The sequence below is a fragment of the Vigna umbellata genome, chromosome 7 (genome assembly GCF_029865625.1).
Source record: "Vigna umbellata cultivar VRB3 chromosome 7, Vumbellata_1.0, whole genome shotgun sequence".
Taxonomy (NCBI): Eukaryota; Viridiplantae; Streptophyta; class Magnoliopsida; order Fabales; family Fabaceae; genus Vigna; species Vigna umbellata.
In genome coordinates this window covers 48423384-48567562 of record NC_142171.1, presented here as the reverse complement: position 1 = coordinate 48567562, position 144179 = coordinate 48423384, and the positions used below count along the sequence as shown (strand labels likewise).

The following is a 144179-nucleotide window of genomic DNA, read 5'->3' as shown; positions in this document are numbered from 1 at the left end:
TGTATGCGTGGATATGTGCTTAATGTTGTATGAATTGTATGACTGATTTTATATGTTAAATTATGTTGATTGTGTTGAATTAAATTACCTAAGCTTACCCTTGCAATTTCCTTGTGTTGTCTACTGTTTTCTGTATGTCCGTCTTGTCAATGCAATGATCATCCGTTGTGGATGTGAGCAGATGGTGAGGCACCCCTTGAATCTATGCTGGAAGAAGAAAATTTGGAGGATGCCAACCTCGTAGAAGTTGAAGTTAAAGCTGAGCAGTAGAGGCTCATTCCGTAGCAGTTTTAGGAGTTAGTTCTGTACTGTATTTTGACAGTTCTGTATATAGTTTTGCAGAATTGTAAATACTGAACTGTTTTATATGTTGTTGAGTTTCTGAACACTGTAAAGTGCTGCAAGTACAGTTTTAAATGTTTAGCATCTGCTGTAATGTACTGTACAGTACTGTCTATTTTTATACGTGCTGTTTTCTTTTGGAGCAGCTGTTATTTATTTTAAGACTGCACTGTATTTTCTGTAAATGTGATTAGTTCTGATTAATGGAAATTACTATTTATTGGGATGTTACATTTATTGGTATCAGAGCAGTTTTGTTCTTTTAAGGACATATAGGGTATGAGTGCACTGTGCTTTTCGTTGTGTGCTTGATATGTGTTTGATGAGTTATTAATTTTTAACTCTTGAACATAGCTAACGTACGTTTTCTCTGATCCAGAAAACGAATGGCTCCTAGACTTCCTCCTCCACCTCAGCCGAATGAATCTGATGCACCAATTAGTGCCCGTGTGTTGGAGGCAGTCATAGACAGGCTTCAACAACAAAACACAACTTTGGTTGAGCAGAACGCTGCCTTGATGAGGCAAAACCAGGAAGCAATGCAAAGTTTGGAGGCTTCTCGTGTTCACTCAGAAGCAACGCAAAGACAACTAATGGACATCTTGGCAGCTGGCCGAGGCACACCAGGAGCCTCCTCCTCTAATGCTGCACCCCATGCAGAATGGAGTTTGGAGAGTTTCTTACAACACCACCCAGCCAAATTTAATGGGAAAGGACTGCCGGATGAAGCGGATCAGTGGTTGAGGGATATGGAACGGATCTATGATGCAAAAAGATGTCCAGATGACAACCGTTTGGCGTTTACAGAATATTTGTTGACCGGTGAGGCTAGTCACTGGTGGACGAGCATGAAAGCCATAATGAGGGACGCGCAGAATCCCATTAATTGGGAGGTTTTTAGAGCAAAATTTTATGAAGAATATTTCCCGGACAGTGTGCGGTTTGCAAAGGAGGTGGAGTTCCTTCAGTTGGTACAGGGTGGTATGTCTGTCTCAGAATACACCAACAAATTCAAGCATCTGGTCCGTTTTAATACCATGGCAACCAGTGAAGAATGGCAGTGCAGGAAATTTGAAAATGGGCTGAGGAGTGATTTGAAGGTGTTAATATCCTGCTTATGTATCAGATCTTTCCCTGCCATGGTTGAAAGAGCAAAGGTATTGGAGAAGAACGTTGCTGAGGCCGAGCAACAGAAGAAGCAGCAGTTGAATAGGGGGCAGGTTGTATCCAGAAACAATACGAACGTAAGAAGATTCCCATACGTTCGTCCAACTCAATCATCTGGTGGATCACAGGCCTTGGTCACTGTCGGCCAAACTGGACAGCCAAGGACTTTGACGTGCTATCAGTGTGGAGGACCACATTTGAGATGGGCTTGTCCTCAATTGACTGGAGTAAAGCATTGCAACAAATGTGGGAGAAATGGACACTCGGATCAGGAGTGTAATATGGGAGGTCGTGCGGTAATGAGACCGCCAAATGCTGGAAGAGCTCAACAAGGTAGAGGTGGACGTGCTCAAGCAACAGGAAGGGTGTATGCTATTACTGGTGCTGAAGCTGCTCGTTCAGGTACACTCATCACCAGCACTTGCTTACTGTTTGGAAAACCGTGTGATGTGTTGTATGATTCGGGGGCAACTCATTCCTTCATCTCGAAGGCATGTGTTGAGAAGTTGGGGCTAGTGGAGAGCGAGTTACAGTTTGATCTGGTGGTGTCAACCCCAGCAGCTGGTGGGATTAAGACATCTACAGTTTGTGTAAGATGTCCTATAGAAGTTGAGGGGCGTAGATATAAGGTTAATCTCATTTGCTTACCCCTGCAAGACTTAGAAGTAATTTTGGGGATGGATTGGTTGGCTACCAATCGGATTCTCATTGACTGTGGGAAGAAGGAATTAGTCTTTCCAGCTGAAGAAGATGAAGAACTGTCAATCACTCTTGGGCAGTTAAAGGAGGACATCATGGAAGGAGCAAGCTGTTTCCTTATCATGACATATGAAGGCATTGAGATGGGGCGTTCATCTGATGTTGATAACAGTGGAGGGAGAACAGTAGTGGATGAGTTTTCAGATGTTTTTCCGGATGAAGTACCTGGTTTACCTCCCATTCGTGAGGTAGAATTCACGATTGACTTGGTGACCACTGCTGCACCCATCTCGGTTCAACCTTACAGAATGGCACCAGCTGAATTAGTGGAACTTAAGAAACAGATTGAGGAATTGATGGACAAGAGGTTCATCCGTCCAAGTGCTTCACCGTGGGGAGCACCTGTATTATTGGTAAAGAAGAAGGATGACAGCTCCCGTCTCTGTATTGATTATAGGCAACTTAATAAGCTGACCATCAAGAACAAGTATCCACTGCCGAGGATAGACGATCTGCTGGATATATTGCATGGTGCGTGCGTATTTTCAAAAATTGATTTACGTTCGGGCTATCATCAAATCAGAGTTAAAGAGGAGGACATTCAGAAGACTGCATTTCGGTCTCGTTATGGCCATTATGAGTATGTGGTGATGCCCTTTGGAGTGACTAACGCACCTGCAATCTTCATGGATTATATGAACAGAATCTTCAGACCGTATCTCGATAAGTTTGTTGTGGTGTTTATTGATGACATCCTCATATATTCCAAGAGCTTGGAAGAGCATGAAGACCACTTGAGGATTGTCTTGAGCGTGTTGAGGGAGAAGGAGCTGTATGCCAAGCGTTCAAAGTGTGAATTCTGGATGAAAGAGATCCAGTTTTTGGGGCATGTTGTTTCTGCTGGCGGCATTGCAGTGGATCCAGCCAAGGTGAAGGCAGTGCTGGATTGGGAGAGTCCACGTTCAGTCACGGAGGTTAGGAGTTTTGTGGGACTCGCTGGCTACTATAGGAGGTTCATTGAGGGATTTTCTAAGATAGTAGCCCCTCTGACTTACCTCACCAGGAAGGACCAGCCGTTTGCTTGGACAGATAAATGTGAGGAGAGCTTCCAGGAATTGAAGAAGAAATTAACAAGCGCTCCTGTGTTGGTCATTCCAGATACAGCCAAACCTTTTGAAGTGTATTGTGATGCATCATATCAAGGTTTGGGCTGTGTACTGATGCAGGAAAGAAAGGCAGTGGCATACGCTTCCAGGCAGTTGAAAGTTCATGAGAAGAATTACCCCACACACGACTTGGAGCTGGCAGCAGTGGTGTTTGCGTTAAAAATCTGGAGGCATTATCTGTATGGTGCAACGTTTCAAGTATTTAGTGATCACAAGAGTCTCAAGTACCTCTTTGATCAAAAGGAGTTGAATATGAGGCAAAGGAGGTGGCTTGAATTCTTGAAGGATTACGAATTTGAATTACTGTATCATCCTGGAAAAGCAAATGTGGTGGCTGATGCATTGAGTAGGAAGGCCGTAAGGGTCTCTGCCATGATGGTGAAGGAGCTGAATTTGGTGGAAAGCTTTAGAGATCTAAGATTGCAGTTTGACTTGGGAACGGATGTTATCAGATGCTGTAATCTCAGAATTTCCAGTGATGTATTTGACCAAATCTGGAAGAAGCAACGTGAAGATGAAGAACTGGTGAAGATATTAAGCGCGCTCAGTTTGAGTAAAGATAAGGATTTCAATGCAGGAACAGACGGCATGTTGCGTTACCGGGGAAGGACGTGTGTCCCTAATGATGGCGAGCTGAAGAGAATCATATTGGAGGAAGCACATCACAGCCGTCTTAGCATGCATCCTGGCATGACTAAGATGTATCATGACCTTCGTTTGTCTTTCTGGTGGCCTGGTATGAAGAGTGACATTGCACGTTTTGTGTCCTCTTGCTTAACCTGTCAAAGAGCCAAAGCTGAACATCAAAGACCGGGAGGATTACTGCAGCCATTGGAAATTCCAGAATGGAAGTGGGACAGCATCTCTATGGATTTCGTGACTCATCTGCCACGTACAGTCCGAAACCATGATTCAATTTGGGTAATTGTGGATAGATTGACTAAGAGCGCCCATTTCCTGGCTGTTAATTTAAGGATGTCCATGACAAATTTGGCCAAGCTGTACGTCAAAGAGATTGTTCGGTTGCATGGAGTTCCCTCAAGCATTATATCAGATCGAGACACGAGATTCACATCTCGTTTTTGGCAGTCATTGCAAGGAGAATTGGGAAGCAAACTTCAAATGAGTTCTGCATATCACCCTCAGACAGATGGCCAATCTGAACGAACCATCCAAACTCTTGAAGACTTGTTGAGGACCTGCGTTATAGATCATATGGGAGTATGGGATGAGGTTCTGCCGCTTGTGGAATTCACGTATAATAACAGTTATCAAGCAAGCATAGGAATGGCACCGTTTGAAGCTCTTTATGGAAGAAAGTGTAGAACTCCTTTGTGTTGGTTCCAAGAAGGTGAAACTGCAGTCACTGGACCAGAATTAATCCAGCAAACAACAGAGAAAGTGAAACTGATCCAAGAGCGTTTGAAGACTTCTCAAAGCAGGCAGAAATCATATGCAGATAAGAGAAGAAGACCCTTAGAATTCACTGCTGGAGATCACGTGTTTCTGAGGTTAAATCCAATCACTGGTGTGGGAAGAGTCCTTCGTCCAAAGAAGCTTTCTCCCAAGTATGTTGGACCTTATCTAATTCTGAAGAAGATTGGAGCAGTGGCGTATGAATTGGCTTTACCACCTCAACTGTCCAACCTTCATCCAGTCTTTCATGTCTCTCAACTCCGCAAATATATAGCGGATCCATCACACGTATTGGAGTTAGAAGATATCCAACTTCGGCCAGATAGAACACTGGAGATGCAACCAGTCTGCATTGAAGACAGCCGCACCAGACTTTACAAAGGGAAGGAGGTTCGTCTTGTGAAAGTGGTGTGGAATGCAAAGACTGGTGACTCAACATGGGAGGTTGAAGAAGCTGTGAGAGAATTGTATCCACATCTATTCCCTGGTAAGCTTTAGAATTTTCGAGGACGAAAATTTTTGTAGTTAGGGGGAATGTGAGAACCTGATAAATTAATAAACACTAATCCATCCTCTGATCACTGTTTTAATTCACCTTGCCACGTAAAAATTCTACTCTCTTTCTCTCTGCATGCACTGAATGCCATATGTCACTTTGGAAGCTTCTAAAAGCTGTAGTGGAAACCAGGTGGCAGTGAGTAACTGCTCAACCGTTTGACGAGGGAGAGAAAATAATTCCTCTGAAAACTCTTCTCTTCCTTTCATGCAATCTTCTTCTTCCTCACGAATTCTGATCTTCCATCTTCTCTGCATTTTCTCTGCACTCTTTCATCTTCTCTCTAAAATACCTCACTATCAACTCCTCTGATCTAATTTCAGAGACCGTAGACACCTTCACTGCACCGTGAGCGTTATTCTGATCCGAACCAAACTGAGAACTGAACTGGTAAGTTCTCGTCCCTGCACTTGTCTGTTTTAGTTCATGCGAACCAAATCCTGGTTGCATGCATGGGTTATAGGTTTGAATCTGATGTCCTTTTTGGTATCTTAGATTTAGTGAAAATCGTGGAGGGATTCATTGGGTAGAAAGCTGTTATTGACCGAGAGAAAACCTTAAGCAACTGGAAGTGCACTGCTTGAACCGGTAAGGGAAGCTTTAGTAATTTAATTTAATATATGTTTGATCTGTATGACAGTAATGAATAGTGCTGGATGTCTGAAATGTATGCAATATATGAATTTTGAATATGCGTGAATGAGCAGATTTGAAATGGATGTATATCAGGAATGTGGTGTGAAATTATGCAGTGAATGAGATGTATGATTTGTAATGTGATTGATTTCTGCATAATTTGGAATGATAATGATTTGAACTATATGTTGGTGATGATATGTTGGAAACTGGAAAATGGAAGATTCTGTATTTATGAGATGATAATATGAATGTTGTAATGTATAAGATTTATGGTGAAGAAGAAAATTCTAAGTTATGAATCGTATAAAAACTGTGCAGTATAGTGTCTGAAAATCTGGAAATCTGATACTCTATGATTGATGATGTACGCTCGTCATCGAACGGTCTTATACCGTTCGGTTTCCCTGGAATATCACTTAGAATAAGGACTCTTTCATTTGGAAAGGACCTGATCGAGAACGAGCGTTGTTGGTGTTAAGAGTTAGGTGAGCGTTCGGCTTAGCCTAGCGGGTCCAACCATAAAAAAAATATAAAGTGAAGTATAGTTAGGACGCTCGGTTTTGTTTACCAGCGTTCGTCATAAGTGGCGCTTAGTATTATACTGAGCGTTCGTCCAAATGAACTCTCAATCTTAGATTGAGCGTTCGTCCCAGTTAGCGTTCGGTCTGATACTGAACGTTCGTTCCCATGCGTGTTCGTTTCCATGCACATTCGTTCCTATGTGCGTTCGTTCTATTTGGTGCTCGGTCATTGACCTGGCGTTCGTCCTGAGCAGTGTTTGCTTTTATAATTGAACGCTCGTCTTATTATTGCTTCGTGAGCGAACGTATATGGCGTTCGTTCAAATTGTTAATTAACGTTCGGTCTTTGACTGGCAGTGTTGTTTTCTGAATTCAATTATATTTGATTGTTTATCTAAATATTTCTTATTGGCTTTATCCTTTGGATTCTACCTGGAGTCTTTATATTTAAGATTTTTCTAAGTATTACCCATCTCTTCTCAGATCAGTTTTCTTCAAATTATTAAGTGTTGTAATGTAGTTAAGTTGATAAATGGTACGTTTCTTTTGTTCAGAAACGTGGACGTTTGAGTACTGTAATATGTTCGTCCCTATTTATTGAGTGATGAACGTTCTTTAAAATAAAGAGAGTGAACACAGAATGAAAATTTGAATAAGAGAAATTGTGAATATGTGCGAATGGTATTTGGAATGGATTTATTGGATTGGATTATGAAAGAGCGTTCCAAGGAGGAACGTCTCCATGATGTGAATATGAGAAGTAGTGTAGTATGACCATGGATTAAGCTACTGATGGCTGTTCATCCTGATATTCCATGATTGCTCATCCTCATGTAGAGGAGAGTAGTTCATGCGTGGGAATGGCAGGAGGCCCTAGTCCTTATAGTACTTGGGCTGATAAGGGTTAACCTCGGGTGGCAGCTGTTGAGGGTATCCCAGTTACTACATCACCCGGGTGCAAGAACGCCTGTAGATACATGGATCATACAGTCCGGACAGTCTTTAATTATGAGAATTTGGATGAGTCACTGTATGCGTGGATATGTGCTTAATGTTGTATGAATTGTATGACTGATTTTATATGTTAAATTATGTTGATTGTGTTGAATTAAATTACCTAAGCTTACCCTTGCAATTTCCTTGTGTTGTCTACTGTTTTCTGTATGTCCGTCTTGTCAATGCAATGATCATCCGTTGTGGATGTGAGCAGATGGTGAGGCACCCCTTGAATCTATGCTGGAAGAAGAAAATTTGGAGGATGCCAACCTCGTAGAAGTTGAAGTTAAAGCTGAGCAGTAGAGGCTCATTCCGTAGCAGTTTTAGGAGTTAGTTCTGTACTGTATTTTGACAGTTCTGTATATAGTTTTGCAGAATTGTAAATACTGAACTGTTTTATATGTTGTTGAGTTTCTGAACACTGTAAAGTGCTGCAAGTACAGTTTTAAATGTTTAGCATCTGCTGTAATGTACTGTACAGTACTGTCTATTTTTATACGTGCTGTTTTCTTTTGGAGCTGCTGTTATTTATTTTAAGACTGCACTGTATTTTCTGTAAATGTGATTAGTTCTGATTAATGGAAATTACTATTTATTGGGATGTTACATTTTTCGTGTGATAGATTGAATAAAAGGAAATGCAAATATTTTTTTGTTTTTTAGTGATTCCAAAATTGTACACTTCAACCACCATGTGTTTCACTGTATGTTGGAAGGTTTTAAATTGGTTAGAGATTTGGATTTTGATTAGGATTTAAAATATCCGGAATTTGTGAATATTTGTAGATAAATTTTAGGTTTAATAACATATTTTGTCCCCAGTTTTCTTGAATAATGTCAATTCAATCTCTCCTTTTAAAAGTGTGTGAAATTGGTCCTCATTTAGTACATTTTGTACTAACATTGTCCTTCCGTTAAATATGCATAAACGGAATTAGTTTTTTCTTTTTCTCTCTTCTGCTCACAGTTTTTTCTATTTGTTAAACACATTTTAAATTCAAAAATCAAATTATATTATTTCAAAAAAATTCATTTCTAAGAATTAAAAATATATTTAACTTTAAAAATAACAAAATAAAAGAAATGGTAAAATAATTAAAAATAAAAACAGGAAAACAATTGTTCACTCTCACTTGTCTAGCCGCTGAATTGTTTCTACAATCACATTTTTTTCATTTTTCCACTGAATTATCATTTCATTATTAGTATCTTCACAGCACCAACACAATCCAAACCCTTAATTCCCAATTTTCCACCGTTCCCGCGCAAACACAATCACCCCAACGATGAATAGAAGCTTCTCCCACCGGTAAGGTAACACCTTTTGAATTTCATCCTTTTGTAATGACTGTTTTTCATTCACTCCTTTTCTTTACCAATTATTCCTACTGAAATTGTAGTATCATTGCTAGTTCAAAATGTGGAATACATTCATTGAAATTGTATCAAATTTCCCATGGGCTGTGTAAAAGTTTTGAACTCTTTAACAGCTTAGTTATTCACTTTTGCAACTACATAGAACTTATCATTGTTTATAATAAATGGAATTTGGAGAATAATTATACCTCATTACTTGACATAATCTATAACTACTTTTGGGTATTCTATTTTGTTTTTCCCTTTTTAATTATTATTTTGTTAATTTAAATAATTATTCATAATAAAACATTATTTTTCAGTCTTATCATTTTAGTAACTTTTATTTTAATTAAAATAATGATTCATTATGAAAAAATTATTTATTTTTTTATCATTTTAATAACTATCTCTTAAAATTTAAATAATTACTCTTAATATTACTTATAATATTTTTTTATTTCAATAATTATATTTTATTATCTATATATCTACAATTATATATACTTTTTTAATTTTATTATTTTAATTTTATCATTTTAATTACTATTTTTAAAATATATATAATTTATAGATATTTAAAAAATACATACACATACGTTATCGCAGCTTGTATTTATTTGTAACATCCCAATAAATAGTAATTTCCATTAATCAGAACTAATCACATTTACAGAAAATACAGTGCAGTCTTAAAATAAATAACAGCTGCTCCAAAAGAAAACAACACGTATAAAAATAGACAGTACTGTACAGTACATTACAGCAGATGCTAAACATTTAAAACTGTACTTGCAGCACTTTACAGTGTTCAGAAACTCAACAACATATAAAACAGTTCAGTATTTACAATTCTGCAAAACTATATACAGAACTGTCAAAATACAGTACAGAACTAACTCCTAAAACTGCTACGGAATGAGCCTCTACTGCTCAGCTTTAACTTCAACTTCTACGAGGTTGGCATCCTCCAAATTTTCTTCTTCCAGCATAGATTCAAGGGGTGCCTCACCATCTGCTCACATCCACAACGGATGATCATTGCATTGACAAGACGGACATACAGAAAACAGTAGACAACACAAGGAAATTGCAAGGGTAAGCTTAGGTAATTTAATTCAACACAATCAACATAATTTAACATATAAAATCAGTCATACAATTCATACAACATTAAGCACATATCCACGCATACAGTGACTCATCCAAATTCTCATAATTAAAGACTGTCCGGACTGTATGATCCATGTATCTACAGGCGTTCTTGCACCCGGGTGATGTAGTAACTGGGATACCCTCAACAGCTGCCACCCGAGGTTAACCCTTATCAGCCCAAGTACTATAAGGACTAGGGCCTCCTGCCATTCCCACGCATGAACTACTCTCCTCTACATGAGGATGAGCAATCACGGAATATCAGGATGAACAGCCATCAGTAGCTTAATCCATGGTCATACTACACTACTTCTCACATTCACATCATGGAGACGTTCCTCCTTGGAACGCTCATTCACAATCCAATCCGATAGAATTCATTCACATAACCATTCTCGCATATTCACAACTTCTCTTAATCAAATTTTCATTCTGTGTTCCACTCTCTTAATTTTAAACAAAAGTTCATTATTTAATAGCCCAAGACGACTGTATTACAGTGCACTGCATCCTCGTTTCTGAACAAAAGAAACGAACCTTTATTCATTTACGGATGTTAAGAACACTTAAGAATTTAATTGAGATTGATTCAAAAAGATCTGATTAATACTTAGGATAATTCTAAGTATAATACTGGAGGTTGAATAAAAAGGATAAATATAATTTAGATATGTTTAAATAAATACCCAGAAATGATAAACGTTCAGATACAACACTGCAATTGAAAAACCGAACGTTAATTAACAGTTTGGACGAACGCCATATACGTTCGCTCACGAAGCAAGGAAAGACGAACGTTCAATCATAAAAACGAACACTGCTCAGAATGAACGCCAGGTCAATGACCGAGCACCAAATAAAACGAACGCACATAGGAACGAATGTGCATGGGAACGAACACGCATGGGAACGAACGTTCAGTATCAGACCGAACGCTAACTGGGACGAACGCTCAATCTAAGATTGAGAGTTCATTTGGACGAACGCTCAGTATAATACTAAGCGCCACTTATGACGAACGCTGGTAAACAAAACCGAGCGTCCTAACTATACTTCACTTTATATTTTTAATGGTTGGACCCGCTAGGCTAAGCCGAACGCTCACCTAACTCTTAACACCAACACGCTCGTTCTCGATCAGGTCCTTTCCAAATGAAAGAGTCCTTATTCTAAGTGATGTTCCAGGGAAACCGAACGGTATAAGACCGTTCGATGACGAGCGTTCATGATCAATCAGAGAAGATCAGATTTCCAGATTTTTCATTCACGATAACCTCACAGTTTTCATACGATTCATAGACTTAGAATTTATCTTCAACATAATTTCATACATTACAGAATTCGTATTATCATCTCCTCAATACAGAATTTTCCAGTTCAACATATCATCATCAATATACAGTAAAACTCATCTTTCCAAATTATACATAATTCAATCAAAGTTCTACTCATACATATCATTTTCTGCATACAGTTCAAACAATAGCATCATGCACATACAGTTTCAAATTTTATCAATCATATACAACCAGTACAATAGAATCTCGCATGCCGACTCCAAAAATTCATATATTTCATACAATTCCAACATCCAGTACTACCATACTCATTTATACACACTCAAACATAAATTCTGTCATGCAGTTCAGACATTCCAGTACATTACATTGCTTTCATACAATCAAACCAGTATTAAATTAAATTCCTAAAGCTTCCCTTACCTGTTACTGCAGTGTACTTCCAATTGCTCAGAATTTCACTCTTTCACTCACGGCTTTCTATCCAGGAATTCACTCAACCACTTCCACTAAATCTAATACACCAAAATCATAACAGATCAGATTTCTAAACCTGCATGCAACCAGAATTTTGGTTCGCATGACTAAATGGACAATTGTGCAGAAACGAGAACTTACCAGTTCAGTTCTCAGTTCTGTTCGGATCAAATTGATGTTCACAGTGCAGGGAATGATTCTGTGGTGTCTGAAATGAGATCAGATGGATTGATAGTAAGGTATTTTAGAGAGAAGATGGAAGAGTGCAGAGAAAATGCAGAGAAGATGTAAGATCAGAATTCGTGAGGAAGAAGAAGATTGCATGAAAGGAAGAGAAGAGTTTTCAGAGGAATTATTTTCTCTCCCTCGTCAAACGGTTGAGCAGTTACTCACTGCCACCTGGTTTCCACTACAGCTTTTAGAAGCTTCCAAAGTGACATATGGCATTCAGTGCATGCAGAGAGAAAGAGAGTAGAATTTTGACGTGGCAAGGTGAATTAAAACAGTGATCAGAGGATGGATTTAAGTGTGTTAATTTATCAGGTTCTCACATTCCCCCTAACTACAAAAATTTTCGTCCTCGAAAATTCTAAAGCTTACCAGGGAATAGGTGAGGGTACAATTCCTTCACAGCCTCTTCAACCTCCCAAGTTGAGTCACCAGTCTTTGCATTCCACACCACTTTCACAAGACTAACATCCTTCCCTTTGTAAAGTCTGGTGCGGCTGTCTTCAATGCAGACTGGTTGCATCTCCAGTGTTCTATCTGGCCGAAGTTGGATATCTTCTAACTCCAATACGTGTGATGGATCCGCTATATATTTGCGGAGTTGAGAGACATGAAAGACTGGATGAAGGTTGGACAGTTGAGGTGGTAAAGCCAATTCATACGCCACTGCTCCAATCTTCTTCAGAATTAGATAAGGTCCAACATACTTGGGAGAAAGCTTCTTTGGACGAAGGACTCTTCCCACACCAGTGATTGGATTTAACCTCAGAAACACGTGATCTCCAGCAGTGAATTCTAAGGGTCTTCTTCTCTTATCTGCATATGATTTCTGCCTGCTTTGAGAAGTCTTCAAACGCTCTTGGATCAGTTTCACTTTCTCTGTTGTTTGCTGGATTAATTCTGGTCCAGTGACTGCAGTTTCACCTTCTTGGAACCAACACAAAGGAGTTCTACACTTTCTTCCATAAAGAGCTTCAAACGGTGCCATTCCTATGCTTGCTTGATAACTGTTATTATACGTGAATTCCACAAGCGGCAGAACCTCATCCCATACTCCCATATGATCTATAACGCAGGTCCTCAACAAGTCTTCAAGAGTTTGGATGGTTCGTTCAGATTGGCCATCCGTCTGAGGGTGATATGCAGAACTCATTTGAAGTTTGCTTCCCAATTCTCCTTGCAATGACTGCCAAAAACGAGATGTGAATCTCGTGTCTCGATCTGATATAATGCTTGAGGGAACTCCATGCAACCGAACAATCTCTTTGACGTACAGCTTGGCCAAATTTGTCATGGACATCCTTAAATTAACAGCCAGGAAATGGGCGCTCTTAGTCAATCTATCCACAATTACCCAAATTGAATCATGGTTTCGGACTGTACGTGGCAGATGAGTCACGAAATCCATAGAGATGCTGTCCCACTTCCATTCTGGAATTTCCAATGGCTGCAGTAATCCTCCCGGTCTTTGATGTTCAGCTTTGGCTCTTTGACAAGTTAAGCAAGAGGACACAAAACGTGCAATGTCACTCTTCATACCAGGCCACCAGAATGACAAACGAAGGTCATGATACATCTTAGTCATGCCAGGATGCATGCTAAGACGGCTGTGATGTGCTTCCTCCAATATGATTCTCTTCAGCTCGCCATCATTAGGGACACACGTCCTTCCCCGGTAACGCAACATGCCGTCTGTTCCTGCATTGAAATCCTTATCTTTACTCAAACTGAGCGCGCTTAATATCTTCACCAGTTCTTCATCTTCACGTTGCTTCTTCCAGATTTGGTCAAATACATCACTGGAAATTCTGAGATTACAGCATCTGATAACATCCGTTCCCAAGTCAAACTGCAATCTTAGATCTCTAAAGCTTTCCACCAAATTCAGCTCCTTCACCATCATGGCAGAGACCCTTACGGCCTTCCTACTCAATGCATCAGCCACCACATTTGCTTTTCCAGGATGATACAGTAATTCAAATTCGTAATCCTTCAAGAATTCAAGCCACCTCCTTTGCCTCATATTCAACTCCTTTTGATCAAAGAGGTACTTGAGACTCTTGTGATCACTAAATACTTGAAACGTTGCACCATACAGATAATGCCTCCAGATTTTTAACGCAAACACCACTGCTGCCAGCTCCAAGTCGTGTGTGGGGTAATTCTTCTCATGAACTTTCAACTGCCTGGAAGCGTATGCCACTGCCTTTCTTTCCTGCATCAGTACACAGCCCAAACCTTGATATGATGCATCACAATACACTTCAAAAGGTTTGGCTGTATCTGGAATGACCAACACAGGAGCGCTTGTTAATTTCTTCTTCAATTCCTGGAAGCTCTCCTCACATTTATCTGTCCAAGCAAACGGCTGGTCCTTCCTGGTGAGGTAAGTCAGAGGGGCTACTATCTTAGAAAATCCCTCAATGAACCTCCTATAGTAGCCAGCGAGTCCCACAAAACTCCTAACCTCCGTGACTGAACGTGGACTCTCCCAATCCAGCACTGCCTTCACCTTGGCTGGATCCACTGCAATGCCGCCAGCAGAAACAACATGCCCCAAAAACTGGATCTCTTTCATCCAGAATTCACACTTTGAACGCTTGGCATACAGCTCCTTCTCCCTCAACACGCTCAAGACAATCCTCAAGTGGTCTTCATGCTCTTCCAAGCTCTTGGAATATATGAGGATGTCATCAATAAACACCACAACAAACTTATCGAGATACGGTCTGAAGATTCTGTTCATATAATCCATGAAGATTGCAGGTGCGTTAGTCACTCCAAAGGGCATCACCACATACTCATAATGGCCATAACGAGACCGAAATGCAGTCTTCTGAATGTCCTCCTCTTTAACTCTGATTTGATGATAGCCCGAACGTAAATCAATTTTTGAAAATACGCACGCACCATGCAATTGATCCAGCAGATCGTCTATCCTCGGCAGTGGATACTTGTTCTTGATGGTCAGCTTATTAAGTTGCCTATAATCAATACAGAGACGGGAGCTGCCATCCTTCTTCTTTACCAATAATACAGGTGCTCCCCACGGTGAAGCACTTGGACGGATGAACCTCTTGTCCATCAATTCCTCAATCTGTTTCTTAAGTTCCACTAATTCAGCTGGTGCCATTCTGTAAGGTTGAACCGAGATGGGTGCAGCAGTGGTCACCAAGTCAATCGTGAATTCTACCTCACGAATGGGAGGTAAACCAGGTACTTCATCCGGAAAAACATCTGAAAACTCATCCACTACTGTTCTCCCTCCACTGTTATCAACATCAGATGAACGCCCCATCTCAATGCCTTCATATGTCATGATAAGGAAACAGCTTGCTCCTTCCATGATGTCCTCCTTTAACTGCCCAAGAGTGATTGACAGTTCTTCATCTTCTTCAGCTGGAAAGACTAATTCCTTCTTCCCACAGTCAATGAGAATCCGATTGGTAGCCAACCAATCCATCCCCAAAATTACTTCTAAGTCTTGCAGGGGTAAGCAAATGAGATTAACCTTATATCTACGCCCCTCAACTTCTATAGGACATCTTACACAAACTGTAGATGTCTTAATCCCACCAGCTGCTGGGGTTGACACCACCAGATCAAACTGTAACTCGCTCTCCACTAGCCCCAACTTCTCAACACATGCCTTCGAGATGAAGGAATGAGTTGCCCCCGAATCATACAACACATCACACGGTTTTCCAAACAGTAAGCAAGTGCTGGTGATGAGTGTACCTGAACGAGCAGCTTCAGCACCAGTAATAGCATACACCCTTCCTGTTGCTTGAGCACGTCCACCTCTACCTTGTTGAGCTCTTCCAGCATTTGGCGGTCTCATTACCGCACGGCCTCCCATATTACACTCCTGATCCGAGTGTCCATTTCTCCCACATTTGTTGCAATGCTTTACTCCAGTCAATTGAGGACAAGCCCATCTCAAATGTGGTCCTCCACACTGATAGCACGTCAAAGTCCTTGGCTGTCCAGTTTGGCCGACAGTGACCAAGGCCTGTGATCCACCAGATGATTGAGTTGGACGAACGTATGGGAATCTTCTTACGTTCGTATTGTTTCTGGATACAACCTGCCCCCTATTCAACTGCTGCTTCTTCTGTTGCTCGGCCTCAGCAACGTTCTTCTCCAATACCTTTGCTCTTTCAACCATGGCAGGGAAAGATCTGATACATAAGCAGGATATTAACACCTTCAAATCACTCCTCAGCCCATTTTCAAATTTCCTGCACTGCCATTCTTCACTGGTTGCCATGGTATTAAAACGGACCAGATGCTTGAATTTGTTGGTGTATTCTGAGACAGACATACCACCCTGTACCAACTGAAGGAACTCCACCTCCTTTGCAAACCGCACACTGTCCGGGAAATATTCTTCATAAAATTTTGCTCTAAAAACCTCCCAATTAATGGGATTCTGCGCGTCCCTCATTATGGCTTTCATGCTCGTCCACCAGTGACTAGCCTCACCGGTCAACAAATATTCTGTAAACGCCAAACGGTTGTCATCTGGACATCTTTTTGCATCATAGATCCGTTCCATATCCCTCAACCACTGATCCGCTTCATCCGGCAGTCCTTTCCCATTAAATTTGGCTGGGTGGTGTTGTAAGAAACTCTCCAAACTCCATTCTGCATGGGGTGCAGCATTAGAGGAGGAGGCTCCTGGTGTGCCTCGGCCAGCTGCCAAGATGTCCATTAGTTGTCTTTGCGTTGCTTCTGAGTGAACACGAGAAGCCTCCAAACTTTGCATTGCTTCCTGGTTTTGCCTCATCAAGGCAGCGTTCTGCTCAACCAAAGTTGTGTTTTGTTGTTGAAGCCTGTCTATGACTGCCTCCAACACACGGGCACTAATTGGTGCATCAGATTCAATCGGCTGAGGTGGAGGAGGAAGTCTAGGAGCCATTCGTTTTCTGGATCAGAGAAAACGTACGTTAGCTATGTTCAAGAGTTAAAAATTAATAACTCATCAAACACATATCAAGCACACAACGAAAAGCACAGTGCACTCATACCCTATATGTCCTTAAAAGAACAAAACTGCTCTGATACCAATAAATGTAACATCCCAATAAATAGTAATTTCCATTAATCAGAACTAATCACATTTACAGAAAATACAGTGCAGTCTTAAAATAAATAACAGCTGCTCCAAAAGAAAACAGCACGTATAAAAATAGACAGTACTGTACAGTACATTACAGCAGATGCTAAACATTTAAAACTGTACTTGCAGCACTTTACAGTGTTCAGAAACTCAACAACATATAAAACAGTTCAGTATTTACAATTCTGCAAAACTATATACAGAACTGTCAAAATACAGTACAGAACTAACTCCTAAAACTGCTACGGAATGAGCCTCTACTGCTCAGCTTTAACTTCAACTTCTACGAGGTTGGCATCCTCCAAATTTTCTTCTTCCAGCATAGATTCAAGGGGTGCCTCACCATCTGCTCACATCCACAACGGATGATCATTGCATTGACAAGACGGACATACAGAAAACAGTAGACAACACAAGGAAATTGCAAGGGTAAGCTTAGGTAATTTAATTCAACACAATCAACATAATTTAACATATAAAATCAGTCATACAATTCATACAACATTAAGCACATATCCACGCATACAGTGACTCATCCAAATTCTCATAATTAAAGACTGTCCGGACTGTATGATCCATGTATCTACAGGCGTTCTTGCACCCGGGTGATGTAGTAACTGGGATACCCTCAACAGCTGCCACCCGAGGTTAACCCTTATCAGCCCAAGTACTATAAGGACTAGGGCCTCCTGCCATTCCCACGCATGAACTACTCTCCTCTACATGAGGATGAGCAATCACGGAATATCAGGATGAACAGCCATCAGTAGCTTAATCCATGGTCATACTACACTACTTCTCACATTCACATCATGGAGACGTTCCTCCTTGGAACGCTCATTCACAATCCAATCCGATAGAATTCATTCACATAACCATTCTCGCATATTCACAACTTCTCTTAATCAAATTTTCATTCTGTGTTCCACTCTCTTAATTTTAAACAAAAGTTCATTATTTAATAGCCCAAGACGACTGTATTACAGTGCACTGCATCCTCGTTTCTGAACAAAAGAAACGAACCTTTATTCATTTACGGATGTTAAGAACACTTAAGAATTTAATTGAGATTGATTCAAAAAGATCTGATTAATACTTAGGATAATTCTAAGTATAATACTGGAGGTTGAATAAAAAGGATAAATATAATTTAGATATGTTTAAATAAATACCCAGAAATGATAAACGTTCAGATACAACACTGCAATTGAAAAACCGAACGTTAATTAACAGTTTGGACGAACGCCATATACGTTCGCTCACGAAGCAAGGAAAGACGAACGTTCAATCATAAAAACGAACACTGCTCAGAATGAACGCCAGGTCAATGACCGAGCACCAAATAAAACGAACGCACATAGGAACGAATGTGCATGGGAACGAACACGCATGGGAACGAACGTTCAGTATCAGACCGAACGCTAACTGGGACGAACGCTCAATCTAAGATTGAGAGTTCATTTGGACGAACGCTCAGTATAATACTAAGCGCCACTTATGACGAACGCTGGTAAACAAAACCGAGCGTCCTAACTATACTTCACTTTATATTTTTAATGGTTGGACCCGCTAGGCTAAGCCGAACGCTCACCTAACTCTTAACACCAACACGCTCGTTCTCGATCAGGTCCTTTCCAAATGAAAGAGTCCTTATTCTAAGTGATGTTCCAGGGAAACCGAACGGTATAAGACCGTTCGATGACGAGCGTTCATGATCAATCAGAGAAGATCAGATTTCCAGATTTTTCATTCACGATAACCTCACAGTTTTCATACGATTCATAGACTTAGAATTTATCTTCAACATAATTTCATACATTACAGAATTCGTATTATCATCTCCTCAATACAGAATTTTCCAGTTCAACATATCATCATCAATATACAGTAAAACTCATCTTTCCAAATTATACATAATTCAATCAAAGTTCTACTCATACATATCATTTTCTGCATACAGTTCAAACAATAGCATCATGCACATACAGTTTCAAATTTTATCAATCATATACAACCAGTACAATAGAATCTCGCATGCCGACTCCAAAAATTCATATATTTCATACAATTCCAACATCCAGTACTACCATACTCATTTATACACACTCAAACATAAATTCTGTCATGCAGTTCAGACATTCCAGTACATTACATTGCTTTCATACAATCAAACCAGTATTAAATTAAATTCCTAAAGCTTCCCTTACCTGTTACTGCAGTGTACTTCCAATTGCTCAGAATTTCACTCTTTCACTCACGGCTTTCTATCCAGGAATTCACTCAACCACTTCCACTAAATCTAATACACCAAAATCATAACAGATCAGATTTCTAAACCTGCATGCAACCAGAATTTTGGTTTGCATGACTAAATGGACAATTGTGCAGAAACGAGAACTTACCAGTTCAGTTCTCAGTTCTGTTCGGATCAAATTGATGTTCACAGTGCAGGGAATGATTCTGTGGTGTCTGAAATGAGATCAGATGGATTGATAGTAAGGTATTTTAGAGAGAAGATGGAAGAGTGCAGAGAAAATGCAGAGAAGATGTAAGATCAGAATTCGTGAGGAAGAAGAAGATTGCATGAAAGGAAGAGAAGAGTTTTCAGAGGAATTATTTTCTCTCCCTCGTCAAACGGTTGAGCAGTTACTCACTGCCACCTGGTTTCCACTACAGCTTTTAGAAGCTTCCAAAGTGACATATGGCATTCAGTGCATGCAGAGAGAAAGAGAGTAGAATTTTGACGTGGCAAGGTGAATTAAAACAGTGATCAGAGGATGGATTTAAGTGTGTTAATTTATCAGGTTCTCACATTATTCAATGACGATTATAAATTATTTTAAAAAAAATAATTATGTTCAGCGTAGCTCAAAAAAATATAGACAAAAGCATTCATAAAAATCATATATATACCTTTAGATTTTAGCTTCTAATTAATTTATGTTAACGGGTAAGTAAAATTTAAGGCTAACTGTAAAATATCTTCTTTTAAAAATATATTTACTTTAAAATTGTAGAAAAATTAAAGTAAAAAGAATCAAAATAAAAATGTCATTTGACTCTAAGTTTTAATTTTTATTATTTTATCGTCATTTATTTCTTTTATTTTGTTATTTTTAAAGGTAAACGTATTTTTAATTTTTAAATTTTAAGAAAGAAATGAAATTTTTTGAAACAACACAATTTGATTTTTAAATTTAAAATGTGTTTAACAAATAGAGAAAGTTGTTGTGTTTAGATAAATTCAAAAGAGGAGAAAAGAGAAAGAAAAAGTTAACATCCTTTGTCTATATTTAACGAAGAGACGAGATTCACGCAAAATTTATTAAATGAGTATTAATTTTACATATTGACATTATTCAGTAAAACTGACAAAATAGACTATTAAACATAAAATTTATAACAGATACGACATGACTTATAATATATTTTATAATGTAATTTTATTTTAAATTCGAATTTATATTTTAAATAAGCATGTGTTATCTTTTCTGAGTCGTGTCTTTACTCTACTGGAATATATTAAACAAATATGCAGTTACATAATTAGACAATAATGTTCTGTTGCAAGTTAGGAACTTTTGACAATGAAATGAAGCAGTGGAGCACATGAAAAGGGTTACCTAAAATCCTAGCAACTGGCCCACGAATTCAAACTCTGGGACACTGTGCGCTATACTAGGGTACCAATTTTGATTTAGAAGGGACACTGTCCTTCAAACTCATAAAGTCTGGGCAACCAGAGAATCATCTCTTAAGAATCTCGTCCCTAATCCCAACCGACAGCCAAAGAACCAACTTAAGAGACAACCAATATGCCAAATACTAATATTTCCTCCCTAATTTATACTTCATCTTTTAGTTTTCTAAAACTCTTTTAAATTATCCTTCTTTGCAGAGGAGAAAGAAAATATGAAAGTGACAATATGGATGAAAAATAAATTTGTATAGTGGACATTGGTCAATTTTCTTTTAATGTCGATAAAAAATGTTTCGATTAATCAGTCATTAATATCAATATTTTACTTTTTTTTAAAAATTATGGGCATGGATGAATATATGTATATGAATATTTGTGATTCTTTATTTTTAATTGCTTCTACTTTATTTGATATGATTTTAAAAAATTATTTAATTATATTTTTAATTTTTTTATTATTATATGAAAAATAATATATGAACTTAAATGCTAATAATATACAATTTTTAAAATTTTTAATAAATAAGGGAGAGAAATTTGATATATGTTTAATGTTATAGAGGAAAACAACAACATACAAAATCAAATAAAGAATAAAATGGATGAGAATTCAGTTTGTAAAATGGATGGGAATTCAGTTTGTAAAGATGTAGAAAATGGTTTAAGAACAGTAATGATTTTCAAAATGATATTTCTTTATTTTATTCCTAAAAGTTTAATTATAAATACATTGTATTTCATTTTATATAAAAAAAATATCTCTCTATAAACTTGTTTTTAATGTTTTCTTTATCTTTTATTTAATTTTGTGAGCCTATTCTCATCTCTTTGTGATCATATGTCACTAGTGGATTCATAATGGAAAGGTCTATATTTTTTAGGTTTAATCCTTTAATACATCCCTATTTATGTACAAATGTCTCAATTGGGTCCTCGTTTTTTAAAGTGTATCAAAATGGTCCTTAATTTTGAAAATTCATATCAATTGAGTCCTTCCCGTTAAGTTGGCTGGACGGCGTTTAAAAAATTGATGAGTGGGATGCTGAGATGAGGAAATGTTACTGACGTGGCATTGACCTGGCTTTATGGTGAGTTTTTTACACAATCAGCGAGTGCTTTATGGTAAATCAAAACGCAACGTTTTGATTTTGAACACAATCAGTGAGTGTTTTATGAGAAGGAGAAATCCCTAAATTGCAGAGGGTTTTGTCGAGGGTTTTCGGTTGTCTTTTGTGGTTCCAATTTGGCGGACAATAGGTATCGTTTCTAGATTTGCGAGTGATCTATTGGTGGTATTTCGGTAGAATCAGGAAGGTCTTGGCGGTGAAGCACGTGGAAAGCAGTGGCGAAAGTGTTCCAAGTGAACCACGTGTTGAGGTTAGTAAATGTGCTTTTGATTGAATTTTGTGATGATTTTGTCGTTTATGGTTGTCGTAACCTGTTGTATGTTGTATATTGTTTCGTTTTCGATTGCAATGTGGTCCCTCGTTATTAAAGCGTTGTTTGATTGTCTTTTTCAGTGGGTTGTGTATATTGTTAATGCTTTTTGTTGTGGTCCCCCATTGTTAAAGTCTTTTCTTACTTTATAGGTTAAAATATAATTGTTGTGTTGTACGTAATGGAAGGAAATTTTGAAGTTGTTTTTCACCATGGTGGGAAGTTCATAAATGAAGGAAAACTTAAGTATGAGGGGGAGAGTACAAGTTTATCCTTTGACCCAGACATGTGGAGCTATTTCCTTGTAGTCAGTGTAGTAAAAGGTCTAGGTTATGATGGGTTTAAGGAGTTGTTGTACTGCGTTGGTGGTGGTTCTGTTTTGGAAAATAGGTTGGAACCTTTGTTGGATGACATAGGAGCCATGCACATGATTACCTTAGCCAGGCTTAATGATGAGGTTCATCTATTTGTTGTTCACAATGTCTCTGAACCTGAGGTGATAAATATGTTACAATATATTCCTCAAAATACAGATGAAGTAGAAGTTGAACCTGTAGGTATGGTTATGGGTGAAGGTGAAGAGGAAGTTGGGGGTATGGTTGTTGAACCTGTTTTAGAAGAAAGAATTGAGGCTGATGATGTTGTTGAAGGAGAAATTCAAACAGAATGTGAACAACACAGTGAAAGAGAATTTGAGGTGGCTGTTAATGAAGGTGAGAGAGGTGACGATGATGATGTTGTTGAAGGAGAAATTGAAACACATGTTGGTGTGGGTGAGGTTGAAGAGGATGGTTGTGATGTTCGAAGCTGGACCAGTAGTGGTCATGATGATGGCAATGAGGAGGTTAATTACGACTGTATGGAAGGTCTGGTTCATGTTAATGTTGAGTGTGATTTAGAAGAGGAGGTAGGAGATAGAGTGGCAGATTGGTTTGGTAATGTTGAAGTTGATGTGCAATCTGATGATAGTGATGTGGATCATGGAATCAATAGTGATCATCATAGAGGTTTGTCCGATGATGAATGGAAATCTGATGAATTAGACAGTGGAGCAGAAAGTGAAGCAGAAGATGCGGAAGAGGAGGGTTATGGGAAGTTTGTAACCTTCTGCATGCCTAAGACAATGGTAGATTATAAATGGGATGTGGGAACTTATTTTGCTAACAAGGAAGACTTTGTGGATGCCATTAAAACATATGCAATAGAAAATGGCAGAAATATTAAATATATTAAAAATGATAAGAAGAGAATAAGGGTAAAATGTATGGGTGCTAAAGGAGAGTGCCCCTGGATGGCATATTGTGGTTATATGGAAGCCATTCATACGTGGCAATTAAGGACTATTGTTGATGACCACAAATGTAGTAGAGAGCACAAATTAGGATTAGTTAATGCAAAATGGCTCAGTAAAAGGTTGGAAAAAACTGTTAGAGAAAATCCACAAGTAAAGGGAAAGGAAATTCGTGAGAAGATAAATCGAAAATGGAATGTGGGTGTATCTAGATGTATGGCTTATAGGGCAAAGGCCATTGCTTCAGAAAATGTTGATGGGTCTTTCAAAGACCAATATAGAAGGATTTATGATTATGCCAATGAGGTTTTAGCTCGTAATCCAGGATCCACAGTAAAAGTCAAAGTTGAAGACAATGTGGATGGAATCAGTTTTATGAGGTTTTATACATGTCTAAAGGCCTGCAAGGATAGTTTTGTGTCCTGCAGGCCAATAATTGGGTTGGATGGTGCTTTTCTGAAAGGAAAGTATGGTGGTGAAATGTTAACTGCTGTTGGTAGAGACGCAAATGATCAAATGTTACCTCTTGCGTATGTCGTGGTCGAAGTAGAGAACAAGGATACTTGGAAATGGTTCCTTCAACTTCTGGTTGAAGATCTCGGTGGGGAGGAAGTAAGTTCATCATTTACATTCATGTCGGACCAGCAAAAGGTAATGCACATGACCTATTCCCCGATTATGTTAATTATCTTTGAGGTTGAAATCATATCTCTAACAACACTGTCATAATTTGATTCAACAGGGACTACTACAAGCTGTACAAGAAGTCGTGCCTGGAGTTGATCAACGTTTCTGTGTTAGGCACTTATACGCTAATTTTAGGAAGAAATTCCCTGGAAAACAACTCAAGCGTTTGATGTGGAAGGCAGCTACAGCAACCCATCCACAAGCATGGGAAGCAGAAATGAGAAATATTAAACAGCTTAACGATGAGGCTTTCAAATACTTGTTAAAAATCCCTCCCAGGTTTGTATTTAAATTTCTATTCTTAAAAATCTGCCAAATATTCACAGTAACATTGATGAACATATATATGTTGTAGGTACTGGTCAAGATCAAGATTCAGCAGCAAGGCTCAGTGTGATACTTTGGTTAACAACTTGTCGGAGGCTTTCAATAGTGTAATGCTGCATACAAGGTCTAAGCCAATCGTAACCATGATGGACGAAATCCGGCTTTACTTGATGAAGAGATGGGCAACTAACAGGACAAAAAGTCAATCACTTTCTGGGAACATTTGTCCAAAAATAAAGACTAGACTAAAGAAGGAGTCTCAGTTAACTAAATATTGGATACCGTGGTAAGAATGAGGTTTGTTGACTTATGATTTCTTTTTAAATGTGTTAGTGGTTTATGATTATAATGTGTTTCTTGTTTGGATTTTACAGCTGGTCAGGAAACAAGATTTTTGAAGTTCGACATGTGTCCCAAGCCGGTGACAAGTTTGTAGTCAATTTAGATGAAAATTTGTGTACATGTAGGAAGTGGGAAATCACTGCCATACCATGTTGCCACTCGTTAGCTGCTATGAAATTCCTAAATCTTGATGCAGAGGAATTCATTCCATGTTGTTTTAGGAAGTCAACATATGAAGAAACATACTCTTCAATTATCTATCCAATAAATGGTAACAATATGTGGGAGATTACCACATATGAAGATGTTCTCCCTCCACCAAAAAGAACTTTGCCTGGAAGACCAAAGAAGAAGCGAAGGTTGGAGCAATGGGAGTTGGTGAAGGATGACAAAAGAATGAGGAAGGGTGGTTTCAAGAAAAGATGTGGCATTTGTAAGGAACTCGGCCACAACAGGACTTCTTGCACCAAAGCACAACAAACACAACAAAGTAACCCATCAACTCAACCAAACATCCCATCATCAAATGAAGAAGAAGCTGCAGTTTAAGGGGATAAATGAACAACTTTAATGTTTTATTTAATGTCTCTTTGTATTAGATAGTACTTTGGTGCTCTTTTTGTATTACACAGCAACTTGGTGCTCTTTTTGTATTAGACAGTACTTTAATGCTAATTTTGATGTTAAATCCTCTTTTTTGTCTTCTTTTGTAAATAATTATGATGTCTTCTTTTGTAAATAACTCGTCGCCCACCGATAAGAGGACGCTCGTCCACTCTGGATGGTCGAGAGGACGCTGCCCAAGCGATAAGAGGACGCTCGTCCACTGTTGACGCTCGAGTGGACGCTGGCCAAGCGATAAGAGCACGCTCGTCCACTGTGGATGGTCGAGACGACGCTGGCCAAGCGATAAGAGCACGCTCGTCCACGGTTGACGCTCGAGAGGACGCTGGCCAAGCGATAAGAGCACGCTCGTCCACTGTGGATGCTCCAGACGACGCTGGCCAAGCGATAAGAGGACGCTCGTCTACTGTTGACGCTCGAGAGGACGCTGGCCAAGCGATAAGAGGACGCTCGTCCACTGTTGACGCTCGAGAGGACGCGGGCCAAGCGATAAGAGCACGCTCGTCCACTGTGGACGCTCGTCCACTATGGACGCATTAGAGAACGCTCCCTCAGCGAGAAAAAAGACGCTCGTCCACAGACGACGTTCGGTGCACGGTCGGCCAGCGAGAATAGGACGCTCGTCCACAAAGGAGGTGTATGATAGCAATATATACACTCATAAAACAGTGACCCTGACCAATGCAGATTGTATTAGACTCATAAAAACACCTCAGATATGCAGAATTTTTTAGACTCATAAAAACATTACAACTTCAACATAATAACATTATTTTTACTCATCACATTTCATAACAAAAATAAAGTTTTCACTAGTAAGAAGTCTGACTTTCATTGAAATGGAAGAAAAGTACAACACGGTTACAACCCATCAGCCCATTCTCATCAACATTGATACGCAAATTGTATTTATTACACATAAAAGAAAAACCAAAAATATCAACACCTTCATCCAGTTTTGAACAACCAACAAAGATTTCTCAAACTTAACTAAAATTTTCCTATTACTATCCATTTCTTCACTGTGCACCGAACTTTCTTTGTTTCCTTCACACTTTAAGCATTTGCCCCTTTCCTCTTCCACAACATCATTGAACCATTTGAAGTAGTTGCAACCACCCTCTTCAGCACCATTCTGTATAAACAACAATTGATTCTCAAAAACACTTCCACATAATACAAACGTCAAATAAATCATACCTTATACTTCGAGCATCCCCAAAATTGCTTGCCACGATTCTTCAAAGTTTTAGCAGTTCTCAGCGCGCATCTCAGTCCACAGTGGCAAATCGGTGAACACAAATTACGGTTTTCCTTCCGCCACACACTGCATGTCGACGAACAACAAGAATGCTCCTTCGACATCGTCTTCGAACAACTACGTTCTTAAACCCACCCACCTGCGACGAACAACTACGATCTTAAACCCACCCACCTGCGACGAACAACTACGTTCTTAAACCCACCCACCTGCGACGAACAACTACGTTCTTAAACCCACCCACCTGCGTCGAACAACTGCGTTCTTAAACCCACCCACCTGCGTCAACCGATTTGGGGATTTCTACAATTTAGGGATTTCTCCTTCTCTTTATGCTTCACTTGGAACACTTTCGCCACTGCTTTCCACGTGCTTCACCGCCAAGACCTTCCTGATTCTACCGAAATACCACCAATAGATCACTCGCAAATCTAGAAACGATACCTATTGTCCGCCAAATTGGAACCACAAAAGACAACCGAAAACCCTCGACAAAACCCTCTGCAATTTAGGGATTTCTCCTTCTCATAAAACACTCACTGATTGTGTTCAAAATCAAAACGTTGCGTTTTGATTTACCATAAAGCACTCGCTGATTGTGTAAAAAACTCACCATAAAGCCAGGTCAATGCCACGTCAGTAACATTTCCTCATCTCAGCATCCCACTCATCAATTTTTTTAACGCCGTCCAGCCAACTTAACAGGAAGGACTCAATTGATATGAATTTTCAAAATTAAGGACCATTTTGATACACTTTAAAAAACGAGGACCCAATTGAGACATTCGTACATAAATAGGGATGTATTAAAGGATTAAACCTATTTTTTATTTAAAATAGAGTAAGTTTACTTTTTTTTATTTTTGAATTAGTTTAGTATTTTGAGGCACAAATAGGTTTAAGAGTTAGGTATATGACTTAATATAATTCAAATTGAATCTTCGATTAATCGTAATCATTTGATATGTTATCTTATGTTTGTGTAAGTAGTTAAAATATCATATGAGAACTAGAGCTTAGGAGAAACCTTGAGTTACGAGTTTTTTCTACATTAGATAAGGAAAACTAGTTTAAATTTAAATATTATTGATGTGTGATGCGATTCAGCTGAGCAATTATGAAATGTGATGTTTCTTTGTGATGAAATCTTATTTAAGTTGATTGATTAAGTTGTATAAGTATGTGTTTTAAAATAGTTTAGCACTTATGGTAATTTTGATTGGTTATGTGACCTGACATTCATTTAAAGCATTGGTAGATTCATAATTTGTGTGTTTTCATCTAAAAATTGAGTGGAATGCCTAAAGAGATTAGTTAGAAGCACGACTTATCATATTATGGTTAGTTGAGCAAGAATGCAAAATCTGCATTCCAGTTAGCTCTAGACCCTTTACTTGTTGGACTACCTACAACTCGTTGGGCGAGCTCGTTAAGAGCAATATTAGGCGATTTGCTCGTTGGGCGAAGTAAGGGAATGATTGGGTGAAAATAAAAATGGAAAAAACCCAAGAGTGATAAGTTATTTTTTATGTGATTAAATTAATACAATCAAACTATAGCAATCTCAATATTGCTAAGATAGTAGCCATTAAAATAGAAAGGTAAAGTCAACCCTAAATCGTCTCCCAATGGACACGAAATTAATTCCTAACAAATTAGTTCTTATAATAATTATACCAAAAAATTAGTCTGACAAAATAAATATAATAACCAAAATATAAAAAAAATAAAAGAGTAAATAATAAAAGAATAATGATAGAAAGAAATCAATTGAAAAAGAGAAGAGATAAAAATAATAATAATTAAAATAGGTTGATTCTATTACTTTTTCAAAATAAGATTATTCATCGGCTATATAAGGATTATTGTTCAATTAATTATTGTCTTAGATTTTTAAATTAATTAAAGTAAATTCACAATTAATTTGTTGAAGTTATAATTATTAACTAAAGTACATTCTGAATTAAAAAGCAAAACCATCTAGATTAATCATATTAAATTTAACCAAAGTACATTCTTAATTAAATATTACTATGCCTAACCATTTGTATTCTTTTACCTCTTATACCAAGTAAAAAACTAATTAACCAAAATACATTCTTAATTAATTTTTGTTAAATTTTTTACCTTTAATTAAAAAAGTACATTTTTAATTATTGACAAAAACTCATTAAATCACATCAAAGTTTCTAGTTTTGATTAAAGTAAATTCTCAATTAAAATTAAAAAATCATTAGGCTTTATAATTGATATATTATGTAGATTTAACATCATGCTACCAGAAAACAATACAAGATAATACATAATAACGCACCCACACATATGATTCAAATTACCAAAACAATCCATTACAAACCATGAATCTCAACCACAATAATGAAAACACAAAGTCGTATTATCGTCACTCTTGTAATGCTAAAACAATTATGTCATTCTCTTGTAACCTACCATTACACAACATGTTTACCAAAATAGGGAGGTACGAGTTATCTTGTTATCTTAGTAAGGGCTTGTCTTCCCTACTCTTTAAGGACTTAAAAGTAAAAACTTTGATTCATCGCACACCGAGCATTATACTCAACAAGTTGGAAACCTACGGGCAAAACATCATTTCCTTACCCATTACCTCACATAGGCGAGAAGGTGCATCACTCGAACCTCTCATTTTCCCCGGCTTACGAAATCCTTAGGCGAAAAGCAACAAAATCGAGCTTTAAAAGTTAAAAAAAAAACATAGCAACCAAACTCGTCTGCCAATATCAATTAAGAAGAACGAGACAACAAACATACTCGTATCTGAATACCAATTGAGACTAACAAAACAACACACAAACTCATCTCTTAATACCAATTGAGGCAGACGAGCCACATCACACCAACCAACACAACCAACACAACCAATTAGTTCACAACACAACACGTCCAAACAGATCATCAACAATCATCCACACAATTCGGCCCATCCAAACATAAGCATGACAACACACCCAAACAACATAGTAACAGTCTACAAACACACCCGAACAACATGACATCAATTTGGAAACACACCCAAACAATATAGCAAGAGTTCATAAACACGCCCAAACAACATAGCAATAATCCGAAAACACACAAACAACATAGCAACAATGTGACAAACCCAAACAATGTAGGAATGGATAGGCCGTATTTCCCAACCAAGAAGGGGGCGAATTGGTTTGTTTTAAAAAATATGTTATTTTTAAAACCTTTGAAAATCTTTTGCACTTTCTTAAAACATGAGCAAATAAAGATTGTAATGCAATAAAAGAGATAAGGGATAGAAAGACAAACACCAAGATTTTTATACTGGTTCGGTCTCAATGTCTACACAAGTCCCTTTCAATCAACTTGAGATTGAAAGTCACTTCACTATAAAGATTGAGTTATACAGCAAGACTTACAGAGACCATCTCTCAATGTAATCTCCTCTCCAACTCAAAATCTAATATAGAAGAATACAACACAGAAAGAACAATCCTCTTTCTGTAGAAACCCTTTGACACACCTCTCAAAGAAACCAGAACCTCACATTCACTTCCTGGCCACCAACTACAGGGAAACCACAATCCTAAGATTGCAAAAACAACAATACTGATCTTGGTTCGAACACCACAATCCTAAACCAATAAATAACATAGTAATTCCTTCAAGAATCCTTTGAATATGCCAAACTAACGCTTCTTGATTCTTGGAGAATGAGCACACCTGTAATTTCTTTTCTCAACCCTTTTTTGTCAGATATTAAAGTTCAAATGTTCAAAAGTTGTCAATGTAGACCGTTATGCATTAATATATAGTTTTTCTCAAGTCTGATGCATATTAATCGATTACAATATTAATGTAATCGGTTAAGCAATTAACACTGCTATACCATAATTACATTAAAACAAATTTAACATATTACACATTTAATGTAATCGATTGCACACAATTATCATAAGTCAAAACAATTCAAAATATGACCATTATGTAAGTTAAGACTTATCATGAAAATAGTTTTCAGTGTGCACGAGATTTAATTGATTAAGAAAATCGTGTAATCGGTTAAGTATATCACTTAAGCAATTTTGAAAACATTTTCATTTGAAAACTCATCACAACACTCAACAACTAGGTGTATGTAAATGCACGAGTTTTAATCGATTAAACATATAATGTAATCGGTTAAAACTTGCAGTTTTCCACCGTTAAGCATTTGCTTATATCTGATGAATCTAACTGATTACATAAACACTATAATCAATTACTTCATACATATATGTTTTGTGCAAATAGTTTTGTCATTCAAAACCATGAATATGCATACCAATAATATAGACTACTGTATAACCATAATAAGTATGCAACACAAGCAGTTCAAGCACAAACAAGCATATAATTAAGTTAAACATTTCAGTTGTTGTGCAAGGAACTATTAAAACATTTATGTTGTTATCATCATAAAACACACACAAGAGTTTGAGTTTAGTTTTCACATAGCTCCCCCTATCAGTGAACAACATAACAGCAATCCTAAAACACTCTTGAACAATATGGTCTCATATAAAATAACACGACAATAAATAGAACACCACAACTTCATATAAAAACACCACGATAACATGCATCACCACCACAACTTCATATGAAAATAACTCGGTAACATGCATCAACACCACAACTTTATATAATAACAACGCAACAACATACGTCTACACTACAACTTCATATAAAAGTAACACGACAAGAATAATAAGAATATGTAAAATACTACAATTCCACAAATATAAATGTTAAAATATTTATATAAATGTTAACATATTTACTACAACGTTATATATATACTAATTTCATAATGTAATAATTACTTTATTTTAATATCTCTACATTTTCTCTCAAGATTTAGCACAATAAAATTATTTAAATATTATATTATTTTTAATATATAAAATTATACTACCAAAATTTCCTCAAAACTATAAATATGTATTATATTAATATTCATATGCATAAATTCCACAAAACTTTTGATAACTGCTATTGTGATTTCATAGAAAAGAAATCAACATACAAATTAACAAACTAAACCAATATATACTATAATAACACCAAGATGTAACTTTTTATAAAAAACAAAACCACAATTTTTTTTAAAACCAAAATATAATGATAAAATCCAAATTCAACTATGATGATAAAACCAATGTCACAGTTTTGATAATACACCCAAAACAATTCATTATAGTTAAAAAATCACCAAAAACTTAAACCATATTTATATATTGTTACTATTGCATACCAATTATGAATCCATACAAAATAATAATTTTTCATAACATAATATCAATATGAGAAATTTTTACTTAAAGTGTACTATTTTAATCAAAATTTCAAATCAAAAAAGTTAAACTATGAAAAAAAAAGTAATGTAGCTTTTTTCTTTTAAAGGATAAAAGTATATACATTTTTTAAAGAGAAAAAAATTAAATAATAAAGTGATTTTTCGACTACCTTTAGTTACAAATTGTTTATGTAAAGTAAATTTGTTAACATTTATAGTAGTTTTGCAATTGAATAATAACGTGTTTTAGAAAATTATTGTAGGAATCATATAATATAATTTACATTTATATATCATTGAAAAGAATTATAACTTCATCATCTAATCAATTCAGTTATAACCATAAATTAACTTAATCATCTGTATTTGATTTTATAAATATCTTATCTTTGTATGCTATTTTTTGTTAAAATATGTGAGAGTCTATTATATTTTGTTTGAAGACAAAGTTAAAACAAATGAAAGAAAAAATAAATGATTTTATATATTTTATTGCATCTAAGAATATATATATATATATATATATATATATATATATATATATATATATATATATATATATATAGAGAGAGAGAGAGAGAGAGAGAGAGAGAGAGACATTATAATTGTTTATTTATTTAGAAAAGAAAAATAGTTAAAAGTTTAATTATATATTACAAGAATTGTTTTTGAAATTTATTTATTGATTTTTATGTTATTTTAGTGTTACTTTTTAATAATGACATTTTATTATTATTTTTTAAATTTATGATATATATTATTACATATTTTTATATCTTAATTAGGTTGACACTTTAAATTATAATATCATTTATCACTATAAAATGTTAAAAAAAATACAAAAACATATTTCTAACAAAAAGAAGTTAACTTTAAGCACTCTTACTATAAAAAAATTAAATAAATAATTAATTTTAGAAAAAAAATCAATCCCCATAATAACCAATTTATATATCAATTTATAAATTATAAATTATTAGTATCTAAAATAGTTTCCATTATGGATAAAAAATTATAATTTGTAAATTACTAAGATTTTAGCTACTAAAAAAATTAATGTTTAAATTGAGTACTAATTAATTAAAGACTATTAGTATCTAAATTTGTTAGTACAGTGATTAATTATTTTTTGTCTTTATAGTTAATTACTAGGTATTTTCATGTAGTTGTTATTGTGACATTTTCATGTAGTGTGTAAATTTAATCATAGAAAGTTAATAATACTTATTATAAAAGAAATTCAAACTAATAATAAAAAGACATATATTTAAAGTTTTTCTTATTCTCAATACTTAAATCAATTAGTTTATTCGTCCAATGATTTCTTATAAAAAATATAAGAAATCTTAAAAAAAAATTTCTTAAAATCTTCTAACATTTTCGCTATTTTTTCTCTAAAAGTCCAAGAAACCACGAGTGAAAAAAAAAATCAAACCGTTTCATTAGTTTAGTGTCAATATTCTTGTAAAATATATGTTTAGGACATATCCTTCCCCATTGCATGATGATATAAAAGAAAATAACTGTGGCAGAGCCTATGCTTTTATAACAAGTGTTGCTTTGTGAACGGTGGTCCGAAACGCTGAACTGTCACCATAAAGACACTGCGTAGCCAATACTATTAATATCTTTGGTATATATAATATATAATATATAATATATAATATATATATATAATATATAATATATAATAATATAATATATATATATAATATATAATATATAATATAATATATATATAATATATAAACTATGATTCTTTAATGTTTCTGCTCTGCAAGTTGTTCCCATACCGACCAGGCTCGTCATAAAAAATAAGCCATGTTTTGAATTTTGACCTTGAATATGTTACCATGTTTATCCTGCTCAGTTTATTATAAGTTTTTGTATATTATAAAACACAATTTAAATAACCTTCGTACATTGTAAAAAAAAAATAATAATAAACATTTTTACATTTAATACATAATACAAAAATAAAATAATTATAAAAAATAAATTTTTGTATTTTTTAATAAAAAATAATATTAAATAAATATAAAAAATTTGTATATGTCGAAATATTATTTCTCGTCACATAATCCAAATAGTTTTAAGAACGTTTCCAATTAACATTGATTAGTTGGGAGAAACTTTCAGTCACATCTATTTACACAAAACATGACTTATTTCTGGAAGTGGATTTGCTAATCTCGATAATATCCTGGTTCAAGACGCCAGATATTTCGTAAAATAATAAAAAAATATTTTTTTCCGTTGATGTTTGACCTATTTCAGGGTGGTTAAATTTTGAAGATAAAATTAAAGACTTATCAATAACATAAGAAGGTTTTACCTATCCACTACCAGAGTAAACATTTAAAAAAACAGCAGAGTTGAAGAAAAGAAGTGCTTTTCAAATTAAACATTGAAACAAAAAGTACTTTTGAGATTGAATAAAGGACTTATGAATTTGTCCTTTACGACTTGTCTTCAAACAGGAAAGCGTGATCCAAGTTCATGTCCTATTTACGAACTAGATCTTTCTTTATTTTCACTACCACCATGTGTAAAAAAGATGAAGGTAAACATGAGATAAGATATGCAGGAAAATAAGTTTATTATTATACTTCAATTACACTGAGATATAATGAAATATGATCGAAAACTTAATTGGTTTTGTCTTTTTTTAATAATTATATAAAAATTTATTCATAAGTTTTATTTGACACTACTTTTTAGATACTATTTGTAAGCATGGTTGTCATCGTCAATTTTGAATATATATTATTAGTCCAATTTTACATATTAAAATAATTTAATTCAGCTTTCTTTTCTTATATTTTTACTGTTCAAATTGAACTTCATTTTATAACTCATTGTATATAATTAAAATTTTAAATTAATGTATTTCAATATTCTATTACATTACATAAGTAAATCACTTCAAAAATATATATTAGTCAAATTTATTTTATACTCATTCTCAATAAAACAATATCTAAAACAAATTAGTAATCACCACGGTAGTTAAGGCTTTCCAAAACCGACAGAATGATGAACCAATTCCACAAAAGTTTACAAAAGTAAAAAAAAAAAAAAAACAGAGCAGGACCACACAATGAAGAGAAAAGAAAAACAGAAACTGAAGAAATCGTAAAAAGAAAATGAACAGCAATTTTATAATATTGTTCACAAAAACATCAATCTGTTTAACATCGTTGATTGCATGTCCTGACCTCTCTATCTTCTCTGCATTAAATAAGGCCGGGACAATGATTGAAGCATTCTGATGTGTGTAAATGCCAAAACCGAGACACAGGAAATTAGAAGATCATGCAGATCTAACAGTACGAAGTTGAAAAAGTTATCCTTAGCAGTGTGAAGTTGTTTGTTTCTCTTCATTCTTCTCAACCGACAACACCAGAAAACAGTGATGAGGAGCTGAAGGAAGAATGGAAGAAAGAAAAATTAGAAGCGCTCTGTTGTTCAAAGACAAATCGGTTTCTTTCATAAAGAGATTTGTTTTCTCCATTTCCTATGTTCTGCTTCCTGCAACTCTGCTTTGTACCTTCCTCTACCTTCTCTCCATAACTCAATATTCCACAACCACCACCACTTACCGTCCTTCTTTTTCTTCTCCTCATCCTTCTCTGCCTTCAACATCTCCTTCTTTTTCTTCAGGTATGTGCATCACCTTCATTCTGTTCAAACTACAGAATTGCTTGTGGTTTTCTTTTGTTTTGTCTTTCATCCTCTAAATTGCACCAACATTATTGTCATTTTAATTTCCTGGTAAGTGTAATTAGTGAGATGGTTGTTTACTAGACTTTATTTCGTTTGATGTTTGGTTTTGGCAGAAAGGGACAAAGTTTACCATGATTCATGTGACTACTCTAATGGTGAATGGGTTGATGACAGAAGTGGTCCTTTATACAATGTAACTACATGTGGCACAATCAAAGAGAGTGAGAAATGCATCTCCAATGGAAGACCTGACTTGGGCTATCTGTATTGGAGATGGCAGCCCAAAGAATGCAATCTTCCAAGGTTTGAACCTCTCACGTTTCTCCAAGTAGTTGAGAACAAACACGTAGCATTTGTTGGGGACTCTTTGGCCAGGAACCAACTCGAGTCTCTTCTTTGCATGCTAGCCACAGTTTCAACCCCAAAGCTTGTCTACAAAAGTCCCAATGACAACAAATTTCGTCGTTGGCACTTCCCTTCTCACAATGCAAACTTGTCCTTGTACTGGTCACCTTTTCTTGTGGAAGGGGTTGAAAGATCAAACGAAGGGCCTTATTACAACACCATGTATTTGGATCATGTTAATGAGAGATGGGCAAGGGACTTGGAGTGGTTTGACATGATTGTAGTGTCATTTGGGCATTGGTTTTTGCTTCCTTCTGTTTACTACGAGGGTGGTTTGGTTATTGGCAGCTTGAACTGTCCTGATCTGAATCATACTCAGATGGATTTCTATGTCCCATTGAGGAAGGTTTTGAGGACTACTCTGAGTAGCATAATTGAGAGAAAGAGGAGTGAAGTTGATGTGATTGTGAAAACATTTTCACCTGCTCATTTTGAAGGTGATTGGGATAAGGCTGGAACTTGTTTGAAGACTGAGCCTTATAAGAAGGAGGAGAAGGAAGTTGAAGGCATGGATGCTGAGATCAGAAAGATTGAGATAGAAGAAGTGGAGAATGCAAAGGCAAAAGCTACTGAATTTGGAGGCTTCAGATTAGATATTCTTGATGTAACAAGATTGGCATTGTTGAGACCAGATGGTCACCCTGGTCCTTATATGAACCCTTTCCCATTTGCTAAAGGTGTTCCAGAACGTGTGCAAAATGATTGTGTTCATTGGTGCTTGCCAGGGCCTATAGACACATGGAATCAGATTTTTCTACAGATCATCAAAAAGCGGGAGAAAAGGTGATTCAATCAGCTATTAATATTCTTCAAAATATGTATATTTGATTAGTCATACTTCTAATGATTTCACCATGCGGGTGTTTATTCATCTCATTTTTTTTTTCTAGAAAATAAATTTACAAGTGTTATTATGTACAAATAATATACATGGATAAAATTTGTGAATAATTTCTTAAAAAATTAAAATTATTTACAACTTATCAAAAGTTAAAAAATTATTGATAATATGTAAGTTGATAAATTTTATTAATAAATAGGAATTTTTTTAACAATTATTACCTATCAAAACTTATTAATAATTATTCGTTAGTGATTATCAATAATACAAAATCAAATCAGTCCTTAAATATTTATTAATAGTTACCAATGAATTTTGTAAATACTGTTGATTGATGTAACATCCCAAAATACAGTAATCACCATAAATCAGAATTAATTACAATTAACAGTAATCACAAACAGTCTTTGAATTAAATCAGATTCACCAAAAAAAATAAAAAAAAAAAAAAAAAAAAAAAAAAAAAAGCCTAAACGGCATCAGTACAGGGAACGCTTATAAACGCATACAAAGGAAACCCAAAACGGACGTCTTATATGCACAAAAACAACGTACGCAAAATAGGGGAATACATGATTAGACGACGGCCTTACAAAATACTTGGCCGAACGTTCTTTAAGCACTAAATTTACAATTCCTATTCTAATGAGCGCCCTAAAGGCTCGGCCTTCACTTCAACCTCTACCAGATTGGCTTCATCCAATTTTCTTCTTCCAGCACTTGCTCAAGGGATGCACCACCATCTGCTCACATCCACAACGGATGATCATTGCATTTGGACAAGACGGAATATATACATGAACAGTAGACAACACAATGGAAATACAAGGGTAAGCTTATAATATTTAATTTATACAATCAACACATACGTTTACTTTTCAAAAATACTCATACAGCATGTGATTCATCAAATAATAATCATAGAAAAAATGTAATATAAGACAGACCGTCCGGACTGTATGAACCATGTAGTTACAAGCGTCCTTGCACCCGAGTGGTGTAGTAACTGATCATTCCCCAGCTGCCACTCGAGGTTAACCCTATCTGCCCGAAGTACTCAATGGACTAGGGTCTCCTGCCATTCCCACGCATGCATACCCCCTTCTACTTGAAGAGGCTATCACGGAATATCAGGATGGAGCTGCGAGGCTTAACTTATCCAGGTTCATACTTTACCATTCAATATTTCAACACATCTGAGACGTTCTCCTTGGAACGCTCGTTAAATCCACTTCCAATGATTCATTCAAAATATCATTCGCCAAAATGACCCGTTCTCTTTATTCACATTTTCATTCTGTGTTCCACTCTCTTAACATTAACAACATGCATCCTTTAATCAAATAAAACGAAAGTATTTCAGTTCGGTTGACCATACGTTCTGAACAAAAGGAACAAACTCTTTTCCATTTACGGACGTTAAGAAAAACCTAACATATTTAAACGAGATTGAATTTAGAAGATCAGAATAATACTAGAAGATTTTGAGTACAAGAACCTTAGGTTGAGTAAAGAGGATAAATACCTTACAAAATGGCTTGGATAAATGATCAGAGTAATTGTAAATCAGAAAACAACTCTTACTGTCAATGACCGAACGTTCCATAAATAACCGTGGACGAACGCCAGATACGTTCGCTCAGAATTCAATAATAAGGACGAGCGTTCAGTTATAAAACCGAACCCTGCTTGGACGAACGCTGGGTCAATGACCGAGCAAAAATCAGAACGACCACTTCGGTATAAGACCGAGCGCCAATTGGGACGAACGTTCAATATAAGGACGAACGCTCTGTAGAACGAACGTTCGACACAAGGTCGAACGACATTAAGGACGAACGCTCGACTTAAGGCCGAACGTCACGTATTTGTAAAGTTTCAAATATTTATCTATACTGAGCTGAACCGAACGCTCATTCACTAATAATGGGGACGCTCGTTCTCGAGCAGAATTCTTTCCAAATGAAAGAATTCCAATCTAAGTTATTAATGAAAACGACGGTCTAAGACGTACAGTGACGAGCGTCATTTATCAAAGGGGATGATTAAATTTCAGATTTTTCAAACTTAACAGACTTTTCCAGATTCAAAATTTCAAACTTTATAACTTTCATTCCAGATTTAATTCACCTTAAAACATCATCATCATACAGATCTCAAACATTTTAATCATTCCCAAATATACAATATCCGTCTTCATTCATACATAATCAAATCAACATGCATTCAAACCACCAACAACATATATATTCCATACAACCAGTGATCGTTCATGACAGATAAATCAAACCAGAAACCATATCAGATCTCAGTAAACTTTCATAACAAGCTAAATCTTCAGATGTATCACACATGCAAATCAAAGCATATAACATACCGTATAAATTAAACATATAAGCTTCCCTTACCCGGATTGAAATTCAAGCTTGTCCTAGATGTAAAATAGCTTCGTCCAACTACGTTTTGCTCAGGTTCTTGACTCTTCCAGAACAAACTCTAACTACAGATTATAGATCACTCAGTATACAAGCTTGCATGCAACTAAAACCCTATTTTTCCAGAAACCTAAGGACGAACTACAGTAAAGGGGACTTACCAGGTTGGGTTCAAATTCTGTTCGGTCCAAAATGAAGATCACAGCTGGACGAACACTTCTATGGTGCAGAATTCGTGATTGGAGAAGAGGTGTGAGTTTTACAGTAAAGAGAAGTTTACTGGTGCAAGAGAGAAGTTGGAGAAGATGAGAGGTTTGGTTTTCTGAGAAAGAAGATGAATGGTTCAGGTGAGTGGAAAGATTTTCGAAAATTCATTTTTGTTCCTTCTCATTCCAGACGAACTAGCGTCTCGCGTGATGACACCTGCACTCCCACTTCTGCCTTTAGAATTTCCATCGTGACAAGTGGCATGCGTGCATGCAGAGTTTAGTGCGTTTTTAATGCACTGAGTGTGTGACGTGGTGCGTGTTACAGAGAATGATGAAGCTCGGTTTCGGTGCACTGCAGGGAGATTTAAAAGCAGATTTGAAAAGGGATTTAATAAGCATTATAGTGTGCACTAATCTGGTTTAACACAGAATTATTATTGCTAATTATATAGGGTTTTACATTCTCCCTATCTACAAAAATTTTCGTCCTCGAAAATTCAGAATTTACAAGCAAATAAGTGCGGATACAAATCCTTCATTGCACTCTCCACTTCCCACGTTGAATCTCCAGTCTTAGCGTCCCACACTATTTTTCACCAAACGAATGTCCTTCCCTTTGTGTAGCTTGGTGCGTTCTTCTTCAATGCGGACTGGTTGTAGTTCCAACGTTCGGTCTGGACGCAGTTGAATGTTTTCCAGCTCCAAGACATGAGAAGGATTAGCTATGTATCTCCTTAGCTGAGACACATGGAAGACTGGATGCAGATTTGATAGCTGAGGAGGCAATGCGAGTTCATAGGCTACTGGTCCAATCTTCTTCAATATTTGATACGGCCCTATGAACTTGGGAGACAGTTTCTTTGGACGAACAACTCTTCCCACTCCAGTGATTGGATTCTCTCAAGAATACATGATCACCTGCAGCGAATTCCAATGGTCTTCTTCTTCTATCCGCATAGGATTTCTGCCTGCTCAAGGACGTCTTTAATCTATCTTGGATCAACTTAACCTTCTCGGTTGTTTGCTGGATGAGTTCAGGTCCAGTTAGCACGTTCTCTCCCTCTTGAAACCAGCAAAGTGGCGTTCTGCACTTCCTCCCATAGAGAGCTTCAAACGGCGCCATTCCAATGCTAGCTTGAAAGCTGTTGTTATACGTGAATTCCACAAGAGGCAGTACCTCATCCCATGCGCCTAAGTGATCTAGGACGCACGTCCTCAGTAGGTCTTCTAGCGTCTGGATAGTACGTTCGGACTGGCCGTCCGTTTGTGGATGGTATGCTGAACTCATCTGCAGCTTGCTTCCCAATTCTCCTTGTAAGGATTGCCAAAAACGAGATGTAAATCTCGTGTCTCGGTCAGAAACTATGCTTGAAGGCACCCCATGCAGACGAACGATCTCATTTATATACAGCTTGGCCAAATTAGTCATGGACATCTTCAGGTTCACGGCCAAGAAGTGTGCGCTCTTCGTCAATCTATCCACGATCACCCATATTGAGTCATGATTCCTAACCGTTCGTGGTAGATGAGTCACGAAGTCCATGGAAATGCTGTCCCACTTCCATTCTGGAATTTCCAACTGTTGAAGCAACCCTCCTGGTCGTTGGTGTTCGGCCTTAGCGCGTTGACAAGTTAAACAGGATGCCACAAAACGAGCGACATCACTCTTCATTCCAGGCCACCAGAACGAACGCCTAAGATCTTGGTACATCTTAGTCATACCGGGATGTATGCTAAGACGACTATGATGTGCCTCTTCTAAAATAATCCGCTTCAGCTCTCCATCATTAGGAATGCACGTTCTACCAAGGTAACGTAGCATACCGTCCGTCCAGCATTGAATTCCTTAGCTTTATCTGAACCGAGCGCGCTAAAGATCTTCACCAACTCTTCATCCTCACGTTGCTTCATCCAGATACGGTCAAATACGTTGATATCCTAAGGTTGCAGCACTTGATGCTATTCGGTTCCAACTCAAACTGCAACCTTAGATCCCTGAAGCTCTCCACCAAATTTAACTCTTTCACCATCATAACCGAGACATGCACTGCCTTCCTGCTTAGAGCGTCTGCCACTACATTGGCCTTCCCAGGATGATATAGCAATTCAAACTCATAGTCTTTCAAGAATTCTAGCCAACGCCTCTGCCTCATGTTCAATTCCTTCTGATCAAATAAATATTTGAGGCTCTTGTGATCACTGAAGACTTGGAAGGTGGATCCGTATAGATAATGCCTCCAAATCTTCAATGCGAACACGACAGCTGCCAATTCCAAGTCGTGTGTGGGGTAGTTACGCTCATGAACCTTCAATTGACGAGACGCGTACGCTACTGCTCGTCTCTCTTGCATGAGCACACAGCCCAACCCTTGATGAGAAGCGTCACAGTAACTTCAAAGGGTCTGGACGTGTCCGGAATAATTAAAACTGGAGCGCTCGTCAACTTATTCTTCAACTCTTGGAAGCGTTCCTCACACAAGTCAGTCCACGCGAACGGTTTGTCCTTCCTTGTGAGCTGTGTCAGGTGCTACTATCTTAGAAAAACCTTCAATGAAGCGTCTATAGTAACCCGCAAGACCAACAAAACTCCTCACTTCCGTGACCGAACGCGGGCTCTTCCATTCTAACACTGCTCTCACCTTAGAAGGATCCACTGAAATACCTTCAGCCGAGACCACATGGCCCAAAAACTGCACCTCCTTCATCCAAAATTCACACTTGGACAGTTTTGCATACAACTCCTTTTCTCTCAACACGCTCAGCACTGCCCTCAAGTGTTCTTCATGCTCGGCTTGTGTCTTGGAGTAGATGAGAATGTCATCTATAAAAACGACCACGAACTTGTCCAAGTATGGCCGGAAAATGCGGTTCATATAATCCATGAACACTGCAGGAGCGTTCGTGACTCCAAATGGCATCACTACATACTCGTAGTGTCCATAACGCGACCTAAAAGCAGTCTTCTGGATGTCATCCTCCTTCACCCTGATTTGGTGATATCCCGAACGCAGATCAATCTTGGAGAACACCGTTGCCCCATGTAGTTGATCCAACAAATCATCAATCCTTGGCAACGGGTACTTGTTCTTGATGGTCAGCTTGTTTAATTGCCTGTAGTCTATACATAACCGAGAGCTGCCATCCTTCTTCTTCACTAAGAGCACAGGCGCTCCCCAGGGCGATACGCTCGGCCTTATGAATTGCTTCTCCATCAGTTCTTCAATTTGCTTTTTGAGTTCAACCAACTCTGCAGGCGCCATCCGATATGGTTGAACTGAGATAGGTGCTGCCGTGGTCACCAAGTCAATGGTGAATTCAATTTCACGCACAGGAGGCAGTCCAGGGATCTCTTCTGGAAAGACATCCTGGAATTCGTCCACAACCGTTCGTCCTTTAGTGCACTTAATGGACGAACGCTCAAAATTCTCATCCACACTCTCTCGGTCTTCATGCGTCATGATCAAGTAACAAGCCGCGCCTTCCATAATGTCTTCTTTCAATTTACCGAGCGTCACACCCAACTCCTCTTCATATTCTTCAGGAAAAATTAACTTCTTAGCTCCACAATCTATGAGAATGCGATTGGTATTTAGCCAATCCATTCCCAGAATTACCTCTAAGTCTTTGAGAGGCAAACAGATAAGATTCACCTTGTACCTACGTCCTTCTACCTCAACAGGACATCTCACACACATGGTAGACGTCCTCACTTCACCCGCAGCTGGTGTTGACACCACCAGATCAAAGTGCATCTCGCTCTCAGCTATGCCCAACTTATCAACGCACGCCTTCGATATGAAGGAGTGTGTTGCCCCCGAATCAAACAACACACAACATTGCATTCCAAATAACAAGCACGTACTGGTGATAAGTGTACCTGAACTTGCTGCTTCTGCCCCAGTAATTGCATATACACGCCCAGTAGCTTGGGCTCGTCCCCCCTTCCTTGCTGATTTCTTCCTGCGTTCGGCGGCCTCATCACTGCACGTCCGCCCATATTACACTCATTTTCCAGATGGCCATTTCGCCTACACCGAGTGCAATATTTTTCTCCAACCAGTTGAGGACATGACGAACGATAATGTGGCCCTCCACACTTGTAACATACCACACTACCTTGCTGTCCAGACTGTCCGGCAGGAACCAAAGCTTGAGATCCGCTCGCGTTGGCTGCTGGACGAGCGTAAGGGGATCCTCTCTGATTCACATTTCCCCTTGAGACAATCGGCCCCCTTACTGTTTGCTGTTTCTTGTACCGTTCTGCCTCTGCCAAATTCTTCTCTAACACCTTAGCTCTTTCCACCATAGCAGGGAACGTTCGGATACACAAGCTGGAAATTACAACCTTCAAATCACTGCGCAAACCGTTCTCAAATTTTCTGCACTGCCACTCCTCACTAGTGGCCATTGTATTGAAACGAATCAAGTGTTTGAACTTGTTCGTATATTCAGAAACTGACATTCCTCCTTGGACCAGCTGTAAAAACTCAACCTCCTTTGCAAAGCGAACGCTGTCTGGGAAATATTCTTCATAAAATTTGTTTCTAAAAACCTCCCAGGTGATAGGAGCATGAGTGTCGGCCAGGATAGCCCTCACACTCGTCCACCAGTGGTTGGCCTCACCAGTCAACAAGTACTCAGTAAACGCCAATCTGTTGTCGTCAGGACACCTCTTTGCATTATAAATCTTCTCAATGTCCCTCAGCCAATGATCTGCCTCATCAGGAAGACATTTGCCACTGAACTTGGCAGGGTGATGCTGAAGGAAACTTTCCAAACTCCATTCAGCATTTGGTTGAGCAGCGTTTGAAGGAGATGCTCCAGGCGCACCTCTAGTTGCAGCCAGGATCTCCATCAATTGCCTTTGCGTGTTTTCAGAATTGACACGCGATGCCTCCAATCCTTGCATAGCAGCTTGGTTTTGCTGCATCAGAGTGGCGTTTTGCTCCATCAGTGTAGTATTCTGTTGATGCAGTCGTTCAACTACGGTTTCCAACAACCTAGTGTTGCTGGACGTATCGGACTCATTCGGTTGGGGAGGAGGAGGAAGTCTAGGCGCCATTAGTTCTCTGGATCAGAGAAAAACGAGCGTTAGTAAAGTTCGAGAGTTAAAACAATAACTCATTAACACATAATAAGCACACAGCAAAAACGTAGTGCACTCATAACCTACAGTGTTCCTTAAAAGAACAAAACTGCTCTGATACCACTAATGTAACATCCCAAAATACAGTAATCACCATAAATCAGAATTAATTACAATTAACAGTAATCACAAACAGTCTTTGAATTAAATCAGATTCACCAAAAGCCTAAACGGCATCAGTACAGGGAACGCTTATAAACGCATACAAAGGAAACCCAAAACGGACGTCCTTATATGCACAAAACAACGTACGCAAAATAGGGGAATACATGATTTAGACGAACGGCCTTACAAAATACTTGGCCGAACGTTCTTTAAGCACTAACATTTACAATTCCTATTCTAATGAGCGCCCCTAAGGCTCGGCCTTCACTTCAACCTCTACCAGATTGGCTTCATCCAAATTTTCTTCTTCCAGCACTTGCTCAAGGGATGCACCACCATCTGCTCACATCCACAACGGATGATCATTGCATTTGGACAAGACGGATATACATGAACAGTAGACAACACAATGGAAATACAAGGGTAAGCTTATAATATTTAATTTATACAATCAACACATACGTTTACTTTTCAAAACTACTCATACAGCATGTGATTCATCAAATAATAATCATAGAAAAAATGTAATATAAGACAGACCGTCCGGACTGTATGAACCATGTAGTTACAAGCGTCCTTGCACCCGAGTGGTGTAGTAACTGATCAAATCCCCAGCTGCCACTCGAGGTTAACCCTATCTGCCCGAAGTACTCAATGGACTAGGGTCTCCTGCCATTCCCACGCATGAATACCCCCTTCTACTTGAAGAGGCGTATCACGGAATATCAGGATGGACTGCGAGGCTTAACTTATCCAGGTTCATACTTTACCATTCAATATTTCACACATCTGAGACGTTCCTCCTTGGAACGCTCGTTAAATCCACTTCCAATGATTCATTCAAAATATCATTCGCCCAAAATGACCCGTTCTCTTTATTCACATTTTCATTCTGTGTTCCACTCTCTTAACATTAACAACATGCATCCTTTAATCAAATAAAACGAAAGTATTTCAGTTCGGTTGACCATACGTTTCTGAACAAAAGGAACAAACTCTTTTCCATTTACGGACGTTAAGAAAACCTAACATATTTAAACGAGATTGAATTTAGAAGATCAGAATAATACTTAGAAGATTTTTGAGTACAAGAACCTTAGGTTGAGTAAAGAGGATAAATACCTTACAAAATGGCTTGGATAAATGATCAGAGTAATTGTAAATCAGAAAACAACTCTTTACTGTCAATGACCGAACGTTCCATAAATAACCGTGGACGAACGCCAGATACGTTCGCTCAGAATTCAATAATAAGGACGAGCGTTCAGTTATAAAACCGAACCCTGCTTGGACGAACGCTGGGTCAATGACCGAGCACAAATCAGAACGACCACTTCGGTATAAGACCGAGCGCCAATTGGGACGAACGTTCAATATAAGGACGAACGCTCTGTAGAACGAACGTTCGACACAAGGTCGAACGACATTAAGGACGAACGCTCGACTTAAGGCCGAACGTCACGTATTTGTAAAGTTTCAAATATTTATCTATACTGAGCTGAACCGAACGCTCATTCACTAATAATGGGGACGCTCGTTCTCGAGCAGAATTCTTTCCAAATGAAAGAATTCCAATCTAAGTTATTTAATGAAAACCGAACGGTCTAAGACCGTACAGTGACGAGCGTCATTTATCAAAGGGGATGATTAAATTTCAGATTTTTCAAACTTAACAGACTTTTCCAGATTTCAAATTTTCAAACTTTATAACTTTCATTCCAGATTTAATTCACCTTAAACATCATCATCATACAGATCTCAACATTTTAATCATTCCCAAATATACAATATCCGTTCTTCATTCATACATAATCAAATCAACATGCATTTCAAACCACCAACAACATATATATTCCATACAACCAGTGATCGTTCATGACAGATAAATCAAACCAGAAACCATATCAGATCTCAGTAACTTTCATAACAGCTAAATCTTCAGATGTATCACACATGCAAATCAAAGCATATAACATACCGTATAAATTAAACATATAAGCTTCCCTTACCCGGATTGAAATTCAAGCTTGTCCTAGATGTAAAATAGCTTCGTCCAACTACGTTTTGCTCAGGTTCTTGACTCTTCCAGAACAAACTCTAACTACAGATTATAGATCACTCAGTATACAAGCTTGCATGCAACTAAAACCCTATTTTTCCAGAAACCTAAGGACGAACTACAGTAAAGGGGACTTACCAGGTTGGGTTCAAATTCTGTTCGGTCCAAAATGAAGATCACAGCTGGACGAACACTTCTATGGTGCAGAATTCGTGATTGGAGAAGAGGTGTGAGTTTTACAGTAAAGAGAAGTTTACTGGTGCAAGAGAGAAGTTGGAGAAGATGAGAGGTTTGGTTTTCTGAGAAAGAAGATGAATGGTTCAGGTGAGTGGAAAGATTTTCGAAAATTCATTTTTGTTCCTTCTCATTCCAGACGAACTAGCGTCTCGCGTGATGACACCTGCACTCCCACTTCTGCCTTTAGAATTTCCATCGTGACAAGTGGCATGCGTGCATGCAGAGTTTAGTGCGTTTTTAATGCATTGAGTGTGTGACGTGGTGCGTGTTACAGAGAATGATGAAGCTCGGTTTCGGTGCACTGCAGGGAGATTTAAAAGCAGATTTGAAAAGGGATTTAATAAGCATTATAGTGTGCACTAATCTGGTTTAACACAGAATTATTATTGCTAATTATATAGGGTTTTACAATTGACCTCTTTTCTTTCTCTTAGCGTTTTTTTTTCTTCTTTTCTTTTCTCATCGTCCGTCACCCTCTCTTCATTTTTTTTTTCTTTTTTTCGCTCTTGTCGATATCACCTCATTATCTTCTTCCTTCTCTTTTTCTTACTCTTTCTTTTACTCCTTTTTTATTTTATTTTCTTCTCACTCATCTTCAACAGATTTTATAATTAGATAATTTTCTCAATAAAAAAAAATCTAATTTTCTAAAAAATATTTTTATCAATAATTAAAATTCTAAAATTTGTCAATAATTTTATTTTATAAACAATTTTTTCATAAACAAAATTTCATCGATAATTTAACATTAAATCATTTATGTCTTCAACCAATTAAATTTGGGAGATTATGTAACATCCTATATACATATATGAAAATTGAACCTTTAGAAGAAAACAAATTTAGGAAGGATAAGATTTATACTTATATGATCATCTGACTTCCCAACTGTTTTGCCCTCACCTCTTACAAAAACAACTAAAAAGGTTGTCTCCCTAAGCTCACACCATTATCGCAAAGAGAGAAAAAAACACAACAAACAACACAAAAATAAGGATAACCTAGAATATAAACAATTAAGGATATATTAATACATGTTAAACATTCACCTAAGATACACACAACACATCAAACCAAGCAAACACTTTACGTATGACAACACTTTGACTTGACCATCCAGATTAGTATGAATATTAATATTGAGCTATGGTAGTTCATGCACTTGTTATGGTGAAACAATTGACCCACCCCCAAGCTACCACACAAGGTTAGTCCATTATCACCCGCCTTAGACCAGGGTAAAGCCCCTAGACTAGGACCTCCTGTTATTCTCACGACATGCCTCACCCTTCTCTACTTGAGAATGGGTGACCATTAGAATGTCAGGATGAACTCCAAGACTAAGTTTCTCATATTATACTTACAATACTTGAAACCACCACTCAGAAGTTCCTCCTTAGAACTCTCTTCCATACCTTTGAAACCATTGAGATCACTTCACATTCACATAGTACACCAATACATGAGATTACCGGTCATACATTAAAGAAATAGAAACACTCATACAAGTCATTAGAAATCACACAATAACACAATTTCTTCATGGCATCTTGGTACTCACATTTAAGTAAGGAAAACAATTTTGAAACCATCACCAACAGCTCTGGAAAGATCCAAAACCCCTAAAATTACATAAAGAACATCAAAAATCGATAATCAAAACCCTGAATTTGAGATCTTGAAAACTAAAAAAAAAAAAAAAACAAAAGCTACTGAGTGACACTCAGCGCCCCAAAAGGGGCGCTTGGGCGCCAGACCCCTGGAATAGGGGCACTTAGGGGGCGCCCAGGGGGCGCTCAAGGGGCCCAAAGGGTGCTCAGGCGAGTTCTTCTCGCAAAAAATGATGCCTTAGGGCTCCTTGGAGGGCGCCCAACGCTGTACCAGGTTCTAAAATTCACCTATTTTGAATTCGGTGACCCTCTACACAAGTTTAAATGATTCCTAAACACTCTTAGGCATTGAGAAAAATCTAAAAATAGATTTCTAACTTGAATTGACTACTCCAAACCCAAATTCACTCCTATAAGGTATCCAAACTCAAATCTACACTTTCTAACCCCACATCAGTTTTCCAACTGCATAACCAGGTACAAATACACTTGCTAGTACACCCCAACTCCTCATATTTCTCACAATCACTCTGTTTCAAGATCACACCATTCAAAACCTTAAATTGGGCCAAAAACCTCTAAGAACTCACCATAAGATGACACCAACTGTCCTATACCGGAATTTTCTCATTTAACAGCCTAGACAAGTCCTAATGGGTCTTATAACACACTCCCAATTGTCCAAAATCGTCAACGCCTCTTACTTCCAGTTCTCATTACTAAAAAATCCTCTCATTTCCCACTAAAACACTTCCAAACTTCAACAATGAACCCCAATCTTTGCTCCATATCAGTTTTCAACCATCTAACTCTTATGACAAGTCCCAATTAACCACATAATAGTGTTAGACCAATTGTCATCTCACTCTAATACCAAATTCTCAATTTCACTGGCAACCTCTCTTTTAAGCTTGAAACTCAAGTAATTCACTCTTAATTACTGCAACTACTTTAGGATCACCATTTAAACCACAATACAACCTCCAAACACATAATTATAACAGTAAAACAATCTAAACATATCACACCAAGCATTCAAACATCAAACCACCTTGGATCATCATTTAAACTTAAACATCAATAGAACAACCAATACAAATACATGTAATTCATTCTATACTACATAAATATATTAAATTAAGATCAACACAATAATCTAAAACAAATTCTAGCTTCCCTTACCTCACAAGAAACAACCTAACTCAAATAACGTTCCACCGATTACTTGAACCGCAAGGAATACCTACACGATCATACGAAACACCAAATTACAAACGGACAGAGTCCTTAGAATTCTAGATGAACCAATAACGACTAGGAGAGGCATGATTACACATGCAACAATACCAGATTCTTCTAAAATAGATTTTGAATGGAAGGGGAAAAAACGTTGAAACTTACTTGCTCTACTCTTGAAACTAATCAGATAGGAATGTAGACTTCGTCGTTGTGGCCGATTAGGCACCTCCTGATCGTCAAAGAGATAATTCAATAGTTAGAACTCTTAAAGAGAATGTAGAGAACTCCAGAAAATTGGTTTCTAGAGAGATGATACGTTTTAAAATAATGAAACTAATTTATAATAAAACTCTTTAATATTAAAATAACTGATTCTCACTACTTTTAGACTATCACCATTTCTAAAATTCCATTTTTTTTGGGTTTTACATTCTCCCCAACAACAACAAAAATTCGTCATCGAAAATTCACTCATGAGATAGAGAGAAGATATTTTCTCCTCATTCTCTCTCACAACCACCTATTTGACAAATATACTACTCCCCAACAACTTTACTGAGATAAGAACCTTGTCTTTCTATTAAATGCTCTAGTGTTCAATAGTGTAGACTGGTCTAGCCACTACCCTCAACACCAATTCTCAACCTTTAGCTTCAACTCTTATGAATCTTTCTTTCACATAACCAATCATATTGTGACTGCCACACTGTCAACGCCTCATCTAACTTTCACTGCCTCTTATGAACCTTTTTTAAAACTTTCGCTATCCTTGACTTCAGATCAACTCTTGACTGATCTCTCTTGACTTTCTATTGGTCCCTTTAAGAAACATCATACCACTGACTTGATCCTTATAACTTTTGATCTATTGCCAACTTTTAATCACTTTTAAACACACTCATTTTGAGGACTTGACATTGCTTTACTTACTAATATGTATTCTTGAATAACATAATTTACAACTATGTTCTCCGACTATGTTCTCCAATTACCAAAGTAGAACTCTCTTATATGTTACAACGATAAAGCCAAATTAAACTGTCCATCTTCACTTCTTTAATTTACCAACCTGAATCAATTGCCTTTTTCGACCTACTAGCTCGTGAAATATTTGATTTGTAGTTAAACCATAAATTTGTTCAACTAAGATAGCATGGGATTTTTGTTATTGCAATTATGTTGGAGGACGGATGCATGAATTTGAAACCAAAATATATAATACAACACAATTACATATATAAATATAAATAAAATACTAATTATTTAATATTTTGTATTATAAAAATTCTTTGTTTTATGAATGATATTTTTCTTAGCAATTATACTAACTTTGTTTATATATGTGTGTTAACAACTGTAATTAACTTATAAAAGTTATGATTAAGTTACTAAATAAATAAAAATATCATCCAACTTCATTAAATTTAATTGAATCAAAAATCAAAATTAGTCTAGATTTAATCAAATTGAATAGCTTACATTGAACACTTGACAGAATGGGCATTTTAAAGTCTTTCAACACAAAAGAACATGAAATTTATTAATGTTATACAATGAAAAATCCAATCTATTTTTATGGATATCGATTCACTAGGTCAGATTTGATATACTAAATTAACAATATAAAAATAAACAAAAAATCAGAAATTTTTTCTCTCAAAACATAATGTGTTTATTCTATTTCTTAATGCATTTAATTACATTATTTAAAGTTGTCTTAGTCTATTCCAATGCTTGTTTTAATAAAAAAATGTGCATTCTTATATAATTGCAAACAACACTGGTTAAGAAAGATCGAATTCAATTATAACAATATTCTAGCAGACCATATTAATCATATACATAATATATGATCTTACACAATATGAATCAATATCTTTTTTTTTTTTCTGAATTATAAAGAAACCAAAGGTTATCACTACAAAAATGATTGATTTTAGGAGGGGTTTTTTTGAGACGGTTTTGGAAACCCCAATAATTTTTGGGGGTTTATCTCTAAAAACCGCAGGTTACTATTTTTTATTATTTTTTTAAACTTTTTTATTTTTAGAATACTTACCCAACCCATATTATTCCCTTCCCGCGCCTTCAGTCGTTTATTCATCTCATATCTAATTCTCTGAAATCTAAACCCTAACCTTCCTCCCGTTCTCATCAAATTTTCTCTAAAACCCTTTCCCGCACTACAATCTTCTCCTTGGCTTCGTGTTCATCTTCTCCTGTTTGGCTTCGTGTTCATCTGGTTGAGCGCCGAGGTGGAGGGGTCGAGGCGTCGAGGCATTTGTGGGTTGAGCGAGGTCGAGGTGCTCTGGCGCGCTCCCACACTGACCGGTCATAGGTCGAGGTCGAGTTAAGAATGTGTTTGATCTGGTTTTGGCTCTCTCGTTCTTTGTTCGATCTACTGATGTTCGATCTTTGTGTTATAACTCAAAACATTTCGTCTTTGGTTTTGGCTTTCTAGTTTTCGATCTTTGTGTTATAACTCAAAACATTTTGTCTCTGGTTTTGGCTTTCTAGTTTTGGCACTTACGTAAAAGTTAATGAAACTTGTTGAAGGTACTAGGAATCTGCTGGGGCGATTTCTATCACTATAGTACAAAACGTTCTGTCTCCAACCCCTCAAACTCAAATCCTTCCTGGTATGTTCATCTTATCCCTGGTTTAAATTCATATCTAGTTTAGTATCTTTGAGATTCATGATTTAGTATTCTGAGTTATAAAATGGTAAAATTAAATTTAAGTCTCTTATCTTTAATCAAATTAATTTAAGTTAGACTCTTGGTCATCCGAATAAGTTTAGTCCATGAATGTATGAAAGATGAGTTGATTGAGTTTTTGCTTGAACATTTTTTGTCTGCTAATTTAGTACACTAATTTGTTTTTCTATATTTTGGTATGGACACCACACAGAGGTTTCGAAAGAAAGATGATAGATATGTATGTCTTTATCCAAGCATAGATCAAATAATTGGTTAGGTATTAAGTTATAAAATGTATTTAATTGAAGAAAATTAGTAGCTTGCAATAATACAATGATTCTAATGAGTAATCAATGTAATCTATAACCATTTTTAGTAGCTTGCAATAATACACTGTGACCCTAAGTATTTAAAAAAGGTTTAATGTCTCAATAGGTCCCTATTTTCGTCCAGAATCTCAAATAGGACCCTTTCTTCTCTAGCGTCTCAATTGGGTCCTTATTTTTGTAAAATTAAATCAAATAAGGCTTTTCCGTCAAATTGATCAGACGACGTTAAGTATTGTGTCACCTGGCATGCTGACAGTGTTGTTTTACCACACGTGTCATTAGAAACGTGGGTGAAGTCTATTATTTTAAATTTAAATTAAAAAATTAAATTAAAAGAGTGGAAATTCAAATACAGAAAGGGCAAAGTTCGAAATTCAATTACAGAAATAATCATTCTCTCTCAATTTTAAACCTCTGTTCTGCCATTTTGAAATTATATTAGAAAAAATTAAAAAACAAAAATCTATTTTCTTCTTCTTCCTTCACTAACTTCATCTTCTACGAAGCCTGCACCACTTCAAAACCACTTTACGAAGCCTGCACTAGTGGTGGCACCAGGACACAACCATGGGAGATCGCGGAAATGTCAAACTATTGGAGTTGGGAGGACATCGATTCGTTGGTCTCACAGTCATTAAACAGAGAAATAAAAATCTGGTGAAATAAAAATCTTTTTGGAGTTGAAATCTGGTGAGCCCATGAGACGAAGTCTAGAAATAAAAATTAGAGAGAAAGAAAAAGTGAGGGTGTTGATCGTGGAAGAATGATAAAACGGAGATGGGTGGCAGAAGGTTGAAAAATAGAGAAACCATGGGCGTTGAATCGGTGGCGTCGTCGCCACCACCTCCGAGATCGGAAGGAAAAACCGCTTTGCTCCAAAGCCCTAAGATACCCTTCTCACTGGCTCTTCTCTTCGCTGACGCCCTCCTCGTCACTCTCGTTGACGCTCATCTCTTCAGATGCGAAGATAGATTGGGACGCTTACATGTCACAGGTTAGCAGATTTCTCAAAGGGGAGAGAGACTTTCACAACCTCAAAGGCGACACTGGTCCTCTCATCTACCCTGCTGGCTTTCTCTACATTTACTCTGCATTTCAGTATCTTACCCAAGGACAAGTTTACCCTGCTCAGGTCACGCATTCAAATTATTCTATTTCTCATTCTACTCAGTTAATCTGGGCCCTTTGCTTGCTTTCTCTAACCAAGAGAGTTCATTCCATCTTCGTGCTTCGTCTGTTTAATGACTGTGTGGCCATGACACTTCTTCAAGCAAGGGCGTCCAATTAACTGTAACCTTATCCATTGACATCTACTCGAACAACTTTTGTAGATGAGTGACGAACCCTAAAATTCAAAATTTCCCCAATTTCATTTCCATATCACAATTGCAAAGAAAGGGGCTTTCTTAATTGAATTTTCTACTTTGCCTTTACTTTATTTGAATTTCCACTCTTTTAATTTAATTTTTTAATTCAAAATTTAAAATAATAGAATTCACCCACGTTTTTAATGACATGTGTGTTAAAACAATACTGTCAGCATGCCAGGTGACACAATACTTAATGATGTCTGATCAATTTGACAGAAAGGCCCTATTTGATTCAATTTTACAAAAATAAGGACCTAATTGAGACGCCAGAGAAGAAAGGGTCCTATTTGAGATTTTGGACGAAAATAAGGACCTATTGAGACATTTAACCTTTAAAAAACAACCACCTTACTAGTGGTAGAAAAAAAGTATGGTTTTTTTTATAAGGAGGAAATGGAAGAGTAGTAGGATAGGAAAGGTGTTTTCCAGCACAAATCAAGGGATAACGTATAAAGTTGCTCTGCTCTGCTATGGTGTGCCATTTTCTTTCATCATCTATTACTTAATTTGGCAGAAGATATAGATATTGGGAGAACTTTTTCAACAGTCTGATAAGTATATTTGCAACGTAAGTTTTCAATTTTATAAATTAGAGGGAAATTGTTTCCTTAATTAGTATTACTTTATTACAATGTAATGTATTTAAGGAGACTTTGTAGTTCACTTTTTTCTATTCTCTTTCCTTTATTGCAGGTGTTCGTTGGGGAATGAATTGTCAATTTCACAGATGAGGATAGCTACCTGGTTTTCTTTAATCTGATTGATTGTGAATGGTTGCTTCTGGTGTTCTGATTCCAAGGTATGATTGTTTCTTTTGTGGAATCAAATTTTTAGGTAGTAAGTTATGACTATACATCTGCATGCACTTTATAATATAATTTGAGAAAAGTGAGAAATAAAATTAAACCATCTCTGGAACAAATGAATCGTCAATAAATGATATTATACCCCATTATCAATCTAGAAGCAAGAGAATGTACCCTATAAGAGTAGTAATAGAATAAACCTAAAACTTTTTGTTTTCTTAGCACATCCAATTCACTGTAGAGATAGACTAGGATGCATAAGTAAGGGTTGCACAGCTTGGTTGATTATATAAAATTCAATTTCTCCAGAATTTAACATAATCCACCAAGTTCTTGTTCACATTTTAGGACCACATGTGAAACAACACAGAATAAATACACATGTGAGTGTGGAAACGGTAGCTTAAGTACTCTTCATGAAAACAATTATCACATTTGAGCTTGTTCTCTAAAATTTGATATTAAACTTAAATTTGATACTAACCTAAGCAATCATTGTGCAAAACATATAAAACAGAGACAGAGAGAATCATTAAGAAAACTTCCAAGGTCATTTCTTCTCTAAAGGTAAACCAGAAAGAAGCATACCTGTTTAAGGAAAAGGGAAAATAGTATTAGCTTATATTTAACACAACTCCTTAGAAACAAAATCCAGAACAAGCCTTTCTTAGTGCACCCAATGTTCAGAGTTGTTTCCATTCATATTGTGTCCAGTTAATACCATTTATCCTAGAAAGGCTTTTCAATACATTCAAGAATCGGTATTTTCATGTTAAGAATCAAGAACATGAGAACTGGTGTGAATATGTTTTTCAGTTTCAAACCTCTCACGTTGTGTTTTTAAATTTTTAATTTCCCTTATTCTGTTCTTATGATATGTCTTGTAATTTTTGAATTATTGATTCTTGGCTTTTTGGTTGCCTCAAACTTATTTTAAGTTATCTCCACCCCATTACAGAAACGTTGGTTATTAGATTAAATAGTGTTTGGATACTATGATACGTTTTTAATGGGGAAATATGATTTTATGCCTCTTATATTTGCTTATTGTCTTGACTTTTATGTGCTTGATCGTTCACAGTGGCATTTTATGCCTTCTAGGATGTCCTAGTTTTTATATTTACATTGTATATTAATAATAATTTTTTATTCATTTATATTTAAATTTATTAAGCAAACTAATTCATTATTCTATGAAGAGGCTATCTCATTCCAACTTCCTATAATATGATTTATGTACATAATATGATTTATGTAGATAAAAAGTGAAACAGAAACAATCCTAATAAAGTAGCTAATTGTGAAATTAGCTCCTGAAATAAATCCCTTAATCTAAGTGGATTAGTTCTCAAAGTTTAGTAAATTCATCTTATGTAGTGTTTCGTTGAATATCATCACTTATTTTAACCTTCCAATCCTCTTGGCATGAACAGAGGTCATTTTAATGGACAAATCATGGATAGACATGCCTCGAAATACAAGTCAATATATGAGAGGATTGAATACCTTCTTGGACTTTGCACTCACTAATAGTGGAGTTAGGGGAAAGATAATATGTCCATGTCCAAAATGTAATTTTAAGAAATGGCAAAGTCGTGAAGAAGTAAAAGAGCACCTAATTATTAAACCTTTTCCAAAAGGGTATATATTGTGGCTTCTACACGGGGAGAGAAGAGTAAATGACGAAGAACCTCAAGTAATGGCTGAAGCTCCTCAAGTAATGGCCGAAGCTCCTCAAGTAACGGTTGAAGAAGATGGTGGAAGAGTTGAAATTAATGATAATATGTGTGAAATGATTAATGATGTATTTGCACATCATTGCTCTAACAACGACATGACGGATGATGATGAGATGGGTGCAGAGTCAAGCCATACTAGAAGTCATGATGGGACATATTTTTTTGAATTAATGCAAGATGGACAAGAAAGCTTATATGAAGGATGTGATAAATATTCAAAACTTTCTTTCTTGGTGAAGTTGTATCACATCAAATGTCTATGCAGAATAAGTGACAAAGCTATGTCCATGATACTGGAGTTGCTAGCAGATGAATTTGAACATGCTAAAATTCCAAACTCGTTCTATGAAGCCAAAAAAGTGATTAACAAGCTTGGTCTTCATTACACCAAAATTGATGCTTGCCCGAATGATTGTATGTTGTATGTTGGAGAAGACAAAGATAAAGATTCTTGTAAGAAATGTAAGACATCAAGATGGGAGCCAAAAAAGAGAAATGCAATTGGTGACGATGTTGTTGTTAATAAGCGAAAGAAGATTCCTGCAAAGGTGTTAAGGTATTTTCCTTTGAAGCCTCGATTATAGAGGATGTTTTTGTCATCTAAAATAGCCGAGCATATGAGATAACATGCATCAGAAAGTACGGATGAAGGCATGTTAAGACATCCAAAGAGATTCTGAAGCATGGAAGAAATTTGACTTAATGCACCCTCAATTTGCCTTAGACCCTCAAAATGTGAGACTCGGTTTAGCTACTGATGGCTTCAATCCATATGGCAACTTGAGCACCAATCACAGTATCTGGCCAATTGTTCTCATACCATACAACCTTCCTCCTTGGATGTGTATGAAACAAAGTTCATTCATTCTCTCCATGATCATTCCTGGAAAGCGAGCACCAGGCAATGATATTGATGTTTACTTACAACCATTAATAGAAGAGTTGAAGGAGTTGTGGAACATTGGCATCAAAACTTTTGATTCATATGGGAATGAAGTATTTGATATGCGTGCAGCCATATTGTGGACTATTAGTGACTTTCCAGGACTTGGAACCTTATCTGGGTGGAACACACATACAGGATTGGCATGTCCGAGATGTAATTTTGACACTACTCCTAAGAAGCTTGTCAAAGGTGGGAAATTTTGTTTTATAAGTCATCGTCGGTTGTTAGATGGAAGACATAGGTTTAGATTGGCTCATATGAGGTTTGATGGAACTATTGAAAATAGAAGTCAACCAGTGGCAATCTCAGGTCATGATATCTTACAACAACTTGGTAATGTTCATGTTGAATTTGGGAAAGAACCTATAGTTGAAGAAAGATAAAAAAGACAACACAGAGTTGATCGTTCTAAGGTAGAGACTCTACAATTGCGAAAGAAAAGTATATTTTTTGACCTTCCTTATTGGGTAGATAACTTATTGCACCACAATCTGGATGTTATGCACATTGAAAAAAATGTTTGTGACAATATATTGTTTACATTGTTGAATGATAGTACAAATAATAAATGCAAAGACAATTTAAAGGCAAGAAAGGACTTACAACTTTGGGGTATAAGACCAGATTTGTGGCTTGACGAGAATGGTAGATATCTTCCTGCTATATATACATTGTCAAATGTAAATAAGGATATGTTTCTGAAAACTTTGAAGAATATAATTGTACCTTATGGGTACTCAAGTAACATCAGTAGATGCGTTGATGTCAAACAACGTAAGATTGGAGGACTAAAAAGTCATGACTCACATGTGTTGATGGAGCAATTCTCCCTTTGGCAATAAGAAAGACACTCCCTAAAGAAGTCTCGTCTATTTTGATTGATCTATGCTCTTTTTTTAAACAATTATGTAATAAAGTTTTGAAGATAATGAACTTGTCCAATTACAAGATAGAGTTGTCCTCACATTGTGTCACATGGAGATGTTATTCCCTCCTTCTTTTTTCACAGTGATGGTTCATTTGATTGTACATTTAGTAGAAGATGCCAAGCTTGGGGGACCCGTCCAATATCGATGGATGTATTCTATTGAGAGGTACTTGGGAAAATTGAAGTCTTATGTGCGTAATAAGGCACAAGCTGAAGGCTCAATAGCTGAAGGCTCAATAGCTGAAGGTTACATGGCTGAAGAGTGCTTAACCTTTTGTTCTAGATACTTAGATGGAATTGAGATTGTGTTTAATAGATTGCGCCGTGTTAATGATGAACCAAGCATTGGCTCTTGTACTGTAAGCACTTTATTCCCACCAATTGGAAAACCAGTTGGAGGTTTCACTTATTTCACTCTATCTGCAAAGGAAAAGTTACAGGCACATCGTCATATCCTAACAAATAGTGCCATAATTGACCCATTTCTTTAGTAAGTATTTTCACTTTATCAATTCTATTAATTAGTCTTTTATTAGAAAGTAACTGTGTATAATTTGGACACTTCGTGTAAGGAATTTAGAGACATTATACGAAGACAATTGAGAAATCGGAGTCGACAATCATCTTTGATAGACAAAAGAGTTCATAGGGAATTTGCAGATTGGTTTTCCTGTCGTGTACGTATATTGGGTCCATTGATGATTGGTTTCATTCTGTGCTATAATTGATAATTGACTTGGATATGTTATTCTTTTTCCTTTTAGATAAGGAATGACTCAACTAGCCTTCACTCAACTGATTTCAAATTCTTAGCCATGGGTCCAATTGATATTGCAAAGCGATATAGTGCCTACAATGTTAATGGATTCAAGTTTAGGATCTTGGAGCGTGACTTATGTCTTAAAACACAAAATAGTTGAGTGTTTGGTACATTTGGGACAAGGAGTTATGCAAGTTCTAGTGATAATCAAATGCAATTTGGAGGTGTGCCTTATTATGGTCGATTAGTGGACATAATTGAAATAAACTACCATGGTCGTTTCTCAATTGTGTTGTTCAAATGTATGTGGGCTAATACAACTACTTCTAGGGGGATTGTGACTGATGAGTTGGGATTTACAAGTGTATGTTTTGGACGCTTGATTCATATCGGTGATAATGATGATGATGAACCATACATTCAGGCATCACAAGCACAAATGGTATATTATGTAGATGATGAGTTTGATAAAATTGGTGCATCCCTGTACATATAAAGCCTAGAGACTTGTACAACATGGGTGAAGATGATGTTGACAACTTTCATGAATGTGAACCGTTTCAACAACAAAACTTAGAAACATTATTTCTAGATGATGAAAGAAATATACCATTAACAAGGTTTTAATTTTAATTGTTAGTTATTATATATGTTGTTATTCTGTTTATTTTCTTCTTTATTATATTATATATAGGTGGTTTAACTTTTATTTATGTAATTGTTTGTAGACCACTTGAAGATGAAGAAAATGACAATTAAGAAGGAGACAAAACATCATACAGAGCAAAGTGCCTCTCATACATGGGGTCATATTGTTAATCATCCACCAACAACTCAAAGTGTTGTTCCTCAAGTCCAATCATTTCCTTCTCTATCTGCCCCACAAAAAAGTAAGTTATTATATATTGTTTTATATAATAACTTAGACATGTATGAACAATTAGTTATGTCTGGCTTGATATGGTATGAAGTTTTGAGGAAGCAAATATCACCTGCCATCCTTTTAGTTGTGTATGTATTGATATGCTAGTATCTTTCGTGCTTTCATAAAGCTACCAAACAAGGGAAGGATCATACTCATCAGTCCCTAGGCTAGTCTCTATGTATATTTCATCTTTTGAATCACTTTCCTTGTTAGTCTCTCTTAAATATAGTTCTGGTTTTATTATGGCTATTTCTAAATATTAATATGGTTGTTTCTAATGAATGAGTTTCATCTGTTTTTGGATATTTTATATTTTTAACATTTTATATCTGTTTTATTTATATTTATACTTGAGGAATTAACTCACCTCTTCCAAACTGTTTGAATGAAGTTGAATCAGTCTGTATCAGAATCAGAAGATTAGCAGCAGTAGGAGTGGAGAAAATATCAGGATAGAGTGACCCTAGTAATGAATGCAGTGATGTGTTAAGTTGGTTATCAAAAACATGTAGTAATGAGTCTCCATTCTCATTCTTGTCTTTTTCTTACTTCTCCAGCTGCATGTTTTTAATCAGAAGTATTTAAAATCAGTCTTTCAATTCTTAGTGTAACTAAAGTTTATTCAAACATTACATTGAAATTGTTGGTAGCAATGGTTAGTGGGGTATGGTACTTTCATAAATATCTCTATGGCCTGAAAATTTATAGTTATTTCGGTGGGTTCTATCAACTACGTGAATCCCATTAACTAATATCAACATATCATTTATTTGATGAATCTCTCATACTAGCAAGAGAGTCTTTTAAAACCAAACATGAAATGTATTTGAACACAAAATTATGAGATGGTTTGGGGAAGAAATTGTATTATAAAGCAGAGGGATTGTTTTTGTACTTTGCAGCTTAGTGGAAAGTGGAAAGACAATCTAAAAAGGTGTCCCAGATCTCTTAAATGTTTTATTTTTGTATTTGTTTTAAACTGTTAGATTATAAAACGATTTTTATTTTTGTATTTATTTCAAACTTTGTTAGATTATAAGGGTGGCTGCTTTGATGGAAAGATTTGGAAAAAGGATATATTTGTAAATAAAAATAAAAATTTGATCTATCACTACATTTTCGGCGGTTTTAGAGAAAACCCTTGGAAATAGGGGGTGGTTATAAGAAACCCTAGCTATTCCTGGCGGTTTCTACAAAACCCCGATTATTTCCGGCGGTTTTTCAAAAACCCCTAGAAATTGCGGCGGTTTCGTATAAAACCGCCGGTAATGTTTAGCGGCGCTGCTTTTACCAGAGCTTAATGAAACCGCGGAAAAAGAATTTTTCAGGAGTTAAAACCGCCGAAAACGCTAAAAATAACTCCTAGAAAAATTATATATTTTTGTAGTGTATCACTTGTTTCCAGAACTATAGAACATATTGAAAATGTTTAAATAATGTCAACAATATATATTAAAATGATGGCAGGATATGTTTGATGACAAACTTAAATTCCACTGTTTTTATGATTGAGAGGTATGTTAAAAATATTTCATAGGAATCTACGTATTTAATTAGAGGTTTGCACAGTTAAAAAAATTAAAATTCATCAGAAAGTTAGTAATTAATACATTCAAGAGAAATCTACATATTAAAATTCTCAATTAAAAAATAATATAAATATAGTTAAAATATTATTATTTTAAATTATAATCTAAGTGTATTTTGTTTTGTAGTGTCAAAATATCATTACTTCAAATTCAAATTTCCTACAGTGAGATATTAACGTAGGTTATGAATTAACTTCACACTCCACTAGTAAAAAAATAATTCCATCACTAGTAAAAAAAGGATTGGAAAGCGCTATATACGCTTCGGTTTAAGCAAACCCTAAGCGTATAAAAGCGCGGTGGCAGAACCGTAAATAAAGCTAACATATATGCCTTGGTTGCTCCAAACCCGATGCCTAAAACATGATACTAAGTGATGACAAATTTATGAACACCGAAAAACGGCGCCAAAAACTTGTTTAACCCTCGGCAAGTGTGACTGAATCGTATCAAGTAATAAACTCGGTAAGACCAAGTATCGTTCTCCCAAAGGACTCACGACCTAGTTAGTTATATGATTTGTTGATTATTTAAGACTTGTGAATAAATTCTTGAAGTTTCAAATGCAAAAGACAATAAGTAAACATGTATGCATGAGTTTTGATCAATGGAAAAGAGGAACACAAACACTTGAACGAATTAGATGGATGAGTATGTTGTTGGGGTAATCAATTTCATCTTATCCACTCTCATATACTTTTAGGAAGTCATCATTCTTTTCATCAATGTTAATGCCACTCTCTAAATCACCTTGCAAGAAGGCCTATCCTTAATTACGAGTTCATACAATTCCTAGCATCCCTAATAATTAATTCTGAAGCACAGAAGCTTAAAAGCAACCAACCCTCATATTCCTATGTCTAGGCAATATGCTATTGGGAGAATTTCCCCGGATCTAGATTTCCCCGTACATTGCCATATCGACAAAATCAATAATCATGACATCGAATGAGTTAAACAATGCATGCTTTGAGAAAAGAGGAAAAACCCTAACTAATGATGAAAGAAAGCATGTATCTCAAATAAGATGTTTAAACATAAATTCCATATATGAGAACTTCACAAGATTACATTGATTCCCCAACAACAATACAAAGTTTAGTTCACCATATTCATGGTGAAACTAGATGAACAATAATGAAAGAATGAAAGAGATAGAAAAACCATAGAAAGAAAAGAGGAGAGCCGTCACCATCTCCCAATCTACCCCCAAGGAGTGAAAAGTGTGTTTCTGCTTCCTCCCAGCCAAAGATACAAACCCTAGAAACACCTAAAGCTTATATACTATTCGTAAAATTACAGAAAAGTGGGCCTAAGTGATAACAGTTGAAAAACTGTTATTTTCATGCTTAAAATTGATACTAAAAGCAACCTTTAACACTTAGAAACTAGCTTGAAATCATGCTTTTGGTCATATTTTTAGAAATAAGAGAGCTGGATAGGTTTATGCTTGATTTCAGTGTTTTTGTGCAGGTTTTAAGGTAAATTTGGTGAAAGAAGTGAAGAAGGATAGAGATGGAATCAGAAAAGACATCAAAAAGTGCAAAAGGAGAAGCCGCAACTGCCGCTCAGCGGCAGTTTACCGCTTAGCGGCACTCAGGCAGTCACGTTGGATCCGCTAAGGGGTGAAAAGGCCGCTGAGGGGAGAAAAACAACTCACGCACTTACCGCTGAGCAGTAGTTTACCGCTGAGCAGCACTATTTTTGGGCTTGGGCCTAATTTTCTGTATTTTTAGAATAATATATAAGCTTTAGGACGTCCTAGGGTTTGTATCTTTGGCAAAGACGAAGCAAACACTCTCTTTTCCATCCCTTGAAGGAAGGTCTTGGATGCTCAGGCTACCTTCTCCTCTTTCTAGGGTTTTATCTTTCATTCTTTCATTATTGTTCATCTAGTTTCACCATGAATATGGTGAACTAAACCTTATATTGTTGTTGGGGAATCAATGTAGTCTTGTGAAACTCTCATATATGGAATTTGTGTTTTAATGTCTTATATTAAGGTATATGCTTTCTTTCATCTTTAGTTAGGGTTTTTCCTCTTTGCTTATTGCTTGCTTTGTTTAACTCATTCATTGCCATGATTATTGATTTTGTCGATACGGGAACGTACGGGGAAGTCTAGATCCGGGGAATTTCTCCCAATAGCATATTGGTTGCCTTTAAGCTCCTGCACTTCAGAACTAATTACTAGGAATGCTAGGAATTGTATGAACTCGTAATTAAGGATAGGCCTTCTTGCAAGGTGATTTAGAGAGTGGCATTAGCATTGATGATAAGAATGATGAATTCCTAAAAGTATATGAGAGTGGATAAGATGAAATTGATAACCCCAAGAACATACTCATCCATCTAATTCATTGAAGTGTTTGTATTCTGTTTTTCTCCATTGATCAAATTCATGCATACATATTTAATTACTATCTCTTGCATTTAAACCTACAATCAATTTGTTTTTAAGTCTTAAATAATCAACAAATCATATAGCTAACTAGGCCGTGAGTCCTTTGGGAAAACGATACTTGGTCTTACCTTGTTTTATTACTTGATACGATTCGGTCACACTTGCCGATTGTTAAACAAGTTTGTGGCGCCGTTTTTCGGTGTTCATAAATTTGTCATCACTAAGACCAAAAGAGTGCCGCTCAACGGTAAACTACCGCTCAGCGGTAAGTGCGTGAGTTGATTATTCCCCCTCAGCGGCATTTTCACCCCTCAACGGATCCAACGTGAGTTCCTGAGTGTCGCTCAGCGGTAAATTGCCGCTGAGTGGTAGTTGCGACTTCTCCTTTTGCATTTTTTTATGTCTTTTCTGATTCCATCTCTATCCTTCTTCACTTATTTCACCAAATTCACCTTAAAACCTGCATAAAACACTGAAATCAAGCATAAACCTGTCCAACTCTCTTATTTCTAAAAATATGATCAAAAGCATGATTTCAAGCTAATTTCTAAGTGTTAAAGGTTGCTTTTAGTATCAATTTTAAGCACGAAAATAACAGTTTTTCAACTGTTATCACTAACTCGGTCTTACACCAAACCGTGTTACCAATGAGGAGCATTGGTATCTTGAAGCTACTGTGAAGTTTTGATGATGATAAAAGCTGAAGAATTGAAGACTCTAAGTACATCTTTGTTAAATGCATTTTGTAGAAACAAATGTATAGGATAAATTGTAATGATGTAAAAACTCTTAGAAGTTTTCGTATTTAGTGAGTCATTGTGCAAATAATCGATTATCAAGAGGAATAATCGATTATCACGAGCCATTTTTAGAAAAGAGTTGCTCACGCAAATAATCGATTATTACATAGAATAATCGATTATCACTGTTTCATTCAATATTGTCCAAGTCTCTGGAATAATCGATTATTCCTCAAGATAATCGATTATCACATTTTGAAAACCCCATAACGGACACAAATAATTGATTATCACTTATGATAATCGATTATCAGTGGCAGTTGGGAGATGTCTTTTCAGTTTTTGTCCCTGCACGAAACTAGGTTTATAAATAGAGGTCTTCACAGCTCTTAGAAAAAAACTTTTCAATTGAGAGTATTAGAGCTTTGTGCCTAAGGGAAGCTCTCTGTGAGTGAAAAGGATCTATGCCATTTTGAGAATACAGTTTGTCTGAGGAAGTTCTCAAAGTGATAGAGTGCTCTTGCCTGGTCTTGTGAATAGGAGAAGCTCGGGCTTTGTGTGTCAAAGGTCGGAGTGGTTCTCTTCAAGTTGGCAAGGTGGTCATCTTCCGGTTCGTTCGTCGAAGGAAGGTTTTATCTATCTGTTTTTAGTCACTCTTATTGTAATTTGTGAAACTGATTTTAGTGAAAACGTTAATCACTTTTTATAGTGATTAACAACTGGAGGTAGATTCTTTTGAATCGAATCAGGACAAAAATCCAGTGTGTCAATTTTTCTACTCCCTATACTCTTTACTGTTTTATGCACATCAACTGTTTGATAAATTTTCTTTAAGAAAATTAAATTTCTAAAACAGACCATCTTATTACGAGTTTGATTGAACACGCTTTCCGCCTTATTAATTTATTACGTTGCGCGACTCTATAACGGTACCGATTGTTCCAACAAACCGAAGCATAAACCTACCAGCTGATGTGACTTCCAGCCTCTGATAGATGTTACTAACTCAGTTTCCACGAAACCGATGCCTAAAGGAACCTACGAACTCGGTTCTAAGCAGAACCAATGCATATGTCTCTGCTTCAGAGCTGCCACCCACCTGCCAGACATGACTTGCCATGCTACTAACTTGGTTCTGATGAGAACCGAGGCATAAAAGTCTGCTCCACTGCCAACCTCTAACGTACACGGTTTGTGCTTCGGTTTCGTTGAGGAACGATGTTGTTTCTTGGTTTCAGCTGGTGTTTATGCACCGGTGGGCTTCTTGACCGAGCTGATAAGGGTGTTATGCCTCGGTTAAGTGAAGAACCGAGGCAATAACATGTTTAAATTTCTTCCGCAAACAGAACCACCTTTGTTCATCTTCTTCTCAGCGCGAGTTATAGAAACCGCGAGCTACAGAAACCCTGGCTACCATCTCCGTTTGCTTCCATCGCGTTTGCTCCCATCGCCGGTGATCGTCGTTTATCGTCGTCTCCTCCTCTCCGTGTGGTCACCACCGCCAAGTGCTTTGGTGTTTCCTCCGCTTTTCTTCCATCTCCGCCGCGTCTCAGTTTTGGGTGGCTGTTGCGTCTGCCTCTGCTTCCATCTCCGTCGCCGGTGCTTCCATTTCAGTCGCGGCTTTCAGTCTCGCCAAGCTTGCTGCCACGCTCCCAGGTACTTGATCCTAAAAGTATGTCCATCTTCATTGCTTGTGTATAGGTCATTCATCCAAATCATTTGTGGTATTGATAAAGAAAATTTGGCATGAAAAAGGAGCACGTAGTTAACCAAATCAATTCATTGCTTGTGTAGAAAAGTTATGCTAATTATTTAAAGTGGATGAGTCTCAGTTCACAAACACTTTTATAAAAGTTAAATCAAGTTTAAAGTTTATTTTCTAACAATAATATAATATTTATCTATCATTACTTATGATATGTAATGTAATTGAATATTTAAAAAAGGTTAATTAGAGGTGAGTTATTCACTCTAGAGGTGTTTAATAATTCCCTCTTTTATGATATAAGTTCAGTTCAAACTAAATGAAAGAAAGGGAAAATATACATACTCTCCCATGATTATTATTGGTTGAATTTTTCACTGTATAGAAATGGAACTAAAGGTTTAAAAGTGACCAAAACCAAGGGAAAAATAAAAAATTGCGGAAGCAAAAATGAAGCCTCATTGATTTATTTCTATACATTTTGTTAATTCTCTTGTTTTGTCTTTTATTACAACATTAAGATAAGGCAAGAAAAACGAACAGTGAGTAAGTGGTGACGGATAAGGAAGAATTAAGGATCAAAAGCAATGAATGCTCCACGTGTGGTATGAGATAAATGTGAGGGTTATTTTAATGTGTAGATTATTATTGCTTGTGTAGAAAAGTTTATTATTGATAAACTTGATTTAATTAGAGATATATATTCTTAAAATTTTATGATATGCTTGAATATACTGTTTGTTGTTGTGAATTAGCCTTAGTTTCCCGTTTAAGATTCAGTACAAAAATTATTTACTATCTCCATATTTTGTTAACAAACGTACTTTTTACAAATGAAAATAGAGGAGATGGTAATAATAATTTACAAGTATTGAATCTTGAATTGTCCGGTTGGACAGTTTAAGAAGAGTGATAACTTTTTCATAGTTTATTATAACATATCAATTTTAATATACATGTCTTAAATTTCACGAAAATTTGTCGTTGTGTTTTGTATTGATCTTTGGGTGCATATTTGATTGTGATTTATAATCACTTTCATTTCGTGTAACCTGAAGACCAATGCGAAATGTTGGCAAAATTTCGTGAAATTTAAGATATGTTGTTTAAAATTGATATGTTTAATAAACTAAAAAAAGTGAATCTTCTTGAATGGGATAGGGTCACACCTTGAATACAAACACGATCAAAGTGATCATTCAAGATTATTGAAATTGTGTAAACAATTTCAGTAAACATGATTGAATACGCAGAAGCTTTTTCCGAAGCGCATGTGTATGAAACGATGTCCACTGATGCGGAGACTCCTTTGTATGTGGGTTCAACTAAGTTCACACGGTTGTCAGCGGTGGTAAGGCTCATGAATTTAAAGGCGAGTAATGGATGGAGTGATAAGAGTTTTACAGAATTGTTGTCGTTGTTGAATGAAATGCTGCCAGATGGAAATACGTTACCCAATCGTAATTATGATGCAAAAAAAATTCTTTGTCCGATGGGTATGGAATATAAACGGATACATTCATGTCTGAATGATTGCATATTATATTATAAAAAAATTCAATTTTTATGTCAAAGATCCTGCGTCTGACCATTGGTATATTGCTCTCCAAGGAAAAAGGCAAATTGAAGATAAAGAAGAGAATCTAAGTAATCTTCATATCGCTGAAACCATCCATTTAAAACGACAATAAATTTGGATGACGACCCTCTAATTGATGATATACAAGAAATACGAGAAGATCACAATGAGGGAATATATATATTTAACATATAAAATATTTACACAAACATGAAATTCATACATAATCATATGGATTGGTCATATATATATATATATATATGACCAACCCATATGATTATGTATGAATTTCATGTTTGTGTAAATATTTATGGCTTTGTTAAATAATATATGTTATTTTATAAGTGTTTTATTTATCTTTCATCTTATTTATTGTGACAGATATATGGCTGAGTCACCTCATTCGTCAGGCGATAAAGTCCCCACCACTTCTAGACGGACGAGAGGAGCAACGAGGTTACGACAGCTTATACTTAGAAGAAATGCAAGTGAGAGGACACCTATCATTATTGACGTGGTCACTGGAGTTGCATCTGGCCCAAATGCAGATGTATTTAGGTCTTACCTTGGAGTACTAGCACGTGATCGTATCTCTATACTTACTCCATCCTTTGACCATGTTTCTGAGGCTGATCGGAATCTCATCTGGCAAGATCTATTGGTAAGTTAAGCAATATTGCTCTAAATTCTATATTCATTATATTGATAAATCTGTATTGATATAAGGTTATTACTTTCTTTGTTGCAGATAACATTTGATATGCCAAACGTCGAGAGCTTAAGGAATAGGTGTTTATTTGCAATTGCAGAAAGATTTCGAGGGTTTAAGACAAAATTGAGGTCTAGATATATATTTGGACCAAAAAGTAATGAAAATCCATGTTCCAAATATTCAGCAATTGACGAAGAAAAATGGCGTCAGTTTGTAGAGCTTCGTTCATCCGAGGCGTGGCAGGTAAGTGCATTAAAATCATTCAATTCATCATTCATAATTCTCTCCTATGACAATTGTTTGATTTTGTCACAGGAAAAAAGTTCAAAAGCACAGGGAATAAGCGCTCGGAATAAAAATCCACACCTAGTGTCTCGTGGTGGATATAGGAAGCTTGAAGAAAAAATAATGAAGCAGAAGTCAGATAGTAGACTTTCACTTTCTGAGGGTGGTGACCCTCCTCCTCCTCCTTCACCACCATCTCGGCACGAGAAGTAGAAGTTAGGCCGTATAAGACCATCGGGCTCCTACACTTCCGAGTCTGCTAGAGAAATATCTGAAAGAATTGTAAGATGTAATTTCTTATATTTTTACATTAATTTTGTTATATATATTACATAGATCTTTCTAATTATTTTGAACTTTTGTTATGTGACAGGACTCCTTGGTTGAGTAGAGCTCCCAAGGTCAATTCACACAAGAAGGTCGTTAGGATATTCTTGCCACAACTATTGGACGACCTGAGCACCCAGGACGGGTGCGTGGTGCTAGGACTAGCATAGGCGTACGACAGTTTTTTGGGTCTTCCTCGCGTCCATATTCATACGAAAAGATGAAGGAGGACATAAGAAAAGAGATGATGCAGGAGATCACAAAGAAGGTTCGGGCAGAGTTGTATGATGAAGTTGCTGAAATGGTTGCGCGCCAGTTCCAGCAGCATTATGAGGATTATGGCAATCGTCCTCCGCCATCTCTTGTAGCGGAACATGTTGTGCCCCCTACAGGTAAACTTATTTATTTTTGGTTACTGATTTACTTTTTGCATAACCTAACATTTAATTTGACAGGTAGAAGCGGTAAAGGAAGTTGTTCAGCTGCCGGTGCCCCAGGGGACGACATGGATGAAACTCGTCCATGTCAGTTATATATTCTTTCTGATACTGGGACCATGCTAGTGGCTCGTGGTACAGTTTATGAGACAGCCACTGTAGTGCATGGTGTACAACTTTCAGAAGATGAGTTCAAGGTCACGGTGGATGAAGTTGTCATAGCAGATGTCGTTCTTCCTGTGCCTACAGATGAGTTCTTCACTATGGAAGAAGCATTTAAGTCCTTTATCGCTTGGCCTAGATATTTGGTTGGTGATGTATCTAATCCCCCAGTAAACACTCGTACTATATACTTCTCAATTTTAATATTTACTTCTAATTGACGTTACAACATAACCATTTTTGCATTTAACAGCAGATAGGTCAAGAGGGAAGTCCTACACCGAAGAAGACTCATTTATCTGAGGATGACCCTCTTGGTGAGTTAGACGAGCTTGCTAAAATCATTTCAGATGCGCCGATGAATGTACACTGAGATTCTACTACATTTGGAAGAGAAGCTCAAATCCCATTGTACTTGCATCATCAAGATGTTAGGGAGCTTGCGTCGGGTAGAGAAGAAATTAATATTACACTCATTCAGCTGTGGATGATGTAAGTTTATGAAAAAAAATTTATATAATTTTATTTTATCAACTTACTTATATCAGATTATTTCTTCATTTTAGGTATATGTTTGATGTTAGTAACAAGAAGGGGTTCAACAATGTATATGGGTTCATTGACCCCTCTATGACTCATGAAAGAAATAAATTTGATGATATCCAAACATACATCACCACCTGCTTTGGAATGGGGAAGGAGATATATTTTCTCCCTTATATACATGGGTAAGTGAAGTTTGTTAACTTCAACACATTCATTTATTAATTTTGGTATATGATTCATAAGTTATTACCAATTTCAGGTGTCATTGGCAGCTACTTGTGATCTCCATACCGGAGAACACTGCTGTCTGGTTTTGTTCATTACAGAAGTCTCCTCCCAGCCCTCTTAGACATGTAGTAGATTGGTAAGAATCTCAATGTTTCGACTTTTTGTTATATAAATGTATGCTAAAGGAATTTTTTTTAATAGTTCCCTTGCAACACATATGATGTTATCTGGGAGATCTACTGCTACAGCTAAAATGCTTGCATGGGTTGCCCTTAAGGTTTGGTATTTTAGTCCATACTTTGTTACATTTGGTTCCATTCAAGTGATGTTACTTAACATTTTATAATTATGATGATATATTGTAGTGTAATACATAAACGGGGTCATATGAATGTGGTTACTACGTCATGTTTTGGATGATGACCATTATTCGTACACATTACACCAATGGATGGGAAATAGTATTATTTAGGTTTGAATTTTATTTTCCCTATAGTTTAGATTTCAAATACACTAATTGAAATCATTGTATTTTATGTAGAGATTCAATAGGACTGCTCCAATTCCAGAGAAGTCACTTCAACTTGTGAGGAAAGCACTGGCTAAATATGAATTCATTTATATAATAGTATGTAGTAGATATTAGGATATAGTAAGTTCTAGGTTTATGTTTCTAAGTTGTTTGATGTTTTTCTACATTATTATTCATTTAACTTTGTACATTACATTGATTTATGCTTCAAACTTGATTTATGATTACATTGGATTGATTTATGCTTCTAAGAAGTTGATTTATGAATCAATTGAATGTATTTATGTTTTATTATAATTTTCATTCAAAATATACGTTTCTGGATTATTCTGGACTGTTCTGGCTGTAAATATATATGCAGGTCTGTTTCTGTTGTTGGGAATGTTGCAGAAACATACCTCATTTTTTTAAAAAAAACAAGGATATATGTCTCGGTTCAAGTCAAAACCGAGGTAGAAAAGCACCTTATGGTCTCGGTTATAACCACACCAGAAGCATAAAGTTTTGCGAATGAGAAAAAAAAGGACTCTACTGCCTCAGTTCATGCTACAACTGAGGCAGTAGGGTGGGAAATACGGCCTCGATTCCCCTGAACCGAGGCATATAGTCCTACGAAAAAAAAAACCAAAAACTCTATTGCTTCGGTTATGGTTGAACCGATGCCATATCCTCTCCCTTTATGCCTCGATTCACACCCGATGTCAAAAGTATTACACTTTTTGTTTCGTCTGAATATGCCTCGATTCGAGAACCGCTGCCTATAAGAAAAAACAATCGCTGTCATTTCTCCTAACTGTACTAGTGCATTTAACTTAGTTTAATATGTTTTGGATTTAAAAAGAAGGAAGCTCTTAAAAATACGACTGACATATTTTAAATTATTTAAAATTTATAGACTTCGAATTACTTAATAATTGAAACCTATATTTGGACTAGAAAGGCTTCAATTATTTAGCAACTGAAACCTATGTTTTCCTATTTATTTAAAAATTATTATTATTTTAAAATATTTTACTTGAGTGTTAAAGATATACGTTTCAGTTTTCTGAATAATTCAAACCTATACTGAAAATTATGATTATGATTATTTTTTTATTGATTTTCTTCTAAAAATTAAACACGGAAATCAAATATAGAATTTGATAGCAATGATAGATGTCACAATAGATTTACCACAAAGTTAGTCTTTGATAAAACCGATAATAAAGAGTCACAATAAAAATATTCGACATAAATATGTTAATTTTTTATAAGATAAGTCAAGACCAAACATAATTCTCTCTTTACTAAAATCAAATTCAATATATAACTAAAAAATATTTACATCAACTTTTAATACCTTTTCATATAAACACAAAAGTTTAAAAAAAATTAAAAGTCCTAAAAGGAAATCCAAATCCAAAAACATAAAACCATAAAATTATAAACTAATTTCTAAACAAAAGCTCAAAGCATAAAAACACATAAACATAAACTAATTTTCCTAAGAACTATTATTTGAATGTCAAAGGCTCTCCTCAAATTCTTTTTATATGGAGTCATATGATAATCTTATATTATATACTCTGACTCATGAAAACAGGCTTCGATGGTTGGAAAACTATTGTCTAAATATTTCTAATAATTTTAAAAATGTCACTGCTATTTTAAAATATTTTATCTAAGTGATAGAGTTATAAACTTTGGTTTTTTTTTTTTTAAATCGAAACCTACACTTTGAGTGCATAAATTTCTTTGATATTTTATGAACCTAAAAATATGTTACAAATCGTATAATCCAAAATTCATCATTAAACAAACAATTGAAATGTGCATTCTAAAATATAGTTTTAGATTAAAAAAAATTCTTCTAAATTACACAATCTGAATTATATTAAAAAAAATTACATTTTGAATTACATATTCGAAAAAACAAACAAGAATGGAAACCTAAACCTCTCTTAACCAAACATGCATTAACTACCAATAACTCCATCAAAGCCAAACAAATTTTCAGAACAATAATGAGAGCTTTCTGTCAAATTCTTCTCCTTTGTTATGCAATTCCTTGAACACCTCCAAAAATGTCATGTGAGTAGCCTCCAAAACTAGCAAACTCCTTTAGAAAAGAATTCCACAAAAGGTAATTCCTTGAAAAACTTCTGCCACAAAGACCCCCAAAAATAGGTAATTCCAAGTAGTTTATCGTCATGCTTCCGTCCATTGTTACTGAGCTACTTCTTTTGGCATTTTGACAATCTGGACACCAATTTCCTCATAGAATTCAACGTCTTCAACTTACCCAAGTTATCCAAAGGCTGAAATGGAGAGATAGTTTGAGATTTATCCAAAGGGTGAAATAATGGCTTCTAGAAAATAACTTTTACTTTTTTATAATATAATTTAATTAGAGATAGTTTGAGATTTATGGATTTTACAGAAATGCAAGAAGAAAAAAAGGAGGTATAAGAAGAAACAGCCCACAGGATACCAAACAAACCCTACACGAAATAAGAAATTCAAAGACCATCCAGAGACTCAGATAATTTACCCATGTTCTCAACTCTTAAATACAAGGACCATAAATGAAAAATATTGGTTGTATTTATACTTATATACAACTATTGCATTAAATATATGCAATTTTTAATTATATATTCTTTAACTGTACATTACTTTTACTAAAAATAGTAATTAACGATACAAAGAAGAATAGTGAATAGTAAATGCGAGGTAACAATTTATACATTTTTAGTCTATCATTTAATTGGTAAACGAATTTTCTTTAGTTCTATATAAATTTGGGGACTAAAAAAAATTAAGATAAGGTTTTATTTTTTTATGAAAACGGTAAAAACATAACTTTATCGAATTAAAATAAAAATTTTAGTAAAAAATATTAAGTTACTCTTATTAAATAATTTAACTCGTTAACAGTTAAAATTTTTAATAAAATTAACGTATTATTTGCAGCTACAATTTTAATTTAACTAATCAAATAAAATTTAGTTATTTCTAACAATAATAATTTTAAAAACTTACGGATGTCTTGATCTCGAAAACATTCTATAAAATCATATTTCCTACTTAAATTTCTCATTTAAGAAAGATAAATGACAGAGATAACAATAATTACCTTCCTTTTATAGTTTACATGAATTGATAGATAACATCAAATTTGATTCTCCTATTTTGGGTTGCTTAAATTTGTGCTTCTACTCGGGCTTGTCTAAACCTTTGCGGTACAACACTGGTTTAAGTTGGGTTAAAAATAATTTTATTTATATTGTATAAAAAAACAAATTAGACTCAACTCATTTAAAAAAGATTATTTAATTATAAATATAATATTAAATCTATATTTTTTAATTTATTATATATTATTATGTTAAAATTTGGAATTGAGAATAAAAATATTATCAAAATTTGAAAAATATTTAATTTTTTAATTTAGATTTAATTAAGTTTTATGTTATTGACAAATTTAAATATTTTTAATTGAGTTTTTATTAAAAAAATTGGTTGTTAAATACTTAATTTTTATGTATTTTATATGTTATTTAATAGGATATGTCTTTTAATTTTTTTATTGAACGACGTGACTATTGTATTATTTCATTATTTTGTTTTATTATTTTAATATATTAAAAAATGTGATGATTTGAAATCAATATAAAATAATATTAATGATGTTTTATATTTGTTAAAGCATGAAGGTAAGAAAGAAATATGACGGTCAATTAACCAAAAAAATTAAAAAACACGGACTGAAACAAAAAGAATATAAAATTATTAAAAATTTAATAAACAAAAAACTTTAATAAGAATTCAATTAAAAATATTTAAATTCATAAAAATATAATATTTAATTAAGTGAATAAACGATATTTTTAATTTACTATGTACAGTTCATTTAAAATTTTACGTCTTACGTATGCAGTTTTTATATTTCATGATATATATATACATGAGTTCGGGGAGCCGAACCGACATGGACTATAGTAAAATCCTAGTTGAAGCGAAATCCCGTGCGTGCTTTACGTGAAGAGACGTTATCCAGAAAGACCAAGGAGCGAAAAAAGAGATTTAGTAGCATGAAGCTTCTACCACCCATTGGGTTGCTTTGCTTTGCTGTTTACTTTTACTATCTCTTTTTCATTCCTTCTCAACCTCTTCACCTTCCAAACGAATTCGTTTCCACCATCAACCAATCTTCTCTCTCAGCTTCTACACTTCCAGGTATCTATTCATTGCTGCATAATTTTGTCTCGTTAAAACTACATTCTCTTGTATAATTTTAATAAAACAGTTAATTAGTAACTTTCATTTTGGTTACCATCAAGTTTCTGAGCTTTCTGCAGTCATAACAAGACTGTCATCAGTTATATTTATCTATACTTTCTTGTAATGTCAAAAAACTCATTTAGATTTTCAGATGTTTGTGATTATCAGAATACTGTAACTACGGTAGCATCAGTCACTTGTTTTTGTGATTAAATTACAATTTCAGCTTAACTTTTATGATAGAAAACAAAAGTATGTTATAATTTTGTAGCATTTTTGGTTTCTACTCAGGCAATTAATGTAACTAAATTTTATTTTAGTAATGGCAGTAGATGAGAAGCTATGTGATTACTCCAATGGCAAATGGGTTCGTACCAAAAGAGGCCCTTTGTATAATGGTAGCAGCTGTGTTAAAATTTTTAAAAACCGGAACTGTTTATCCAATGGAAGGCCTGATTCGGGGTTCCTTCACTGGAGATGGAAGCCAAGTGAGTGCCATCTTCCAAGGTTTGACCCTAACATTTTTCTCCAACTCATAAGCAACAAGCGTGTGGCTTTTGTTGGGGATTCATTGTCCAGGAACCACCTAAGCTCCCTTCTTTGCATGTTGTCTACTTTTTCAAAACCAAAAATTGTTCACCACCGAGGTTCTCATTGGTGGCTGTTTCGTTCTCACAACGCAATGTTGTCCTTCTATTGGTCCCCATTTCTTGTGGAAGGTGATCAAAGAAAAAACCCGGGACCACATTATAACACTGTTTATTTGGATCGTGTTGATATGAGGTGGGCAAGGGATATTGATCAAATGGACATGATTGTGTTGTCCTTTGGGCACTGGTTTATGGTTCCTTCAGTTTTCTACGAGGGTGGTAAAGTTTTAGGGTGCATGAGGCATCCTGTTTCCAATTGCACCGTTGCTATTGGTTTTGGTGGTCCAATAAGAAGGGCTTTGAGGACTGCTCTTAATAGCATAATCGAGAGGAAGGTTGGTAAAGGAAATAATAGTTTTGATGTGATTGTAAGAACATATTCACCTTCTCATTTTGAAGGTTCTTGGGATAAGGGGGGTACTTGTTCAAAGACCAAGCCTTATGCAATTGGACAGAGACATCTTGAAGGGGAGGATGCCCAGATAAGAACGATTGAGATGGAAGAAGTGGAAAATGCTAAGAAAAGAGCCAAAAAATTAAAAGGGTTTAGGTTGGAGGTACTTGATGTAACAAAGTTAGCATTGTTGAGACCAGATGGCCACCCTGGTGCCTATATGAATCCTTTCCCATTTGCTAATGGTGTTCCAAAGGTTGTGCAGAATGATTGTGTGCATTGGTGTTTGCCTGGGCCTGTAGACACATGGAGTGAGGTTTTGGTGCAGATGATGAAACACATGGCACGAGTAGCGAAGGAGTGAAAGATATAAAAAAGTAAAGATGGAGAATGTTTTGTATTTATCAGAACCTTTGATAATAATTTGTCGTATCTTTTATGCAATTGGAACTTATGTTTATTGTAATGACAAATTATAAGAGGTTTGGTTTTCAACTACTACTGAAGTATCTTTTGCCAGCATTTTAAAATATTTGTATTCTTCTCCACCGTCAAATTGTAGGATGGATTTTGATCCTTCTATTAAATGGATTTTCAGCCATACTTTTAAATTGAATGAAAACCAGTAGAGTTTCTGAGGATAAATCCAAGTATGGCACTAAAAGCATCATCAATGGAATAAACATAACATCTAAAACCAGAGGAGGAATTTATTACACATATGGATGGACTAAATCTAGAGGTCCCAAGCCTCAGTAGGAAATTTTTTGAAAGATATTACTATAGAGAAAGAATACAGTATTTCTTTCTTAATAAGGTACATTAGTATACGTTATCACTTCATCAATTTTTTGTTGGAAGACGAGGTGATAGCATTAAAAAGGATTAAAAAAAATCTACGAATTGAGCAAATATGTTAATAAAGACAGTGATTATTGACAAATTAAATTTATGCTCCACATTAATTAGTTTCCTAGAATCATATGTACAATTAATTAAGTATCAAGAGAAAATAGAAACCATATGCACAATTTAGTTAAAATTGAGATTTAAATTGAAACCTGTGAGACCCTGGATAATTAGCAAATTTAATCCTGACATCACACCACTAACACACACACCACGTCACTGTTGCGGGTAATTAAAAACCCACTTTCAACTCTGATTTTCACCTCTGCAATGCACAGAAAACTGAACCACCATCATTCTCTGCAACATTAAAAACGCACCACTCCTTACATGCACACCTGCCACTTGTCACGTTAGAAACTTACAAATCAGAATTTAGTATGCAGGTGTCAGTCTTGGACATGTTTGTTCAAGCAAACGTTACTTTAACAAAACCAAAGTTTTCTGAGAACCCTTTCACCTGCACACTCATTCATCTTCTTCCTCAGAAAACCAAACTCTTCATTTTCTCCAAATTTCTCTCTAAGAATCCTTAACTTCTCTCTATCAGAAAACTCACGTTTCCTCTCTGATCACAATTGCAGCACCATAGGAATGTTAGTACTGCTGTGATCTCCATTTTGGACCAAACAGAAACTGAATCCAATCTGGTAAGCCTTCTTACTGTATTTCGTTCTTAGGTTTCTGGAAGAATAGAGTTTTAGTGCATGCAAGTATGTAGTCTCAGAGTTCTGCAATTTTTGATTAGATTTGTTTTGGAAGAATCAAGAATATAATAGAAGCATAGTTGGATAAAGCCATTTTCATCTAGGACAAGTTGGAACTTCAATCCGGGTAAGGGAAGCTTATATGTTTAATTCATACTGCTTGATTTTATAATCTGAGTTGCATGTATATGAAATCTGATATTTGAGCCTTATGAACGTTTACTGATATGAGATATAAATTCTGGTTCATTTGCATGTTGTTTTGGATACGCATGAAAGATGTGTGAATGTTATAGAGTTGGAATGATTAGATCGATTGAATCTGTCATGAATGAACACTGCTTAATTGTATTATATATGTTGTTGCTGATTTTTGATTTAAATGTATATTGATTTGATTCTGTATAAATGGAGTATGGTGATTGTATATTTGGAATGATCCAAATGTTGAAATCTGTATGATTTGATGTATTAAATCTGAAAGGAAAGTTGTCAAGTTCATAAAAATCGAAATCTGGAAAATTCTGTTAAGAGTTGAGAAATCTGGTCTCTGTACTGATAAAGGACGTTCGTCCCTGTACGGTCTTAAACCGTTCGGTTTTCAGTTAAGCTTACTTAGACTAGAATTCTTTCATTTGGAAAGAATTCTGCCCGAGAATGAGCGTCCCTAGTTGATGATCTGAGCGTTCGTCTAGCTCAGTAATATTTAAATATTTAAAACTTTATAAATGAGTGACGTTCGGCCTTAAGTAGAGCGTCCGTCCTTAATAACGTTCGTCCTAAATGAAGTTCGACCTTCTGTTGAACGTTCGTCTACAGAGCGTTCGTTTCTATATTGAACGTTCGTTCATAACTGGTGTTCGGTCATATACCTAAACGTTCGTCCTACCCAACGTTCGGTTTATACCAACGTTCGTTCTGATTGTGCTCGGTCATTGACTTAGCGTTCGTTCCAAAGCGGGGTTCGGTTTCTAAACTGAACGCTCGTCCCTATTATTGAATTTTGAGCGAACATAACTGGCGTTCGTCCAAATTGTTAAATTACGTTCGTACTTGGACTGCCAGTGCTGTTCTTCTGAAATCAATTATATTGCTGGTGTATCTAAACACTTATCACTGGTTTTATTCCTTGGGTTCTATCTAGATTCTTTACACTTAAAATCTTTCAATGTATTATTCATCTCTTCTAAAGATCAGTATTTTCAAATTATCAAGAGTTGAAGCATATTAAGTGAATAAATGACTCGTTTCTTTTGTTCAGAAACGTGAAATCAAAGGTTCTGTGATAAGTTCATTTTATTTGATTAAAGAATGCATGACGTTAATATTAAGAGAGTGAAATACAGAATGGAGATATTATAATTATGAAAGGATATGATGGTTGAACACGACATGATATGATTATATGATTTTGAACTTGAATGAGCGTTCCATGGAGGAGCTTCTCAGTTGTATTAAATGCTAAATTTGTAAAGTATGAACATGGACAAGTTACTGATGGCTTGGTCCATCCTGATATTCCGTGATGCTCATCTTCACGTAGAAGGGGGTAGTCATGCGTGGGAATGGCAGGAGGTCATTCGTATCCCTCACTTAGCAGGGGCGAATGATTAACCTCAAGTGGAGGTCATTCGTATCCCTCACTTAGCAGGGGCGAAGGATTAACCGCATGTGGAAGCTGATTAGGTATATCCCGGCTACCACACCACTTGGGTGCAAGGACGCCTGTAACTACATGGTTCATACAGTTCAGTACAGTCTGTTTTATATAGATTTATATGTTAAATTTTATGATTAAGTTGTTTGATGTATCTGTGAATTAAATTGTGAACTGTATGTATGTTGTATTAATTAAACAATATAAGCTTACCCTTGCAATTTTCCTGGTGCTGTTTACTGTCCATGTATAATCCGTCTTGTCAAAATGCAATGATCATCCGTTGTGGATGTGAGCAGAGGGTGATGCATCTCTTGAAGTATTACTGGAAGAAGAAAATTTGGAAGATGCAAACCTGGTTGAAGTTGAAGTAAAAGCTGAACAGTAGAGGCGCGATTCCGTAGCAGTTTTAGTCTAGTGTGTTGTGCAGTATTTTTGGCAGTTGTATATATATATAGTTCTGCAGATCTGTTTTGTATTTATCTGAAAATTTGGAATTCTGTCAAGTGCTGGACTGTATTTTGATATTCTGTATTTAAATTCTACAGAATGGATAATCAGAACTGGTTTCTGTTTATTTTTTTATGAATTCTGAACACTGCAGATTTTACTGTACGTGCTGTATGTTAAGTTTTAAAATTCTGAGCTACTGTAATATTCTTAAGACTGCACTGTTTATCTCTGTAAATGTGATCAGTTCTGGTTAATGGTAATTATCATTATTTTGGGATGTTACATTAGTGGTATCAGAGCAGTTTTGTTCTCTTAAGGACACTGTAGGGTTATGAGTGCACTGTGTTTTGCTGTGTGCTGTTTGACTCTGGGGCAACGCACTCCTTCATCTCGAAGGCGTGTGTTGAAAAGCTGGGAATAGTAGAGAGAGATCTGCAGTTTGACTTGGTGGTATCAACACCAGCGGCTGGAGAGCTTAGAACATCTACCGTGTGCATTAGATGTCCTATTGTGGTTGAGGGGCATAGTTATAAGGTGAACTTAATCTGTTTACCTTTGAAGGACTTGGAAATAATTCTAGGAATGGATTGGTTGGCTACCAACCATATTATTATAGATTGTGGCAAGAAGGAATTAGTGTTTCCTGAAGATGATGAAGAATGTGTGGGAGTTACATTCGGTCAGTTAAGGGAGGATATAATGGAAGGTGCAAGCTGTTTTCTCATTATGACACATGAAGACAAGGAGTTTTGTGGGGCTGGCTGGTTATTACAGACGTTTCATAGAGGGGTTCGCCAAGATAGTGGCTCCTCTTACTAGATTGACTAGAAAGGATCAGCCATTCGCTTGGACTGATCTGTGTGAGGAACGGTTCCAGGAGCTGAAGATGAAATTGACGAGCGCGCCAGTTTTGATTATTCCAGACACGTCCAAGCCATTTGAAGTGTACTGTGACGCATCTCACCAAGGTTTGGGCTGTGTGCTCATGCAAGAGAGACGTGCAGTAGCGTACGCGTCTCGCCAGTTGAAGATTCATGAACGCAATTATCCCACACACGACCTGGAGTTGGCAGCTGTCGTTTTTGCACTAAAGATTTGGAGGCACTATTTATGCGGATCAACGTTCCAAGTCTTTAGTGATCACAAGAGCCTCAAATATTTGTTTGATCAGAGGGAGCTGAATATGAGGCAAAGACGTTGGCTGGAATTTTTAAAAGATTATGATTTTGAACTGCTATATCACCCTGGGAAAGCCAACGTAGTGGCAGACGCCCTAAGCAGGAATACAGTACAAGTCTCATTGATGATGGTGAAGGAGCTGAACTTGGTGGAGAATTTTAGAGATCTAAGATTACAATTTGAATTAGGAGAGAACGTAATAAGGTGCTGTAATCTTAGAATTTCTAGTGATGTGTTTGACAGAATCTGGATGAAGCAACGTGAGGATGAAGAACTGTTGAAGATATTTGATGCACTCGGTTCAGAAAAAGCTAAGGAGTTTAATGCTGGAACGGATGGTATGTTGCGTTATTTGGGAAGAACTTGCATTCCCAATGATGGAGAGCTGAAACGTATTATATTGGAAGAAGCTCATCATAGTCGTCTTAGCATACACCCCGGTATGACTAAGATGTATCAAGATCTTAGGAAATCTTTCTGGTGGCCGGGAATGAAGAGTGATGTTGCACGCTTTGTGGCATCTTGCTTAACCTGTCAACGCGCCAAGGCTGAACACCAACGTCCAGGTGGATTGCTTCAACAATTGGAGATTCCTGAATGGAAGTGGGACAGCATTTCCATGGACTTTGTGACTCATCTGCCACGCACAGTCAAGAATCACGATTCAATCTGGGTAATTGTGGACAGATTAACTAAGAGCGCCCACTTCTTAGCCGTGAATTTGAAGATGTCAATGACAAATTTGGCTAAGCTGTACATCAAGGAGATAGTGCGTCTTCATGGAGTGCCTTCAAGCATAGTTTCTGACCGAGACACGAGATTCACATCTCGGTTTTGGCAATCTTTACAAGGTGAATTGGGAAGCAAGCTACAGATGAGTTCTGCGTATCATCCGCAAACAGATGGCCAATCTGAAAGGACCATCCAGACGTTAGAAGATTTGCTTAGGACGTGTGTCCTGGACCATTTAGGCGCATGGGATGAGGTCTTGCCACTGGTGGAATTCACATACAATAACAGTTTCCAGTCTAGCATTGGTATGGCGCCTTTTGAAGCTCTCTATGGAAGGAAGTGCAGAACGCCACTTTGCTGGTTTCAGGAAGGAGAGAATGTGCTAACTGGACCAGAACTTATCCAGCAAACTACTGATAAAGTGAAATTGATTCAGGACAGATTGAAGACATCCTTGAGCAGACAGAAATCTTATGCAGATAGGAGGAGAAGACCCTTGGAGTTTGCAGCAGGAGACCATGTATTTTTAAGGTTGAATCCAATCACTGGAGTGGGAAGAGTTGTTCGTCCAAAGAAGCTGTCTCCCAAGTTCATAGGACCGTATCAAATTCTGAAGAAGATTGGACCAGTAGCTTATGAGCTTGCTTTGCCTCCTCAACTATCAAACCTTCATCCTGTTTTCCATGTGTCTCAACTCAGAAAGTATATAGCCAATCCCTCTCATGTTTTAGAACTGGAAGACATTCAACTACAACCTGATCGAACGCTGGAGTTGCAACCAATCCGCATTGATGATGTTCGCACTAAATTACACAAGAGGAAGGATGTTCGATTGGTGAAGGTAGTGTGGGATGCCAAGAATGGAGATTCAACGTGGGAGGTGGAGAGTGCAATGAGGGACTTATATCCACACTTATTCATAGGTAAATTCTGAATTTTCGAGGACGAAAATTTTTGTAGTTAGGGAGAATGTGAGACCCTGGATAATTAGCAAATTTAATCCTGACATCACACCACTAACACACACACCACGTCACTGTTGCGGGTAATTAAAAACCCACTTTCAACTCTGATTTTCACCTCTGCAATGCACAGAAAACTGAACCACCATCATTCTCTGCAACATTAAAAACGCACCACTCCTTACATGCACACCTGCCACTTGTCACGTTAGAAACTTACAAATCAGAATTTAGTATGCAGGTGTCAGTCTTGGACATGTTTGTTCAAGCAAACGTTACTTTAACAAAACCAAAGTTTTCTGAGAACCCTTTCACCTGCACACTCATTCATCTTCTTCCTCAGAAAACCAAACTCTTCATTTTCTCCAAATTTCTCTCTAAGAATCCTTAACTTCTCTCTATCAGAAAACTCACGTTTCCTCTCTGATCACAATTGCAGCACCATAGGAATGTTAGTACTGCTGTGATCTCCATTTTGGACCAAACAGAAACTGAATCCAATCTGGTAAGCCTTCTTACTGTATTTCGTTCTTAGGTTTCTGGAAGAATAGAGTTTTAGTGCATGCAAGTATGTAGTCTCAGAGTTCTGCAATTTTTGATTAGATTTGTTTTGGAAGAATCAAGAATATAATAGAAGCATAGTTGGATAAAGCCATTTTCATCTAGGACAAGTTGGAACTTCAATCCGGGTAAGGGAAGCTTATATGTTTAATTCATACTGCTTGATTTTATAATCTGAGTTGCATGTATATGAAATCTGATATTTGAGCCTTATGAACGTTTACTGATATGAGATATAAATTCTGGTTCATTTGCATGTTGTTTTGGATACGCATGAAAGATGTGTGAATGTTATAGAGTTGGAATGATTAGATCGATTGAATCTGTCATGAATGAACACTGCTTAATTGTATTATATATGTTGTTGCTGATTTTTGATTTAAATGTATATTGATTTGATTCTGTATAAATGGAGTATGGTGATTGTATATTTGGAATGATCCAAATGTTGAAATCTGTATGATTTGATGTATTAAATCTGAAAGGAAAGTTGTCAAGTTCATAAAAATCGAAATCTGGAAAATTCTGTTAAGAGTTGAGAAATCTGGTCTCTGTACTGATAAAGGACGTTCGTCCCTGTACGGTCTTAAACCGTTCGGTTTTCAGTTAAGCTTACTTAGACTAGAATTCTTTCATTTGGAAAGAATTCTGCCCGAGAATGAGCGTCCCTAGTTGATGATCTGAGCGTTCGTCTAGCTCAGTAATATTTAAATATTTAAAACTTTATAAATGAGTGACGTTCGGCCTTAAGTAGAGCGTCCGTCCTTAATAACGTTCGTCCTAAATGAAGTTCGACCTTCTGTTGAACGTTCGTCTACAGAGCGTTCGTTTCTATATTGAACGTTCGTTCATAACTGGTGTTCGGTCATATACCTAAACGTTCGTCCTACCCAACGTTCGGTTTATACCAACGTTCGTTCTGATTGTGCTCGGTCATTGACTTAGCGTTCGTTCCAAAGCGGGGTTCGGTTTCTAAACTGAACGCTCGTCCCTATTATTGAATTTTGAGCGAACATAACTGGCGTTCGTCCAAATTGTTAAATTACGTTCGTACTTGGACTGCCAGTGCTGTTCTTCTGAAATCAATTATATTGCTGGTGTATCTAAACACTTATCACTGGTTTTATTCCTTGGGTTCTATCTAGATTCTTTACACTTAAAATCTTTCAATGTATTATTCATCTCTTCTAAAGATCAGTATTTTCAAATTATCAAGAGTTGAAGCATATTAAGTGAATAAATGACTCGTTTCTTTTGTTCAGAAACGTGAAATCAAAGGTTCTGTGATAAGTTCATTTTATTTGATTAAAGAATGCATGACGTTAATATTAAGAGAGTGAAATACAGAATGGAGATATTATAATTATGAAAGGATATGATGGTTGAACACGACATGATATGATTATATGATTTTGAACTTGAATGAGCGTTCCATGGAGGAGCTTCTCAGTTGTATTAAATGCTAAATTTGTAAAGTATGAACATGGACAAGTTACTGATGGCTTGGTCCATCCTGATATTCCGTGATGCTCATCTTCACGTAGAAGGGGGTAGTCATGCGTGGGAATGGCAGGAGGTCATTCGTATCCCTCACTTAGCAGGGGCGAATGATTAACCTCAAGTGGAGGTCATTCGTATCCCTCACTTAGCAGGGGCGAAGGATTAACCGCATGTGGAAGCTGATTAGGTATATCCCGGCTACCACACCACTTGGGTGCAAGGACGCCTGTAACTACATGGTTCATACAGTTCAGTACAGTCTGTTTTATATAGATTTATATGTTAAATTTTATGATTAAGTTGTTTGATGTATCTGTGAATTAAATTGTGAACTGTATGTATGTTGTATTAATTAAACAATATAAGCTTACCCTTGCAATTTTCCTGGTGCTGTTTACTGTCCATGTATAATCCGTCTTGTCAAAATGCAATGATCATCCGTTGTGGATGTGAGCAGAGGGTGATGCATCTCTTGAAGTATTACTGGAAGAAGAAAATTTGGAAGATGCAAACCTGGTTGAAGTTGAAGTAAAAGCTGAACAGTAGAGGCGCGATTCCGTAGCAGTTTTAGTCTAGTGTGTTGTGCAGTATTTTTGGCAGTTGTATATATATATAGTTCTGCAGATCTGTTTTGTATTTATCTGAAAATTTGGAATTCTGTCAAGTGCTGGACTGTATTTTGATATTCTGTATTTAAATTCTACAGAATGGATAATCAGAACTGGTTTCTGTTTATTTTTTTATGAATTCTGAACACTGCAGATTTTACTGTACGTGCTGTATGTTAAGTTTTAAAATTCTGAGCTACTGTAATATTCTTAAGACTGCACTGTTTATCTCTGTAAATGTGATCAGTTCTGGTTAATGGTAATTATCATTATTTTGGGATGTTACAAAACCTAAAAGATGCTACGATTTTATATAGTATTTATGTGTGTGTGTGTTAAAGTTTTGATAAATTTGTTTATATTTTTAATATCAGGATCCGTCATAGATATTATTGTTTAGAGTAGAAGAACCCTACTTGATCCAATTTTTGTGAATGAATTCATCTTTATCTTTTTTTTAATCAATTTTTAGAAGTTTTAGAAAGTTTTTTTATTACAAGTGATTAAATTGAGTATAAGAGTAATTTTTATTTGATTATAATTGTTATGGTATGTTTAGATTGTTAATAAGAGTTTTATGTATATAGGTTTCGTATTTTATGAGTGGAAGTTTGGAGCTCTTAAGGAACTTAACACATGTAAGTGAAACTAATTTATTTATTTTAAGTATTAATATATGAATTTAATTTAATGCACAAGCTTTTCGGAAGTAGAGTTGACATATGATGTTAATAGTTGATGACATAAGGGGAAGTAGTTGGACTGAGAAATATATTAGACAATTGATTTTGTTGTAGTGATGTAAGTTAATGAATGGTAGACACGTATAAGTGTTTGAAGTTGTTTTTATTTTATTTTAATAAACACTATGTGTTTGGTGTATTGTGTTTTCAAGTTTTTACATATTAGGGTTAATTTATTTTCAAATTTACGTATCTGGGTCACATTTTAAATTAATTAACATAAGGGTTAAGTAGTACATGGTGGTGATGAATTCTTCGTGAGAAAGTTTGTGAAATGTTTGCACAATTTCTTAATAATATTAAATTCATCCTTAGGTTTGGCGACTTTAGCGAGATTAAACTTAATTAATCACCACTATTAACTAAAGTCGTATATATAATTGGCGACTTCAATCTTAAGTAAAATTATACATATGATTGACAAGTTCAACCTAAGTTTAATTTCAAAAGTCGTGCCTAAGGTTTGCAACTTCAGTATAATCCAATTTGAATTTATGTTATGACACATGTTGATGACTTCAACTTCAAATATATGAAACCAAAATCGTAGAAGTGGTTGACAACTTCACCCTAGAATCAAAAGAACTAAAGTCATGTACTTGTCTAACGACTTCATTTTAGGCCATTTTAATTTTTTTGTTGGTTGTATAAGTTCACTTTGGCACACTGACTTCATTATTTTTCACCTTCGTGGTGTATGTTTTTAGATAATTTTAGGTAAGTTAATTTTTGTGTATGTTTTAGATAATTTTAGGTTTGTTAATGGTGGATGTTAGAAGATAATGTGTATACAAAATTTAGAGAAAAGTTTAATGAAAAAGTAAGACATATTATGATTGAAATTACAAGTGAAGCATATATAATCAGGATTCTCTACAGGGACAATTACTTCTATTTTGCCCTTCATTTCGACAATAAGAGCACTTTTTAGGTTTGTTAAGGATTTGCTAATCTATTTTGTTAGAGATATGATTAATTATTGGTCTTCCTACTTGGTGATGTTTCATAGTAGGGTCAAGTATGAAATGTGGTTCGGTGTAAGAAGATCTATAGTTTTCATTTTGAATTAGATGGACTTGGATCTCATAAGTCTTGAAGATATTATAAAGGTTGTACACAGGGATAATAAATGTTGATATTTGTAGATGACAAAAAGAACAAACCGCAAACACATGAGAACAAGGTAATTGTTAAGACCTCGACAAGTGTACCGAATCGTATGAAGTAATAATAAAATGGTAAGACCAAATATCGTTTCCCAAAGGACTCATGACACTAAACAGTTATGTGATTACTAACTAATTAAGACTTTTGAAGAACAATTTAGGGGTTTTGAATGCAAATGCAATAAAAATAAACATGAATGCAATTTTAACCTGTTGAAAGAAAAAAAAACACAATAATGAATGGATGATATTGAAAATATGAGATGAATATGTTGTTGGGGTTTAAATTTCACCGACTTTCCTCTCATGCATATATGAATTCAGCTTCTTCATTAATGTCAATATCACTTTCTAAATTACTTAAAACCCGATGTCTCGGCGAAGAAAGTCTATCCTTAATTACTAGTTCACAATGTCTTGTATCCTAATAATTAATTCTGCATTACGCTTAGAAGCTTAAGATAACCAAAACTCATATCCCTATGTCTAGGCAATACTGCTTTTGGGAGCAATTCTCCAAATCTAGGTTTCCCCGTATGTGTCCCCATCACGAAAACCAATAATCATGCCATTAATGAGTTAAACATAACAAGCATTGAGCAAAGAAGAATAACCCTAACAATTAATGAAAGAAACATAAAAATATTGGAATCAATTCAAATACATGAGAGTTCACAAGGTTACATCATCCCCCAACAACAAATAAGGTTTAGTTCCCCATCATCATAGAGAAACTAGATGAACAATGAAATGAAATAGATAGAAAAACCCTAAAAACTGAAGAAGAGAGCTTCCGCATCCACTTCTGCCTCCAAAGAGTTGAAAATTTTGAATTTGTGTCAATTTTGTCAAAAGGATCCCTCTCTAGGTCGAACAAATCCTTAAATAGGGCTGAATTGGGCCATGGGCCAACATTGTTGGCGCTCACATTGTTGATCGATCGGTTCTAGGTCGAGCAAGTGTCATGGACTGATCTGTTTCACTTTGTTAGTCATTCGACCTCACACTGTTGACCGATCGACCTCTTCTTTCTCACACCGTTCGGTGTGCAGTCTATTACATTGTTCGGTCTATCTCCTCTCACCGATCGGTCTGCATTCTCCTCTATCACATCGTTCGGTCTGTCTTCTTGAACCAATCAGTCTTGATTCTCCTCTTTCAAATCATTCCAATTTCCTACAAAATCAAGACAATTTAGTGATAAACTTCAAGTATAACTTCAACTCTCGTATTCACAAAACTAAACTAAAAACATGAGTTCAAGCAAGCTTCTAAGTCCAAAAAGGGTTGATTTAGTATCAAAATTGCATCACAGATAATGGTATTTTCAACCGTTATCAGTAACCAAAGAGCTTGGAACTCACCACAATCACACCACCATTCCTTTAATTTAACCGTGTATGACATAGGGTTGCATCCTAGTTGTGGAGTGACTACCTATTGAACATTAATTCTAAATTTTAGTGATCAAATCTTTAGACATGACATATGCAGATTATATTTCATTTTATATAAAAATAGCAGTAATATCTTCAAGATATTGATCTCTTCATTGTGGCATGCACTCGATCTTAGTTCCTCATTAAACAAACCAAGATATTGTTCTTTCAAATGTCACCTTTACTAAAGCATAAATTGGTAAGGATCGCGCGACCTTTAATATTGAATTCATGCATTCCGCTAGGTTTGTTGTCATGTAGCCATATCTCTTACCGCCATCATATCTCTAAGTCCATTTTTCTAATGGAATTTGATCAATCCAAGGCACTGCTTAACGGAATTATGATCTTATAGCCATCAACTTTGCGTGTAGAGTGGGTTGTTTCATTTTATACCATGTGAAAGCTAACAATTAAGAATTTTCATATTTGGTCATTTGTAAAATAAATGTGGAAAATGATTTAACATACCCATGTTTACTAATTGTTGCTTAAGCTCAATATTTATTAATCTTTTACTGAAATTTGAGGTGATATGTCTTATGCAATAAACTAAGGTACAACCATATTCTTCTCAATGAACTTCTAATGACGGTAAAGGGAACATAATAAAATTATCTTGGTTGAATGACAACTTCCAAGACCTACCAGATGACACAACTAGAAAAATCATTGCCTAATTTGCTCGTGCACAGATTCTAGTTGGAAGACTTAAATTCAGTTTCAAATTACAGTTGGGGTTTGACGGTCTAGGCATGCTAATATCATGCTTTAGACCATGGAGTTAAAACTACCCAAGAAAACATTGGAGCGTGCATCCTTCTATTGTATTATTAGGCATGGGAACACATTAAGACAATTTCTCCATCAATCAACCCCTTAATAACTGAAGAGATTCTGGTAGGAGTTGGCTTTCCACTTATAAAGAGGTGGGATTTTGCACATACACTTCAACAAAATCACCCTACCAACGTAGTGTGAGTTATAAGGAAGTTATTAGACGACTTGAATCCCGAAATGGTTCTTAGTGAAACTTTTCTTGTAATTTTTTTAAAAATATTTTCCTCTTATATTATGAAATTTATTGTAGTTCCTTTGGACGCCTTATATCACAGACAATATCACTCCATTGATTATTATAGAGGTTCTCGTGGTCTATCGAGCCTACATTCCTCTTATTTGTTTCGCCATAGTTGAATTTCACCAGGTTGATAGGGTTTTGTTCTAATTTGACTTCGGAAAAATAATTCCCCGTTCAACTTTTAAATTTAGATCAACTTCATAAAGATCACATGACAGGGAGAGCCAACATATGTTGGGTCGAGTATCATTATAGGTGGATAACTTATTGGAATGACCGAGACACTCGACTCATTCAAGGTACTTTGTTCATGGGTAATGACCATTTGTGTGACACCACACCTGATATGATATGGTACATTAGCCGTACAAATTGCTACATATTGCCTCCGGAACCAACATTTGATGACGATTTAAGTTTAATTTCTAAAGGATTAACTCATATACTTATTTTCTATTTATGAATAATTTACATTCTCCTCCCACAGTATGACATTCCACCAGAGCCTTAACCTCGATATCAAGATGTTGCATCTTCTTCCTATGGTCTACAGGTTCATTAATACACAATTAATCAGTCTAGTTTATCTAGTGTGCCCCAAACTCCGATGTCCACAAACTTAGATCATCATCATCAAAACATGTCTTTTCAGTCACCATCCAAAAGTGTTCCATTCACGTATAACATTTTCCCTAGTTAACTAGATATTTTCTCTAATTCACCAAATATGTTCAAAACTTTTGTATTCAATCACACGTCATCCATGTGATACTATCATCCGACAATGCCATCCCAAGTCATGGTTGGTCAAGGTGACAATAATGATAGTGAAGACAACAATGATGATGATGAGTTGTCACCTTCACTCTTCCATAACTACCACACAATAGAGGCCTAAAAGACAAACACGAAGACCACGTATTGGGACTTCATCTCATATATGAATTCTCTACACTATATTAACAATGAAGAAAAAGTATTTGTATTAAGATTTACATCTTTAACTTTGTTAGTAATGAACTTTCTTGTTATTTTCCTAAAGTATCTTCCATCAATTCATAGCTAAGAATTAATAAGCTGAAGTCGTCAATCTTTCTCATGACTTCAGCTTAGCATTTTTCCAAAATTTTATTAACACTCAAGTCTCCAATGTAGTCCACAACTTTAGTTGAATTATTTTAAAGTTGAAGTCTCAAATCACTACCACAACTTTAGTTCAACAATTTTTGCACAGTTCAAAGTGGATTTATGTTTAAGTCACCATCCCTAGGCACGACTTTAGTTCAAAATCATTTATGCTAAAGTCACCAACCCTAGGCACGATTTCAATTCAAAATGAATTTAGGTTGAAGTAGTCAACCCTGGACACAAATTTAGTTAAATTGAACTCAAGTTGAAGTCGTCAATCATATGTACGACTTTACTTAATGTTGAAATACCAATCATATATATGATTTTAGGGGGTGATTAATTAACAATAATCTCACTAAAGTCATCAAACCTAAGGACAACTTATTATTAAGATATTGATAAAGGACTATTTCCTGAAACATATAAGAGAAGAATTTGAAGAAGAACATTTGTAATTCAAAGGATCTATGACAATGTCAAAGATCAAAACACGTCTCCTTGAATCTTAAATATTATAATCTTCCATGAAGAAAGGAATTTAAAGAATATGAAAATCATGAGTAAAATTGAATAATAGTTTAGGAAATTAAATAAATTTTATTTTTATTTTAATTACAAACAATTTTTTTTAATTTTAAAGTTATTTTTGGACCAAATATTCTTGGACTTTCTTTCAGGGTTTCTTAGGTGCCTTAAACATTTGTACTTATATATAGGGACACCAAATACATATGTAGACACTTTTGAGTCATATATAATATATGCATTTGCATTTTTTAGAGAGGATTCTCCTGCTTCTTTGTTTAGAACTCTAATTCTTATCAAAGATTAACATCTTTGTAGCAAATCTTCACTTGACTTACCAATCTACTAGATTATGGCATCCCCATCTCTGTCTTGTTCAGCGTTCTTCTTTGATTTATTTTTATTGTGCCCTTGAGGATTCAAACTCAAAAAATATTGTACTCTGATAACGGTTGAATATACCGTTATCTATGAGGTAATTTTGATATTAAATCAACCCTTTTTGGACTTAGAAGCTTGCTTGAACTCATGTTTTTGCTTTAGTTTTTCGAATAAGTGAGTAGCAGGTATACTTGATGATATTATCACTAAGTTCCCTTGATTTTGTAGGTTATTAGTATGATTTGGAAGAAGAGCAAAAGTATCAAGGGGCTGGAATTCAAGAGGGACAGTTAAAGCATCACAAAAAGGAGAATAGGAGGTCACGTAGGGCGCCTGAGCGTCAGTTTTGTGTTACAGAGCGCCTAGGCTCCCCATTCTAGGCGTCTGAGCACCAGCTTTCTCTCACACACCGCTTGGGCGCCCCACTTAAGGCGCTGAGCACCAGCAAAGTGGGTTTGGACCTGTTTTCTGTTATTTTTCTGTTCTATTTAAGGACTTGGACGTCCTAGGGATTGTATCTCTTGATGGCTTGAGCACAAAAACACATTTTTCACCCCTTGGAGGCAGATTTGGGGATGTGGGAGCTCTTCTCTTCAATTTCTAGGGTTTTTCTATCTATTTCATTCCATTGTTCATCTAGTTTCCCCATGACAAGGGGAAACTAAATTCAATTTGTTGTTGGGGGAAGATGTAACCTTTAAACTCTAATGTATTTGAATTGGTTTTAATTATATATGCTTCTTTCATTAATTGTTAGGGTAATTCTTCTTCGCTCAATGCTTGTTATGTTTAACTCATTCATGGCATGATGTGTGATTTGCATGAGTACCGGGATGTATCTTACAATTCAAGTTCTGAAGAATTGCTCCCAAGAGAAATATTGTCCAAGGATGGGGATAGGAGGATTGTTCGTCTTAAGCTTCTAATCGCAATGCAGAATTAATTATTAGGGATGCAAGGGATTGTGGTCTAGTAATTAAGGATAGGCTTTCTTCGCCGAGGGATCGAGTTTTAAGTACTTTAGAAAGTGACGTTAACAATTGAATGAAGAAGACGAATTTGTATATACATGAGAGTAAACTAGGTGAAATCTAAACCCCAACAACATACTCACATCATATTTTCAACTTCATCCATTCATTCTAGTGTTTAGGCTCAATTGATCAATTTGCATTCATATTTACTTTCTTGTTTTTGCATTCAAAATCCTCAATTGTTTTTCAAAAAGTCTTAATTAGTTGAGTAATCACATGAATGTTTAGTGTCATGAGTCTCTTGGGAAATGATATTTGGTCTTACCATTATTATTACTTGATACGATTTGGTACACTTATCGACATCTTAACAAGTTTTTGGCGCCGTTGCCGGGGACTCGTGGTTTAAATTATACTTTTGTGTGATTCTTAACCGATTAGACTTTATCTTTTTATCTTTTTATCCTTTTAACTTTTTATAATTTTATCTTTTTATCTTTTTTTATCTTTTAGTGTTAATTGGGTGCTCTAGTGTTTTGTTCTCTAGTGTATGCAGGGTACAATTCGGACTAGGAGCACAAAAGTTTCTGAACCTCTTCTTGCAGGTGTTAACACTCGGCAAGTGTACCGAATCGTATCAAGTAATAATAAAATGGTAAGACCAAGTATCGTTTCCCAAAGAACTCACGACCTAGACAGTTATGTGATTTCTTGATTAAATTAGACTTGTAAACAAAATCATTGTGTTTGAATTGCGGAAAATAAACATGAATGCAAGTTTTGATCAATTGGATTGAAAGAAGCAAAAGAGATTAATGTAAAATATGAATGATTATGTTGTTGGGGTTTCCAACTTATCCTATCCACTCTCATGTATTCAAGAATTCATCTTTCTTCATTAAAGTTAATGCCACTTTCGAATTTACCTTAAACCCGATGTCTCAGTGAAGAAAGCCTACTCCTAATCACTAGTTTACAATGTCTTATCTCCGTAGAAATTATTCATGCATTACATTCGGACAGAAGCTTAAAGGATACCGATCCTCCTATTCCTATGTCTAGGTAATATTGCTTCCGGGAGAATTTCCCCAGTTTTAGATTTACCTATATGTGTCCATATAGATAACATCAATGATCATGCAATTGAATGAGTTAAACAAAGCATGCATAGAACGTAGAAGAAAAACCCTAACAATTAATGAAGCAAAACATATAAAATATAGAACCAATTCAATACATGAGAGTTTCAAAGGATTACATCGATTCCCCAACAACAATGGAGGTTTAGTTCACCATAGACATGGTGAAACTAGATGAAAAGAATGAAAAGAATGAAAGATAGAACCCTATAATTTGAAGAAAGGAGCTTCCGCATCCAAAATTTGCCTCCAATGGGTGAAGAAACTGTGATTTCGCCTCTTTCTGTCCAAAGATACCAACCCTAGGTCGACTAAAAACTTATATTGTTTATTAAAAATTACAGAAAATAGGCCCAATTAAATTGCGCTCAGCGGCAGTTTGCGCTCAGCGGTAAGTGTGGTTCTTCAGAATGACGCTCAGCGACAGTTTTAACCCTCAGCGGTGACTGCGGCCTTTCTTTTGTGCACTTTTACTTTCTTTCCTGAGTCCAGCTCCTTACTACTTCAACTTCTTTCATCTAATTCACTTTAATTCCTGCCAAAAGAAGGAAAACCAACCATAAAACTCATCCAACTCTCTTATTTCCAAAACTTAAGCAAAAACATGATTCGAAGCTAGTTTCTATGTCATAAAGGTTGTTTTTAATATCAAAATTAAGTATAAAAATAACGATTTTTCAACCGTTATCAGCAGGTCCGGCAACAGTAGAAGAAAAAGGAGAAACAGGACATCCAGAGAACTTTTCCCTTCTCTTAAGACTCTTTTACAGCCTTCACCTCAAAGATCTGACCAGAGAACAGAAAATATGGCTGAAGAACAGAACGATAGACGTACCCTAGCAGATTATGCAACAGTCATTGACCTTCATCATTTTAATAACATTGCAAGGCCGATGGTTAATGCTGCAAATATGGAGATGAAACCTGCTTTGATTCAATTGGTGACGAGCAACCAATTCAATGGATTATCACATGAAAATCCATATGAGCATCTGACCACATTCAATGAGATATGCAATACTGTGAAGATCAATGGTATGCCAGATGAAGCTATTAAACTGAGCTTCTTTCCTTTCTCTTTGGGAGGCAATGCTAAGATGTGGTTGAACTCTTTTTCAGAAAACAGTTTTACTGAGTGGGAAGTTGTGGTTGCAAAGTTTCTGAACAAGTACTTCCACAATCAAAGGTAAACAAAGGAACACATGAAATTTCTTCTTTCAGACAGGGCATGGATGAAACATTAGGTCAAGCATGAGACAGATTTAAAGGCTTGTTGAGGAAGATGCCCACACATGGCTTCGATGATCCTACAGTAGTCATTCTATTCGTTGGAGGTCTAAGCTCACAAACTAAATTGATGTTGGATGCCTCAGCTAAAGGTAATATCAAGTGCAAGACTCCAAAGGAAGCCTATGATTTGATTGAAAATATGACTACAAATGATAATGAGATGCACACTGAAAGAACTCAAATTCAACAAAAAGGAGTTCTATAATTACAATCTCAAGATGCTCTGTTTGTGCAAAACAAGATTATGACTCAACAGTTGGAAACTCTGATGAAGAAAATCTCTCAATATCCAATGGAGTTGCAGAATGTTTCTCAAGCTTAACATCAACTTTTTGAGCTATGTGATGGAGATCATATCAATGGACAATGCGTCATGCAAGCTATTACCTAAGAAGAAGTCAATTTTATGGATAATCAGGGCCGCCAAGGTAGCTACTACCAAGGGTGGAAACCTCACCCAAGCATGGGTCAAGGGCAAGTTAGGCAATTCAATAGACCATCACAGCAGCAATGGCAAATGCAACCCTCTTTATCTAAAAGAACTGCAAAGTTAGAGGAGACACTCCAACAGTTTATGCAAGTGTCAATCTCCAACCATAAAAGCAATGAAGTTGCCATTAGAAATTTGGAGATGCAGGTTGGTCAACTAGCTAAGAAGTTGGAGGAGATGCCTAACAGGAGTTTTGGGGCTAATACTGAAGTTAACCCTAAGGAAGAGTGCAATGTCATTATGACTAGAAGTGGCACGATGTTAGGTGAGATAAAAATTGAGAGAAAAGAAAAAGTTGAGTTGATTGAAAAAGAAGAGATGAATAAAGAGAGAAAAGAAGAGGCTGAGAGAAAAGAAGTTAAGAAAGATGAGAGGAAAAAGAAAGGAGAAGAGGATGAGAGGAAAAAAGAGAAAATAATTGAGAAGGTCCTTCCTTATCCAAAAAGCTTTTGAAAGACAAAATAAGGAACAATTTGGGCGTTTCAGGGAGATCTTCAAGCAATTGGAGATTACTATGCCCTTGACTGAAGCACTGCAGCAAATTCATGCTTATGTGAAGCACATGAAGCAACTCCTCAATAAGAAGAAGAAATATCTACATGAAGCAACACAAATTACTATGTTGCACTATTGTTTATTAATGTTAATCCATTAAATTATATTTCGTCTTTTTTTAAGTCTTCACATTGTCTCATTTAACTCTTTTTGGCAGCCCTATAATTTTCTAATTTTATTATTTTGTGACTTTTAAAGTTTTGTCTAGAGTTTCGTATTTTCTTTGACCTCCTAAGCCAAGATTAAGATCTCGTAATGTTTTTCACCTTGTTTGTTCACCTTTTCTGTAAGCTACTAGAGTTCTTTGCCAATTGTTAAGGAGACTTTAAGTGGTAAAATGCAATTGAGTACATTCAAGAAAAAGCCTATAAGTGTGATACACGAGTGAAATTTGAGTGAAACACTTAGATGAGTGATGAGGGTCTAAATATATTCTCTTATTTTATTTTCCTAACCTTTTGCAGGATTTATCAATATTGAACAATGTAACAAATTATCGCATAAATATCCTTCTGGAAGTTGTGGCTCGTGAGGTCTTGGTGGAGAATGTCAATGCCTTGGTGTCTAGAATTATAAAGTTGAATGGTGAAACTTTTAGTATTAAAAGGAAGAACAAGCATGACAAAAATGTTTTCTCAAGGGTTAAATCAAGTGTTATAAGATGTTCCAAATGTGAAGGCTATGGGCATGAAACTAATCAGTTCCTAATTTGAATGCAAGTCCTATGATTACTAATGAAGACCTCAAGAACTACATTCTATATTTGAAAGAGGAAGAAGAAAGAACTTTGCAAAGATTAGATGCATTGAAAAGAAGACAAGAGCTGAAGATTAAAAGAGCACAAGAGAGAAAAGAACTTATAGAAATGGAAGAAAGAGAAAGTAGAGAAAAAAAAGAGAAAGAAAAAAGAGCGAGATAGGAGAAAGAAAAGAAAGAGAGAGAAGAGTAAAAGAAGAAAAAGAAAAAAGAGCGAGAAAGGAGAAAGAAAAGAAAGAAAGAAGAAATAGAAGAAAAAGAAAGAAAAGAAGATAGCATCTTGAGTTGTCATTAAAAGAAAATACTAGCTGGTCTCTTTTTTTTTGTTGCCTAGGAAAGATTTGTTTATCAAGGAATCATGTCATCAACAAGGAAAGGAAGACAAAATGACAGAAAAGGAAGACACAAGCTTAGAACTCAAAGAACTCGTGTTTGATAATCTGTTAGCTTATTTGTCAATTCAAAGTCATTATGTTAGTATGGAAACAAGCTTAGAAGTATATATACATGAGTTAGCTTGTTTGACCATCTCTAAACAATTTAAAAATAATCAAAGTCATACTTACAGTTTGATTATTTACTTGAGAAATATTCATTTGATCTTTTTTAAGCATTGCATCTTTAATTTAAAATTGTTTGATGATATTTGCAAGTTTAACCTTGGATGGAGCCCTCTAAATCTTTGATAATAAGAGATTGGATCCAAATCTCATTTTAATAGATTTTTATTTTGGATTATATGACTTTCTCACGAAAAAGTCATCACCACTGTATACAATATAAACCTTGCGGTAATTAATTTAAATTATGGCTTATATGTGTAAATGTTATGAGAAAAGAAAGGATAGGAATTGTTTATCACGTTCTTCCGCAACCAATTCTTTTCCTGTCCAGATCTTCATTTTCTACCTTTCGTTCTTGGCTTTTCTGCCTTTTTCTTCTCCTTTTATGGCTACTCCCTCTGTTACTCTCGCATCGTTGCAAGATACAACACATGACTATTACATTCATCCTAATGAGAATCCTTCATTGGTGCTTGTTTCCCCGATTCTTGAAGGTCACAATTATCATGGATGGGCTCGCTCGATGTCTATGGCACTACAAATGAAGAATAAATTTGGCTTTGTTGATGGTTCCATTCCTTGTCCAGCTGGTACAGATCCAATGGTTCAAGCATGGAAGCGTTGCAATAATCTAGTTTTATCTTGGATCAATCATTATGTTTCTCATGAGATTGCTACAAGTATTATTTGGATTGACTCTGCTGCTACGGCATGGAAGGATCTCAAAGATCGTTTCTCCCAAGGTGATTCTGTTCGAATTTCACAATTGCATCAAGATCTTTATTCAATGCATCAGTCTGATCTAAGTGTTACTGCATATTACACTAAAATGAAGATTCTCTGGGATGAACTTTGCAATTTTCGCCCTATTCCTGAATGCCAATCTTCTGCTTCTTGTTGTGTTGTTTCTAAGACAATGAAGGAATATCGTGAAAATGATTGTGTTCTTTGTTTTCTTAGAGGCTTGAATGATAATTACTCTGTTGTTCGCTCTCAGATCCTTCTCATGGATCCCTTGCCTTCTTTACCCAAAATTTTTTCGATGATAATTCAACATGAGCGACAATTACAATAAGGAATTCTTTCTCAACCTCCAGTCATGGAGTCACAAGTTTCTCAATCTAAACCTTCTTTTTCTACCTTCAATGGCAGAGGTAAACCCTCTCCTGCCAATGATTATGGTCGGGGAAGATCTTCATATCAAGGTTCTCAGGCTCGTTATCAAGGTTCTCAGGCTCGTTCCTCAGGGGGAAGGTTTGGTGCACCTCGACAATGCACTCACTGTGGCAGGACAAACCATACCATTGATACTTGCTTTCTAATACATGGATTACCACCTGATCTCAAATCCAAAAGAGTCCACAATGTTACAACAGATTCTTCTACAGTAGTTCCTTCTTATAATAATTCTCCGGCACAGTCACATTCCGCAATTTTGGGACTTTCTCAAGAGCAAATTCATGGTTTATTGGCACTTCTTCCTCAATCTAATCCCACAATCCCACATTCTACTAATCTAGTGAGCTCTCATAATGCTTCCACTTCTTCCCAGGCTCAAGGTAATATCTATTCCAAATGGATTCTAGACACAGGTGCTACTGATCATATATCTAATTCTTTGTCTCATTTTATTTCTTATCATAGAATCTCACCAATTACAGTATCACTACCCAACAAGAACTCTTCATTTGCTCATTTTTCTGGCACTGTTTCACTTAGCCCACACCTTACTTTACATAATGTCTTGTTTATTCCTAATTTTTCTGTCAATCTTATTTCGGTCACAAAGTTAACTAAATCTCTATCTTGTAAACTTAACATTTCTGAATTTTCCTATGAAATACAGGACAAGTCAACCCTGCAGATGATTGGCAAAGCTGAAGAAAGAGATGGCTTGTATGTCATGATAGTTCCTGCACCCACACCCCTTGGTTCACCAGCTGCTATTACTTCTGAGAATTCTATTGCTTGTTCTACAATAAGACATAACTCTATAGATATTTGGCACTACAGACTAGGGCATCCTTCTTTTTCTTGTTATACCAAATTACGCAACATGTATGCCACTTTACCCAATACAAAATACACGCATTGTGATGCTTGTCATTATTCTAAGCAAAGAAAATTACCTTTTCAATTAAGTACTACTGTTTCAAAAGCTCCTTTTGATTTAATTCATGTTGATATTTGGGGGCCCTATAGTACTTCTTCTGTTGATGGTTTCAAATATTTCTTAACTATAGTGGATGATATGTCTAGATACACATGGATTAAATTAATGACAAGTAAATCAGATACAAGATCACAACTTATTGGCTTTGTTTCTTATATAAAAACACAATTTGGCATTGATGTAAAAGCTGTTAGATCAGATAATGGTAATGAGTTTGCAATGACAGATTTTTATAGACAAAAAGGGATACAACATCAATTATCATGTGTTGAAACACCTCAACAAAATGGAGTCGTTGAGAGAAAACATCAACACATTCTCAATGTTGCTAGATCTTTAATGTTTCAATCCCATTTGCCCATAATTTTCTGGTCTTTTGCTGTTCGTTATGCTGTGCAACTCATTAATATTTTACCTTCCAAAGTTTTGACATATTTTTCTCCATCTCAGCTGTTACACAATGTTAAACCTGACATTACTTACTTACGAGTTTTTGGCTCACTTTGCTATGCTTCAACTCTTCAAACTCATAGAACAAAATTTCAACCTCGTGCAAGAAAATGTGTTTTACTGGGTTTTAAAACAGGAGTGAAAGGCTACCTTTTGTTAGATTTCAATTCTAGGGAAATTTTTCTATCAAGGAATGTAGTATTTTATGAAAATATATTTCCTTTTCTTACTAGTGACAAGCACTCACCTATTAATACACAAAATTCCTTGGATTTTGTCACCAAAATTATTTCACCTCCATCACCTCTTTTCTCAGAAGTTACTGATCAACCCTCTTTACCACTTACATCTCCTCCTTCTATTGTTTTCGACCCTGTTATTTTCTCTTCTCAGCCTGTTTCTGTTGAACCTGTCACTGCTACTCCACAAAGGAAATCAATTAGGCCAAAACATACATCATCTTATCTGCAGGACTATCATTGCAACATGTCATCTACTTCTTCCGCCACTCAGTCATCCACAGGTACCTTATATCCTATCTCTTCATATCTATCATATGATGCATTATCATCTCTTCATAAATCATATGTCCTTAATCTTTCCCAAGTTAGTGAACCTAAAACCTATAACCAAGCCATCAAACATGATTGTTGGAGAAATGCCATGGATCAAGAAATTGCAGCTTTAGAAAATACCAAAACTTGGGTTTTGACTGATCTACCTAATGGAAAGCAACCTATCGGATGTAAATGGGTATACAAAATAAAGAGGCATGCTGATGGGAGTATTGAACGATACAAGGCAAGACTTGTAGCCAAAGGCTACACACAACAACAAGGTTTAGATTACTTTGAGACTTTTTCACCTGTTGTCAAACTCACAACAGTAAGATTGGTTCTAGCTTTAGCAGCTTCCAAACATTGGTATTTACATCAACTAGATGTAACTAATGCCTTTTTACATGGGGATCTAGATGAAGAAGTATACATGTCTCTTCCTCTTGGTTATAAATCTGAAAAACCAGGACAAGTTTGCAAGTTGTTGAAGTCTTTATATGGACTCAAACAAGCCTCTAGACAATGGAATTACAAGTTGACAACTACTTTACTTTCTTTGGGCTACACACAATCAAAATCAGATTATTCACTTTTTGTCAAAAGTGATTTTGCTCATATTACCCTCTTACTTGTTTATGTAGATGATATAGTTTTGGCAGGTGATGACATCTAGGAAATCCAAACTGTGAAGGCTCTATTGAATGCAAAGTTCAAGATTAAAGACTTAGGCCAACTCAAGTATTTTTTGGGCTTAGAAATTGCAAGATCTCAACAGGGCATTAATTTGTCACAAAGGAAGTATGCTCTAGAGTTACTAGAAGATGCAGGATTGTTGGGGTGTCAACCTGTTTCTACTCCTATACAGCCAGGCACAAAATTTTCCAAGACAGAAGGGAAACCCTATTCAGATGTGCAGGCCTATAGACGACTTCTTGGCAGGTTACTATATCTAACCAACACAAGACCAGATTTATGTTTCGCTGTTAGTACTCTCAGTCAATTTCTTTCCAATCCTTTGGAAGATCACTATGCAGCAGCAATAAGAATCCTGAGATATATCAAGAACAATCCAGGACAAGGATTATTCTTTCCCTCCAACACAGAACATGCTCTCAAGGCTTTTAGTGATTCTGATTGGGCTGCTTGCCCTGACACTAGAAGGTCTGTGACTGGTTTTAATGTGTTCTATGGTGCATCATTAATTAGCTGGAAATCCAAGAAGCAAGGTACTATATCTAGATCATCAACCGAAGCAGAATATAGAGCTTTAGCTTCCACAACATGTGAAATTCAATGGCTTCTGTATTTGCTCCATGATTTGAAACAACCTCTACCACAACCAGTTTCTCTGTTTTGTGACAATCAATCTGCTATACAAATTGCACAAAATCCAGTCATGCATGAAAGAACAAAGCATATTGAAATTGATTGTCATCTCATAAGAGATAAAGTTCAAGCTGGTGTAATTAAGCTCCTGTCCATTCCTACTTCAGCACAACTTGCAGACATTCATACTAAAGCTTTGCATCCAGCACAATTTCAATCTTTGTTGTCCAAGCTAAGCATTAAGGATATATATGTTGCAGCTTGAGGGGATATTGGATTTAATTTATTTTCCTTTCTTTTCTCATAACAGTAAATTCAAAGACTTAACAAAAAAATAAAGAAAAATTTATATTTAATTGTAACACATATATATAGATTAATATATATATATATATATATATATATATATATATATAATTATTTATGAAGAGAAAATAATATTTATAATATTACATGTTGAACATGTTGTCACTTACTCAACAGTAACGTTTAATTATTGGAGAGATTGCAAATGATCTCTATGATTGGTTTTGCAATATTTAAAAGTGCAAAGTCTTCAAAGTAGGTGAACGACTAAAGTATCCAACATCTTTCCACAAATCATCCAATAAGTTACGCCTAACAATTATATATGTTTATATCCCTTACGAAAAAGTTCAACACACCACTCTTTTCCCCTTTTATTTTCGTAGCACTCAGAATAATCAAATTCTTTAAAACTGGAGTGCCAAGATGCTAAAAGAGAAGGTAACAATACTTTAAACCAAAAAAGAAAATTTCATAAATTAAGTAGTCTTCCATGAAGATGGAATTATTTCTAATAAATTAGCTTTTATAAAAACTATACGTTAGTCAAATAAAATAATAAAAATAATAAAAAAATAAAATAAAATAAAAGATTAAAGAACTAAATAACAAAATATAAAAATAAATTTATGAAAAGATTTAAAAAGATAAAAAACAATATAAAAAAATAGGTTGATTTTACTATTTTTTTAAATATGATTCATCATTGGTTATCAAAAAATTATTGTTTTAGATTTTCAAATTAATCAATGTGAATTCTCAATTAATTTGTTGGCATTCTCACTCTTAGTCAAAGTACATTATCAATTTAAAACAAGCACTTTGTAAATTAATCATAATAAATTTAACCAAAGTAGATTCTCAATTAAATATTACCATGTCTAATCATGTTTATTCTTTTACCTCTTATATCAACTAAAAAGTTATTTAAACAAAGTACAATTTTGATTAATTCTTGTTAAAGTTTGTACCACTAACCAAATTACATTCTCAATTATTGGCAAAAATTCATTCAATCACATGAAAGTTTTTAACTATAATCAAAGTGTATTCTCAAGTAAAAGTAAAAACCCTTGGACTCATATGATTGATTTGTTATGTAGATTTAACTTCATGCTAACTTTTTATGATGTAAAATCGTTACTTTTACTTTATCAAGAAGCAAAAGACATAGATAAGAATAAATCACAAAGAAAAGAACAAACAAATTTATTCATCTAAATAGTGCTGTCAAAATAGGTTGGAACCCATGAGTCAACTTAGCCCACCACAAGTTTGGGCCAGGTTAGGTTGAAAAAAAAATTGAAATTTTGATACGGGTCAATTTTGTACCTAACCCACTAAGAACCTGGCTCACCCAAGTTGAATCTCTGGTGAGCCGGGTTGGCTCGCAAACCCACCTAATTTTGTTGTTTGTCCTTGCATTTGGATTATATTTGGAGTTTAAGATGATTTTTGATTGTATTTTATTTGAATTAGAAAAAAATTGTTAATTTTTTAGAGTTGAAAAAAAAAACGTGTAAATAAGTGAGCTACTGGGCTAACCCATTTAACTCACCAACCTATGGTGAGTTGGGTCGTGTTCAAATTCTTTCGACTTGCTAATAAGTGAGTCGGGCTGTGTTTAAATTTTTTTGGCTCGCTAATAAGTGAGTCGGATTGGGTTGGCTCACTAAGTGGCCAACCCATGGTAGGGCGGGTAAGGTTTGTTTTGACAACACTAAATATAACCTCAGAAATTACAGCAAATCAACCCCAGAAACACTCTATGGAATGTAGAAATAACATGAAAGTAGAAGAAGAGAGAGTGAAGAACATGAGAGAAGAGAGAGGACAAAATTTGAACCCACAAAGGGTTCCTAAGCTTCCTTAATGTGTTTCCCTAAACCTCTTTATATAGAAATAAGATTGGGCTTCCTTTTTTTGGTGTTGTAATCTTCTTTATGATAATGCATTCTCCTCTAATTATCTTCTAAATAATCTAATATTTTCAACATATATTTGATTGTTGTGAAGATCTAAAAATATTTAAGAAAATATTGCTAGATTAAAAAAGATTTGATAAATATTATCTTTTGATATTTATTGATATAATTAAATAAGGTAACATTTAACAATATGAAATAAAATATCTTAAGATATATTTTCCCCAAATTATCTTTAATAATAAAAATTTATCAATTATCAAAGCCCTTTTAGTAGAAAAAATAGAGAAAATCGCAAGATCCAATTTTTGTTGCATCTTCTTTCTTTTTGGCTTAGCCAAATTTCTTCTCTCTTCCATGCTATGCTTGAATTGACTTCTTATGATCTTGATTATTTTTTATCTTTGGATTTATCTTTAAGGTGTCATGAAACTTTAACCAATTTATTTTCACACCTTAATAAACTCAACTTAATTACAATTGTACTAACACACCTCAAAATATCAAAAAAACATTTATACAACAAAAAATTATTTTTAACATGTTTTTGTATCTCATACTAAATAAATCCAATTATAACAAATTGTAATTAAAATATTCTATTAAAATACAAAAACTAATATTAAAGACTAAATAATCACATAAATGCGTTCATCAATAAATTATATATATATATATATATATATATATATATATATATATATATATATATATATATCTAAAAAATCATATAAAAAAATTATATATTAAGTTTTGAATAACTTATAAATTTGAGAATTTATAATTAAATTTTATTAAAAAAATCCATTTTATTCAGTGCTAACAAATATCTTTTAATTTTAGTTGGAATATTGCCCATTTAAATTTTTCCGTAAAAGAATGATGTTACCATTATTTGTGTGATCAAATTAGGTAGAATGGAGCATTTTAATCTATTCCAAATATAAATATAGATAAGATTAATTACTCTAAATTATCTATCATTAAATTTGATAATAATTCCATTAAAGTAGCATTCACACAAATTTGTAATAAGATTAAAAACATAAAAAGAAAATAGAACAAAAAGTGTGATTTTTCTTTCCAATTTTCTCCAACTAGTCATTCAAATTGCACTTAGAAAAATAGTGAATTGATAAGTGAGTTTAAAGAGATAGAAGAAAAAAAAAGTGAATTAAATACTAGGAAACAAAACCAATAATCACATCTTTCTAAAATACTTAGACTCAAATAAAAAAAATGTAACATATTAGTAAAACTTGAAGAAGAAAAAAACACTTCTAACAAATTATTTGATAAATTTTTTTTAATATTTTATTTTTAGTTTTAAAAGATTTTATGGAAAATTTTCCAAATATACCCATTAACATTTGGAAAAGTCTTATCTATGACAATTTCAAAAGATTAGTTAGTACGAGAGAGCAATCAGAGAGATCTCTCTACGTGTTTGTATAACCAAATACCCCATGAAACCTGCTTCTCTCGGTCTCTATCCTCCTTTTGACTTTCACTCACATGATCACTGCAAAAAACAAAAACCACAGTGTTTTTCTTCATTCTTCTCTGTTGAAAACACAGAAGGGGAAAAGCATAGCAAGAAGAAAGGGTTTGAACATGGGAACTAATGACTTATTCAACACAGACAAATCCCTCTCCCTCATGAAGAGACTTCTTCCATGGACTCTCTGTGTCCTCCTTCCCATTTCATTCTTTTACCCTTTACCCTTTTCTCCATTTCCTAATCCTCATCTTTCCCTTTCCTCCAATAACACCATCACCTACCTTTCTTCTCTTTCTGCTTCTGCTTCTCCACCTTCTTCTCCAGGTTTTTCCATGCACACTTTCTTATTCATAAGATTGTAAAGTTCTCATTTTTTCTTCTTGTATATGTTAAATATTCATTCAAATTTTCATTTTCGGTCTAACTATGTATATGTATGCGTAAGTTTAGGACATGTTTGTTTCTGTTTTTAATTTCTGGTTTTGCTTTTAATTCACAAAAACTGTTGTCCTGTTTTGAATTACTTTTTCTGTTTTCATAGGTTTGAATAGAAAAAAGCAAGAATAACAAGGGAAAGTTTAAAAATTTAGTTATAAAACTCAATTGATGAGTTAATGGGAATTAAAATTATGTGTTTGTGCCTTGAATTGTAACATGATTAGCAACCTGGGATGTGTTACAAGACTTTGTTGTTCTTCATTGCAGAAAGAGAAAAAACTAATGAGACTAGATGTGACTATTTCAATGGTGAATGGGTGAGTGACAGTAGGGGTCCTTTGTACAATGATACAACATGTGGTACTATCAAAGAAGGTAGGAACTGCATAACACATGGAAGGACTGACTTGGAATATCTAAAATGGAGATGGAAACCGATTGAGTGCAACCTTCCAAGGTTTGAGCCTCAAACTTTTCTCCAACTCATTAAGAACAAGCATGTAGCTTTTGTGGGGGACTCTATGGCAAGGAACCAATTAGAGTCCCTTCTGTGCATGTTAGCCACTGCTTCAACTCCTAAACTTGTCTACAGCAACAAAACTAGAAAGGAAAACCAGTTCAGCAGGTGGAACTTTCCCTCATTCAATGCAACTGTTTCCTTGTATTGGTCTCCTTTTCTTGTGTATGGCATTGAAAAATCAAGCACTGACCCTAATAACAAATTGTACTTGGATCATGTGGATGAGAGATGGGCAAGGGACATGGATGAAATGGACTTGATTGTGTTATCATTTGGGCATTGGTTTTTGATTCCAGCAGTTTACCATGAGGGAGATTCAGTCTTAGGTTGCCATTACTGTCCTGGTCTTAATCACACTGAGATTGGTTTTTATGATGTGTTGAGAAAAGCCCTGAGGACCACCTTGAAGAGCATAGTTGATAGGAGAGGAGCTAGAGGCAGAGGAATTGATGTGATTGTGACAACATTTACACCACATCATTTTGAAGGAGAGTGGGATAAGGCTGGTGCTTGTCCAAAGACTAAGCCTTATAGGAATGAGGAGAAGATACTTGAAGGAATGAATGCTGAGATGAGAAAGATTGAGATTGAAGAAGTGGAAGAAGCCAAGGCAAAAGCCAGGAGAAGGTTAAGGTTGGAGGCATTGGATGTGACCAAGTTAGCATTTCTGAGACCAGATGGCCATCCAGGTCCTTATATGAATCCTTCTCCATTTGTTAATGGAAATGTAAAGCATGTGCAGAATGATTGTGTTCATTGGTGTTTGCCTGGACCTATAGACACATGGAATGAGATTCTTCTGGAGATGATGAAGAACTGGGAAAATCAACTAAGGACTGAAAACTGAGATATTTCTCATCATGAAATTTGGATTCTTTTGTTGAATTTTTAGTGCCATCATACTGATGAAAACTGAGTTTGATATTTTAGAATATACCAACATAGTACATTTTCAAGGCTTAGCAGAAGAACACCAAAAACTCAGGAGAGAATTTGGACTCCATATCTTGTTGGTTGATTATATTTTAGTTTTTCCATCACAAGTGTTGGAAAATTTCATTGGATGAGAGCAAGGAATGATTGGTTTTGTTTATTGTTTTCTTTCAAATTGGATTGGAAAATGTCATTAACATTATATAACGATCTTTTTCTTTAAATCTGAATAACTTAACACTCTGGTTTCTGATCAGAAAATTTGATGCATCCTCTCTGTCTCTCTCTCAGTTTGAGTAACTATAATGTTCATCAAACTTATTCATATCTAAGGAGAAAAAGATGATTTTTCTCATGTGATAGTTGCTGTTATTTGCTCCAGTAATCAATCATTGATTTAGCTAAATAATAACAAAAATTGGATGGATTGTTCTTTAGATTTTTCTCTTGTGAATAAATCTTCTAAATTCAGAGGTTTATCATAATACCTTGGAATCAACCCACCATAATTTCAATTGTGTCCAAAGCAAAGAAATCCCTTTCCAAAGCCAAAAAAAGAATGTCTTAAATATATCTATTGGAAGTTTATTTTCTCAAATAGATTTATTGGAATCAAATTTAAACTCAATATTTTAAATTACCTTTCCATAATTTTAATTTTAATTTTTAATATTTAATTATTTTTATTTTTTCTCCCCATTTTAGAAGACAAAAAAACTAACTCTAAAGAAATCCATCATGAAAAATAATGTTTCAGTGGATCGATTTAAGAAATTTTTCTGCAGTATTACTTTTGAGAAAAAAAATCTAATTTAACTGAAAGCTACTAATTTTTATTTTGATATTAATTTTAGTTACTATCGATTTAGTTAATACTAATGATGATAATCTTTTGGAAATAAGATTAATTTTGACTTAACTATACTAGTTTTAGTAAATATTGAAAATAAATTAAATTAGTATATACTCATAAGTTAATATATTTAATTTCTAATATTATCTTAAATGAATTTTTTTTTTCTTACTTTGATTGGAGAGGAATAATGTCTCTGAACCATCAGGGCGTTGGTGGATAATATTTACATATATTTCCAGTGCTGAATAATTGAGTAGTATAATAAAACTATAAAGGTTTAAAGTTAAATAAAATATATAGCAACATTAATAATAGTAATAACAGTTTATCACTTACTCTCATATTTTCATTTTTGTAACTTGATATTTAGCCTTAATTGGTTAAAAACACATTTGGTTTAATAAAAGTTGCAGAAAACGAAAGGTCAATCTACTGATTCATATTCATTTGGAATCTTCCATTAACTTCTCCACCACTTTTATTGGTTACTAAAAATGTAATAATATTAAGGCAGTTTTTTTCTTCATTTCCAAGTATAAAAAAATATTTTTTCCTTTTCAATTATATAATTTAGAAATTAAAAACAAATTTTGGATTATATAATCTGAAAGTCAAAAGTAATTTATAAATCATAGAAAAATTAAATGATTTCTAAAAGTTATTTTTCTTTTTTAAACCTGTTCAATTTTTGAATGTTAAAAGTAATTTTTTTATTGTGTACTTTAAAATTTTTCAGATTATAAAATCTATAAAAATTTTGGATTATATAATTTGAAAATGTAGTGTATGCTTGATTCAAGATAATTTCAAGATCAATTTGAAAATGTAGTGTATGCTTGGTTCACATTATAAGTAAATAGTCTAATTTCAAGATCAATCATATTTTTGTCGATCACATGTGATTGATCATCCTTGGTTTATTATTTATGATTGGCCACTTATGACTAACCACTCTAGAGTGACTACATATGACTGATTACACTTGGTGACCACATTTGTCCAACTACTTTTGGTTGATCACATTTGGTTGTCTACTCTCAGTCGATCATCTCGAGAACTACTCATCCTTGGTCAATTATCCTTTGGTTGATCATCCAGACTGACAACAAGATCGACTTATTACAAAATGAAGTTAGATTGACACGAATGATAATCACAAATCAACATGTTAATATTAATTAAGGTATGATTAAGCTATGATTAAGTCGACAAAAAAGTAACAACTCATAAATATTACAAAAGTAAAAGTCTAAGGTATGACTTTCATTTATATGCACAATACAACTAATGTTTTTCTGCTTAGTCATCTACTGATTTTAACATCAAGATATCTTCTGCAAATAGTATTCAAATGACTTTAATAAGCAATTTAAAGTAAATTTAAAGTATATAAGAAAATATGTAACAACCTCCTAATTCTGGTATTTATTACAAAACAAAATATATATATATATATATATATATATATATATATATATATATATATATATATATATATATATATATAAAAGCAAGCAAAGGGAATAAGAAATTTAAATTAAGATTATTATTTTTTAAGTTTTTCTTAAATTTGGATATATTCAATTAAGTTGATATTAAAATTTTGTGATAAATTAAATATTTAAAAATTTTATAATTTTCAACTATCATTTCTTTAGTTTTATAAGTGACTGCTATGTTATCTTACATGTTATCTTGTTTTTTTAGTGATTACATATTATTTTATAATTTTATCCAAATTAGTTAATTATCAAACAATATATATCACCTACAATAAATTAAGATGGTTTAATTAAATAATAATAATAATAATTATTATTATTATTATTGTTGTTGTTGTAACATCTTAATTTTTCATAGTTTAATTATTATAAAATGCATCAAAATTTTTAATAATACAAAATAGTTAGCTAAAAAAATTACTGTTACAATTATCCAAATATAATATATAATAGCAAAAATATATACATGGTCCTACATTACAATGAGATATACTACATGTAACATCCCAAAATACAGTAATCACCATAAATCAGAATTAATTACAATTATCAGTAATCATAAACAGTCTTTGCATTAATCCAAAATCAAAAGCCGAACGGCATCAGTATAGGGAACGCGTATAACGCATACGAATGAAACCAAGAGTAAACGTTCTTAGATAATTTCACTAACGTACGTCAAAATACAATCAGAGATGGATAAGACGAACGGCCTTACAAAATAATTGACCGAACGTTCATACTATACTAACACGCACAGTACTATTCTAACGAGCACTCTAAGGCTCGGCCTTTACTTCAACCTCCACCAGGTTAGCTTCATCCAAATTTTCTTCTTCCAGCACTTGTTCAAGGGACGTACCATCATCTGCTCACATCCACAACGGATGATCATTGCATTTGACAAGACGGAGGTACATGGACAGTAGACAACACAAAGGAAATGCAAGGGTAAGCTTATAATATTTAATTTATAAAATCATCACATACATTTACCATTCAATCCACTCAAACAACATGTAAGCTTATCAATCCACAATCATATCGATACGTATATAAAAGACAGACCGTCCGGACTGTATGAACCGTGTAGCTACAGGCGTCCTTGCACCCGAGTGGTGTGGTAACTGTATTGCACTCGACAGCTGCCACTCGAGGTTAACTCTATCCAAAGTACCCCTAAGGAATAGAGCCTCCTGCCATTCCCACACATGAGTACTCCCTTCTACGTGAAGATGAGTATCACGGAATATCAGGATGGACCATGCCAGCATTAGCATGCCCACAGTCATACTTTACAAAACTTCAATAATCAATCATATCTGAGACGTTCCTCCTTGGAACGCTCGTAAAAATCCATTTCCAATAATTCGTTCAAAATATCATTCGTCCATATCAAACATTTCTCATATTCACATTTTCATTCTGTGTTCCACTCTCTTAAATTCACGAACGTTCATCACTCAATCAATAGGGACTAACATGTTACAGTACTCCTACATCCTCGTTTCTGAACAAAAGAAACGAACCATTTGTTCAAATTAATACGTTTCAACACTTAAAATTTGAAGGTACTGATCTTAGAAGATATGGATGATACTTAGAAAAATTTTAAGTATAAAGACTCCAGGTAGAATCCAAAGGATACAGTCAGTAAGAAAATATTTAGATACACAACCAAATAGGATTTGATTTCAGAAAACAACACTGCCAGTCAACGAACGAACGTTAATTAACAATTTGGACGAACGCCAGTTACGTTCGCTCAGAATTCAATGATAAGGACGAGCGTTCAGTTATAAAACCGAACCCTCCTTGGACGAACGCTGGGTCAATGACCGAGCCCAAATCAGAACGAACGCTTGGTATAAACCGAGCGCTATCTAGGACGAACGCTTCGGTATAAGACCGAGCGCCAATTGGGACGAACGTTCAATATAATGACAAACGCTCTGTAAAACGAACGTTCGACACAAGGTCGAACGACATTAAGGACGAACGCTCGACTTAAGGCCGAACGTCATTGAGGACGAACGCTCGACTTAAGGCCGAACGTCACGTATTTATAAAGTTTCAAATATTTATCTATACTGAGCTGAACCGAACGCTCATTCATAAAGAAAATGGGGACGCTCGTTCTCGAGCAGAATTCTTTCCAAATGAAAGAATTCCAATCTAAGTTATTTTAATGAAAACCGAACGGTCTAATACCGTACAGTGACGAGCGTCATTTTGCAAAGGGAATGATCTAAAATCTCAGATTTCCACAAGCTTAACAGAATTTTCCAGATTTCAAATTTATAAACTTTATACTTTCGTTTCCAGATTTAATTCACCTCAAACATTCTCATCATACAGATTTCGACATTTTAATCATTCCAACCACATAATAACCATACTCCATTCATACATAATCAAATCAATCATGCATTTAAATCCAGATCAACAACATATATAATACATGCAAGCAGTGCTCGTTCATGACAGATCAATCAAAACCAGAATTCATACCAGATATCAGTAAACATCCATAACAGCTCAAACTTCATACTTTTCATACATGCAATCCAGAATACTCAACATGCAAGTATAAATTAAACACATAAGCTTCCCTTACCCGGATTAGAATTCAAGCTTGTCCTAGAAGTAAAAATGGCTTTGTCCAACTAAGCTTTCCTCACGTTCTTGACTCTTCCAAACAAAAATCTAACCATGGAACACAGAACACTTAGAATACATGCTTGCATGTATGAAAAACTCTATTTTTCCAGAAACCTAAGGACGAACTACAGTAAGGAGACTTACCAGGTTGGATTTAATTTCTGTTCGGTCCAAAATGAAGATCACAACTGAACGAACACTCCTACGGTGCTGAAATCGTGATTGGAGAAGAGATATAAGTTTTTACAGTAAAAAGGAAGTTCACTGGTTCAAGAGAGAAGTTGGAGAATATGAAAGGGTGAATTTCAGAGGTTGAAGATGAGTTCGTGTAAGTGAAAGTGTGTTTTCGAAAAGTCTGATTTTGTTAAACTAACGTTAAATTGGAAGAACGTGTCACAGGTTGCCACATGCACACCAAACTCTGATTTGGAATTCTCTCCCGTGACACGTGGTGTGCTTGCATGCAAAGATTGGTGCATTTTTAATGTAGCAGAGAAATGATGGTGGCTTAAATTTTCGTGCACAGCAGAGGTGAAAATCAGAATTGGGAGTGGGTTTTAAATGGCTGGGAATGAGGTGGCAAGCATTAAGGGTGAGGTGTCAGGATTAACTTAAGCTAATTATTAAGGATCTCACACTACATTGAACCAAAAATATATTATAGTCTATACAAAAACAAAAAAAGAAATGATGAAATGTCTGATTCTAAGTTTCAGCTCCATTACCAGCTAGCACCTGGTCACCAGAGACATCCTCCTCTATTTACATCTTTAAGGTGATAATTGCCAAAGAGAAAACAACGCATACAGACAAAAGACAAAAGGATAAACTAAAGTACTAAAGAACATTCATACGTTTTAAATCATTAATATCTCAATACTTATTCAAATCAAACAATACAAAAATAAACATATCAACTTTAGACTTCAATCATCCAAATACATGTATTGATGTCGGACTCATGGAGGACCTGCCCCCGTGTGTGGTGAAGTAGCCCGCCTACATCAAACTACCACACCCAAGGTTAATCCATCCAATATCTATGACCAATACATGACCATCAGACTAAGAATCTCCTACTACTCTTTACAACATAACTATCATTCTCTACTTGAGATTAGAAGTTATTAAGAGTGTCATAATCATCCCTCAATCCTGAAGTCCCTACTAATATATAACACTACAAAACAACAATAAGGATTTCCCTGTGGAATCCCTCTCACAACATACTTAATTCGCACTTTTCATTTCATTTGAACATCATCAAACATATAACACATACATGAGTACTACTATCCATTCCAACTACAAAATAAACATGCACCGAATCAATTTACATCAGCCTAAGCCAAACCAAGAATAAATAAAAAAAAACATAAATAACAAACACTACTACGAAACAGGAAGTGCCCAACGCTCAAGCCCTCGCCCGACGAATTATAGGGAAAAAAGCTTCCTCAGCTCAAAGAGCTTTATTTGCACCTACAAACCACAAAATCATGATCAGGGTACGCGGTTAAAACCATTGACCAACAGAGAACCTAATGGAAAACTTAAATGAGACACATGCATTATAAAACTGCTCACAGACATTGGAAAAATGAGAAAGTTAGAGAAAAAAAGTAGAAATCAACTTACTTTGTTGCAATAACTGTTCACTTAGACTAGAAGACCTTTCCATAATTGTCACTTTGACACCCTCTGATTTTCAAACAGATGATTCACCAGATAAAAAAACTTAAAGAGGGAAAAGAACTAAAGAGAAAACTATTTTTTGGAGATGATGCGACTTGAAATAACGAAATTCATCTCATAAAACTTTTGTTTATACTTTGAACTTTAAACTTTAAAATATTCCAATCTCACTACTTAGGTCACAATGCTAATTCTAAAAGATAGTAATAAGAATAAAAATAATAATAATAATAATAATAATAAATTTATAAGAAATAATATTAAAAATAATAAAAATATTTATAATAAATAATTTCCTTAGTTGCTTGGAAAATTTCCTTTTGCTTTGATTTCATCCATTGTATTGTTTTCCTCAGTTGCTTGGAAAAATGTTTAGCAAGTTGGTTTGGAATTTTTAGGAAGTTAAAAGCTTTGAAAATGATAATGATCCTTGATTATGGCGTAATAAAATGCAGCGTTTATGCAGAAACATGTTCAAAAAGTCAATTTGGGAACTAACTTCTATTTCTCCTTTGTTTTTGGTCTGTTTTTAGATATCTTAATAGAAAGTATTATTGATGATTATGTGAATGCATGGTTTTGGAAAAACGGTTCCACTTAATGACATTTAATTGACGCTCATTGTGGTTCGAAAATATAATGAAGGAAAGGTAACAAAGTTAATGCACCTTTTAAGACCTTATTTATTGTATACTTTTTATTAGATCAAATGTTCGTGGACTTTAGATATAGAACCTGTTCTCATTTAACACAATGGTCAGAATTTGGAATGCTAAATAAACTCGTTTTTATTTAAATAAAAAAAATATTACATTGCTTAATTCAAATATTATAATTAATGTGTAATTTTTTCAATTGAGTATAAAAATAGAATGAATATTTACATATTCGTCTGTCTTCATTTTCATTCTTATTTTATTCTGATCATTTTGACTTTTTTTCTCTCTTTCATTTTATAATTTTTCTTAATTTTTTTCTAATTATTTAATTTGTTCTATATTTATAAAATTAAGTCACATATTTAATATATTTTCTTTCTTATTACAATTTGTATATAACTTTACTGAAATAAAATATTATCATTTATACTGTAACATCCCAAAATACAGTAATTACCATAAATCAGAATTAATTACAATTAACAGTAAATCAATTCAGTTTTTATATAATCAGAGTTCAAAAGCCGAACGGCTTAAGGTGCAGAATTACAATAGACAAAACTGAATCAGTGAAAGCTAATAACGAATGGTTTTACAACGTAAAATAACCGAACGTATAAACCAAAAACGGACGTCCTAAACTAGAAAGAAAATACGGACGTCCTACTGCTCCGCTTTCACTTCCACTTCAACTAAGTTTTCTTCTTCAATAACGTCCTCCAGAGTAGCCTCGCCTTCTGCTCACATCCACAACGGATGATCATTGCAAGACAAGACGAACGTACACATACCATGGACAACACAAGGAAAAACGAAAGGGTAAGCTTATATAATTTAATTTATAATTCAACACATACAATGAACATATCATTCCACTCAAGCACATAGTTTAACATATAACATCATGTAACATCTATAAATATATATATATATATATATATAAGACGACCGTCCGGACTGTATGATCTGTGTAGTTACAAGCGTCCCTGCACCCGAGTGGTGTAGTAACTGGGATACACTCAACAGCTGCCACTCGAGGTTAATTCGTTCTTACGTCGCCCATGTTAACTTATGGACTAAGGACCTCCTGCCATTCACACGCATGACTTACCCTCTCTACGTGAGAAGAGTAATCACTGAATATCAGGATGGACAGCCTGGCTTAACTTATCCACAGTCATACTTTACCAATCCAATAATCAACATATATGAGTCGTTCCTCCCTGGAACGCTCGTTCAGATCCAATATCGTACAATCATTTAATATAGTGTTCAAACACCTTAACCTTTCATATTTACCACATTTTCATTCTATGTTCCACTCTCTTAAAAAGACGAACGTTAAACTTTCTGAAGGAAGAGGACGAACGTTCAAAACCAGATTTAGAAGAACCCATTAACAATCAGAACGACTCCAGAATAATAAGACCATTTTCAGAATATTTTAAGTACCAAGAGGTCAGGTTGACTCTACTGGACGAAGATACATCAAGAAGAATACTTAACTACATTGAGAACCTTTTGTTTAAAAGGGGTCGACTGCCAGTCAATGACCGAACGCGACAATATACATTTATTAAGTATTTGGACGAACGCTATTTACGTTCGTTAAGGAATCAAAGATAGGACGAGCGTTCAATCTAAGACCGAACACTTCATTAATACGAACGCTAGGTAGATGACCGAGCACCAATCATGACGAACGCTTGGTTTAAGACCGAGCGCTAATTTGAACGAACGTTCGGTATAAGACCGAACGTTACGTATTTTAAAGTTTTGGGTATTTATATAAAACTGAGCTGAACCGAACGCTCAGACATTCAAATGGGGACGCTCGTTCTCGAGCGGAGTTCTTTCCAAATGAAAGAATTCCAGTCTAAGTTATTTCTAGGAAAAACCGAACGGTATAAGACCGTACGGTGACGAGCGTATTTTATCATAGGAAGAGTTTATCATATCCAGATTTTTCCCACTTTCTTAACTTTAACATTTCTCATACGATACATACTTTATAATTTCATATCCACATTAATTTACATACTATACAGCTTTCTTCACATTAATAGATCCAACTATACTATAGTCATACATCTTTCATACGAGTCCAATTCAACATGCATTTCAACCAACAGAAAACATATTCATACAGCACAACAGGGTTCGTTCATGCAGATCCAGAACAGCACATATACATATATTTCATACAGACAACCCAGATCATGCCTTCATAAAATCATACAAGTACAAATTAAATATATAAGCTTCCCTTACCCGGATTTGTAAGCAACTTTATCCTAAGTGCAAGATTGGTGGCTTCGTTCAACTAACGTTTTGCTACCCTCAATATCACATTACTCTTTCAAAACAAATCTAGCCACAATAAAATCACAGGACTTAGAATACACTCTTGCATGCAGCCAAAACGTAGTTTTTCAAGAAACCCTAGAACGAACTACTAAAGGAGACTTACCAGTTTCAGCCTTTGAAACTGTTCGGTCCAGTTGGTAGCTTGCAGTTGGGCGAACGTTCCTACGGTTCTGAAACGTGATCGGAGAAGAAGGTGAAGAGTTACAGTAGAGAGAAGGTGAAGGTTTCTAGAGAGAAGATGGAGAAAATGAAAGGCCAGAGTTTCGTGAGGAAGAAGGTGAATGCAGAGAGTGAGAAGAAGTGTTTTCAGAAAATCATTTCCTTCTTCTCAACGTCAAACGAACGTGCACTCTCATGCGAACACCTGTTTCCCCTTGCAGATTCAGAAGGTTCCAAAGTGACACTTGGCAGGCGTGCGTCAGAGTGTGTGAGTACGTTTTTAATGAGACTGTATGTGTGGCGCAATGCATTAATGAGACCAGTCAGGTGACTCATCAGTGCATTAATTTGATGTGACAGAGATTTTTAGTGCTAATTATCTAGGGCCTCACATTCCCCCTAACTACAAAAATTTTCGTCCTCGAAAATTAGAAACTCACTCGTAAATAAGTGGGGATACAAGCTCCTCATAGCATCCTCCACTTCCTATGTTGAGTCGCCAGTCTTCGCGTCCCACACCATTTTAACTAGACGGACGTCTTTTCCTTTGAATAGCCTGGTGCGGCTGTCTTCCACACCGACTGGTTGCAACTCCAGCGTTCGGTCGTGGCGCAGTTGAATATCTTCCAGCTCCAAGACATGAGAGGGATTGGCTATATACTTTCTGAGTTGAGAAACGTGGAAGACTGGATGCAGATTAGACAGTTGAGGCGGCAATGCAAGCTCGTACGCTACTGGTCCGATCTTCCTCAAGATTTGATACGGTCCAATGAATTTGGGAGATAGCTTCTTTGAACGAACGGCTCGGCCTACTCCCGTGATCGGATTGAGTCTAAGGAAAACATGGTCTCCTGCAGCGAACTCCAAAGGTCTTCTTCTTCTATCAGCGTAGGACTTCTGCCTGCTCAGGGACGTCTTCAATCTATCTTGGATCAACTTAACCTTCTCGGTTGTTTACTGGATGAGCTCAGGTCCAGTTAGCACGTTCTCTCCATCCTAGAACCAGCAAAGTGGCGTTCGGCATTTCCTTCCATAGAGAGCTTCAAACGGTGCCATTCCTATGCTTGCTTGAAAATTGTTGTTATACGTGAATTCAACGAGCGGCAGAACTTCATCCCATACTCCCATATGATCTAGGACGCACGTCCTCAATAAATCTTCCAGCGTCTGGATGGTTCGCTCAGATTGGCCGTCCGTCTGAGGGTGATAGGCCGAACTCATTTGTAACTTGCTTCCTAACTCTCCTTGTAACGATTGCCAAAAACGAGATGTGAATCTTGTGTCTCGGTCAGAAATTATGCTTGAAGGCACTCCATGCAACCGAACTATCTCCTTGATGTACAACTTGGCCAGATTTGTCATTGACATCTTCAAGTTAACGGCCAGGAAGTGGGCGCTCTTTGTTAGCCTATCCACGATCACCCAGATTGAGTCATGATTTCTGACCGTGTGTGGTAGATGGGTCACGAAATCCATAGACATGCTATCCCACTTCCATTCGGGAATCTCCAACTGCTGAAGTAAGCCGCCTGGTCGTTGGTGTTCAGCCTTTGCACGCTGGCAAGTTAAACATGACGCTACAAAGCGAGCGACATCATTCTTCATTCCAGGCCACCAGAACGAGCATCGAAGATCCTGGTACATCTTAGTCATACCGGGATGTACGCTAAGACGACTATGATGAGCTTCCTCCAATATGATTCGCTTCAGCTCGCCATCATTAGGAACGCACGTCCTACCCATGTAACGCAATAGGCCGTCCGTTCCTGTATTGAAATGTTTGGCCTGATCCGTACCGAGCGCGCTTAAAATCTTCACCAACTCCTCGTCCTCGCGTTGCTTCATCCTGATACGATCAAAGACGTTGCTAGATATTCTAAGGTTACAACATTTGATGCTGTTCGGCTCCAATTCGAACTGTAACCTTAGATCTCTGAAGCTCTCCACTAAACTCAACTCTTTCACCATCATAACCGAGACGTGCACTGCCTTCCTGCTTAGGGCGTCCGCCACTACATTGGCCTTTCCAGGGTGATACAGCAGTTCAAACTCATAGTCTTTCAAAAACTCCAGCCAACGCCTCTGCCTCATGTTCAACTCCTTTTGATCAAATAGATACTTGAGGCTCTTGTGATCACTGAAGACTTGAAATGTAGATCCGTACAGATAATGTCTCCAAATCTTCAGTGCAAAGACGACCGCTGCCAATTCCAGGTCGTGCGTTGGGTAATTCCGCTCATGAATCTTCAGCTGACGAGACGCGTACGCCACCGCTCGCTTTTCTTGCATCAGCACACAACCTAAACCTTGGTGAGACGCATCACAATACACTTCGAAAGGTTTGGTCGTGTCTGGAATGACCAACACTGGAGCGCTCGTCAGTTTCACCTTCAACTCTTGGAAACTGGCTTCACAACGATCAGTCCAAGCGAACGGCTGATCTTTACGAGTCAACTGAGTTAGCGGCGCTACTATCTTAGCAAAACCTTCAATGAAACGTCTGTAGTAGCCCGCCAGTCCAACAAAACTACGCACCTCGGTGACCGAACGCGGACTCTCCCATTCCAGTACCGCTCGTACTTTCGCTGGATCTACCGAAATACCTCCAGCCGACACCACATGCCCCAAGAACTGAATTTCCCTCATCCAGAATTCACACTTAGACAACTTGGCATATAATTCCTTCTCACGTAACACTCCAAGTACAATTCTAAGATGTTCCTCATGCTCGTCTTCGGTCTTGGAATAGATGAGAATATCATCTATGAAGACGACTACAAACTCATCCAAATAAGGTTTGAAGATGCGATTCATATACTCCATAAACACGGCTGGAGCGTTCGTCACTCCAAATGGCATCACCACATATTCATAATGCCCATACCGAGACCTGAACGCTGTCTTATGAATGTCATCCTCCTTAACTTTGATTTGATGATATCCGGATCTCAAATCAATCTTTGAGAATACTGTTGCCCCATGCAGTTGGTCCAACAAGTCATCTATCCTCGGCAGGGGATACTTGTTCTTGATGGTCAGCTTGTTTAATTGCCTGTAATCTATACATAGCCGAGAGCTGCCATCCTTCTTTTTCACTAGGAGCACAGGCGCTCCCCAGGGTGATACGCTCGGCCTAATGAATTGCTTGTCCATCAGCTCTTCAATCTGCTTCTTGAGTTCAACCAACTCTGCAGGCGCCATACGGTACGGTTGAATAGAGATGGGTGCGACCGTCGTCACCAAATCAATGGTGAATTCAATTTCACGAGCCGGAGGTAGTCCAGGTATTTCTTCAGGGAAAACGTCCGGAAACTCATCCACAACCGTTCGTTCTTTACTGTCAACAACGGACGTTCGTTCTTGCCTCAAATCTCCAAGCTCTTGGTTTTCATGCGTCATGATTAGGAAGCAGCTCGCACCTTCCATTATATCCTCCTTTAACTGACCGAGCGTTACCGTTAATTCTTCTCCTTCTTCATCCGGAAACACCAACTCCTTCTTCCCACAATCAATGAGAATGTGATTGGTAGCCAACCAATCCATTCCTAGAATCACCTCCAAACCTTGAAGAGGTAGGTAGATGAGATTTACTTTGTACTTACGCCCTTCTACTTCTATAGGACATTGAACGCACATAGTGGACGTTCTAACCTCTCCAGCCGCTGGGGTTGACACCACCAGATCGAACTGCATCTCTCTCACGTCTAAACCCAGTTTGCCAACGCACGCCTTCGAGATGAAGGAATGCGTTGCTCCCGAATCAAACAACACGCAGCAAGAGGTACCATACACAAAGCATGTACTGATGATAAGTGTACCTGAGCTAGCTGCCTCCGCCCCAGTTATGGCATACACACGTCCAACTGCTTGGGCTCGTCCTCCCCTCGGCTGATTCCTTCCCGCATTCGGTGGCCTCATCACTGCTCGTCCACCCATGTTGCACTCGTTTTCCAAGTGCCCATTCCGTCCACATCGGTTGCAGTGTTTTCCTCCCACCAATTGAGGACAGGACGAATGGTAGTGTGGTCCTCCACACTGGAAACAAGTAACGTTTCCTTGTTGTCCAGATTGTCCGACAGAAACTAAAGCTTGAGACCCGCTCGTGTTTGATGGCTGATTTGGACGAGCGTAAGGAGTTCTTCTTGGATTTATATTGCCTCTGGAGACGATTAGTCCCCTAACTGCTTGTTGTTGTTTCTTGTGTCGTTCCGCTTCTGCCATGTTCTTCTCCAACACCTTGGCCCTCTCAACCATGGCAGGAAACGTTCGTATGCACAAGCTTGAAATCAGAACTTTCAAATCACTCCTTAGACCGTTCTCAAACTTACGACATTGCCACTCTTCACTGGTGGCCATTGTATTGAATCTGACAAGGTGTTTGAATTTGTTGGTGTATTCTGAAACAGACATACCCCCCTGAACCAGCTGTAAAAACTCAACCTCCTTTGCAAAACGGACGCTGTCAGGGAAGTACTCTTCATAAAATTTGTTCTTGAACACTTCCCAAGTGATTGGTTGTTGAGCGTCCGTCAGAATGGCCCTCGCGCTCGCCCACCAGTGGCTCGCTTCTCCAGTAAGCAAGTACTCAGTATACGCCAAGCAGTTCTCATCCGGACACCTCTTAGCATTGAAGATCCTCTCCATATCCCGTAACCATTGATCTGCCTCGTCAGGGAGACATTTCCCACTAAACTTGACTGGATGGTGTTGTAAAAAGCTCTCCAAACTCCACTCAGCAGCAGGTTGGGCAGCGTTGGAAGAGGATGCTCCAGGCGCACCTCTTGTTGCCGTTAGGATTTCCATTAGCTGCCTTTGGGTTGTTTCAGAGTTGGCACGAGAGGCCTCCAAACTCTGCATAGCGGCCTGGTTTTGCTGCATCAGTGTGGCGTTCTGCTCCAGTAACGTCGTGTTTTGTTGATGCAATCTTTCAACCACGGTTTCCAACAACCTAGTGTTGCTGGACGTATCAGACTCGTTCGGTTGCGGAGGAGGAGGGAGTCTAGGCGCCATTAGTTCTCTGGACCAGAGAAAAACGAGCGTTAGTAATGTTCAAGAGTTAAAACAATAACTCATTAAACACATAATAAGCACACAGCAAAAACATAGTGCACTCATAACCTACAATGTCCCTTAAAAGAACAAAACTGCTCTGATACCACTAATGTAACATCCCAAAATACAGTAATTACCATAAATCAGAATTAATTACAATTAACAGTAAATCAATTCAGTTTTTATATAATCAGAGTTCAAAAGCCGAACGGCTTAAGGTGCAGAATTACAATAGACAAAACTGAATCAGTGAAAGCTAATAACGAACACGTAAAATAACCGAACGTATAAACCAAAAACGGACGTCCTAAACTAGAAAGAAAATACGGACGTCCTACTGCTCCGCTTTCACTTCCACTTCAACTAAGTTTTCTTCTTCAATAACGTCCTCCAGAGTAGCCTCGCCTTCTGCTCACATCCACAACGGATGATCATTGCAAGACAAGACGAACGTACACATACCATGGACAACACAAGGAAAAACGAAAGGGTAAGCTTATATAATTTAATTTATAATTCAACACATACAATGAACATATCATTCCACTCAAGCACATAGTTTAACATATAACATCATGTAACATCTATAAATATATATATATATATATATATATATATATATAAGACGACCGTCCGAACTGTATGATCTGTGTAGTTACAAGCGTCCCTGCACCCGAGTGGTGTAGTAACTGGGATACACTCAACAGCTGCCACTCGAGGTTAATCCGTTCTTACGTCGCCCATGTTAACTTATGGACTAAGGACCTCCTGCCATTCACACGCATGACTTACCCTCTCTACGTGAGAAGAGTAATCACTGAATATCAGGATGGACAGCCTGGCTTAACTTATCCACAGTCATACTTTACCAATCCAATAATCAACATATATGAGTCGTTCCTCCCTGGAACGCTCGTTCAGATCCAATATCGTACAATCATTTAATATAGTGTTCAAATACCTTAACCTTTCATATTTACCACATTTTCATTCTATGTTCCACTCTCTTAAAAAGACGAACGTTAAACTTTCTGAAGGAAGAGGACGAACGTTCAAAACCAGATTTAGAAGAACCCATTAATAATCAGAACGACTCCAGAATAATAAGACCATTTTCAGAATATTTTAAGTACCAAGAGGTCAGGTTGACTCTACTGGACGAAGATACATCAAGAAGAATACTTAACTACATTGAGAACCTTTTGTTTAAAAGGGGTCGACTGCCAGTCAATGACCGAACGCGACAATATACATTTATTAAGTATTTGGACGAACGCTATTTACGTTCGTTAAGGAATCAAAGATAGGACGAGCGTTCAATCTAAGACCGAACACTTCATTAATACGAACGCTAGGTAGATGACCGAGCACCAATCATGACGAACGCTTGGTTTAAGACCGAGCGCTAATTTGAACGAACGTTCGGTATAAGACCGAACGTTACGTATTTTAAAGTTTTGGGTATTTATATAAAACTGAGCTGAACCGAACGCTCAGACATTCAAATGGGGACGCTCGTTCTCGAGCGGAGTTCTTTCCAAATGAAAGAATTCTAGTCTAAGTTATTTCCAGGAAAAACCGAACGGTATAAGACCGTACGGTGACGAGCGTATTTTATCATAGGAAGAGTTTATCATATCCAGATTTTTCCCACTTTCTTAACTTTAACATTTCTCATACGATACATACTTTATAATTTCATATCCACATTAATTTACATACTATACAGCTTTCTTCACATTAATAGATCCAACTATACTATAGTCATACATCTTTCATACGAGTCCAATTCAACATGCATTTCAACCAACAGAAAACATATTCATACAGCACAACAGGGTTCGTTCATGCAGATCCAGAACAGCACATATACATATATTTCATACAGACAACCCAGATCATGCCTTCATAAAATCATACAAGTATAAATTAAATATATAAGCTTCCCTTACCCGGATTTGTAAGCAACTTTATCCTAAGTGCAAGATTGGTGGCTTCGTTCAACTAACGTTTTGCTACCCTCAATATCACTTTACTCTTTCAAAACAAATCTAGCCACAATAAAATCACAGGACTTAGAATACACTCTTGCATGCAGCCAAAACGCAGTTTTTCAAGAAACCCTAGAACGAACTACTAAAGGAGACTTACTAGTTTCAGCCTTTGAAACTGTTCGGTCCAGTTGGTAGCTTGCAGTTGGGCGAACGTTCCTACGGTTCTGAAACGTGATCGAAGAAGAAGGTGAAGAGTTACAGTAGAGAGAAGGTGAAGGTTTCTAGAGAGAAGATGGAGAAAATGAAAGGCCAGAGTTTCGTGAGGAAGAAGGTGAATGCAGAGAGTGAGAAGAAGTGTTTTCAGAAAATCATTTCCTTCTTCTCAACGTCAAACGAACGTGCACTCTCATGCGGACACCTGTTTCCCCCTGCAGATTCAGAAGGTTCCAAAGTGACACTTGGCAGGCGTGCGTCAGAGTGTGTGAGTACGTTTTTAATGAGACTGTATGTGTGGCGCAGTGCATTAATGAGAGCAGTCAGGTGACTCATCAGTGCATTAATTTGATGTGACAAAGATTTTTAGTGCTAATTATCTAGGGCCTCACATATACCAATTTAAATATATTTTAAATCTTATATTTATTAATTCTACTCATTTTTAATATTTTTATTTATTATTTATTATTTATTATTACTGACAATGTTTATTCTCAAGTTCAAATGTTTAAACCACCTCGGTAAATAAACAATGCTAAGCTTGGATTATGCTAATAACAAAATGGATTATGAAGTTGGTCATGCTTTCAATAAATAAAAAACTACAATTATCTGAATATCAAATTATCCACACATCTAACTATTATTTTATTATTTGGCATGTTGAATTGAAAAATATGAAATTTTATATATTTAAAAAAATATTTTTGAATAAAAATACTTAAATTCAGCTAATGTGGTAGCTGATGCGTTGAGCAGAAAGACATTGCACATGTTTTCATTAATGATTAGAGAGTTGGAGTTAGTTGAAGGGTTCAAATCTTTGAAGTTACAGGTTGAATTAAAGCCTGACAGCATTAGATGTAATAGATTGGTGGTGTCTAATAGATTATTAGAGTGTGTTAAAGAAGGGTAATTATTAGACACCGAGCTTCATAAGTCAGTAGCTTTAATTGGTACTGAATAAGGAAAGGACTTCAATATAGGGACAGATGGACTCTTACGGTTCAGAGGAAGGACGTGTGTTTCTAATGATGGAAAACTAAAGAGGTTGATACTTGAGGAAGGACACAAAAGTCGTTTTAGCATGCATTCAGGCATGACTAAGATGTACCAAGACCTCAAGGAGTTCTTCTGGTGGTCGGGTATGAAGAGGGACGTAGCCCAGTTTGTCGCTTCTTAACTAACTTGCCAAAAGGCTAAAGTTGAGCATTAGAGACCGGGAGGATTATTGCAGCAGTTAGAGATTCCGGAGTGGAAGTGGGATAGCATAGTCATGGACTTTGTTACCCATTTACCACGCACAGTTAGAGGTCATGATGCTATCTGGGTCAGGTTGACCAAGAGTGCTCATTTCTTGGCAATCAATTTGAAGATGTGCATGGCGAAGTTGGCACAACTTTATATCAAAGAGATCGTGAGACTACACGGCATCCCCTCTAGCATCATATCCAACAGAGATCTGCGCTTCACTTCTAGATTCTGGCAAACACTTCAGAGTGAGATGGGCAGCAGATTGCAAATGAGCTCAACTTACCATCCACAGACAGATGGTCAGTTAGAGAGGACGAACCAGTCACTAAAGGACTTGCTGAGGATGTGTGTCTTGGATCACTTGGGCGCATGGGATGAGGTATTATCGTTGGTGGAGTTCACTTACAACAACAGTTACCAGGCAAGTATAGGTATGGCGTTGTTTGAAGCATTATATAGGAGACGCTGTAGAACACCGTTGTGTTGGTTTCAGGATGGCGAGGCAGTGTTGACTGGGCCAGAACTTGTGCAACAAACTACGGAGAAGGTGAAACTCATACAGGAGAGGATGCGGGCATCTCAGAGTAGGCAGAAGTCTTATGCTAATTAGAGGCGTAGGCCGCTAGAGTTTACAGTTGGGGACCATGTGTTCCTTCAAGTGACCCCTACTACTGGTGTGGGAAGGGTCATTCGTGCTAGGAAACTATCTCCTAGGTATCTTGGTCCTTACCAGATTCTGCGGCGCATCGGACCAGTGGCTTACGAGATAGCCATGCTACCCCGACTGACTAATCTTCATCCAGTCTTTCACGTCTTACAATTTAGGAAGTATGTACCAAATCCGTCTCATGTACTAGAAGCTGAAGACGTACATATTCAAGAAGATCTATCTATGGAGGTGCAGTCGGTTAGAATTGAGGGGAGCCAGAACAAGCAACTTAGAGGCAAAACCATTAGCCTTGTCAAAGTCATCTGGGATAGTAGAACGGGTGACTCTACTTGGGAGTTAGAGGAAGAGATGCGGGAGTCTAATTTTCGAGGTCGAAAATTTTTTATGTGTGGGAGAATGTAAGGGCATGAAAAATATAGGGTTGTTGGGCCTTATGTTGGGGCATCCAGGTCCGTAAAACTAAGGACACCATGACCTTAGAAGGGGCTTTCCCAATCTGAGTTCATTATCCAACTTCTCCTTCTCTCTCTAAACTCTGATCTCTCCTTCTTGCTCTGCGTTCTCTCTACCCATTCACACATTTCAACCATTGCATTGTCAAATAGGTGGTGTTCTTTCATTCACGGAGTTCAGAGCTTCCCATCCATCCGATTAGTTTCTGCTTTGGATGGGTAAGTCAGTTTCTCCATCTCTCTTGAACCTAAGGCATGCAATTTTACTGGTTGCATGCACTTGGTAGCTTTTCCCTTTTGTTTCCCTGTTCATTCTAGCTCTAAGAGTTGTACTCTATCCCAATATGGTGGTTTGTAGGTTCTATGGAACTTGTTTATGTGCGAGGGTTATTGTTTCGGGGCTTCTTCTAAAGTATTATACTTGTAACCACCAAGGTAAGGGGAGCGGATTATATGTTTTAATTCATTGTGTGATTCACATGTATGTTGAACTTTGATGTAAGCATGTTCTTATGCTTGAAATTTAGTTCCAGTAGCCTAAGTTGTGTGTATTACACTATATAGCCTGTGTATGTTATGATGATTTTAATCTGTTTTGAATTAGCTTGATCTCTGGAATTGGTGGGTGTTGAAGTGTCTAGAGTGGAAAACTGGTTGTTGAGTTGTTTAGATGAGGATTTTGGGGTTTAGGTATTGTTTTAGGTCAGTTTCAGGGAAGTGGAGTAGTGATTTTGGGCAATTGTAGTCTTAAGAGAAACTGGATGGTTTGGGTAGCTTAAATAGGCCTAATGTGACCTGTTGGGATCATAAAATTGGACTAAAGCAAGTTAGAAATGGTAAATTTGATTTGAGCCACTAAGTCATAGGATTTGATGTTTTAGAATTGGATTCAAGCCTACACCACTTTAGAATCACTGTATAATTGTTAAAATTCATCTAGACGAGTTTAACTAGGTTCATACCATGAACTATAGGTCTTAAAAGTTGGGAAAGAGGGTTGTAATTGGTTGGAGGGGTGTGAGTTGCATGAATTTGCAGAATTCGCGTTCTGCAGATTATGTAGACTCGTTATGCGAGCTGTCTCGCATAGCGAGACCCTGTAGAGGGCGCTCACTGTCTGAGTCATTCGTTGTGCAAGCTGAAGCGCTATGCGAATAACCAGAGGGTTCTGCTCTCTGTTTGTGGATTCGCCGCGAATCCTGTCGCTATACAACTGGTGGTGGTCTACTACCCTTTTAATTTGAGAGGCGAGTGGGGCGCATAGCGAGAGCTTTGAGGGGTTGGTCTTTGTTTGGGCTCTCGCATGGCGACTTTGGTGCACTATGCGAGAGGTTTGAAGTCTGATGCATGCTGCAAATTAATTCGCTATGCGGATTATGGGGTGCGCTGTGCGAAATCCTTTTGTCTCGCCTTACGCATAGGGTGGGCTGTGCGAACCCTTTCGGTCCAGTCTTCTCTTTTGTTCTTGCTTTGGGTGAACCAAATGTGTGAAATGATTGAAATACATAGTATGATGGTAGTAATGTTATTGAACTGATAGTGTGTGATGGTATGAAACATGTTTGGTGGTGGAGTGTAACAAGTATGGTTGATGGACGTAATTCCATGATCTTCAAGGAGAAGATCCATGGTGGTGCCCTTAGTTGTTTAGAATAAAAGGAGGAGCTCAGTCTTGGGGGTCATCCTGAAACTCCAATGGTCTTTCTTCTCATGTAGAGAGGATTGAACCATGTGGTGAGGAGTAGTAGGAGGTCTCAGTCTTGGGGACTCTTAGTATGCCTCAAGGCCCGAAACAGGCTAACCTCATGAGTGTGGTAGGGTGGGGGAACCCAAGTTTCATAAGCCACCACGAGTGCAAGACCCGCCATAGCTTGACTATCATTCTAAAATTCGGACGAGACAAGTCTAATATTCAACATGTTAGGATGTGTGTTTACCTTGCTTGATTGAAGTTAACTCTTGCATGCATATTGTCATATTGTATGCTTTTTATATAATTAACTCACCCTTGCTTCTGTGTTTGTGTGTTGTTTGTGTATGATTCCTTTTGCGATGATCATCCACTTGGATGTAAGTAGATGGTGAGGAGGTTTTCCTAGAGACAACTTTGGAAGAAGACGACAATGCTTCAGTTTAGGCTTCCTAGGGTTTTCTTAGTCATTTGATGATATTTTGAAATATTTTTCTTCTTTAAGTTTACAGTTTAGACCTCTTTTATTAAAGTTGAAATTCTAAAGTTATTTTGAGGATGACTGTAATCCTAATTACTCTTGACTGCTTTCCTATATTATGCATGATGACGTCTTTATTATATATGTTTTTCTATATAATTGGGATGTCACATATATATTAATACAATTATAAAAAAATAATCATAATATATAATAAATATATCTAACATAATTATGAATAACTACTAGACAATAAAAAAGAAAACTCTACTATATCACCATCTTTCACCAAAGATGCTTCAACACATATCCCTCATTTGCTCACACCAATAGGATGATTGTACTAAAAGAAATAAATAAAGCGCAAAAAGAACACCAAGAGAAAACACCATGGTAAGCTAATGTGCAAAAAACGTTTCTACAAACAAACATAGAAATAATCATCATACACAACTCATTCATAAAACGACCATATCACATATATAGATTTATAATAGACTCAATTATTTGAATACATGCCTTTGACATTGGATTTCACTATAAGCATGTACTTGTATTTATGCTTTACATTATCACCATACCACTCACAAGGTTAGTCTCCTTTGTACCTAGCTATGAAAAAAAAATGTCTAATGGCTAAGACCTTCTACCATTCTCTACCCCTACTATTCCTCTTTATATGAGTTGAATGGTTGGTAGAATATTAGGATACCTCTTTACTGACCCCCAATGTCAATGCATACACTAATATCACCACCACAAAGAATTCTCCTTGAAATTCTTTCAACACCATCACTACACAAACCCACAAAATACATCACCTCAATAAATCATCATAATACTCATGGACATTCATAAAGTTCATTTTAAATTTATCTCAAACATTCAAAGAAGACAAACAAATTCAGACATACACATTAGCGCTCAAAGGTGGCACCTATCGCCAAACTTCTCGCAAAGATTGCACTCAGCATCCTGGAGTTAAAATGCTTCAGGCGTACAGTACAAGGATGATGTTCAACGACACCTTGGTATCACTCAATGCCAAATCGTTTACAAAATTAGACATTCATTACTATCTTATTCGCAAAATAGAACATTCATCGTCTGGCGCCACTCAACACTATACCAGATATCAACACTTGTATTTTTTTGCTTCTAATGGAACTTATACTTGTTTAATATATCAAACTGATACTCCTTTCATGGTGCATGAGTTCAAGCTCATACGACTTGACCAATTGCTCATATTTAAGCTCTCTTAATAATATAAACCTAGTTTAAACCAACCAAACATCCAAGTATCAAACATTGAAATTACAAATGCTAATACATGCAAATTTCATATTACACAATTTTCACTACTCAACAATTTTATCTGAAACACAAATCAGACAACATTGTCACATTTCAACCGATCAAACTCATCACACAAATTAATCATTTTGTAAATTCATTATATAATCATAAAATTAGAAATTTCAAAGTATTTATAAATTAAAAACAATGTAATTAGTTTATCTTACTTAAGAGACAAATGAACTTGTTATAAGGAATCTCAAGTCTCTTCAAGCTCACACGACCCTAACTAGTGAAAGTCCACTCAACTTACAGGATGTTATATCTATTCATAGAAACATCACAAAAATGATAAGTAAATACCATTATAATCACTGATCAACAGAGACTCATATAGATGACTACAAATACACATGCAAGTGGAAGAAGACTCACATGCAACAAATAACAGAAAAAGACTGAAAAAAGAGTTGAAACTCAATTTACACAGAAAAATCTGATGGTCCAAATCAAAGAGTTTACCCCAATGATCAATCCTATAGTTTTGATTCTTCAGTTAAACAAACAAAAAAAGCCATAGAAAAAATTGAGAAAACTCTAAAAAAGTAATTTCTAAAAAAATTATATATTTTTAAATAATAAAACTTATTTATAACAAAACTATTTATATTAAAACTTTTTAATATTAAATTTTTTAAATCACTATTACTTTTAAGATTTTATTTTCTAATTCGACCACACAAGTTAAAACATCTAACCCAAGTGACTAAATTTTGGCAAACTGAGATATTAGACAGTAATCCACTCTACTATCCGAACAACTAATTAAATAATTATAACAAAAATTTCAATATGAAATAAGCACAAGTTGAAGTTGGAGGAGAAATGTAATACTTTCTTTCCCACACATTGTTTTTTATTAGATGAAATTTCATTCAAATTTGTGATTCACTCGACAAAGATAAAGATACATATATACATATATTTTCAAATTTCATCATATTTTACACTATTACATATTTATTTTGTTTTTGTTTTTCCTTGTTATATCATATATTAAACTCGCAACTTTTGTTTTCTTCTCTAAACATGTTAATCAATATTTTGAGTGTAGATAAATCATTTTCCGCAAATTAAGACCTGTGTGTTAAAAAAGTTGTAGGTGTTGCTACTCCCTGGTGCTACTCTAATCATACAATATAAGTTTTTGGTACAAAAATATCAGTGTGATAAATTAAAAAGTGATAATCTGGAGTCTTGGGTTTTGATCATCTCCAGCAAGATCTCATTCCAGGAGTCTATAGGCCCTGGCAAGCACCAATGAACACAATCATTCTGCACATGCCCTGAAACGCCATTACCAAATGGAAAATGATTCATATAAGCTCCTGGATGCCCATCTGGTCTCAACCATGATAATTTTGTTACATCAAGTGCCTCAAAACTAAACCCTCTAAACTCTTTGGCTTTTACCTTCGCATTTTCCACTTCTTCCATTTCAATCCTTCTGATCTCTTCATCCACTTCTCCAACTTTCATCTCTCCCTTTACGTAAGGTCTAGTCTTTGGACAACTACCCTCCTTATCCCAATCACCCTCAAAATGGGAAGGTGAGAATGTTCTCACTATCACATTAACTCCATTTCCTTTATCAACTTTCTTCTCTATTATCCTATTAAGAGTAGCCCTCAGAGCCTTTCTCAGTGGACCATAAAATCCAATATCACTGTACTCAAGACCTTCACAGTTTAAGCAACCTAAAACCTTACCACCCTCGTAGTAAACGGAAGGAACCAAAAACCAATTTCCAACTGATAGCACAATCAAGTCCATTTCATCCACATCCTTTGTCCACTTCTCATTACGGTCCAAATGGATTACGTTATGAAGTGGCCCTGTGTTTGATCTTTGAACCCCTTGCACAAGAAATGGGGACCAATACAGGGACAGGCTTGCATTGTGAGAAGCAAAGTGCCACCGCCGAGACCCTTTGTGGTGGACACGCTTAGGTGCTGACACGGTGGCTAGCAAGCAAAGAAGGGACTCTATTTGGTTCCTAGCCAGAGAGTCCCCAACAAAAGCAAGATGCTTGTTGGTAATGAGTTGAAGAAAAGTGTTAGGCTCAAACCTAGGAAGATGACACTGATATGGTTTCCATCTCCAGTAAAGGTAGCTGGAGTCCTGCCTCCCATTGATCATACAATTCTGGCTTTCTTTGATTGTCGCACAGGTTGTTCCATTATACAAAGGGTCTCTCTTGTCACCGACCCATCTGCCATTAGAGTAGTCACACGGAGTATCAAAAACATAGTCCTTGTCCTTGTCTGCCAAGACTACAAAACAAGAATGAACTCTATAAAGTCCCATAAATACTAGTATATTTACACAACCCTACTTGTTGCTAAGGTTTAATAAAACAAAATAATGCATGCAGACATATATACCTGCAGAAGGAGGAAGAGGAGTGGAAGTAGAAGAAGAAGAAGGAAGCTTAGTTGGTGGAGATGGAGAAGGAGAAAAAGGGTAAAAGTAAAGGGAGAGAAGAACCATAGGTAGTAGAGGTATTGGGAGTAAAATATGGAGTGTACAAGGAAGAAGTCTGTTGGTGAGAGATTGATCTTTGATTGAGTTTGCACCTTTCATGTTGAAAGCATTCCTTTTTGCGTATCCTTTCCTGCTTTATTTTATGATGCTACTTTGGTGGGGACCACCAAGATTTCAACTTTCACCAACCATGGTCAAAACTTCAGCTTACTCAATGAATGAATGCACATAAATAATTTATGCACCCTCAAATTGAACATTGAAGTGTGGACCATATAGTGCACAAGGTTCTATTTTGTGTTTCAAATTCCTGTATTGAAAAGAACGAGGATAACAATAAATCTGGGGGGTCCTTATAGAGAAATACTAGAATTTCCTCAGATAATATTATGGATAGCTATAGAAATATAGTGGATACATTAAATAAAAAGGCATACATATATATATATATATGCTAATAACTTAATTAATTTCTTTTGGGTCCACCAAGAAATAATTAATCGATATGTATGATTTTTAATATGATAGTTCTTTATACCGCGAAAAATTATTAAACTGTTATGTAACTAATGCATATATTTTCAGCATCTTTTAGCTGCATTGTGATGGAAAATACATGGAAAGCGCCAAAGCAGATCTGGTTAGTTAGCTGGCTTTAAGGTGATCCACGCAGTAAATTATTAAAATTATCAAAGTAACGTGGTTGATACGATAATGTGTTTCATATTATTTTTAAAATTTTTATTTATATAAAACAAAATAAGATATGTGTAATTAGTTAGAGATATATCTTACTCATGTTCGAGCAATAAAGGCGAGGCGTGTTAGGAAAGTCTGCTATTAATTGTGAGTTTAATTGTATACTGACAGTGGACCTCGTGGCCCAAATTTAGATCAAACAAACGTAAAAATAAATCATTTGACTTCTGAGTTGATTTTTGTTGTTGTAATATATTCTTCCCAAGTCAAAAATGATTTTCGAGATTGTAGAATTCAAAAATAAAAAATAACTTTTCGATTATACAATAAAGAAGTGAATAATTATATATTTCCGAATACGTAAATTATGCAAATATCTTTAAAGAAAACTGTATATTTTCAAATGCAAGTTGAAAGACTTTTGAAGTCACCTACATTGCTGTCATGAACAGAACGAAAACCTCATGCAAAACAAAAAGTTATAAAGGTTATATAACTCTTTCTGAATTCAGCATTGATTCAAAACCGCGGAAACAATGCAAAACCTTATCATATAATCACCGATTACAATTTCAAAACTCAAGAAATTGTCATTATTCATTATGATCTACGAAAAAAAATAAATGCAAAGACAGGAGCACCAAACGTAAAACCATGACAAAGAAACCTTCGTACGCACCTTTCAGAGTTCTTCCATCGTATCACATTTCAACGTATGTGTGATATCTGCAAAGACGTTGGACACCTCAACGGATCCACCGTGCGCCACGACCTGGTCCCTGAGGGCCGGGCTGCGAAGGGTGTAACGAAGAGTTGCTCGCTTCGTACCCAGGGAGGAGACCAACCAGGTCGGGCTAAAAATTGAAGGAGGAATTGGAGAAGAGAGGGACGGCCAGAAATGACGGGAGACGAAGAAGAGAGGGGACATACCTTGGAAAGACAAATTATTTTTAGATTATTGTTTTTATATCATAGAGTTTTAAGATTTTAAAAACAATTATTGCATTAGATATATTTCTCTAAATTATTTTTAGAAGTTGTACTTTTATCTTTAAATTAAAAATATGCTTATTTTATTTCTCAGCTTTATAAAAATTATATAAGGCATTATTTCTAGTAAATAGCATAGAATATGACAAATGGAGTCTTCCACTAAACTATAACATAATTTTCATATATTAGTTGCTAAGAAATATATTTTATATAGCTTAAAAAAATAAATATACATTTAATTTAAAAACAAACACTACATAAAAACCCAATTTTACCATAGGTTTTTTTGTTACGTTACCAGGGGTTTTAACCCCCTAAATACGTTTCTTATGGTTACAAAAATCATTAAGAAAAACGACATCACAATTATCGACACAATTATCGAAGATTTTTTTGAAAACCACTGCAATTACCGAGGGTTTTTCAAAACAGTCGATAATTACCGAGTTTTCCAAAACCGCTGGCAAATCAGTTTTTTTGTTTTAAATAAAATTATTGCCATGATCAATGAAGATTAGGCTTTTGTATGTGTTCTAGAGAAAAATTATGATAAGATAGCAAATATTATAATTAAAAATAATGGAGAGGCACACTTCTAAATGGAAAATTTAAAATTTATTTATGCTTTTAAGAAGAAATTTCAGTTTCCATTTCTTAAATACATGTACTGTAGGATACCTAATTCACCAGCGGTCGACCGGTAACCCGGGCGACATGGCGACAGTTAAAACTAATAATAAGGGTATGCAATACAAAGCTCCCTTACGGTCGTAATGTCACACGATTACATGTTGATGTCGACCACTTGGTGATGTTGACCACTTGGTGATGTCGACCACTTGGTGATGTCGACCGTTTGGTGATGTCGACCATTTGGTGATCGACAACCAAACAGTGACGTCGCAACATATATCGCTCGCACGACATCTCGTATGTTTATGTCGACACATACGACGGTCGACATATAGTGAGCGATATCATAGTAAAACGGTTCAGCAGTTAAGAATAAGCAGTTACAAATATTAGCTAACGCCACGAATCACGCAAGTAATTGACTCAGTATCAAACACGACCTAGCAGTTACAACTTCCAAATAGTCCACTTCGGTAACTGTCCGGATTTCCAAGTAAACGGTTTATTTCCCTGTTTTAAATATGCAAAGCACACCAAAAAAAAGGTACGTTTTTCCCCTTAGAGAAATTAAGAGAGAGATTATTCTTCTTCTGATCGATCATACATTCCTTTCTTGACTTGAGCGTCGGAGTGCCTTTGCAGGTACCCAGCCCATCTTCCTTCAGAGAGCAGAGTACAGAGAGAGAGCACCGTAATAGGCATCACAAGAAGAAGCAGTCCAAATTTGTTAGGTTGGTATCTCGGTCTCCACATCCCTACCGAAACAATACATAATGTAGTTCAAAACAACAATTATTAGTATAACATGGTACCAATAACATGATCTAGAGAAAGAAGTGTACTTCAAAACAACTTCTGACTTGACATCTTCATCTCTTTGCAGTAGCATTGAAAGTATTAAGTGAAACTGCCTGAAAATTTATAACATAAAATTCAGAAACAATAAGCATTTCAACCTATTACATTTTGGTGTCTGATAAATTTGTAGGCATAAGCCCAGTTGCATTCTTCATAAAATACAGTTTGGTATATGCATAAAGGCAATTCTTCATATCTTTCAAATTTAAGTCAAATATTAACATTTCATACATTAATGTCATAAAATAATTAGAAATAGCACTAACATTTATGAATTACCAAAAGTAAGAGGGTAATAAAAGCACAAGAATGAAAGAAATCACACAGAAGAGAAGAACAAATAAAGAAATATGCACAGCACATAAATCTCTCCATAGATATGCAAAAGAGACAAACTACTAAAAGGACCATTAGCCAAACACTAAAAGGAAGCTAAGAACTGCTCAATCCCAATAAAGTACAAAGAGGACTGCTACTGTCCAAAGAAGATTCTATTATCTCCTTCCACACACTATTAAAAGAGTATTCAAATACTGCATCCAGCAAGCCATGTCTTGTGTGGATAAGAACTCATACCGGTATATATCATCATATGCTCCAAACTCCTTGCACTCATCAACATCCCGACATGAATTGTGAGCAAGTGTATGAACTAGGTATGGAAGAATGTACTCAGGGTAAGTGGCCAAGGAATTTGCATTTGATTGTGAAGAAAGTTGTCGTGCCTTCAACTGGTGGTGCATTTGAATAATGTCGGCCAAGTTCTGTTTATCCTGAATTAACACAAAGAGGTTATAAAAGAAACACAAAATTGAAGTTAAAGCAAAGAAAATTTTCAATTTTGAAAAAGACTATGAATCAGCAACTTACCTCTGCAAAGTTGTTTGGTTTGGATCCAAATATGTTCAATAAGAAAGCACGTGCATATTTGGCATCCAAAAGGCGGTCTTTGATATATTGGTGAATTTTACTCAATACAATCTTCCTAGCTTGAGGGAAATTAACCTACAAAATTAAAAAAGAAGACCATGATTAGTAGTTGTTCCCACATTTAATTCAAAATTTTAACAGATTAATAATGTAACACCCAATTTTTGAGGTGTCACGGTGTAATTTTTTTTTTTAAACTCTTTTATAAACATTTATTTTAAATAATCAATCTTGTTCGATTAAAATGTAGAAGCAACCGTAACCATAAACATTGTGTGAAAATATTATAATATCTCTTTTACATAAAAATACCAAGTCTAAAACTATTAAACAATTTAAATAATCAATATAAATATATATATCATCAATTCACTGTAAACGAAATCACTAACCAAGATGGAAAACTCACTCTCTGCAACCAATTTCACAAACAAACTTTCTTCCTTATTTTCTCTAAATTTTAATTACACGCTCCCATTTATTATGTTTTATTCACACCTTCCCAGGACATAATACTCTCCTCATGTAACCACCCTGGACTCAAAACTCTTCCCCATGCACACCTTCACGTTCCTTTTTGTTTAAATCCCAACCAACATCTCATACCACTCTCTGCTGCTAACTCTTCACGTGACCCCTCAAAATTCTCTCACTATCTCTCTTTTTCGTCTCACTTACAAACCACACTCTCTGATCATCTTCATCTTCCCATATTTTAAAATAAAACTTTTAAAAATAGAAAACATATTTAATTTTTCTATTTATGTAATAAAAAAATTATTCATGAAAATAAAATCCATATTTTATTAAACTTTGTCTTTATATCTAATAAAAAAATAATTCATAAATATAAAACTCAAGTTCTTTTACTCATACAACGTGAATTGGTTACTGCAATAAAAGTAACAAACCATTATGACACAAAATCATGCTTCAATAAATCTAACGCATTTTCTCCTTACTACCTAATTTATACATCTCTAAAATAATTTTCATTTATTCTTCAAAGTATTTACCTTCAACAACAATAATGTTTTCCCACACCTATAAACTTTTGCTGTTAATTCTAAAAACAACCAACACATTTGCGAACTTTTTTAACCAGTGCTCCTCCACGTAAAACCAAATCCTTTATTAGCAAACTTCATCATACTGTAACATTGATTTCCAAACTAAATTATCAACTGATGACATTGTTAGGAGATTATAACTCAAGCCTCCAATTAGTTAGGATTTTAAATTCTGTAACAGTCATACATTGCACTGCTTGTATTTTTTCTAACGCATTCAATACAATTCACTTTCATTTTTCTCTCATTACTTTTACACCGCTCGGTCAAGTGCTTCCTGTTACGCTCGGTCATTTTGTGCTCACGTTTACACCGTTCGGTTGCAGCCGCTCGATCACGTTTGCTGCACGTTCAGACCCGCTCGGTCAAGGTAACTTCTCGTTCAAAACACTATTCTCTTCTTTTCTAACAGTGGTATCCGGAGTGATGACAAATTTATGAACACCGAAAAATGGCGCCACAAACTTGTTTAACAATCGGCAAGTGTGACCAAACCGTATCAAGTAATAAAACAAAGTAAGACCAAGTATCGTTTTCCCAAAGGACTCACGGCCTAGTTTAGCTATGTGATTTGTTGATTATTTAAGACTTAAGAACAAATTGATTGTAGGTTTCAATGCAATAGACAATAATTAAATATGTATGCATGAATTTGATCAATGGAGAAAAACAGAATACAAACACTTCAATGAATTAGATGGATGAGTATGTTGTTGGGGTTATCAATTTCATCTTATCCACTCTCATATATTTTTAGGAATTCATCATTCTTATCATCAATGCTAATGCCACTCTCTAAATCACCTTGCAAGAAGGCCTATCCTTAATTACGAGTTCATACAATTCCTAGCATTCCTAGTAATTAGTTCTTAAAGTGCAGGAGCTTAAAGGCAACCAATATGCTATTGGGAGAAATTCCCCGGATCTAGACTTCCCCGTACGTTCCCGTATCGACAAAATCAATAATCATGGCAATGAATGAGTTAAACAAAGCAAGCAATAAGCAAAGAGGAAAAACCCTAGCTAAAGATGAAAGAAAGCATATATCTTAATATAAGACGTTAAAATAAATTCCATATATGAGAGTTTCACAAGACTACATTGATTCCCCAACAACAATACAAGGTTTAGTTCACCATATTCATGGTGAAACTAGATGAACAATAATGAATGAAAGAAAGATAGAACCCTAGAAAGAGGAGAAGGTAGCCTGAGCATCCAAGATCTTCCTTCAAGGGGTGGAAAAGAGAGTGTTTGCTTCGTCTCTGCCAAAGATACAAACCCTAGGACGTCCTAAAGCTTATATACTATTCTAAAATTACAGAAAATTAGACCCAAGCCCAAAAATAGTGTCGCTCAGCGGTAAGTGCGTGAGTTGTTTTTCTCCCCTCAGCAGCCTTTTCACCCCTCAACGGAGCCAACGTGATTGCCTGAGTGTCGCCGCTGAGCGGCAGTTGCGGCTTCTCCTTTTGCACTTTTTGATGTCTTTTCTGATTCCATCTCTATCCTTCTTCACTTCTTTCACCAAATTCACCTTAAAACCTGCATAAAAACACTGAAATCAAGCATAAACCTGTCCAGCTCTCTTATTTCTAAAAATATGACCAAAAGCATGATTTCAAGCTAGTTTCTAAGTGTTAAAGGTTGCTTTTAGTATCAATTTTAAGCATGAAAATAACATTTTTTCAACTGTTATCACAACCCTGAACTTAGAACTTTGCTTGTCCTCAAGCAAACAAGATGTAACTCAATCTTCTACCAATCCTTATAATGGTTCACTCATTCAAAAATCTTCTTTTCAAGATAAGTAAAGACTTCAATCAAACTCATGACAAAGATTTCAATCAAGACGTGCACATGCCTTATTGTTCACAAAGTCACTTAATATCCAACAAATGCTATTTTTCATGAATGATCAATCAACTAAACATGGATGTTCATGTGCTCAATGAATATTTCCTCACTAGGTAAAGTGTTTCACTCAAACACAAATGTATAAGAGGTAATCACTCATTCACTCTACTATCACAATGTCACATGAATCGTCTTTGCCTTTCATTTAACCACAATCAAATAAATTCACAAGCATGCATCATCACAAGGACTTTTTCAATGGCTTATAATGTGGCTGGACTAACAAGAAAATTGGTTTTTCTGGATCACAAAACCCCTGAGTTAAGAGAATCACATCAACACAATCATTCTTATTTATTCCCAACTTTCTTTTGCATTGAGCTTTGCTTTTTCTTTTCTTTTCTTTTCTTTCTCTTTTTCTTTTTCTTTTCACATTCTTATTTCTTAGCACTTAGCTCAATGCTTTCAATTTCCCTTTCTATTTTCCAACAACCCCAAACTTGAACATTTGTCAATACCACAAAATATTTTCTACTTAACTCAAGGTAAATCTTTTCAACAAAGGTTTTTCAAATCATGTTCAAGGCTAGAGGTTCAAAGGATAGAACACATAATGTTCTCTTTTAGTGGGCTAATCATGAAATTTGGCTAATGGAAGGGTTATCAACAAATGGCCTTGATCATATGATGCAAACAAGCAAGTAATTCAATCATAGAAAACCTGGACAAAGTCATTCATGCTTCCAAAGAATAGCATTCATTCATACAACTCTGAAGCTCAAAACCTCACACGTAAGCTCATTCACATTTGACATAAACATCCTGCTTAATATCACAATCACAATCACAACATCATGCATTTGTTCACAAAGCTTGTGAACCACCTGTATAAGCATGTGCACATCTCAATATCAATCTATATCAAAGCATCATCAAGCATTACTTTATCAAGCAATCACAATCACAAGCAAACCATCACAATAGACAAATTTTCCAATTGAGTACATCAAACCCTATTCTAAAAACAAAAGTAAGTTCAGAACACTAAACCAAACAAAAGCATAAGTCCTGCTCTAGTTATGATAGCATTCATCAGTAAATGCTATCTCAGCTCCTCATCAATCTGAGCTGTCATCTGTATCCTCCTCTTCTTCCTCATCTTCCGCATCCTCAAATCCATCATCATCATCATCATCATCATCTTCTTCATCCATCTCCATAGCTGAAGCTTCAGCTGCTCCAGCTCTGCTGCCTTGTACCTGTTCTTCTGGCCAAGCTACCACATTATGAAACTCCTCCATAGTCCACTTGTGTGCTGGAGGTGTATCATACATTCCAACAATCATCTCAGTAGTGGCCACCTGCCCTCTGTGGATAGATTGTAACTGTGCACCTATAAGAGACATGTACATATCCCTCATTTGGAAAGGTTCTGCTTCATGTGTCTCAGTAGATGTCTGACTCTGTGCTTGCCCTCTTTCTCTGCGAGTACGACGTGGTGGAACTGGCTCAGCTGCTTCCTCACCTCCACAGTATTGTCTATAATAAGCCTCATCAATGGCTTTCCTTAGCCTTTCAAATGGTGGAGCAGAAGTATCCACCCCAGCTATCTTGGAGAGGTGTGTGATTAAAGAAGGATGTCCTAAGGGTGCTTTGCTGTTTGTTGTGTTAGCACACACCCTTATCTCATTAGCTATTACCTGTCCAATATTAACATTCAAGTTCCTGATTGCACAGTAAAGGAGGAGTGCCCTACTAAGAGTAATGTCTGACACATGAGAACATGGCTGAATGTTGGCATGAGAAAATGCCATCCAATACTTTGCAAGAGGAGTCAAGTTAGTTCTCCTAATGTTCACCACAGCGCCAGTTCTATTCCTCTGAAAATGTTCTCCAGGTACACATAAAACTCTCTCCACATCATCAAAATCAGCGCCTTCTTCCATACAGAGAGCAAATTGGCACTGCTCACCAGCCCACACAGTATCCAAGAAGTTGTTGATGGAATCAGGATCATACCTAATAGCATGGCCTCTGACATAGCCAAGGTAATTCTCAGCTGGATAATCACCAATCTTTCTTGCATTAGTGTAGAATTCTTTTACCACAGCTATATTGGCAGGTGTAGGGTATGTGACTAGCTTTCCCCAATCATTCCCTAACAATTGCTCTCCAAATTGAGGAGCAAAGTTAGGTATCATTCCAACCTTTCTCTCCATTAGTAGCCTCCTATCTTGGACCACCTTGAAATGCTTCTCATGTTTGCGAGATAGGAACCTACTAGAATGGGGTTGTTCTGGTTCCTTTTCTTTTCTTTTGGATGCCATGGTCTTTATTCTTTTGCCTGAAGAGGATGCCATTCTTGGGTGGAGATGCTAGATGAACTGAGAATGCTTTCAAGCTATGATGATCTCTCTTCCTACCCCAAACTTAGATGGAAAGCTAATGATAAAATGAGTGAAAGAGAGATTTTCTCAAGAGGGATGAGGGAAAAGTTGTAGAGAACCTTTGAAAAAGTATGTAGGAGTGTATGTGCAAAGAAAAATCTGAAAAGAGAAACTAAGGCGCAGCTTAGGGTATAAAAATACCCTAATGGGCTCAGGTTCCGCTTAGGGGCAGCCTAAGCCCAGTCTGCGACACTACCGCTTAGCGGTAGTTTGCCGCTCAGCGGCACTTTCGAGAAGTGCTCTTCTTCTTCCTAGCTTAACCTAGGTGCCTCCTACCCATGCCTCTCACTTACTCC

At 35.9% G+C, this 144179-nt stretch overlaps 9 protein-coding genes, 1 long non-coding RNA gene and 4 pseudogenes across 11 annotated transcripts; 10 read left to right on the top strand and 4 right to left on the bottom strand.

Moving 5' to 3' along the window:
• The first annotated feature begins 728 nt into the window (after positions 1 to 728).
• On the top strand, positions 729 to 3481 carry LOC148196484 (uncharacterized). The gene is made up of 4 exons (XM_088095405.1): positions 729 to 1911; positions 2167 to 2456; positions 2553 to 2739; positions 3435 to 3481. Exons 1-4 carry the CDS (start codon positions 729 to 731, stop codon positions 3479 to 3481), a joined length of 1707 nt encoding a protein of 568 aa, XP_087951531.1.
• An 11963-nt stretch (positions 3482 to 15444) lies between these two features.
• On the bottom strand, positions 15445 to 16937 carry LOC148196483 (uncharacterized). The gene is made up of 2 exons (XM_088095404.1): positions 15625 to 16937; positions 15445 to 15499 (listed from the first exon to the last, which is right to left on the bottom strand). Exons 1-2 carry the CDS (start codon positions 16935 to 16937, stop codon positions 15445 to 15447), a joined length of 1368 nt encoding a protein of 455 aa, XP_087951530.1.
• Positions 16938 to 22416: 5479 nt separating this feature from the next.
• LOC148196482 (uncharacterized) lies at positions 22417 to 25471 on the top strand. Its single transcript, XM_088093888.1, has 4 exons — positions 22417 to 24217; positions 24309 to 24532; positions 24609 to 24866; positions 24955 to 25471. The coding sequence occupies exons 1-4, from the start codon at positions 22457 to 22459 to the stop codon at positions 25469 to 25471; spliced, it is 2760 nt and encodes a 919-aa protein (XP_087950014.1). The 5' UTR covers positions 22417 to 22456.
• Positions 25472 to 35340: 9869 nt separating this feature from the next.
• On the top strand, positions 35341 to 37201 carry LOC124829041 (xyloglucan O-acetyltransferase 1-like). Its single transcript, XM_047302477.2, has 2 exons — positions 35341 to 35814; positions 35991 to 37201. Exons 1-2 carry the CDS (start codon positions 35586 to 35588, stop codon positions 37067 to 37069), a joined length of 1308 nt encoding a protein of 435 aa, XP_047158433.2. The 5' UTR covers positions 35341 to 35585; the 3' UTR covers positions 37070 to 37201.
• A 3139-nt stretch (positions 37202 to 40340) lies between these two features.
• Positions 40341 to 44718, bottom strand: LOC148196481 (uncharacterized). The gene is made up of 7 exons (XM_088095403.1): positions 44662 to 44718; positions 44228 to 44526; positions 43645 to 44098; positions 43382 to 43555; positions 42407 to 42466; positions 41592 to 41705; positions 40341 to 40505 (listed from the first exon to the last, which is right to left on the bottom strand). The coding sequence occupies exons 1-7, from the start codon at positions 44716 to 44718 to the stop codon at positions 40341 to 40343; spliced, it is 1323 nt and encodes a 440-aa protein (XP_087951529.1).
• A 9250-nt stretch (positions 44719 to 53968) lies between these two features.
• Positions 53969 to 54479, top strand: LOC124833055 (dol-P-Man:Man(5)GlcNAc(2)-PP-Dol alpha-1,3-mannosyltransferase pseudogene; annotated as a pseudogene).
• Positions 54480 to 56583: 2104 nt separating this feature from the next.
• LOC148196480 (uncharacterized) lies at positions 56584 to 58439 on the top strand (annotated as a pseudogene).
• Positions 58440 to 59795: 1356 nt separating this feature from the next.
• Positions 59796 to 67099, top strand: LOC148196479 (uncharacterized; annotated as a pseudogene).
• Positions 67100 to 75883: 8784 nt separating this feature from the next.
• On the top strand, positions 75884 to 77719 carry LOC124842095 (xyloglucan O-acetyltransferase 1-like). 2 transcript variants are annotated; one of them, XM_047318503.2, is made up of 2 exons: positions 75884 to 76129; positions 76504 to 77719. In XM_047318503.2, the coding sequence occupies exons 1-2, from the start codon at positions 75985 to 75987 to the stop codon at positions 77580 to 77582; spliced, it is 1224 nt and encodes a 407-aa protein (XP_047174459.1). In that variant the 5' UTR covers positions 75884 to 75984; the 3' UTR covers positions 77583 to 77719. The 2 variants fall into 2 exon arrangements, with proteins under 2 accessions (XP_047174459.1, XP_087950644.1); XM_088094518.1 differs by having other exon boundaries at positions 76495 to 77719.
• Positions 77720 to 78604: 885 nt separating this feature from the next.
• LOC148196478 (uncharacterized) lies at positions 78605 to 81213 on the top strand. Its single transcript, XR_015780818.1, has 3 exons — positions 78605 to 78777; positions 78876 to 78961; positions 80791 to 81213. It is a non-coding gene; the product is annotated as an uncharacterized LOC148196478 (long non-coding RNA).
• Positions 81214 to 99085: 17872 nt separating this feature from the next.
• On the top strand, positions 99086 to 103490 carry LOC148196477 (uncharacterized; annotated as a pseudogene).
• Positions 103491 to 106889: 3399 nt separating this feature from the next.
• On the top strand, positions 106890 to 109118 carry LOC124842094 (xyloglucan O-acetyltransferase 1-like). Its single transcript, XM_047318502.2, has 2 exons — positions 106890 to 107281; positions 107663 to 109118. Exons 1-2 carry the CDS (start codon positions 106972 to 106974, stop codon positions 108760 to 108762), a joined length of 1410 nt encoding a protein of 469 aa, XP_047174458.1. The 5' UTR covers positions 106890 to 106971; the 3' UTR covers positions 108763 to 109118.
• Positions 109119 to 119233: 10115 nt separating this feature from the next.
• LOC148196476 (uncharacterized) lies at positions 119234 to 123757 on the bottom strand. Its single transcript, XM_088095402.1, has 4 exons — positions 122311 to 123757; positions 121283 to 121716; positions 120544 to 120829; positions 119234 to 119598 (listed from the first exon to the last, which is right to left on the bottom strand). Exons 1-4 carry the CDS (start codon positions 123755 to 123757, stop codon positions 119234 to 119236), a joined length of 2532 nt encoding a protein of 843 aa, XP_087951528.1.
• A 9230-nt stretch (positions 123758 to 132987) lies between these two features.
• On the bottom strand, positions 132988 to 134671 carry LOC124822278 (xyloglucan O-acetyltransferase 1-like). Its single transcript, XM_047294272.2, has 2 exons — positions 134300 to 134671; positions 132988 to 134188 (listed from the first exon to the last, which is right to left on the bottom strand). The coding sequence occupies exons 1-2, from the start codon at positions 134496 to 134498 to the stop codon at positions 133077 to 133079; spliced, it is 1311 nt and encodes a 436-aa protein (XP_047150228.1). The 5' UTR covers positions 134499 to 134671; the 3' UTR covers positions 132988 to 133076.
• Positions 134672 to 144179: the final 9508 nt, after the last annotated feature.

What these genes read in the sequence shown, in the direction of transcription:
- LOC148196484 (XM_088095405.1), top strand. Translation starts at nt 729, where the DNA reads ATGGCTCCTAGACTTCCTCCTCCACCTCAGCCGAATGAATCTGATGCA. An exon ending in TGCTGAAGCTGCTCGTTCAG is followed by an intron (nt 1,912 to 2,166) that starts GTACACTCATCA and finishes TACCCCTGCAAG; the next exon opens with ACTTAGAAGTAATTTTGGGG. An exon ending in TCTGCTGGATATATTGCATG is followed by an intron (nt 2,740 to 3,434) that starts GTGCGTGCGTAT and finishes GTACTGATGCAG; the next exon opens with GAAAGAAAGGCAGTGGCATA.
- LOC148196483 (XM_088095404.1), bottom strand. Translation starts at nt 16,937, where the DNA reads ATGGCTCCTAGACTTCCTCCTCCACCTCAGCCGATTGAATCTGATGCA. An exon ending in CTAGTGGAGAGCGAGTTACA is followed by an intron (nt 15,500 to 15,624) that starts GTTTGATCTGGT and finishes TACCCCTGCAAG; the next exon opens with ACTTAGAAGTAATTTTGGGG.
- LOC148196482 (XM_088093888.1), top strand. Translation starts at nt 22,457, where the DNA reads ATGGAAGGAAATTTTGAAGTTGTTTTTCACCATGGTGGGAAGTTCATA. An exon ending in TTGTTAAAAATCCCTCCCAG is followed by an intron (nt 24,533 to 24,608) that starts GTTTGTATTTAA and finishes TATATGTTGTAG; the next exon opens with GTACTGGTCAAGATCAAGAT. An exon ending in ACTAAATATTGGATACCGTG is followed by an intron (nt 24,867 to 24,954) that starts GTAAGAATGAGG and finishes TGGATTTTACAG; the next exon opens with CTGGTCAGGAAACAAGATTT.
- LOC124829041 (XM_047302477.2), top strand. Translation starts at nt 35,586, where the DNA reads ATGGAAGAAAGAAAAATTAGAAGCGCTCTGTTGTTCAAAGACAAATCG. An exon ending in ATCTCCTTCTTTTTCTTCAG is followed by an intron (nt 35,815 to 35,990) that starts GTATGTGCATCA and finishes TGGTTTTGGCAG; the next exon opens with AAAGGGACAAAGTTTACCAT.
- LOC148196481 (XM_088095403.1), bottom strand. Translation starts at nt 44,718, where the DNA reads ATGGAGCAAAACGCCACTCTGATGCAGCAAAACCAAGCTGCTATGCAA. An exon ending in TGCCTCTCAAAGACTTAGAG is followed by an intron (nt 42,467 to 43,381) that starts GTAATTCTGGGA and finishes TTTTGGATGAAG; the next exon opens with GAGGTGCAGTTTTTGGGCCA. An exon ending in AATTCAATGCTGGACGGACG is followed by an intron (nt 40,506 to 41,591) that starts GTATGCTACGTT and finishes CATGTGTCTCAG; the next exon opens with CTAAGGAGATACATAGCTAA.
- LOC124842095 (XM_088094518.1), top strand. Translation starts at nt 75,985, where the DNA reads ATGAAGCTTCTACCACCCATTGGGTTGCTTTGCTTTGCTGTTTACTTT. An exon ending in CTCAGCTTCTACACTTCCAG is followed by an intron (nt 76,130 to 76,494) that starts GTATCTATTCAT and finishes ATTTTATTTTAG; the next exon opens with TAATGGCAGTAGATGAGAAG.
- LOC124842094 (XM_047318502.2), top strand. Translation starts at nt 106,972, where the DNA reads ATGATCACTGCAAAAAACAAAAACCACAGTGTTTTTCTTCATTCTTCT. An exon ending in TTCTCCACCTTCTTCTCCAG is followed by an intron (nt 107,282 to 107,662) that starts GTTTTTCCATGC and finishes TCTTCATTGCAG; the next exon opens with AAAGAGAAAAAACTAATGAG.
- LOC148196476 (XM_088095402.1), bottom strand. Translation starts at nt 123,757, where the DNA reads ATGGCGCCTAGACTCCCTCCTCCTCCGCAACCGAACGAGTCTGATACG. An exon ending in CATCTACCTACCTCTTCAAG is followed by an intron (nt 121,717 to 122,310) that starts GTTTGGAGGTGA and finishes ATGGGGCAACAG; the next exon opens with TATTCTCAAAGATTGATTTG. An exon ending in GAAGATTTTAAGCGCGCTCG is followed by an intron (nt 119,599 to 120,543) that starts GTACGGATCAGG and finishes AGTTCGCTGCAG; the next exon opens with GAGACCATGTTTTCCTTAGA.
- LOC124822278 (XM_047294272.2), bottom strand. Translation starts at nt 134,498, where the DNA reads ATGAAAGGTGCAAACTCAATCAAAGATCAATCTCTCACCAACAGACTT. An exon ending in TCCTCTTCCTCCTTCTGCAG is followed by an intron (nt 134,189 to 134,299) that starts GTATATATGTCT and finishes CTTGTTTTGTAG; the next exon opens with TCTTGGCAGACAAGGACAAG.